The following is a 108,939-nucleotide window of genomic DNA, read 5'->3' on the forward strand; positions in this document are numbered from 1 at the left end:
GCAATGTTTTATAATTTTCATTTCAAGTTTTATCTTTTAAATTTTATTATCATTAATTTTATCAAGGATAATTTTGGGTTCAGTTTTAGTGAACAATAACAACAGTGTCAACAGTTTTCATTCTAATTTTTGTTGCTTTTTTTTTTTTGTCATGGTTACTAGTTTTTTGTTTTGCATTTCTATTTAGCTTTATTTTTATTTTAGTTATAGTAATTTTATCACTTCCGTAGTTATTTCAGTTAGTCGCCAATAACTATTTCTAATTTCTGTTTTTCATCATTACAGTGGTGTGAAAAAGTGTTGGTCCCCTTCCTGATTTTTTATTTTTTTGCATGTTTGTCACACTTTAATATTTCAGATAATCAAACAAATTTAAATATTAATCAAAGATAACACAAGTAAACACAACATGCAGTTTTTAAATGAAGGTTTTTTTTATGAAGGGAAAACAAAATCCAAACCCACATGGCCCTGTGTGAAAAAGTGTTTGTAAAGGTCAGTGTTCATGACTCCACCACAAGAAAGAGACTGGGCAAAAATGGCCTGCATGGCAGAGATCCAAGACGAAAACCGCTGCTGAGCAAAAAGAACATAAAGACTCGTCTCAGTTTTGCCAGAAAACATCTTGATGATCCCCAAGACTTTTGGGAAAATACTCTGTGGACTCACGAGACAAAAGTTGAACTTTTTGGAAGGTGTGTGTCCCATTACATCTGGCGTAAAAGTAACACAGCATTTCAGAAAAAGAACATCATACCAACAGTAAAATATGGTGGTGGTAGTGTGATGGTCTGGGGCTGTTTTGCTGCTTCAGGACCTAGAAGACTTGCTGTGATAAATGGAACCATGAATTCAGCTGTCTACCAAAAAATCCTGAAGGACAATGTCCGGCCATCTGTTCGTGACCTCAAGCTGAAGCGAACTTGGGTTCTGCAGCAGGACAATGATCCAAAACACACCAGCAAATCCACCTCTGAATGGTTGAAGAAAAACAAAATGAAGACTTTGGAGTGGCCTAGTCAAAGTCTTGACCTGAATCCTATTGAGATGCTGTGGCATGACCTTAAAAAGGTGGTTCATGCTCGAAAACCCTCCAATGTGGCTGAATTACAACAATTCTGCCAAGATGAGTGGGCAAAACTTCCTCCACAGCGCTGTAACAGACTCATTGCAAGTTATCGCAAACGCTTGATTGCAGTTGTTGCCGCTAAGGGTGGCCCAACCAGTTATTAGGTTTAGGGGTCAAGCACTTTTTCACACAGGGCCATGTGGGTTTGGATTTTGTTTTCCCTTCATAATAAAAAACTTCATTCAAAACTGCATGTTGTGTTTACTTGTGTTATCTTTGATTAATATTTAAATTTGTTTGATGATCTGAAACATTAAAGTGTGACGACACATGCAAAAAAAAATTAAAATCAGGAAGGGGGCCAACACTTTTTCACACTACTGTATTTCAAATAATGAAAACTCATTTTAATATTTTTTTTTGTTTTATCTAACAATAACACTGTCAGCAACCATCCAAATTTGCCATACTTAGCAATGGCCTAGCAACCACTCAAAACACCTTAGCAACCATTTAGAACACCATTGCATTGTACTGATAGTGAGTTTTGCAAATTGCTTCAGAAAATGTAAAAATCTAGTTTGTGGTCGAAACCTTTTTAATGGTGAGAGACAGAAAGAGAGAGACAGAGCTCTGGAATGAGTCTCGATTTTTTTTGGATGTATGGCCTCATAACTCGTGAAAGAAAAGGGGGAATCTACTTACAGCTAATCTACTCCCTCATACGAAACCAAAGACACACACACACACACACACACAGAGAGAGCTGTGGAAAGTGTGTGAGGGGAGTGTGGTAAGTTAATAGCAGCAGAGGGAGTGACACAGTTTAGGAGTTTAAGAGCTTCTGTGTCTTTCTCCGGAAAACGGGAAGAGCATCACCTCTCCTCAACACAAGAGTTAAACACTCTAGTGTGTGTGTGTGTGTGTGTGTGTGAGAGAGGGAGAGAGAGAGAGAGAGTATGAAGCTAAAAGGATCTGTCAGCTGGAATATATAGACTCTCACATACCAAACACAGCTGCACACAGCGCAGTTCACTTTTCTGCCTCTCACAATATTTGGTTTGTGTCTCTCTTTAATCGAATGAGAGAAAAACAGGAGATACTTGAACAAAACTTGATGATCATATTCTCCTGAATGATGTGAGATGTTACAAAGATCTTAAAATGATCATTGACACTCATTTACTTACCTTGGATTAGACGCTTCTGTGTACAATCTGAAACATTTCTTTGTCTGAAATATTTTGTCAAAACTTTAAAATGCAAAAACTATTTTCATTATGTATTTTCATGTCAGATTAACATTTTCTCTTGCCATGAGCCATAATTACATTGATTTACTTTCTCAAGAAAAAATTTGAAATTAATATAATATATTATAATATACTATAATATAAAACTGTAAATGTATTAAATACAACAATATCAAATAAACGTTTATTTGATAAATAATCATTTATATTTAATTTACAATAAAATATATTTAATTTATGAAAAAATAGAAATGAAAATAGAAAGATTATTATATTATATTATACATTAATATTACACTGCTGTTCAAAATTTAAGGTCAGTAAGATTTTTTTAATGAAATTAATACTTTTATTCAACAAGACTACATTAGATTGATCAAAAGTGACAAAGATATTTAAATTGTTACAAAAAAATCAATTTTAAATAAATGCAGCTCTTTTGAACTTTCTATTCATCAAAGAATTTTGCAAAATTGTCGTTTTCCAAAAAAAAAAAAATATATATATACAACTGTTATTTTAACTTATAATAATATTTCACAATATTACTGTTTTGGTGAGCATAAAAGACTTTCAAAAACAAAATATCTTACCAACCCCAAACTTTTGAAAGGTATTGTTGCATATGTATAGCTATATTTATTGTTTATGTATTAACTCATAAATATTGTATTTTCAATGCTGAGTGGATGTTTAATGTCTGCACCTTTTCCAGGGGAACTGCTTTCTTCATCGCTCTGCAATATGTGAGAAATGAAAGACCATTCCTTGACTAGTAGTAGGAGTACAGAATGTTTTTTAATACATTTATATTTATTCATTTAGCAGATGCTTTTCAAGGTGACCAAGAAAAGATGCAAAATTCAATATAAACGTATGGCGATAAATCATATGGAGTCAACAATATTAACACTACCGCAATATCACAAAAAAAGTGCAAAACAGTACAGAAAACCTTCATTTTGAACAGCAGAAAGTGGCTTTCAGATGAAAGCATTTGTGTTCCAGCCATTAATAGACAGATAACCCCCAGCTTTATTTGCAAAAATTAAATTAAACTCTTTGAAATCAGCAGTAAAAGGAATATTAGCTGCAGTGACAACAGGATCATGCACAGCCAGTCGTTCATTATCACAAAAATAATGGGTTTATTTTGCAGTGTAATATTACAGCGCATAAGACGGCTGCTTACCAAATAAAAAAGTAAATATACATGAAATATTGATTTGGGCTGAAATCATTACGTGAGAAGAAAGTGATATGAGAGACGTGATTGTGTGTTTCTGCAGTGAACGGCGGCTGGTCCACGTGGACGGAGTGGTCGACCTGTAACAGTCGATGTGGGCGGGGTCTTCAGAAACGAACCCGCAGCTGCACCAATCCCGCGCCTCTGAACGGGGGCTCGCCGTGTGACGGACAGGCCATCCAAAAAATTGCCTGCACCTCTGTTTGCACAGGTACCAACCTACTGAACTTAATTGGATGAGAATGGGGTTCATGAGGAACAGAAGAGAAAATGCTTATTAAATTAGACATTAGTGCAACACATGTATCTTTGTCTTTAAAAGACTTACTTTTGTTTTTAAATAATGTCATCGTAATTTAATATTTAATACATTAAAGTATTTTATTAATATTTAAATACAAATGTTCATAATTTAATAAATGTACTATTTAATAGTAATGTCATTTTACAGTGATTATAATTATTGCATAAATATAGTTGTATTTATTGTTTGTCATTTAGTACCTCATAAATATTGTATTTATTTTGTGTTTAATGCGGTTGTGAGAAATGAAAAATATTACTTTGAATATTTAGTTTTTTAATACATTTACATTAAATACATTAAATTAAATTAATAAAGAAATCAGCCCCAAGAAGCCGTGGTTTGCAGGGAATTTATAACAGCTAAGGGACGTTGTTAAAACCCCCTTAGCTGTTATATATTGACTGTAAACCACGGCGTCACGGGGCTTATTGCTTTTATAAAACGGTTATTCCATAAGGTTTCACAAAATAAAACCGAGCAAATAAAGTGTGATGACGATTGTGATTGCAACAAAGCGGTTGCTGAGCAACACACAAACGTAAACAAAGGTGTATGTTTGTTGAGTAATTTACAACAACTTCAAACGCACCTCAACCAAGGAACTATCCGTTTTATAAATTAAATTACATTCAATTATCTGCTATAAATCATGACTTTACAGTGATCATCATTATATATTTTTATTATATTTATAAATATATTTATTTTCATATTTTCAGTTCTCAGTTTAATTTCTGATCAAGTTTTAGTCATTTTATTTTGTGCGTTTGCCATTTTTATTAGTTTTATTTATTTTTTAGCTTTGTATGTATTATTTTTTCAGTTGTAGTTTTAGTCATTTTAGTATTTCATCTAAAAGTTTAACTTCTAATTTAAATTTTTCATCTTTAGTAATTTCATCTTTTCATTGCATTTGATTTTATTTCTGCTTAATTGCAGTTAACAAAACCAATGTTATTACTTTATTTGCAGTTGTAGTTAACAATATCCAGATTGAATCACAAAAGGAAGTTTTAATAAAGATCTGAGTTTGAAAGCATGATACTACTCTGGAACTAATTACGATATTTCCGACATGACGTAAACGCACAGTGAGGTCAGTTCTTAAGCCTGAAAGAAACACGATGAAGAATGTGGTTCAGATTTTTTCCTCCATTGACATTTACTCATTTGGCAGTCGCTCTTATCCAAAGTGACTTCCAAATGAAGAATTCCTTCCATAAACAGAAGGATGGAAAATTCACTGTGAGACTACTGAATTACAAGTGAGGAATTCCTTTCATAAAAACTTGATTCTTTTCCAGTCCAGTTTGAGTTCTTCGCCTTTTGATAGCATCAGACAAATGCATCTTTTTCCAGGCCCATCAGTTCAGCTTTTAAGCCAGACACTTCCCCTATACTTTGGCCCCTAGGGGCCCCTAAGGGCCGAGCACATTTCCATTCCCTCCTGCCGGTGAGAGTGAGTTCGCTGTGAAGCAGGTGAGATTAAAGCATCTGCAGGCAGCAGGAGAGATGCCACAGTCACACGCTAATGACTGACCCACATACTGCAGCCGCTCTCCTGTGACACAATCCACAGACTACATCAGAGCAGAGGATGCATCATCTTCTTTTCTTCATGTTCTTTTCTTTACTTTACCTTACCTTTATTTTTTGTGTGCAATATGCACAAGGCAGTCAATAATGGGGGCTTTGCGTGTGGAATATTACTCATTTCATGAACAAAGACGTTAGCCACCATTGACCAAACTACCATTGACTTACAATATAAAAGGCTGCAATATGACCTCTTTAGTAAAAATAATCAATCTGCCTCATATCACAGCAGAAGCTTATTTATTTCTGCTGATCTCTGTTGTTTCTGGTGTGTGTGTCTAGTTGACGGCGAGTGGGCCGACTGGAGCAAGTGGTCGGCGTGTAACACTGAGTGCACACAGTGGAGGAAGAGAGAGTGTAACGCTCCTGTGCCTCAGAACGGAGGGAAGGACTGTGTGGGAGTCACACTACAGTCACAGAACTGCACTGATGGACTCTGCCTACAAAGTGAGTGCACTTACACACACACACACACACACACACACACACACACACACGCACACACACAGTCAAGTCAGGATGAATTCCTTACAGTCAACATGATGTCAAAATCAAGTCTATTTACTTATAAGACATGTTCCTGGTCTTGTGTTTTTGGTATTATCTGCTATTTTAGTATTTCTGATATACTATTAATATAGTTTTTATATTTTTGTATTAGCTTTTATTTAAATAATTTTAGGTTTTTTTTTAATTCTAGTTAAGTTTTAGTAACTTTAGTAACTTTATGCTTTAAAGTTTAAAGTTAAAGTTTTTAAAGTCATTTTTATTAGCTTTCAGATTTCTGTTTAAGTTTTGGTAATTTTAGTGCTTCTATATATATATTTATACATTTATATATATATACATTTATATATATATATACAGGTCCTTTTCAAAAAATTAGCATATTGTGATAAAGTTCATTATTTTCTGTAATGTACTGATAAACATTAGACTTTCGTATATTTTAGATTAATTACAACACAACTGAAGTAGTTCAAGCCTTTTATTGTTTTAATATTGATGATTTTGGCATACAGCTCAAAAAATTAGCATATCATGAAAAGGTTCTCTAAACGAGCTATTAACCTAATCATCTGAATCAACTAATTAACTCTAAACACCTGCAAAAGATTCCTGAGGCTTTTAAAAACTCCCAGCCTGGTTCATTACTCAAAACCGCAATCATGGGTAAGACTGCCGACCTGACTGCTGTCCAGAAGGCCATCATTGACACCCTCAAGCAAGAGGGTAAGACACAGAAAGAAATTTCTGAACGAATAGGCTGTTCCCAGAGTGCTGTATCAAGGCACCTCAGTGGGAAGTCTGTGGGAAGGAAAAAGTGTGGCAGAAAACGCAGCACAATGAGAAGAGGTGACCGGACCCTGAGGAAGATTGTGGAGAAGGACCGATTCCAGACCTTGGGGGACCTGCGGAAGCAGTGGACTGAGTCTGGAGTAGAAACATCCAGAGCCACCGTGTACAGGCGTGTGCAGGAAATGGGCTACAGGTGCCGCATTCCCCAGGTCAAGCCACTTTTGAACCAGAAACAGCGGCAGAAGCGCCTGACCTGGGCTACAGAGAAGCAGCACTGGACTGTTGCTCAGTGGTCCAAAGTACTTTTTTCGGATGAAAGCAAATTTTGCATGTCATTCGGAAATCAAGGTGCCAGAGTCTGGAGGAAGACTGGGGAGAGGGAAATGCCAAAATGCCTGAAGTCCAGTGTCAAGTACCCACAGTCAGTGATGCTGGTGTTGGTCCACTGTGTTTTATCAAGGGCAGGGTCAATGCAGCTAGCTATCAGGAGATTTTGGAGCACTTCATGCTTCCATCTGCTGAAAAGCTTTATGGAGATGAAGATTTCATTTTTCAGCACGACCTGGCACCTGCTCACAGTGCCAAAACCACTGGTAAATGGTTTACTGACCATGGTATTACTGTGCTCAATTGGCCTGCCAACTCTCCTGACCTGAACCCCATAGAGAATCTGGGGGATATTGTGAAGAGAAAGTTGAGAGACGCAAGACCCAACACTCTGGATGAGCTTAAGGCCGCTATCGAAGCATCCTGGGCCTCCATAACACCTCAGCAGTGCCACAGGCTGATTGCCTCCATGCCACGCTGCATTGAAGCAGTCATTTCTGCAAAAGGATTCCCGACCAAGTATTGAGTGCATAACTGAACATAATTATTTGACTGCCGGATGAAATATGCTAATTTTTTGAGATAGGAATTTTGGGTTTTCATGAGCTGTATGCCAAAATCATCAATATTAAAACAATAAAAGGCTTGAACTACTTCAGTTGTTTTGTAATGAATCTAAAATATATGAAAGTCTAATGTTTACCAGTACATTACAGAAAATAATGAACTTTTTCACAATATGCTAATTTTTTGAAAAGGACCTGTATGTGTATGTATATATATATATATATATATATATATATATATATATATATATATATATATATATATATATATATATATATATATATATATATATATATATATATATATATATATAATATTTTATTTTTTTTAGTTAACAATGCGACATTTCCAATTGTTTAATTATATGCTATCATAGTATTTATACATTTTTAAATTATCTTTTATTTTTTGTATTTTCAGTTTTTATTTTATTTTTATTTCAGTTAACTTATAGTAAATGTCTGTTTTGTGATTTTCTTCATTCTCATTCTTTTTAGCTTTAATTTATGTTATTTCAGTTTTAGTTTTAGTAATTTTAGTGCTTAGTACAGTTAGTTGACAAGGAATTCCAATTTTAATTAAAGTTGTTTTAAGTTTTTAATCATGTATTTATATATTTTTGTTCAGTTTTATTTTAATTAACAGATTTCATTTCAATTAAAATATTTTTTTAAATAGTTTTAGGTTTTTCAATAACAATATTGTCGTGAATTATTCAAATTTGCACGTTATAAATGAAAAGATATGTTTTTAATTTTTTTCAACTGACATCACCCAGGCTATTTTATTTTACTTTACTTTTACTTTACTTTACCCAGGCCATGTGGGCTATTGGTTATTAGCTCTGTCATCCTTGTTTTATTGGTTGCAGCCAGTAGTCTAATACTAGATAACATGGCAGCTCTGAAATACGTCCCATTACAAAAGCTAAATTGATTGCGAATATGGTTTCTTGTTTACTTTAAAGCTTTTAGTTGATTTGTTTATTGTTCCTGTACGTAATGAGGCACATAAACATGGCCTTTCATTTGTTTCAATCACGGTCACAGTGGACACACTACAAACTGGCGGTGAGAATCTTTAAGATACTGACAGGTGACATGAATGTATGTAATCAGGAGCCATCATCGTGGCAGTTTAATTTGTTTGCTGGGGTTTGGAGCAGTGGTAAAGAGAGAGACAGGCTGCGGATGTGAATCTCCTCTGTTTGTTGTTGTGTAATGGATCTCATATCTGTCTCTCTCTCTCCCCGCAGGCACTTCCTCACTAAAGTTTCAACTATAAAAGTTATTCCCCTTAAAAGTTGAGCAGGCACAATCCATTTAACCCCACTCAACTCAGCTCTCTGTCTTACTCTGATACAAACCTAGTGAACTGCTGCTTAGACAGCAGGAAGATTTGAGCACGTCCTAGCCAGGGGTGAAACAGATAGAAACCAGCGTTACAAGCATCTATCCCATGTCAATTTGAGAGCATTTAACATGTTCCTTTCAGTAATTTTGTTTAGTAATTTGTGGTTTGTTGTATTGTGAATTCTCAAATAGAGTTTGGAAGTCCAACTGTTTTTTTGCAAATTTATTTATTTGGATGGTTTCTGAGCAGAAAATCCCCTTGTATTTAAAATCTGTATTTGTATTCTTATTTGTAGTGAGACATTTTGTTTATTATTATAGTTAGTTAGTTAGTTAGTTAGTTACAACCCAAATTCGGGAAATGTTGGGAAATTTTTTAAATTTGAATAAAACGAAAACTAAAAGAATTTCAAATCACATGAGCCAATATTTTATTCACACTAGAACATAGAGAACATAACAGATGTTTAAACTGAGAAATTTTACACTTTTATCCACTAAATGAGAACATTTCAAATTTGATGCCTACTACAGGTCTCAAAAAAGTTGGCACGGGGGCAACAAAGGGCTGAAAAAGCAAGAAATATTTAAATGATTCAGCTGGGAGAACATCTAGCAACTAATTAAGTTAATTGGCATCAGGTCTGTAACATGATTAGCTATAAAAGGGATGTCTTGGAGAGGCAGAGTCTCTCAGAAGTAAAGATGGGCAGAAGCTCTCCAGTCTGTGAAAGAGTGCGTAAAAAGATTGTGGAATACTTTAAAAACAATGTTGCTCAACGTCAAATTGCAAAGGCTTTACAAATCTCATCATCTACAGTGCATAACATCATCAAAAGATTCAGAGAAACTGGAGAAATCTCTGTGCGTAAGGGACAAGGCCGAAGACCTTTTTTGGATGTCCGTGGTCTTCGGGCCCTCAGACAACACTGCATCACTCATCGGCATGATTCTGTCATTGCCATTACTAAATGGGCCCAGGAATACTTCTAGAAACCACTGTCAGTAAACACAATCATTGGAAATCATGGACACGGTGTCCTCTGGGCTAAGGAGGAGGGAGACCTTCCAGCGTGTTATCAGTGTTCAGTTCAAAAACCAGCATCTCTGATGGTATGGGGATGCATAAGTGCATATGGTATGGACATCTTGCATGTTTTGGAAGGCACTATGAATGCTGAAAGGTATATAAAGGTTTTAGAGCAACCTATGCTCCCCTCCAGATGACGTCTATTTCAGGGAGGGCCTTATGTATTATAGCAGGACAATGCAAAACCACATACTGCAGCTATTACAACAGCATGGCTTCATAGTAGAAGAGTCCGGGTGCTGAATTGTCCAGATCTTTCACCTATAGAGAACATTTGGCACATCATTAAACGAAAAATACGTCAAAGACCACAAACTCTTCAGCAGCTGTAAACCTATATCAGGCAAGAATGGGACCAAATTCCAACACCAAAACTCCAGAAACTCATACACTTGATAACCCCAGACATCTTCAAACTGTTTTGAAACTAAGAGGAGATGCTACACCATGGTGAACATGACCCCGTCCCAACTATTTTGAGACCTGTACCAGGCATCAAATTTGAAATGAGCAAATTTTTGCATCAAATTAAACATTTATGTTATGCATGTTCTATTATGAATAAAATATTGGCTCATGTGATTTTGAAATTCTTTTGGTTTTCATTTTATTCAGATTTTTTTTTTTTTAAACATCCCAACATTTCCGGAATTCAGGTTGTAGTTATTTTGCCAGATATTCTACCATTCAAAAGTTTGGGGTTGGTAAGATATTGTAAAATCTTTAAAGAAATCTCTTCTGCTCACCAAAGGTTGCATTTACACTGACCAAAATTATAAACGCAACTCTTTTGTTTTTGTCCCCATTTTTCATGAGCTGAACTCAAAGATCTAAGACTTTTTATGTACTTTTTATGAAGTGAAGTGAAGTGACATACTGCCAAGTATGGTGACCCATACTCGGAATTCGTGCTCTGCATTTAACCCATCCAACGTGCACACACACAGCAGTGAACACACACACACACCGTTAACACACACCCGGAGCAGTGGGCAGCCATTTATGCTGCGGCGGAGCAGTTGGGGGTTCGGTGCCTTGCTCAAGGGCACCTCAGTCATGGTATTGAGGGTGGAGAGAGCGCTGAACATTCACTCCCCCCACCTACAATCCCTGCCGGCCCGAGACTCGAACCCGCAACCTTTGGATTACGAGTCCGACTCTCTAACCATTAGGCCACGACTTCCCCCTATGTACACAAAAGGCCTATTTCTCTCAAATATTGTTCACAAATCTGTCTAAATCTGTTAGTGAGCACTTCTTCTTTGCCGAGATAATCCATCCACCTCACAGGTGTGGCATATCAAGATGCTGATTAGACAGCATGATTATTGCACAGTTGTGCCTTAGGCTGGCCACAATAAAAGACCACTCTAAAATGTGCAGTTTTATCACACAGCACAATGCAACAGATGTCGCAAGTTTTGAGGGAGCGTGCAATTGGCATGCTGACTGCAGGAATGTCCACCAGAGCTGTTGCCCGTGAATTGAATGTTAATTTCTTTACCATAAGCCGTCTCCAAAGGCGTTTCAGAGAATTTGGCAGTACGTCCAACCGGCCTCACAACCACAGACCACGTGTAACCACACCAGCCCTGAACCTCCACATCCAGCATCTTCACCTCCAAGATCGTCTGAGACCAGCCACCCGGACAGCTGCTGCAACAATCGGTTTGCATAACCAAAGAATTTCTGCACAAACTGTCAGAAACCGTCTCAGGGAAGCTCATCTGCATGCTCGTCATCCTCATTGGGGTCTTGACCTGACTGCAGTTCGTCCTCGTAACCGACTTGAGTGGGCAAATGCTCACATTCGATGATGTCTGGCACTTTGGAGAGGTGTTCTCTTCACGGATGAATCCCGGTTTTCACTTTACAGGTCAGATGGCAGACAGCGTGTATGGCGTCTTGTGGGTGAGCGGTTTGCTGATGTAAACGTTGTGGATCGAGTGGCCCATGGAGGTGGTGGGGTTATGGTATGGGCAGGCGTATGTTATGGACAACGAACACAGTTGCATTTTATTGATGGCATTTTGAATGCACAGAGATACTGTGACGAGATCCTGAGGCCCATTGTTGTGCCATTCATCCACGACCATCACCTCATGTTGCAGCATGATAATGCACGGCCCCATGTTGCAAGGATCTGTACACAATTCCTGGAAGCTGAAAACATCCCAGTTCTTGCATTGCCAGCATACTCACTGGACATGTCACCCATTGAGCATGTTTGGGATGCTCTGGATCGGCGTATACGACAGCGTGTTCCAGTTCCTGCAAATATCCAGCAACTTCGCACAGCCACTGAAGAGGAGTGGACAACTTGATCAACTCTATGCGAAGAAGATGTGTTGCACTGCGTGAGGAAAATGGTGGTCACACCAGATACTGACTGGTTTTTGGACCCCCCCCGGACCCCCCCCCCAATACAGTAAAACTGCACATTTTAGAGTGGCCTTTTATTGTGGGCAGCCTAAGGCACACCTGTGCAATAATCATACAGTCTAATCAGCATCTTGATATGCCACACCTGTGAGGTGGATGGATTATCTCGGCAAAGGAGAAGTGCTCACTAACACAGATTTAGACAGATGTGTGAACAATATTTGAGAGAAATAGGCCTTTTGTGTACATAGAAAAAGTCTTAGATCTTTGAGTTCAGCTCATGAAAAATGGGGGCAAAAACAAAGGTGTTGCGTTTTTTGGTCGGTGTATTTGATATAAAAAAACAGAAATATTATGAAAAATTATTACAAATTAAAATAATAGCTTTGTGTTTGAATACATTTTAAAATGTAATTTATTCCAGTGATCAAAGCTGAATTATTACTCCAGTCTTCAGTGTCACATGATCCTTCAGAAATCATCCTAATATGCTGATTTGCTGCTTAAGAAACATTTCTTATTGTTACCAATGTTGACAACAGTCGTGCTGTTTAATATTGTTGTGGAAACCATGATAGATTTGTTTTTCAGGATGTTTTGATTAATAGAAAGTTCATAAGAACAGCATTTATTTGAAATAGAAATCTTTTGAAACATTTTAAATGTCTTTACTGTCATTTTAGATCAATTTAGTGCATCCCTGATAAATAAAAGCATTTTTTCTTCTTAAAAAAAATCTTCTTGACCCCAAACTTTTGAATAGTGGTGCACATGGCAAAAAAAAATATATCATTATTTTTATATAAATTCTATAAATTATTTTTGTTTAAAATAAAACCTTATCTCTGACAGCCTGAATTGGAATTTAACAAAGAAAATATTGTAGTTTGGCTTCAGTTTCAAACTAGTTTCCACAACTAACTAAATGTCACAATGTGATAGCTAAATGTTTACCTGATTACCATCTCACCCGGGGAGCCAGTTTCTCCTGCTCTCTCTACATTTTATCTTCTGTTCAAACGTTTGAGTCTCTCATCCCCAAATCACATCTCGCTCTTTGTTTTACATTCCCATTATTTTGTCTAATGCCCCCTTCCTCTCTCTGAAGGTTCAGTATATCAGCTATCCGTTCAGCCTAAAGGAACGGGAGAGAAGGGGTTTACATGTGAGTGTCTATTTTGTCTTTCATTTTCTTGCTTTAGTTTTTCGGGTCGGTATCTGTTGTCTCGCAGTATCTTCGGCTTTATATTCTTCCGCTTGTGCTCTGTTCCTCGCCGTCTGCGGGAGTGAAAGCATGCTGTCTGTTTGTCAGAGTCCTTTGATTTGCTGTTTTGCTTCGTGTTTTGCAGCACTTTATGTTCTGTGTGTTATTTCTCGATTCGCATCCACACATATGCTTTTGTCCCTTTCTCTCACTCTTTTCCGCACATTGAGACACAGAGCTGAATGGAAACCTGAACGTCTCTGGAGTGTAGTCAGGCTCAGCTGAAGTCTGTGTGCTGTTTGAAACGAGAGCACTCTCTCTGGCCTCGCTGTATGACCTGTAGCAACTCTGTAATTCTCTTTAAAGACAACATGAAATGAAAATTGATCCCCTTTACTTTCTTTAGAAATTTCCAGGGCCTTATTTTTTCACATCAGTTCAGGCTGCGCAAAATAAAAGAGAAAGATAATCAAGATTATTTGGCAGATAAGGCTGATGTTATTTGAACCCCAGTGCTAATAGGATTAGCAATTATACATAAATATATGGAGTGTGTGTGTGTGTGTGTGTGTGTGTGTGTGTGTGTGTGTGTGTACTTTTTAAAAATAACTGAAATGTTACAGGAAAAAGAAGACAGTTTACAGCATATATACAGTATATGTCATGGTGCACACAGCAAGGATGATACAGGAACACGAGACGAGGGTGTAAACTCAAAATAACAGTCTTTAATCAAATCCAAACAAGGCAGGTCAAGGCTGACACAGACAGAAACACCGGGGAGTAACGAGTAGACCAGACGACACTAAACTGAACAGACAGGAACTTAAATACATAGGCTAATGACACAAATACAGCTGGATAAGAATTAACTAATAATCACACTAAACAAGGACAGCAAACAAATCAAATAAGGAAACATGAGGCAGGAACACAGGACAGAGGACTGACAGTATACACATACTACATGTTTATATATTTTTAGATGGAACGATTGATAGAACGATAGAACAATAGGTAGATAGATAGATAGGTTTCTGCTGATGTGATATTATCCAGGAACATCACGGATTGTTTGGTACCATCTAATCAAATCCCCATGGATGAAATCATGTCCGCTGCGTCATTTTCAGCTGAATATTGCGCGTCACGCTGTGGAAGTGAAATGCGTTGTGAATGACGTTTCATGTCGTGTGTAATGTGAAGCGGCAGCTGCTGGGCAGACGGTAATCCGCGTGTTCGTTACTTCCCTTTGCCCGCTGTATAACTCTGTTCTGCAGATAATACACTGATGAAGACTGTGATGGCGTCTCCCCAAAGCGCTTGCCCTTTAAGAGCGTCTGTACGTTTGACTTCAGATGAGCTTTGGCTTATTCTAGAGATTCTTCAAACTGGATTATAAGCAAATGTTTGTTATGAACATGAAACCCTGAGAGATGAACCGAGGCGGATATCAAACAACATGATTCAGGCTTTCATTACAGGCCACCGCAGCGCTCTGTTCTTCATGAAAATAACTCATCAGTCAGAAAATGAGTCAGCCTGCTTCTTGTCTGTGATTTTACTATATTTTACCGTCCTTTTATCTGCTTTGTTTTTATGTTGTCTTTCTGCTCTTCATGATGTGCTCACTTTTGAGAAAATGAAAGGCACTTTCTGTTCCAGTTTTGAAGATAAACAGAGTCGAGTCGGTGCTGGTGGCCCAATGGTTATTAACCTGGCTGCTAATACGACGGTTACAGGTTCATTTCTAAAGCAGAGATTATTTTTTGTATTATTTTAATTTTATTATTTTATTCTTACAGCCAAGTAAACTACAGCAAATAACTTGAATGTCCTCGCACTTGAATATCACTGGGAAATCTGACACAATATACCAAATCAGTGAATTCAGGCTGTTTGCTTCAGGAACCAGTTAAAAACATTCATTCACTGAACTGTTTAACTGAAGTAATTTCTCAATATTGCTCAATTGATTGCTCAAGTCAATTGAGCAATGCATTTTATAACTTTTTATAATATAATTTCTAGATTTTGAATTGCTTTTTTAGCTAAATACCAAATCACATAAATCATTGTTTTTTAATTTAGTTATATAACTAAAAAATAGCCATGTTCATATTTTAGCAAGCAGCATTTTTGATATAGCAACACTGGAAACTTGTTGGAACTGAGGCCTGAAACATATGCAAGAACACTTTTAGCTACAAAATATTCATGCATTGTTGTGTAACCGTATCGAAAACACGTTAAATATGTACACAGTGCACCCAATGCATAATAAAGGCTTAGTGCTTTATTTTAGGCCTGTACTTCTGTTAAACCGTCAGTGATGCTTCAGTGCTGTTAACTCTGCGTGTGTGTGTGTGTGTTTGAGGGGACAATGTTATCTCTTTCCTCCTGAAGCTGTATTATTTATTAAACATTTTCTGCAGTCTGCAGCCGCGATCTGGCTCTCCCTCCCTCTTTCACTCGCGCTCATGTTCAAAGAAAACGTTTAATCTTCCAGATATATTTTAATGGCTGCGTTTAGTAGCTTGCCACTTTTATCATCAAAGCTCATGTTAGAGCTTGTATGAGTGTTTCTCCGGTGAAATGAGTTACATGACTCAAGGCATACGATGGCGAGAGTTAAAGAGGGACAGAACGCAGAGGAGATCGCTCCGATAAAACGTGGGCCTTCTTCATGTCGGAGCCGAGGGGAAATGTTGTGCTACAAAGCACATTGATTTAAAAATGAGCCTGAAGCCTTTTCTGTCCAAGTCATCTGAACATATTGCTCATAAAGTCTTGGAGATGTTAACAATATTATTTTTACTCTTGTAAAATTAGGGCTCTGTTCCAAAACTTGCTGAGTTGCCTACATAGACAGCAGTTTAAGGAATCAAAAGCTGATCATAAAAACTTTTTTTTTTTTTTTTTGCTCAAATTGTAAGGTAGTATTGCATGTATCTTTGATGGAGCAAGCAATCCCAGAATGCATTGTGACTCCATGATTTAAAAGATGAAAAAATTATTATAATTAATTTCTTTAACGCATTTCTTTTTGGAGAACTTGACTAGCTAACTAGCTTCTAATTAATCTATATAATTCATTACTGAAAGTTTTAATCATTTTGTTGTGTATTTTTACAGTTTTTATTTTTAAATTTAAATATTTAATTTTTTAATATTTTAGTACATCAAGTTAAACTGAAATAAATTTTTATAGTTGAAATAAAATAAGTTAACATTTATTTAATTTCAAGTAACACATTTTTCTTTGTTTATTTTTTAATTAACTAATAATTTTATTGTTTTACTCTGGCATTTATGAAAATGAGATACTGTAGCACTAGTATTGTTTTTTCTCTTGAATTAGTTGCTTCTGCTTATATAATTCTCATTTGTAAGTCACTTTGATTTAAAAGCGTCTACTAAATGAAAACATGTAAATGTAAATAATTAATATAATGATATCAACCCAGTTCATCTAAAAAAAAGAGTGTACATCAAAGGAATAGCATCATTAATTTAATACGTTTTAATAATACTAAACAGTTTTTGCATATCCATCAGTGATTAATTTTTAAAACATTTATAGATAATTTAATGCTTTCTGTCCTTTTGACAGATAAAAGTAAGCAGTAAGTTTTTAATATTAAAAGTTTGGGGTCTAAGAAGTTTTTTTTATGTCTCTTCTTTTACTTGATCAAAAATGCAGTAAATCTAATACTGTGAAATTACCATTTGAAATATGTTTTCTATTGTAATATATTTTAAAATGCAATTTATTTCTGTGATGCAAAGCTGTCTTTCAGAAATCATTTTAATATGCTGATCTGCTGCTCAGGTAACATTTCTGTTTGTCAGTGTTGAAAACAGTTGCAATAAAATATGAATATGATGAATACTGACCCCAAACTTTTGATATCATGTATCAGTTTTTGATATAAAAAATTATATCAGTATATGGATATATGGTCATTTCCAGAGTAATAATGTTGCGTTTTATATTAATAATGTGTTTCTTTTTGTACGGTTACAAATGAAAGATACTGCACTGTGCTGAGAAGATGAGATGTAACTTTCTGTGTGTGTGTGTGTGTGTGTTATCAGTCTGAGTGTGTGCGCTCAGTAAAACCCCTGCGGATCGATGCCGAGGGAATCTGATCAGCAGAAGGCTCTTCCGCCCGTAGACTCATGGGTCGGACGGGTTGCCAGACGATCAAACTCCCTTCCCCTCATTAACCCCCCTCAGCATCTGCACACTGTCCTTCCACTTTAATCACTTCCTTCATACAATCAATAGTGTTTATAAGTCAAGCATGCTCCTGCACAGAAACAACCTTTCTGACGCACATGCACATTTATGTATGCATATTCAAACATGGATGTACACGTGTCTACACACTCAAACATGCACAAAGGCATGTTGAAACATTTTACAAGAAGGTCCTTGTAGTTAATGTGTTAAAGGAACAGTTCACCAAAAAATGTAAATTTGCTAATAATGTACTCGCCCTCATTCCATCCAAGATGTAGATGAGTTTTTTTCATTGTAGCATTACATTACTCGCTCAGCAGAGTCCAAACAGCTGATAAAAACATCACAATTATACACAAGACAACAACACCACTCCAGTCCATCATTTAACATCTTTGACCAGAAGCGAAGATTTAAAGTTAAAAATGCCTTAATGATTGATTTTTTTTCTTACAAATAAACAGCTTTTCACTTCACAAGACATTAACTGATGGACTAGAGTGGTGTGGATTATTGTGGTGTTTTTATCAGCTGTTTGGACTCTCATTCTGACGGCACCCATTCACTGCAGAGCATCCATTGATGAGCAAGTGATGTAAGGCTACATTTCTCCAAATCTGTTCTGATGAAGAAACAAACTCATCTACACTGTGGATTGCCTGATGGTAAGCAAATTAAAAATGTACATTTAAATTCAAATTTACATTAACTATGACAATCCATTTCTGACAGTATTTATTCATCTTTATTGATGATAATTAATAAAAATACAACTTTTGATTTTAACAATCTATTAGTTGATGAAATTAATACAAAGATTAATAAATGCTTTAAAATAATTTTTTCATCATTAGTTCATGTTAACTAATGTAATTAATATTAACAAGTGGATCTTTATCGTAAACTTTAGTTTTTGTTTTAAAAGTATTTTGTTAACTGTGATGTAAATATAGAATATATTTTAATATAGAAATTTCTTCAACAAAGTCAACTCTGCGTGAAAGTCATTGTATAATTTGTCCATTGCATATCACTGTCACACACACACAGAGAGAGAGAGATCAGTGCTTAATGGTTAATGAGAGAAATAACTAATGACAATCATGTTTGGTCTCAGTCCGTAATCGAATAATATTAGTCATTAGGACACAGCTGTGATCAATTTTTACCACTAATTGTAAATTAATTATGGGTGTAAGCAAATCAATACTGCAGAGGAGAAATGATGCTGAGGTCACTGAGGAAAAACAAGGAAACAACATGAGAGATGATGAGGTCGTGTGTGCGGCGCTGTGTTCAGCGTGACCGCCTGCTGTGACACAGACTTCAGCGGCTGCTTTGAGTTTTACACTGTAAACACACACACACACACACACACACACACACACAACACACACACGCAGAGAGAGAATAAGAAGTTTTTCACTGTCAAAGTTTGTGCTTTACTGGGTAGACTAGTTATTTTACATAAGCATCCCTGTTATTATTGCTCATACAATTAGAACAAATCTATAACCATAAATATTACATTTTAATGTGTAACTTGTGTTACAGACAAGAATAATTTCTCAAATAATGCGGTTCTATCTATCTATCTATCTATCTATCTATCTATCTATCTATCTATCTATCATCTATTTCCTACCATAAATATATTAAAACTTAATTTTTGATTAGTAATTTGCATTGCTAAAAAAAATTGACACTTATAACTGGTTTTGTGGTTCAGGGTCACACACACACACACACAGATACACACACCAAAAGTATTGGAAGAGTAAAGTTCAAATTGCTCTGTTGGCTGTGGAGTCAAGACATTTACAAATATGATTAAAAGATGAATATGAGACAAAACTACAGAATGTCACGTTTTATTATTGGGTGATTCAACTCATACATGTTTTAGCAGCTAAGAAGTTCAGCACTTTTAGAGTTTCATCCCTCTATCTGATGTGAGCATAAGTATTGGAACAGTTGCCTCTCAGGTCTTTCTAAGTGATCAGCTGTGTCCTGTTGCATTAATTCTTCAGATATTAAAAGCAGGGAATGTGTCGTATCAGTTATATCCATTACTTCTGTATTCTGAATCTTGCATTCGATGATGACACACAAACCAGGATGAAGATGAGGGAGCTGACTTTGAGAGAAAAGCAAACAATTTGGACGCTAAAAGAAAAGAGGAAGTCAGTTAGAGCTCTAGCAAAAACAAAGGGCATGGAGAAATCAAGAGTTTGGAAACCACCAGCGATACCAGCAACCAACAACGACCTGATCAGCTGAGAAAACAACAGTAGTTGATGAAAAATCATAAAAGCTGTGAAAATGAACCCTAAAAGACGTGTCTGTAAAATCACCAACAACTTCCAGAAAGCTGGGGTGATGCTCTGACAATCTACTGTCCTCAGGAGACTTTGACACAGAATTACAGATGCTACACAGCAAGATGCAAACCTCTGACCAGCACCAAAAATAGAAAGACAAGGTTAGAGTTTGCAAAAAACAACAAAGGTGAGCCAGAAGAGTTTTGGAACGGTGTTTATGGACCGATGAGACAAAGATTAACCTTTATCTAAGTGATGGGAAAGCAAAAATGTGGAGAAAAAAAGGGAACGGCAATGATCCCAAGCATACAGCCTCATCTGTAAAGTATGGTGGAGGTGGTGTCATGGCATGGCTGTCTCTGGAACAGGCCCTCTCAACTTTACTGATGACTTAATGTATGATGACAGCAGCAGAATGAATTTGGAAGGGTACAAAACCATCTTGCCTACCAGTATTCAAGAAAATGCCACCAGATTCATTGGGAAGTGCTTCATATTGCATCAGGACAATGACCCAAAACACCTTGCCAAGGAATTAATAAGGGCAAAGAAATGGAAAGTCTTAGATTGCCCAAGTCAATCTCCAGATTTAAATCTGATTGATCATGAATTTCACCAGCTGAAGAGGAGAGTAAAGGCAGAAACTCCCCAAAACAAGCAACAACTGGAATTGGCTGCATTAAAGGCTGGGAAAAGCATTTCAAAGGATGAGAGCAAGAGTCTGGTGATGTCTATGGGTCACAGACTCACTGCTGTGATTGTGTGCAAGGGATCTGCAACTAAATAATAGCTTTTAATCTTTTATATCTGCCTTATGTTCAACTGTCCCAATACTTATGCTCACATCAATGAGTGGGATGAACTCTAAAAGTGCTGTTCTTTTTATTTGGTAAAACATGTATGTGTTGAAACGGCTAATAATAAAATGTGACATTCTGTAGTTTTGTCTCATATTCATCTTTTAATCATATTTGCAAATGTCTTGACTCCACAGCCAACAGAGCAATTTTGTCTTTACTGTTCCAATACTTATGGAGGACACTGTGTGTATGTATGTATGTATGTATGTGTGTGTGTATATATATGTGTATATAACTAATTAAGGTCTTCAGGATCGCATGAAAATTAAAGGCAGATGTGTTTGATTAGAGTTGGAGCTAAACTTTGCAGGACAGGCGATCGCCAGGAACAGGGTTGGGCACCCCTGCTATATAGCATATATCAACTGCTTGATCACTTGTATTGTATTGTACTGTATTATCTCCCAGCTCTAATCTACTAAATACAACTATAAGGCATCATTATATTAAGATATTGTAAACATTAATATAGTGATTTCCTGTAAAGCTGCTTTGAAACTGTGAAAAAGCGCTATACAAATAAATTGACTTTAATATTTTGACTTCATTTTGGTGCTCTCTGCTGGTAAGGTGAATTGGTGTGGTCTAACCAATAGGCTTAAGTCTGTGAAGGATTGTGATGAATATTCATAACCCTGAGTCTAGTCTGTCTTTAAGACATGCTGCTGTTAATGTCAGCCTGATAAGTCAGATGTGTGAAGCATGAGTGGAGTTTTAATCTGTGTACCTTTGTTGCAGTCTCACTGCGACTAATGAGCGATGAGCACCAGCGTGTGCTTTACACAGCCAATAGATACGGAAGAGGGGATTTAAGCACACATTCACTCACACACACACACACACACACACACACACACACACACACACACACACACACTTTAAACATCAGAGACTGTGACGATTTTGGCTGCTTCTCTCTTTGATGTTTTAGAGCCGCAGCTTCATTTCGGCCCTGATCCCCTTTTAATCTCCACATACACAAATTCAGAAACACTCACACACACACACACACACACACACGCAGAGAGAGAATCCACAGGAAAAGAGGTCGGATGAACATGTCACTATTGTTCTCCTGCAGTCTGCTGAAGAATGAGGCTGATTTCCAGGAAGATGAGCAATATGGCATGTAATAATTTATAGCCTCATTAAATTAAAGGACTGGATTCTCTTCTCTCGCAGTCTGACTGTCTATTTTCAGGCTGTTTTTTCATCTTCCTGCAGTTGGAGGTCTAATTTTCTCTCTCTTACTGTGAAAACTCCTCCTAATGATTGATGCAGGGGGTTTATATACTGATTAATGCCGTAGTTTTAAAGGCCATTCTCAGACGTGACCTTTAACCCATATTGCTATAATGATTTGTCTTTTGAAATGAAATACTGCAGCATGTGCTGTGTTAAAAAAAATAGTAGCTGAAACAGTGTTATTTTAGTACCACTGATATACTATTATAGTTTTTCTTAAATATGTTAAAATAGATTCAATTATTTTTATTATTTAGATTTTAGAGATTATTTTAAATGTTAAGTTTGTCATTTTGTGTTTTTGGCATTTTTTTATTTAAAAGATTTGTATGTTAATTTTTTATTTATTTATTTATTAGTTTGGCAAATAAGTGTACTTGTATGGCTGTTTGGTGTAGCATACTAACGTACCAATATTTAATATGGCTGCACTGTACAGTATGTATACACCTTACACCTTAACCCATCCTTAAACCTACCCATACCACCAAACCTGTCCCTAACCTTACCCGTATCCCACCTCAATAGCAGCAAAATTGTTTTGCAATGCAATATGGCCACAATAAGTACATTGTACTTACTTTTTGATGTTAGTACATAGTAGTTAAGGCCACCTAATATAAAGTGTGACCTAACATTTTTTTAAATATATGTTTATAATGTTACAAAAGATTTCTATTTCAGATAAATGCTGTTCTTCTGAACTTTCTATTCATCAAAGAAACCTGGAAAAAGTCTTCTACTTTTTTTAGCAGCAAATCTGAATATTAGAATGATTTCTGAAAGATCGTGTGACTGGAGTAATTTACATTTTAAAATATATTCAAATTGAAAACAGTTATTTTAAATAGTGAAAATATTTCGCTGTAGGCCTACTTTGGATCAAATAAATCCAGGCTTTCTGAACAGAAGAGACTTCTTTAAAAAAACATTAACAATCTTAATGTTCAATTTTTGACTGGTAGTGTATAGGCAACTTTAAGCTTTTAATTGGCTTAGAAATCCGATACACTGCTGGACAATAACCAATAATAATGATTTGTTTATATACTACATACACTTTTTTTGTCCCATGAGGCAGAATAGTTTCTATACTGTAATGAATGCTATGTCAATTAGCACTGCATTGTTCATATGCTTTATTTATTACCTGGAGATGACTTGAAAAACACAAATAAGCCATATATCGGCGCAATCGCAAATCCAAACTCGTCGTTTTTTTCTGTGAAAACAGCTGTTTTCATCCATTTCATATATTAGGAATTTCATGGTGCAACTTTCTGCGTGAGAGTGCCCTCCGGCTTCGAGTATGAATGAACACACACTGCATGTAATGAGCGTTTAGCGCTCCTGATGTTCATCTCGCCTTATTCTGGGTCCGGATAAAGCATCAGGTCATGCAACAGACTATCCTGTCTCTTTGAATTTAAATCTATATTTATTCACCGGCTCTTGAAAACCTTTATGCCAACACACTTGCCCGATTCTACGCCCCTGTAATGGAGTAGCTAACACTACTGTTTCACTTACTATTTCTATAGCAGGCAGTATACAGTATATGTACACAGTATGCAGTATGTACAGGCTAGTGTTCATTCTGACCGTGACCTGTGTTTGTCTGCGCAGCTGCGCCGGGTGGAGACGAGGTGGCGCTGTACGTGGGTATCGTCATGGCGGTGGTCATGTGTCTGATCGTCTCTACTATCGTGGCGCTGCTCGTGTACCGCAGAACTCATCGACGCTTTCACTCCGACATCATCGACTCGTCTGTGCTGAACGGAGGTTTCCAGCCTGTCAGCATCAAACAAGCACGCTCAGGTGAGACTCAACCTTCACGAGTGATCACTGTCGATTTCTGATTGGTGAGGGTTTGTTTCTTGTATTCCGAAAGGATGCATACAATTTATTAAAAGTGAGAAACTACATTAAAAGTTTTCTATGTCAAATAAACTTTCTATTCATCAAAAATCCTGAAAAAAAGTATCACAATTTCCAAAAAGATTTTAAACAGCACAACTGTTTTCAACATTGATAATAACCAGAAATGTTTCTTGAGCAGCAAATCAGTGTATTATAATGATTTCTGAAGGATCATGTGTCACTGAAGACTGGAGAAGTGATGCTGAAAATTCAGCTTTGCATCACAGGAATAAATTACATTTTAAAATATATTACAAAAGAAAATATTTATTTTAATATTAATTTTTAATAGATTAAAAAAAATTATATATATATATATATGGTTTTGGAATTATCAGCAGTATTTTACAATTACTGTATCAGCAGATTTTCTTTCTTCTGCAAGATGGAATGCAATAAAATACAATGGATTTAGTTTTTGTTGACCCCAGTGTTATCACTAGTGCTGGGCAACGATTAATTGCGATTAATCGCAACCAAAATAAAAGTTTTTGTGTACATAAAATATGTATGTGTACTGTGTATATGTATTATGTATATATGAAGACACACACATACAGTATATATTAAGAAAATATGTACATGTATTTACATGTATATAGTTATATTCATATAATTTATATTATAATTAAATATTTAATATATAAATATATCCTATTTTTTTTAAACACAGAATGCATATATATATATATATGTACATAAAAACGTTTATTTTGGAAGCGATAAATCGTTGCCCAGCACTAATTATTACAAATACCTTCTTTTGTGTTCTGCAGAAGAAAAGAAAGTCATACGGACATGAAGGTGACAAAGTATTGACTGAATATTCATTTTTTGAGTGAACGGTTCCTTTAATAACAAATGTAAAAATTTTGAACATTAGTGTCTTTTGTCATATTGCTGTTTTTTAGCAGATTGAAAGGGATTTTATGCATTGTAATCATGCAAATCACTATAACGCACATCCTTGAGTGGATTATTGCTTTAGTACAACATTCAAACGCGCTATTCAGACACAATCTCTCTTACTGCGGCTCTCAGTCAATGCAACAGTTTCAGCAAGGAACTGTGGGAGTGTGTGTGTGTGTGAGTGTGTGTGTCACCGTAAGACACAAGAATGATTAAAATTCCAATCAAGTGGTGAACAGAATGGAAGGCAGTGTTTTGGTGTTAAATTGTGAGGTGTGTGTGTGTGAGAGAGAGACTCAGGTGACATTTCATCTGAGGAACATTAGAATGCCTGTCACTCTCCAACCTGAACAGGTTACCATTAATGAAGAATCGGCGTTCCACTCGCTCTCGTATTGTCTTGCTTTTCCCCTCATTTTCCCGCTCGTTTTCTCTGTTAATTAAACATGAAGTGGGCTGTAGGTGTAAATGGCACCCTGTCAGGCTGAAAGCGCCGTGTGGTGAGGCTGCGGAGGACGTCGGCGAGTGAGTTGATAAATACAGAGGTAGGGGATGTTTTGATGGTAAATCCAGAGGTTCGCATCCATCAGTTTTGCTCTGGTGAAGATCTCTCCCAGGTATGGATGTGTTTACTTCGGTTTACGCTGTCTCACCGATCACCCCGTGTAATGAATGACTTTAACGTGTGTGTCAGGAGTGTGAACGGGGCTCGTTGTGAGTAATGCTCACACCTGAGTAACCTGAGAGCGAGAGAGAGCGAGAGAGCTGGTGTGCAATGTGACAGTCCTCTGTTTAGTCACTGTGGGAAGCTGAATGTTAATGAGCAATCAGTATGGAGATTACCAGCCGCTGGCTATAAGAGTCCTTTACAAGCTCACAAACACACAGTGATTTCATTTCAAAATAGCACACAACAGAAATACATACAAGGACTAGGTCACCCAAAAAAGTCATTTACCCACCTTCATGCTGTTCCAAACCCGTATGACTTTCTGGAGCCCAAAAAGGAGATGTTTCACAGAGTCGTCAAGCTGCTCGGTTACATGCTTTGAAAGTGAATAGTAGCTGCGTTTACATCCAAATTATTCAAAATGATGTGGAAAATCACAAAAACACCTAGTTTCGATCTCATGTGTTTAAAAATGGTTGCTTCTATGGAAATTGAATGCAAAATATAAGTGAAAATGGATTTTGTAGCCACTGTGGCTTTTTTTTTTTTTATGTAATACATTATTTGTTGTTTAGAGTGTGTAGATGAAAAGCTCTGATGAATTTTTTTATTTCATGTGAAAATTATGGAGGCTTATTTACACCACAGGACTTTTTTCCCACAATTCTGTGTTTACATCTCACAGTGCAGTCTTATTTTTTCACAATTCTGACTTCAGAATTCATAATCGTGAGAAAATAAGTCAAAATTCCAAGATATAAGGCACTGAAGACTGGAATAATGATACTGAAAATTCAGCTTTAATCGCAGGAATAAATTACATTGTAAAATGTTCAAATAGAAAATAGTTATTTGAGATTGTAATAATATTTCACAATTGCACAGTTTTCATTGTATTTTTTTGAAAATGAATGCAGCCTTGATGAGCATAAGAGACTGCTTTCAGAAACATTAAATAATCTTGGCAGCCCAAACTTTGAAAGCGTGGTGTGTTTAATAAGCCAATAGATCAGTCTACAAATGTCATTAGTAATATTTAATAGTAATTTCATGTGTGTGTTTACAGCGGATTTGCTGGCCGCAACCCCTGATCTATCCACAGCGGCGGCGATGTATCGCGGTCCAGTATATGCCCTCCACGACATCTCAGACAAGATCCCCATGACCAGCTCCCCTCTGCTGGAGCCGCTGCCGCTTCCCAACCTCAAGATCAAAGTCTACAACTCCTCTGGTACAATGACCCCTCAGGAGGACATGACCTCTGACCTCTCCACCACCCTGTCCCCCAAAGTCACCCACTCTCTTCTGGACAGCGACCCCATGACCCTGCGCAATCAGACGCTGGCACGCACACGGGACCCCATGTGTACGGCGTTAGGGTCGTTTAACTCCCTGGGAGGTCATCTGATCATACCCAACTCAGGTCAGAACGGACACACACACACACACAGCTTATTTGTGTATGATTTATGATGCACAATCACACACTCTGGTCCTCGCCGAGTGTCCAACATATTTACGAATCGCTGTGTGATATAATTTATGATGATTAATTGATTGTGTTGATAGTCCTTCATTAGTCTAATTAAGGCGTATGGCTTTAACGGGTTCCGGTAAGACGCGATGGAAATGTCACATTCACAATCTCGCATTCGTGTGATGAGATGAACATGCTCAGTGACAGTGATGAATGAATCCAGAGGACGGCAGCTAATAATAATACTACTTCATGAACTGTAGAAATGACACTCAGCAGTCCAATGACATTATATGAAAAACCATCCAAATATCTATCTATCTGTCTGTCTGTCTGTCTGTCTGTCTAGGCTTCTGTCTTTCTGTCTGTCTGTCTGTCTGTCTGTCTAGGCTTCTGTCTGTCTGTCTGTCTGTCTGTCTATCTAGGCTTCTGTCTTTCTGTCTGTCTGTCTGTCTAGGCTTCTGTCTTTCTGTTTGCCTGTCTGTCTAGGCTTCTGTATTTCTGTCTTTCTGTCTGTCTGTCTGTCTGTCTAGGCTTCTGTCTGTCTGTCTGTCTAGGCTTCTGTCTGCCTGTCTATCTAGGCTTCTGTCTGTCTGTCTGTCTGTCTATCTAGGCTTCTGTCTTTCTGTCTGCCTGTCTGTCTAGGCTTCTGTCTGTCTGTCTGTCTGTCTAGGCTTCTGTCTTTCTGTCTGCCTGTCTATGTAGGCTTCTGTCTGTCTGTCTGTCTATCTAGGCTTCTGTCTTTCTGTCTATGTAGGCTTCTGTCTGTCTGTCTGTCTATCTAGGCTTCTGTCTTTCTGTCTATCTAAGCTTCTGTCTTTCTGTCTGTCTATCTATCTATCTATTAAGTATGTTCTGGTTGACTTTGTTCTGATGTGATTTTGTTGCTTCACAGTCCTTTTCCTTTTCAGTGCGGTCAGAAAATTAGTTGACACATGAAACTAGTTCAGCACAAGGTGTGCGGCTTCTCTCTGAATCAGTCTTTCTGTAATGTGTGTTTCAGGTGTGAGTTTGTTGGTTCCAACCGGTGCGATTCCTCAAGGTCGCGTGTATGAGATGTTTGTGACTGTACAGAGGACAGAGAGCATGAGGTAAAACACACACACTAAGGCTGGGTAAAAAATTATTGGTTTCTCAATTTTAATCGATTCTCATTTTTACAAAAATATATCGATTCTTAAATTGCAAGAATTGATTAGTCCAGGCTGTTTTCAGTCAATGAACAGATCGTAGCGCACCTCCCATCCAGTAAATCGCAATAAGCTTTGTGATTTGTTCATTTTGATATGAAACTAAGTCTCAGATTTCAAATTCTCACCGTTTTACTGCAGTATTCAAACAGTAAATGCCGTTTTGGTGCTGTTTAATGTGGAGTGACAGATCACTGTAGCGCCTCAGTTCAAGAGACGTGGCAGTGGATGTGAACTGATTGTCTCCTCCAGTTACAGCATGAAATAAACATGAATGAACATCCAAAGCTATGTTAAAAGAAAGAGTAACTTATCAAAATCCTTATCCTGTCTCATGTAATCGCTCATTCAGGGTCTTAACTGCGCAAAGACCGCACAATTCTGTCAATATAACAGCTTGTAAACAGTGTCACATAATGTCACATTTACGTCAGAAAAAAACCTATTTGTTGACCATAAACTCATTAGTCAGCTAGAAAAATTAACTCTAAAGAAGAGCATTTTGCATATAACATATTCATTATAATTTTTACTGTTCTTCAGTGTTTAAATTGTTAATTTATGAATAAATCCATCACGTTTTTAGTAGAAATATAATTATGTAATTGTAACTTTATTATAAAAACTTAATTGAGTGTAATTTAAATGTTTGTATATATGACTCCGGACCACAAAAGAGTAAATTTTTTAAATTGAGATTTATAGACCATCTGAATAAATAAGCTTTCCATTGATGTATGGTTTATGATGGGACAATATTTGTTTGAGATATAACTATTTGAAAATCTGGAATCTGAGGGTGAAAAAAAATCAAAATATTGAGAAAATCACCTTTAAAGTTGTCCAAATGAAGTTCTTAGCAATGCATATTACTAATCAAAAATTAAGTTTTGATATATTTACGGTTGGAAATTTACAAAATATCTTCCTGAAACATGATCTTTTCCTGATATCCTTGATTTTTGGTATAAAAGAAAAATTGCCAATACAATGTATTTTTGGCTATTGCTACAAATATATCCATGCTACGATCCAGGGTCACATATAATTACTTAATTTAACCTTCAAAATTGTAGTAATCTACTGACTCTCATGTATATTTTAAAGCATTAGTTGACAGATTTTTTTTCCTTTAGAAAATTTGACATTTACTGTACCTGATAAATACCCAGAATAATAGACATTGAATCGAATCAAATTTAATCAAAAAGTGAATCGTATCAAATCGAAAGCTTGTGAGTCAGAATCAAATCAAACCGTGATATTTGTGTCAAAACCCAGCCCTAACACAACACACACCCCAAACATAAGCAAGTCATTTTGTGGTTGAATGTTTAAACACATAAGAAACACAAACAAAAAATACAAGTAATCAATTACTTGAGAAAAAAATGCAAGTTAAAAATGATTATGATAGTAAAAAAGCTAACTTCAACAAACCTATCCAGTTAAAAATGTCAATACAACAATTTAAAAATCATTTACATTCTGCTGGTGCAGCATAGAAAAGCAATTGTTTTTACAAATGTAAATTATGTACTGTTAAAGTACTAAAAGGTATGTTTTTGGTACTATTACAGTATACATTAACATTTAGGGGTAAATAAGATGTACTTAGCTTTTGTACCTTAAAGTACCACCCCAGTAACAGCACCTTTTTTACCTTTTGTATCTTTTTTTCTGAGAGTGTTGAAATGTAAAGCACAGGTTGTTCGTTCTTCATAAATTTTTATAATACAATTCATATCAAACATTTTATTGTTCAACTTGATGTATTATTAACTTGAAAATTTCAAACAATTCTGGTTCATTGTGTTACTGTAGCTTCTGCAGTGATTTCGGTGAGACCAGAAGCAGAGAAAAAAATAAATAAATAAAAACAAGAAAAGGTGGCAAAAGCCTTTTTGTCATAATTAAAGAAAATTTTGGCATAATTTATCATTCGCCCTCAAGTTGGTCCAAAAGAAGGTATTCTGAAGAACAGTTGCTGGTTGAAATTGACTTCCATGGAAAGGAAAAAATACTATGGAAGTCAATGGCTGCCGTCAAATCTTTGGTTACCAGCATTCTTCAAAATATCTTCTTTTGTGTTCAACAGCAAAAATAAAGTCATACAGGTTTGGACCAACTTGAGGGTGAGTAAATGACAGAATTGTTATTTTTGACTGAACTGTCCCTTTAAATGCGTCTGTCTCTCTCAGGCCAGCGGTCGGCGATGGGGAGGCCGTGCTCAGCACCGTGGTCAGCTGCGGTCCTGCGGGCGCCCTGTTGACCCGTCCCGTCATCCTCACTCTCCACCACTGCACACATGCCCACTCCGACGACTGGCAAATCATCCTCAAGAGCCACACGCAGCAGGACCATTGGGAGGTGAGGAATTTGAATACGGCCGAACAGGACAGCCAGTGGCTGAATGAAAGCGTGGCAGCGAGAGGAATCAGGTCAAGGAAACTCTGGAGATGAGCCGCTCCATTTCAATAAACTACTTATCCTGCAGAGAGAGGGAAACATGACTGGAAAATAAATGTAACTATCAGTGAAGGCAGGCAGGGTAAATTGGCCTGCTGTGCATGGCAGGATTCTACAAATAGACAACACAAAATTCAATTATTGCAAGAGTGGAGCGGGGAAAAGGATGGGGCGTATTTATCAGGAGGAATCTGCTTCCTTTATCAGGGCCGGGATTCCCTCAGACACACACTCGCATTGTGTCTGTCTGTGTGTGTGTGTGTGTGTGTGTGCAGGAGAGACCAAATGTTCTGAAGAACCTGCTTGTGGGGATATATATATCTCATAAAATATGTCAAAAACATACCCTGGTCATATTTCACTCCAAAATCAAAAGAAGAAATAAGAAATTACTTTTTCCAAGACAATGAAACCTATTTTTAGGACTCTTGAAAGTATTTGATTTTCATGTTTTTTTTTGTTTTTTTTATATAATAATTAACAACCCTCACCAACCCATGCCAACCCCCCCCCCCCCCCCCCCCCCCCCAAAAAAAAAATCAAACAATATTTATGTAATTTGAACAGTATTTTATTTTACATCCGATATCAATTGCAATATCAATTTTACAATTGCATCATTGTAATATGGGTTGTACCGCTATTAATTAATTTATTTAGATTTTAAAAAATTGTTGTATTAAAGGAATTTTGTATAGTATTTTTTCATTCGTAATAATAGCAATGTGAATTCAGGAGTAAAAATGTGTTTTAATTGTCACGAAAATAATGTCACAAATGTACGAATTCAAGAAAAAAAAAAATGATATATATATATATATATATATATATATATATATATATATATATATATATATATATATATATATATATATATATATATATATACAGGTGCATCTCAATAAATTAGAATGTCGTGAAAAAGTTAATTTTTTCATGTAAGCTATTTCAAAAAGTGAAACTTTCATATATTTTAGATTCATTGCATATAAACCATTTCAAAAGTTTTTTTGTTTTAATTTTGATGATTAGAGCTTATAGCTCATGAAAGTCAAAAATCAGTATCTCAAAACATTTTGACTTTCAATTAATGACCATCCCTACAGTATAAATTTCGGGTATCTCTTGTTCTTTGAATCCACAATAATGGAGAAGACTGCTGACTTGTGATCAATGATCCAGAAGACGATCATTGACGCCCTCCACAAAGAGGGTAAATCACAGAGGGTCATTACTGAAAGGTGTGGCTGTTTACAGAGTGCTGTATCAAAGCATATTAAATGCAAAGTTGACTGGAAGGAAGAATTTGGGTAGGAAAAGGTGCACAAGCAACAGAGATGACCGCAAGCTTGAGAATACTGTCAAGCAAAGCTGATTCAAACACTTGGGAGAGCTTCACAAAGAGTGGACTGAAGCTGGAGTCAGTGCATCAAGAGTCACCACGCTCAGACGTCTTCAGGAAAAGGGCTACCAAGCCACTTCTGAACCAGAGACAACGTCAGAAGCGTCTTACCTGGGCTGTGGAGAAAAAGGGCTGTGGACTGTTGCTCAGTGGTCCAAAGTCGTCTTTTCAGATGAAAGTAAATTTTGCATTTCATTTGGAAATCAAGGTCCCAGAGTCTGGAGGAAGAGTGGAGAGGCACAGAATCCAAGCTGCTTGAAGTCCAGTGAGAAGTTTCCACAGTCAGTGATGATTTAGGCTGCCATGTCATCTGCTGGTGTTGGTTCACTGTGTTTTCTGAAGTCCACAGTTAACGCAGCCATCTACCAGGAAATTTTAGAGCACTTCATGCTTCCTTCTGCTTTCAAGCTTTATGGAGATGCTGATTTCATTTTCCAGCAGGACTTGGCACCTGACCACACTGCCAAAGGTACCAAAAGCTGGTTCAATGACCATGGTGTTACTGTGCTTGATTGGTGAAATTCATGTTCAATCGGATTTAAATCTGGAGATTGACTTGGGCAATCTAAGACTTTCCATTTCTTTGCCCTTATAAATTCCTTGCCAGGGTGTTTTGGGTCATTGTCCTGATGCAATATGAAGCACTTCCCAATGAATCTGGTGGCATTTTCTTGAATATCGGTAGGCAAGATGGTTTTGTACCCTTCCAAATATATTCTGCTACTGTCATCATACATTAAGTCATCAGTAAAGTTGAGAGAGCCTGTTCCAGAGACAGCCATGCATGCCCATGCCATGACACCACCTCCACCATACTTTACAGATGAGGCTGTATGCTTGGGATCATTGCCGTTCCCTTTTTTTCTCCACATTTTTGCTTTCCCATCACTTAGATAAAGGTTCATCTTTGTCTCATCGGTCCATAAACACAGTTCCAAAACTCTTCTGGCTCACTTTTGTGCTTTTTTGTAAACTCTAATCTTGCCTTTCTATTTCTGGTGCTGGTCAGAGGTTTGCATCTTGCTGTGTAGCATCTGTAATTCTGTGTCAAAGTCTCCTGAGGACAGTAGATTGTCAGAGCATCACCCCAGCTTTCTGGAAGTTGTTGGTGATTTTACAGACACGTCTTTTAGGGTTCATTTTCACAGCTTTTATGATTTGTCTGTCATCAACTACTGTTGTTTTCTCAGCCGATCAGGTCGTTGTTGGTTGCTGGTGGTTTCCAAACTCTTGATTTCTCCATGCCCTTTGTTTTTGCTAGAGCTCTAACTGACTTCCTCTTTTCTTTTAGCATCCAAATTGCTTGCTTTTCTCTCAAAGTCAGCTCGCTCATCTTCATCCTGGTTTGTGTGTGTCATCATCGAATGCAAGATTCAGAATACAGAAGTAATGGATATAACTGATACGACACATTCCCTGCTTTTAATATCTGAAGAACTAATGCAACAGGACACAGCTGATCACTTCGAAAGACCTGAGAGGCAACTGTTCCAATACTTATGCTCCCATCAGATAGAGGGATGAAACTATAAAAGTGCTGAACTTCTTAGCTGCTAAAACATCTATGTGTTGAATCACCCAATAATAAAATGTGTCGTTCTGTAGTTTTGTCTCATATTCATCTTTTAATCATATTTGTAAATGTCTTGACTCCACGGCCAACAGAGCAATTTTGTCTTTACTGTTCCAATACTTATGGAGGGCACTGTATATATATATATATATATATATATATATATATATATATATATATATATATATATATATATATATATATATATATATATATATATATATATAAAAAATGTTTTTATCAGAATGATATAAAATAATGTTGTTATTTTATATCATAAATAATGTTATTATTATTATAATGTTATTATTTTAATCATTAATCATTTATTTACTTATTTTATTCTTATTTTAATCATTAAATTGGAATATACAATTAAATAAATACTAAAATATTATTTTTTAATTTTTTATATTAAACTGATAATATAAAATGAGATGCGGAAAAAGTAGATTTAGTGGCAAATGTCATCGTAATTTAATAATAATAATTTATAATTCAAATGTAATGTTATTTAATATAATAACATTATTATTATTATTATATATTTGTTTGTCAGTTGTCTGTGTTGTTCTTTGTATGTGTTACTTATGCATCACTGCAGCTTTTAAATCCTAGAAATATTTTAGTGGAATAGGGCAATAAAGCATGATATAACTTAAAAATAATAAGATTAATCACACAAATTATTCGTAATTTAAGTCCCACCAGGGTAAAAAAAAAATATATATATATATATTCAGGTTTATAATGTAAGTGTGTGAGAGATCAGTTTAACCCTGTACCTGTCATGATGAGCCGCTCATGGAAGTGATGTGTGTGTTCTGTGTGCAGGACGTGGTCGTGGTTGGAGAGGAGAACTTCACTACTTCCTGTTACGTGCAGCTGGGGGAGGAGGCGTGCCACATCCTGACCGAGACTCTCGGATCCTACTGTCTGATTGGCCAGAGCGTCTGTCCGTCAGCGGCTAAGAGAATCAAACTGGCCGTGTTTGGTCCTGTAGTCACAGCAGGTGTAGACTATCACATCCGAGTGTACTGCCTCGACGACACACAGGACTCACTCAAAGTGCGTAACAGCTGACCCGTGCGGCTTTCAAAATAGCTTAAAAATAGTCAGTTAATATTTTCATAATCATTTTCCACCTTCTCTGACACAGGCTGTTTTATGCTATTGTATCTTTATTTGACTAACTTCTATATTCTATGTAAATGAGCACTGTTATGATTGGCTAACTGTAATTCAGGTCAAGTAATGTCAGGCACTAGATCTAACTGAGGAATAACTAAACTGAGCTAGACCATGACATCCCTGAATTCAATAATGAAATACCTTTAACTGAAAATTGAGTGTTTAATCTTATTTTATACATTACTGACACTCTATCCTCCAGTTTGATACTGTTAAGTGCTTTGACACACTCTGTATTGTTAAAAGCGCTATATAAATAAAGGTGACATGACTTGAGGAATAACTCCGTTAATAATGAGTTTGCTCAATAAATTACATTTGAATGAAAATGTAGTTAATATTAATGTTTACATTATTTTAATCTGCTTTAATATTTTAATTAAAATGATTAAATAATTTAATATAAAATGTTATTATTACTTCATATGATTTTTATTATTGTTATTATTATATAAATATAATTGTTAATGTAATATTTTAAATATACAGATTTAAATATATATATTTTTTTATTTTAATTTAAGTGATTTAATATAATGCAACATTTAATATAATGTAATATTACTTAATTCTTATATAATTTGTTATTATTAAATATACACAGACTTCAGTATTGATAGTTTTTTATTTAATTTGTTTTATATATTTAAAAAAATTTATAATTTAATACACAGTTACACGATATGTAATATAAAGCATTTTAATATCACTTAATTTTATATATTTTGTTGTTATTATTTATATTATGTATCTAACTTCTATACTATGTATGAAGAAACATTTGAGTTGAGAATGTTAAAGTTTGGGCCAAACTCTTTCATTTTAAAAGATAATAAGAGCCGTGTGAAATGTGACTGTTTGATTGTATTATAAATGGTGCAGCACTGTTGACTGTATGTGTTTGTGTGGACAGGAGGTGCTGCAGATAGAAAAACAGATCGGCGGAAAACTGCTGGATGAACCAAAGTCTTTGAACTTCAGTTACAGCAACCACAACCTGAGACTGTCAATACATGACATTCACTCACAGTGGAAGAGCAAACTACTCACCAAATACCAGGTGAAGGCAACAGCAAAAAAGCAGACAGGATTTAAAAATGTCAGGAGAAGGAGAAGATCTCCTGTCCCGAGGCTTGTTATTCTATAACCTTGTGTCAGAGATAGAAAAAGTCTCTTTAACTGAGAGAGTGGTGTTTGATGAAGGACCTGAGAGAGAGTTAACATGAAGCTAAAACCATTTACAGCTTTAATCATGCATTCATAATGCCCTATAATACAACACACTGTCAATTCTGTGTCCTAAATAATTGTGGCCACATACACAAAGTATTATATTACGTTTCAAGCAAGATACACACACACACACACATATATATATATATATATATATATATATATATATACAGCCTATATGTGTGTGTGTATTGTAAATTAGTTTTTAATTTAATAAATGATTAAATCATGAATACATTATAATTTAAGGATTATAAATTATTCTTTTTATTTTATGAATTAATTTACAAAGTTAATGTAATTTAATATTGTATTCATTTTTAATAATTGTTTATTATTTTTATTTCAAAATTTTAATTTGAATGATTAAGTAATATAACATTTAATATAAGATGATTTAATATTATAACAGACGTCAGGTAAAGTGTCTGTCTGTGTGTCCGCGCAGGAGCTGTCTTTCTCTCAGGTGTGGAGTGGATCGGTGCGGCGGCTGCATTGCTCGTTTGCTCTGGAGCGTCACAGCGTGAGTGTGTGTGAGCTGTGCTGCAAGCTGTGCGTCAGACAGGTGGAGGGAGAAGGTCAGATCTTCCAGCTCTACACCACCCTGAGCGAGGTACAGTAACACGCCGTCTCTTGCTCTCTGCTGTCCCGCTCAGACATCTTTAGATGCTTGATATTTGCTCAGAATGAAAACATACACTCGTCTTTAAAGCTGCGATGCCTCCATCCCTCTCGCACGTAATCAATTTAATATTATTTCCAAGCTTGTTGCAGAGCATTCTGGAATAGGGTGACCAGATGTCCCCATACAGCGGCTTCAAAAATACATGCAAAAAAGCCCAACCATACAGTAACCCGCTGGTTATCGGAGCAATCGTATAGTGATTACCTTTACCAGCAAAGGGTGCTGCGAGCTACACTGATGACTTGGTCGCACTCCAATACTTGAAGAATGTAACCTGGATGAGAGAACAACACTATTATCATCAATTATCAAAAGATACACATTGTTATGCTTTTAAGCCAGTAACATATTAACTATTTATGTTAAATTAAAATAATTTACAACAGTCCTTGAATAGGGTGCAGCAATGTTATGTCCACAATTTTAAGTTTTTAAATACAATTCACCAAAAATCAGACTATGAGATAAATAGTAACTATAGCAAATAGCAGCAGATCAAAACACTATTATAACAAAATTATGACTTTACAAAAACACAACATTTTCATAAACTGAGTATACACTAATTGCAACTTTACAAATGTTGTATCTTTACTATTCCTAATTATGCTTATTATTATGTACTTTAGGCTCATTTTGGAAATAAAAATGCAATATAATTATTTTGCCTAATTCAGTTAATTATTAGTAAGATAGGATAGAGTCATTTCCAAGCACAAAAAAAGGTTACTAACGTTGTCATCTGTTTGGGAAAATTAATACATTAAATACAAAACAGGAAATGTTAAAAATGTGTTTTATTTTGATTCAATATTTTGTTATTAGTATAACATTTTTCGATCTGCTTCTTGCTATTTACCATGATTACTATTAACTATTTTCATACTGTGATTTTTGGTGAATTAAAACTAGATCAAAATCAAAACTGAAACAATCGTAATGATCAAACTAAACATCATCATAATTATATTCAAAGAATAGGGAACCCACAGCATTTAAAAAAACAAAAGCATTAAAGATATATTGACCCTGTTTTTTTAATTCAAAGAGAGAGAAATTTCAATGATATTTTGACCACTCATATAGGAATATCCCTGGTTTTAATTTCAGAAATCTGGTCAAATTTTGAGATACTATCTAGTTAGGCAGCTCACTAGGGTTTGTAAGGGCTCTGTGCTCTCCATCAGCCGTCTTCCTTCAGTTCCCATGCGTTTGCGTCTCTGGAGAAGAGGCTGTTTCTGTTTAATCCGTGAGAAGAGCTTCAGCTACTCTTAACACCCTCACGCGTCTGTCTATACATCACAAAGGGTTTTCACCGAGCCGCTGTGTTTTTCTCTCTCCGCCGCTCCTGGGCTTTAATCAATGTGTCTAATTAAGAACAGCACCGATTCGTTAACATTATAGATGGATGCGTTGTGATGAATTGAGTCCTTCTGGGCTGCGAAGCGCGTCTGTCTGATGTTCAGCATCTTCAGGGACTGTTTTCAGTGCACTTGTCATTTCATACTAGTAAAAATACATTGAGTGCATTTATCGATCAAAGATGCTCATTTTGATACACTTGTGCAACAATGTTTAGGGGTGGTTGACTGTTTTTGTCTAGGCTTGATTGTGTTTATGGGGTGCAGTCTAACATGTTAATGCTTGTTTTTTTTACGCATTATTTTCACATAATTTAGCCTTTATTCTACACCACTCTGTCCCTTCTCCGATTATACCCCACTGATGATTTCCTGGTTTTATGAAGCCCCTCCCTCAGAAATACACAATGGGTTCAGATTGGTCAGTCTTAGAAAACAAAGGTGCTTCACGATGCCATAGAAAAACCTTTGAAGCTTTAACATCTGAAGAACTTTTCTGTTTCACAAAAGGTGAAAGAAGGTTCTTCAGATTACAAAAAGGTAAGAAAGAGATGGTTCTTTAAAGAACCTTTGACTGATTGGTTCTTTGTGGAACCAAAAATGTTTTTTCTATGGCATCGCTTGAAAATCTTTTGAAGCACCTTTATTTTTAAGAGTGTAGCTGGCCCAGTTTGTTGCGATTCGCTAAACCGCCTAGCGCAGTTCAGAAATGTCCCACCCCTCACCTCAGAATGTGCTCTGGCTGTATTGTAAACAATGGCGTCATCAATATTGCTTATCAGTTTGAGTCCGATTGAGACCCAGAGAATATTAGTGAAGAGGATTGGGCAGAACTTGTGCAAGCATGGACGTTTCAGAATGGTATGTTTTTTTGTTTGTTGTTGTCTCATATTTTTAGATACACTGTTATTTGTAAATGCTACTGCTTATGTTAGCTTCTAATATACGGTTTTATCCTGATTAAAGCTGTAATATAGCAGAATACATGATTGCATTGTAGCATTTTTGTAACAGTTTAAGAAGTGTTTGCCAGCAAGTATTGCTCGCTACCATGGCAACCGTGTGTATGTCCATGTTTAATGCTTTGAAAAAATATGTCTGTCTAAAGTGTATTATTGGAACACAGTTCATTGATGGAGCTGTGACGAGCTGATGATCTGAGAGAGAGAGATGCAGAGCAGGGGACGCGAGGAACAGGATCGAGAACCGCTGCTTTAGAACATTGATTTTGAAATCGTGATTCATACATGAATAGATTTTTTCCCTAGTTTTGACAGCATGGCAACAACTCTTCCTCTTCTCTAAAGCAGATGCGGTTTATGTAAATTTGGGGGTTTGTGATGTCACCAACCCAGGAAGTAGCTCGTTGTAGTCCCTACCAGCCATTTTTGTAGGCATTAAAATTTTAAGACTAATATCTCCGTTTGCATTGAACTTTCAGTGTCGTAACTTTGCAGATATTGTTTATGCTCAGACAGCAACATTACACACTAACTAACGTTAAAAAAGTGAAATCACTATCAACCAAATGAGGAAGATTCTGTGGAGCTTTGATTTTCATCAGATGATTTAATTTTGTGATCATTTTCAGGAGAAATTAAAGTTGTATAATAATAATAACAATAATTAAATAGAATTTTAAAACATGGTTTCAGTATTCTAGTTGTCTTATGTCATTTCTGTCCGTGGCTTTTCTTATTTCATCTAAGTTTGGGGATTTTTAAAATAATTTTCTTTTAAAGTTTTTTGCAGTGTAATTTCTGTATTATTTTACACAATTGTGACCATGGAGGACAAAGCCAGTCTTAAGTCGCTGGGGTATATTTGTAGCAATAGCCAAAAATACATTGCATGGGTCAAAATTATGGATTTTTCTTTTTATGCCAAAAATCATTAGGATATTAAGTAAAGATCATGTTCCATAAAGATATTTTGTACATTTCTACTGTAAATATATCAAAATTTAATTTTTGATTAGTAATATGCATTGCTAAGGACTTAATTTGAACAACTTTAAAGGTGATTTTCTCAATATTTAGATTTTTTTGCACCCTCAGATTCCAGATTTTCAAATAGTTGCATCTCAGCTAAATATGGCCCGATCCTAACAAACTATATATCAATGGAAAGATTATTTATTCAGCTTTCAGATGATGCATAAATCTCAATTTTGAAAAATGTACCCGTATGACTGGTTTTGTGGTGCAGGGTCACAATTGTAGCATTTTTAATAACTTTTCATATTAATTTAAGTTTGTTTAGTAATATTGTTTTATGTTTTATTCTTTTTTTATACCTTGTTTAATATCTTTTATTCTTTCTATTTAGCTTTCTTTTTTCAGCAATTTAATAACTTACATTTTATTTTAGTTACTTGCCAAGGCAACATTTTTAATTTTCATAGCATTTATACTTTATTTTAATGAAAATGATTTTTAATATTTGATTATTATCATAGTTAACAATACATAAACAACACTGGCACTAGGTGTTGAGGGCGATTAGGGTGGTTTTAAGTTTTTTAAATTTCGTTCCAACATTACTAAATCTAAGTTTTAGTAATGTTGTTTTGTGCTTTTACTTAAAACTGTATTTGTTCAAAAGTACAGTAAAAACTGTAATATTGTGAAATATTATTACAATTTCAAATGGCTGTTTTCTATTGTAATATATTTTTGTGGTTCAAAGCTGAATTTTCAGCATCATTACTCCGGTCTTCAGTGTCACATGATCCTTCAGAAATCATTGTAATATGGTGATTTGCTGCTCAGGAAACATTTCTGATTCTTATCCATGTTGAAAACAATTAATATTTTTGCAAAAACCATGATACATATTTTTTTTGTTCAGGATTCTTTAACAGTATTTATTTGAAATATAATCTTTTGTAACATTTTAAATGTCTTTACTGTCACTTTTGATCAATTTAATGCATTGTTTGAATGTTGTGATTTGGTTGCATTTTTTTAATTTTAATATTCTGTGTCCCTCAAATGCAAAGCAGCTGCGCTCATTTCACATCCTCCGCTTCGGTTCTTACAGATGTACAAAAGCAGAAGCTTTTATTTGGTGCTGTTGCTTTTTACGAATAATATCACCAACGAGAGTGATTTAATTAAACCGCCTCCTCAACACACACGCGCTCACACACAATTGAGATTGCAGCTCGGATTTTAATGCATTGCAAATGTCAGTCGATATTATTTCCAAGAAGCAGAGTGTATCTCCAGCAGTGAAACAGCCTTGATTCGGTGAGAACATTTCTAAATACCAAAAGAGCAGTGGAGCTCAGCGGGAGACTGAGACGCATGATGCTGTTTATACATATGAAGATACATACGGGCAGCTTTAAAATGAAGAAACGCATGTTATAGTCTGTTATTGATCAGAAGAACTATGTGTATTAAGTCTCTGCTTATTATTGTTTTTTAAAGAGACTTACTGTGAAAGTAACACTCATCATCATGTGATTATAATTACATTTTAAATGTATATTTTAGATAAAGAACATTACATTTCATCTATGGCGTTCTGAGTGATTGCTAAGGTGGGGATATTGTTTTGTGCTTTTGTCATTTCTATTTAGCTTTTAATGGGACCTATCATGCCCCTTTTTACAAGATGTAGTATATGCAAGATGTCTATGTAGTGTTAGCACAAAATACCTCACAGATCATTTATTATTCCATGCTAAAAATGCAATTTTTTAACAGAAGGAAAACCATGCTCTTTTTGTGCATGTATCTTTAAATGCAAATGAGCTGCTGTGCCCCACCCCCTTTCCAGAAGAGTCTTTACAGCTCGTGTCTCGCAGCATACGCTGCCAAAACAAAATGTCTGTTTGGTTTGGATTAGCATGTTTACTGTGCTCACGTTACATTGCAAGTTCGTCGTCGTCATAAAAGTGTATTATTTTAACGCATTTTAAAGCAGCATCGGTTTAAACAAGTTTCAAGTTTAATTTATTTATATAGCATCATTTACAACAGCAGCAGCTGACCAATGAGCTTTACAGCATCAAATAAAATTAGTAGTAAATACAACCGAGTAAATAAATAAAATCAATAAACAATTTGGTGTTCAGAGCGCACACATTTGAAAGTTCTCTTTCACATTTTATTGCGCTTAAACTGTTAAGTACACACAAGGTTAATAAGACAAAAACAGTCAGTAATGTCTGTGAACGTAAACAGCTAGAAAAGAAATCGCATGTAAATATTTGATCTGCATGACAGAATTGTAATACTGCTGTCTGTGCTGTTAATATGAATCAAACAACAAAAACAGAAAATCGCTCATTGCACTTGACTGAATAACTTCAAGTAGTTTTAAGAGTGAATTTCTTAATTGCTGAGTTTAAATGCTCTAGCGAGGACATAAATGTGGCAGACTGAGTACAGCTCAGGGGGAGGAGCTAAGCTAATAAAGCAAAGAACGTTACCAGTCGTGGGCGGGGCCTGTTTCAAAGTGAAGTCACTTTGGAGTACATTCCTGAATGGCTAATTTTGAGTCACCATTTCTGATTTATGGGGAAAATAACATGGTATGAGTGGATTTTTACCACTATAGGGTGGTTGTGTACATACACTGCAGACACATAAAACTTATGAAGGAGTGTATGTGTTTTCTGCAGGACGTCCAGGGCATCGACACGTCCCTGATGGATCCAGGCAGCAGTATCACGGTTCTTGCGGGTCCGAGTGCGTTCAGGATCCCGGTCAGCATCAGAAGCAAACTGTGCAGCAGCCTGGACGTCCCACACACACGCGGAAACGACTGGAGAATACTGGCACACAAACTCAACCTAGACAGGTGATATTCTCGCACGTCAACACTGTATGTGCATGCATTCACACATGCAGTCATTTACACCTTCAGTTAGTTTCCATTAAGTTTGTAGATAATTAAATGCCATTAAGACTTTTAAGTGCTCACCAAGGCTGCATTTATTTGATCAAAAATACAGTAAAAACAGGAATAATGTAAAATATTATTACAATTTTCAGTTTAATATTTTCTATTTGAATATATTTTTAAATGTGAATTATTCTTGTGATGCAAAAGTCTATCTTACATTTTTATATACATGCTAAAAATTCAAAAAGTGAAATATAACATCTAATCCTATTACAAAATTTTTATTTAATTGTGGTTTTAATAATTTTACATTCTATTTCAGTTAGGCAAAAAAAAATGTATTTATTTTATTTAAAATTTATTTTATTTTATTAATTTATTCACTTTATTTCAGTGAATTAATGAAAACGATTTTTAACAGCATAGATTTTTACGAATGTAATATAATATAATATACTGCCCTTTCACCATAAAATAAGTAATTTTCGTCTATCATCATAGGTCAACATTTTAGCACATCCCTGGTATGAGCGTTTGTTTATGTCTGCAGTGTAGTTTTTATTTTAAAAGCGAAACTAATTTGCTCTAAAAGTATCTCTCAGGAGAGTTTGAAGACAATTAACGGTGGAAAAACAGCAGGAGAGCAAAAGAGAAATTTCTTATTGTTCTTTTCGGTCCGCCTGGAGAATATGAGGAGATATATTCACTCTCTCAAACATCAACTTTTCAAAATAGCAGCGTTTCTGTGCGCCTCCACAATCCACGTAATTAGAGGAAAAGGCCAAAAAAGCACAGGACCCCTATGGTTTGAGTTCTTGTTGAGGTGTTACTGCAGGACGCTTAAAGAACGAGAGATCTGATTTCAAACGAGAGAGAGTTTAGGATGGAGAGCTCACTGTTCACCTCTGAGGACCAACAGGCATGAAAGAGGCAGAAGACGAGAGAGTTTGAGTTCACAGGGGACAGGAAGTAGAGAGATAAAGCAAGGAGGATCCTGAAAAAAAAAAAGCTGTTAAAAGTGAAAAGACAGGTTCTGAAAGTTCTTCATCAGTCATAGTGTGCAGATCTCCAGAGCCGCTGCGCAGCACCTTCTGCAGAGATGTGTTTCTTCTGCTGGAGACCATAGAGAGCAAATCCATTCAACTCAGATTACAGCAGCTTTGATAAACACAGGATGTGTAGGACTGGCTGATGTGATGGTGGATGTGTGTCAACCTGCTGACATTTTGCTCATGTATTTTCTTTACATACAGTACAAAACATGAAATAACCACCTTACAGAAATATAGAATTCAATTGTAGACAGGCATGCATGCATTCTGGCTGTTTTCTTATTTTTATTGAATAATTTAATCAAAATAATTGCAATTATTTAATATTTACTGAGAAAATCAGTAAATCATTGCATTGTGGCTGATGAGTAAATCTTTCAATACACATAAAACAGGGAAGTATTTTCCTTCTATATTTTAGCCTATATTTCAAAGCACAGAAATTAAGACAGACATAAATATTGCTGTTGGTAACAAAAATAATAATTATAATAACAACAACATTCTTAATTTTTATTGTATTATTATTACTATTTACTAGCACTATTAATTTTGTTATATCAATTATTATTATTGTTGTAGTTGTTGTTAAATACTTTATTTTATTTATATATATATTTTTTTTATTATATTGCAGTAGTAGATTTAGATTTCATTTTTATTATTTAAATATTATTATAATTGTATTATTTTAAAAAATGTTTTGAATAATAATAATAATAAGAACAATAATAATACTATTGTTGCTGTTTGTTTTTGAATACTATTTGTTTTTGCTGTGGAATATTAATATTTTTTATTGTTTTTATTTAACTAAAATTATGAATACTAATTGAAGTAACAACTAATAATAATAAGTATTATTATTAAATACTATTTTATTTACTGTGTAATAGTAATATATTTTTTATTCAATGTTTAAATACATTTTTACTAATAATAGCAGTGATAACAATATTATGTATTTTTATTAGTATGAATAAAACAGGGTTTTTTAATTTTTGCTGATCACAAATGTTTATTTCCATGTCACCGATAAGCCTATCATACTTTATTGCATTATTATTCAAGAAATAATATAACAATTGTAATGCATTAAATTGATATTAATATTTAGGAATAATCTGATCTGCTGGTTCCAAATAAAAAGAGAAAATAGTCAAATCAGATTATGCAAAAAAATTGCCACATTAAAATAGCATAAAATTTTTTGAATTTGTTGACACAAATAACTGTATAGTGCTATATCGTGGTCCTAAACCTCTCACCTGTCTTGCAGATATCTCAACTACTTTGCGACTAAGACGAGTCCGACCGGAGTGATTCTGGATCTCTGGGAAGCTCAACACTTCCCGCACGGAAACCTCAACCAGCTCGCCACCGTCTTGGAGGAGATGGGTCGCCATGACAACAGCATCACTGCCATGGCCAAGGAACAGTGATCCCTCACATCAGCGGTAATGCACTGCTAACAATGACGACGTCCAGCTCAAGTTGTGTTGCCACTCGATCAAAAACCAAGGAAAAGTTGCTGCCATCAGTGGATGCCGCCAGTTTGGGGTCAAAGGTGAAGCAGGAACAGGGTCGAGATGCTTCAGGCTCAACGGAAACACGGCCAAACCCTCCCAGTTTGCACGACAGCAAAAATCTCCCACTTTATCATCCTCTAGTCATGTTTTTTCTGAATTTTGTGGTACCATCTAGTGGTTGCAGCAACAACAAACGCTCATGTAATATAATATTTTGAGACATGAATATAGTATTTAGTGCGAGTACCTTAAAGTGGCCTTTAAAATCCAGTTACCGTTCAGATGCGATTTGAATTGTATTATTTTTGTAACGCGGGTACAGTAAATATGTTTGTTTGTTGAACAAAAGTGCACGTGAGCACTCGCCAGGGATTGGAGAATCACGTCAGACGTTTTTTTTTTTTCATTTTCTGGAATGCAATGTTTCATCACACTGTAATAATGATGATCTTCTCTGGCCGAACTTTCACTCGTTCTGCATGGGCTGTTTCTGTTGTGCATCATCACACTTACCCCTCAACAAAACTTACCATGGCAACCACAGTTTCTGCTAAAGTGTGACGGAAACTACAGTTATTGTTACTACTGGAATATTGTAATTTAATATAATTCTTTCTGAATCTTTCATTTATTTTTTTTGTAGTAAATAAAAGCTCTATGGTTTAACGTTTGAAAGCCAAGAAATTAAGGCAGACGTAAATATTGGTATTGTAATTCTACCTTTATTCCATTAATAATAATATTTTTTAAATACTCCGTATTATTGCAATATTAATTGCAATAGTAATAATATTGCAATATTGATTTAAGTTTTGTTTAAATCATAATTTTTTATTTTAATTTTAATTCCTATTAGTTATTATTATTATTCAAAATGTAATTTTTGTTATTATTTAAATAAGTTTTTTATTGAAAATAAATTTTTATTATAAAAAAATATAATAAATTAGTTATTAAAATTGGTTTTTATTTTATATCAATTTTATTTAAATATTATCATTAATAAAATGTTATTGCTTTATTTACTGTGTATAGATAATTGTAGTTACCTTTAAAAAAGTCATTATTGTGCATTATTTTAAAAAGCGTCAATTGATCACTTATGAAATGTAACATGGCGACTAAAGTTTCTGCAAAAACATGATGGATACGACAGTTATTGTTACTACTGGAATATTAAAATGAATTAATCTACTCTTTCAGAATGCTTCATTTGAAGTTTATGACAGTGAGTTGCTGTAGGTTTATTGTAGTTATCATAACTGTAGTAAGTTTTGGTGGAAGCTGTGGTTATGGGGAGTTGTTTGAGGGGTTAACCAGTGTCCAGTGACGGCTTATTCTTCTGTATGGACTCAAAGTCAAAATACTGTACAATACCACACGATCACAGCCAGTCAGAACATATGATATGTGTCATATAAAGAAGTGCTGCTTACCCACTGATATGAGACTGAAAGAGAAACTAAGCAACCAAAAAAAAAAAGTCCTGTTAGTTGATGGTTTGAGTCAGAGCTGCAGGTCTTGAGGCTTTGCTCTTCCTATCAACGCTGCCGGTCCGGTGGAATACATTTATCTGGCAAATATTATACATGTCACTCTGCGTGACCCTTCATCCACACACTTACACTAGAACTAAGATCTCTCGATCACATGAAAGATGTCAGACATTTTATAGATATCCAAATACATGAATCAAACATTTCTATGGAATATGTTTGCTTGAGCTTATCTGGTCATATTTACATGCACATAAACTTCTTGTGACATTTAGAAAAGTAATGTCCTGGGGAAAAGAGAGCTCGCTGATGTCGGCAGAAAGCAAAGTGAGAAAGTAATTATATTCTGATGGAACGTTTTGAGAACATTTTTTTTCTTTGGAGTAATTTTCACTGATAAATCATCCTGTGGAAGCCCATTTCTGACACGTAAGAAATGAAAATACTAATTATGACACAAAAAGTGATCATTTTTTAAATAACTTGTCAAACTTGTGACAAACATTTGAAAATATGACCTAAAAAGTCAAAATTATTACATAGAAAATCATACTTTTTAAATCTCCTGATTTAAACTTTTTGTCAGTTTTTTTTTCCATAATGTTCTGTCGCCAAATTTTGAAAATTTCTCGTAATTTTTTACTTGTGATCATTCTTAATGTCATAATTTTGACTATTATTTCTAATAAAGTTTCGCCAGTTTAAATTTTTCGTAATTTACTTTCATCTTATAGTTTTGATAATGCCATTTTCAATATGGTGACTTTGTCATAATGACTTGAAAAATCTCATTTTTGAAGAACATCTTGTAATTTGGATTTTTTTTTATAACTACGACTTTGTCAAAGTCTATTTCCTTTAGTATCTCATCATTTATTACTTAAAATAATTTTGACTAATTATGACTTAGTATCATATTTTTATGACTTATCATTTAGAGTTATCAAAATTAAACTGATGTTTTGTCGATTTCAACTTTGTAATAATTTTGATTTTATATGTCATATTATTACTAAACATCTTAGTATCTTTTTTACTTTTTGTCAATTTCAACATAATTATGACTGTTATAATTTAGAATTGACAATTTCAATTTTTTGTTGATGCTTTGTTTCAAGTTTTTAATGTCATAATTGACTTAGTATCTTATAATTTTGAGTTATAATTTCATAATTGTTCATAATTTTTACTTTTTCGTAAGGTCTGCTACCTTTAGTATGTCATAATTTTTGATTTGTCATTTTAAACTGGCCTTGCAATTATGACTTTTATCATTTAGAGTTGTCATAATTTAACTTTTCGATTTCAACTTTTTGCCATAATTTTGATTTTGTATGTCATATATATTTTGACACATTCTAAATTTTTGACTTGTTAATCATTTAGATTTTTTGTCAATTGTGACTTTCTAATTTGTTTTTTTTAAACTTTTGGTCAGTTTCAGCTTATGTCATAATTGTGACTGTTATAATTTAGATTTGTTAAAATTTCATGTTTTGTCAGTTTTGAATTTTTAATGTCAGAATTGACTTAGTATCTTATCATTTTTACTCATTTAAACTTTTTATCTCATAATTCTGAAGATTCTTTTTTTTTTTTTATTATTATAATGAAATTTGACAGTGACTTTTATTTATCCTGTTTTGCCAAAAGCATGATTTTATTTTCTTTTGTTTTCAGAAATGGGCTTCCATTCTATAAGACCAGGAACATGCATTAAGAAAGCAAACAGGGTCATTTTGATTTCATATCAGCTTAAATGTAAAATTCCCACTTGCAGGAAACAACAGAAGTCTTTAGCAACTCCTAAATGTGTTTACAGGCGGAACAGAGCGTTTACAGTAAATGCTGGTCTGTGTGTGTTCTGCATAAATCCGTCACACTAGAGGCTGGTGTTGGTGTGCTTGTAAATGTGAAACACAGGGCTCATTATCTGCAGTTTCACCGCCTGCAGCCGCCACCAACACGAAGAAAAGCCTCCAACCAACTGCCATTTCCCACAATCCAACAGAGCAGAGGAGCTGTGCGCAAAATAAAAGCCAAATTAAGGAGCAAATCAAGACAACAGGAAAGCCCCCCTGTAAGGCTGAAGAGCAGCAGTGCAGTGTGTCTCTGTCTGCTGGAAATGCGGTGCCAACTATGCAACGTGTGCTTCTGTGCGAACCGCTGGCAGATGTGCATCGTTACGACTCGCGTGTACAGACAGATTAATCCACAGAATAAAGCTTCATTAAAAATCAAAAACAAACGCTATTATGTCTGCAGCCAGTTTCTGTATAAAATGTATGTAAAGGATTTTTTAAATAAATTATATTTTTAATCAACGCTGAAAGTGGCCTTGTTTTTTTTTGCACATTCTGAAATGTGATTTTTTTTTCATTCAGAAAACACCTTAACAAGAAAGGTTTTACTTGATAGTAATGGCCAACTAAAAACAAAACGGTGCAGAACATTCATTCTCATTAGAACATTTATTCAAGTACTTTGACGCTTCACTCTCATTTTCATCTATTTACAAAATAAATAAGGCACAGCCCACCAAAAGAGGCGGGAAACTTGTTGCTAGTTGTTGATAGACTGACAACACAAATCTGATACGATCCAAAACCATGGTCGTGTTGGAGCTGAACAGACTGTGGAAAGAGAAAGCTGCGAGGTCTCTAAGGAGAGTTGTGGTCTCGCTCACCGAGGTCCTGCTTCGTCCCGCTGGCCAGTGTTCACAGGTGCTCGTGTTATGCAGCAGGACCGGCTGTGTCTCTGTCCTGAGGCCATCCTCTGCCGCCGCCGGGTCGTTTGCAGGAGGCTCTCGCGTGGCAGAACTCAGCGCTTGACCCCACGGTTCGGCGTTAGTGTCAGTGCTGCTAGTCTGTTCTCAGACTTTAATGTCCTGGGACTCTGACATCTTGGCCAGCGTCTTTTTAACACGCAGGGCGGTGAGACGAGAGGCCGGATTGTGAGCCCAACACTCCGTCATCAGCTTCCCCATCTGCCTCAAACACTGACAAACGACCAAAATCACATCAAACAAACATAACCCTCTTTCTACAAAGATGAAAATCATGATGGTTAAAAACAAATTGCAAATGCTAAACTGCAAGATGCTAATTGATTAGAATAAAAAAGGTGTAACAGACCATCCAGCTTATAAAATCATATTATTTGTGATTTGTTTGTCTTCTAAAATTAATTTCTTTGATTAATGCAATGCACTAGATCATTAATATGTGCTATTGCAAGCTAACAGATATCTTGTATGCAGTACAAGCTTATAATACAGTTATGTGACAAAAAATATATGAATATGAATAAATGAGTTATTTCAGAAAACCATACATACATCAATATAAATGAAAATGAGAAATGTTGGCTTTGAAACAAGGTTATTATACAAAAGTTTCACTAAAACAAAATATAAGGAAGGTTTGCCAAAGCAACATTTTCATTTAATTTTTAACGATGTACTAAAATGACTAAAATCTATATAAACATGAAAATGACAAAAACACAACAAAAATAATAAAACTTCAACAAAAGGGAAAAGATATAAAAATAAAACTAATTTAAAATATTAATAAAAACTATAATATCTTAATAACATTAAGCTGATTAAAATACTTTTATATCATTTTTATATTTCATTTTATTTCAAGTAAATGTTTCTATGGTTTTAGTTTTAGCCAGCTATAATAATTCTGCCTCTAAGTTTGAGTGTGTTTTTGTGATTTATTTTGTGAATCGGTGTGTGTTTACCTCATCACTGCTCCAGCGGTTGGGGAAAGATGGCCGTATTCTCTTAATACACACAACCTCTCGCATGTCTTCATACGACGGGTCATTAGGAACGTGATCGTGATATGGCAGCTGATATTCCTCAACGATACCTGCAGAAACATACGGATATCAATCAACACACAGACACAAAAGAACAAGCTTGAATGAAATCTCATTCAAATCTCTTTTAACCTTTATACATTTTTATACAAACCAAGGTTATTAATAATAATAATTGTTACTTGAAGCAAACATGTTACATGCGTGTGTTTAACTTTTTTTGAAGATTAAATGACTTGAGCTGTACTATCCACATCAATAAGGAATATTATGAGAAATAACAGAGACAAAGCTGATATTGAAACGCGGTAATATTCTGAGCTGTACCTCCAGACACACATCGGCGGGCGATCTCCCACAGTATGAGGCCGAAGCTGTACATGTCGGCCATGATGTAGGACTGGAAATGGCTCCTGTTCAGAGTCTCGTCCAGAACCTCAGGAGCCATGAAGCGTTTGGTGCCCACGCGTGTGTTCAGCGGGATGTCCACCTCATTAGTGTCGCTGTTCATCATGAGACACTTTCAGTGCAGAGCTCATTTCATCAGCATACACTCTTCACAATATTTCCGCAGTATTTTTAGGGGGAAAACTTGTTGATGCAACTTTGAAAGTGTAGTTTGCCAAGCTATAGCCAAAATACCCTTTCAAAAAAAATAGTACAATTTACTACTAAACTACACTGAAGCTATATAAGGGGCAATGTTTACAGTCTTACCATGTCTAATAAAAATGATCAATATATTAATGCTGCTTGCTCTTATGCCATTTTACTTGATAAATGGATAAATGTAAATATATACAGTGTTATTTATATCCCATTGTAGTATTTATTATTAATTTGAATTAACTTTAATTTTTACATTCTGTTGGCATAATTTTTTTTAGCCATTTTTAGTCATTTTATAGATATAGCTTTATTTTAGTATTACTTATATACTATTGGAGTAGTTATTACTATTTTGAATTCTTAGTAGTTATTATTCTTAATTGAATTCTTATTTTCAGTTTTCATTTAAAGTTTTAGCAGTTTTGTTTTTGTCATTTTTAATAGTCTTTTAATATTTCTATTCAGCTTTAATTTATTTTGATTTCAGTTTCAGTTTTAGTCATTTCACTACTTCAGCTTAAACCTGTTTTTATTTCAGTTAATCGTCAAGGCAGCATTGGTTTTTTAAATTTGAATAGATTTTTTTTAGTCAACAATTAACAATCACATATACATGTAATATTTTAATTACAGAACACTATTTAATGATCACAGCAGTATGTATCTGATAATTAACAACAAAAAATATATTAGCATTAATAATTTAAATTTTACTTAGCAACAGGGCAGGGACTTTTTGAGTGATCACTCAAATGAATATTTGAAATGGCTTTTTTTTAACCGGTTGCTAAAACTGCTGCCTACAATAATGAGCAGGTTAACCTGAAAGAAAGTAAAGCAAAGGAGCTGGCCTCTGACCTGATGAACTTGACGGCCAGGCCAAGGTCAGCGATGCAGCAGGCACCGTTACGCTTCACCAGGATGTTTTTGCTCTTCAGGTCTCTGTGGGCGATGGCCGGTTTGCCCTGCGTGCCGAAGATCTCCGTGTGAAGGTGGCAGAGGCCGGAGACGGATGAGTACGCCAGTCTCAGCATGGCCCGGCTGTCCAGGGTGGTGCACTTCAGATAGTCGTACAGAGAGCCGTTCTCATGGTAGTCGGTGATGAGGTAGAGTTGAGTCCACGAGCCCGTGCCTTTAATATCAGCCGCTATGAACCCTGGAGAGAAAGTTAAAATTAGTGCACAAGTCTAAATATACAGAGCCAGGCCATGCTTAATTTAATGAAATAATTAATCTGATATCAGCTAATTAATGTGAAAGGACTGCTAATCAAGACGGTTCAATCGTGCATTTTAACACGGTTCATTTTCCTGTAATTACCGACTACATGTTCACCAGTGGGAGTAATTAAATAACAGTAGATAGGCTGCTAATGTAACTACATTTTTCAGTTGCGTGACAGCAGCTCTACTGTTTTGAAAATAGCAATGCTATTTTTCTAAAAAAACAGTGGAATAGCATGAAAAGATGCAGTACTGCTGCTTGTTGCATCACTTTGTATTGTTCGTGGAGCTTTACAGCCGAGTGATCAAACACACTCTCACTGAATGTCCTCAAGCAGCGATTAATGATAGCGAACTGATTTATTTTGGATGGTTCTTTTTAATGAACTAAACTCGCTTTAATTTGAGTGATCACTCAAACGTGTTCCCAGAAGTCTAAAATATTTAGTTAATTGAGTAGTTGACAAATAACTTGGACATGTGGAGGTTTTAATTGAACATTTACAAAGGGAACATTTTATACAATTTTTAATGAGTTTCTTTGTTTTTTTTTTTGAGCCTTGCACAGCAACATGTAGTCTGAGGTAATATGACCATATAAAACTGTGTAATAATTAATAATAAGAAAAATGTAATATATATATATATATAATTTGTTCTGTGTGTGTATATATATATATATATAGCAATATATAAAAATAGCAATAAATCGTCTGTCACTGTTTAAAATGTCATTTATGAGTACTGTGAACTTATTTAATTTAAAATTTAAAAAAACTAATTTTAAAATTTAATTAAACAGCAGGGGTTCTATAACTTAATGGAAAGCTAATAATTTAATTAAATAATAAATAAATATTTAAAAAATAAAAACTATTAAAATAAAGCACTAAAAATATTAAATATTTTATTTGTTTACCTGCATGTCATGTGACCATTAACATGCAAATGTGTGCAATTATTAAAATATTATCTTAAAATCTCAGTTTGACTGACAAAATGTTTGGGAATCCCTGTTCAAGAAGAACAAAAGATTACTCAATTATTGCATTAATATAGTCAATGTTTTTTTTGTTGTTGTTTTGTTTTTGACCCATCACGGACCTGACACTTTATTTTATTGAAAGACCTTTGTTAAATTACGTTAGAATATATATATATAGTGTAGTGGAGATCTTCAGCTATTTTAACGGCCATCGTGTGAAGCACTGACTCATTTAGCCTCGTATTTTAAAAGAACAGCTATAAAAAATAACAAGTTCCTTTATTCACCATAATTATACACATACTGCCCCCTTAATAGCTTTAGTGAAATAAAATATTTTTATTAGTGTAGCACACTACTTTTTCAAGATTTTTAAATCATGAGTTACTTAAGCTTGGCAAGCAGTATCTTTTATTTGAATAGTCTATACATTCCCTACATTAATAGTATAATAGTAGCATATGAATGTAATGGTGTTTGTGTGTGTCTGAGAGAGAAAGCCTCACCGAGTATATTCTCATGTCTCATGAGGACAGTCTGATATATCTCCGTCTCTCTGAACCAGCTGGCCTCCTCTGTAGTGAAAAAGACTTTCACAGCCACTTTCTCTCCCCTCCATCTCCCCATCCACACCTCTCCATAACGGCCCTTCCCGATCTGTGTCACCATCTGGATCTGCTTCGCTATAGTGCGCTGAACCTAGACACAGACAGACACATACGCAGTCAGAGACTGTCAGACAGATAGATAGATACTGTAGATGTTGTTTTCTTTACAATTACATGAAGTGACTGATCATACACAATAAGAGCAGTGACATTTATTAAGAAAATAAGATAAATGGGGTCCTGCGAAATCAGTTTTTTTTTTTTTTACCCCAAATTCTGTGTTTTTCACTGCAATTTCTCTGGATTTTGTTTTAATTGTTCAATTACATTTTTAAAATAAAAAAAGCATAATTAATTAAATTATTTTTATTTTTCCACAAGTTCTGTATTTTGTGTTGTAATTTTCTGGATTTTGTTTTAATGGTAAATTTTAGGTAAATTTTAATTTTAAAAAAGCATGTCTAATTAGTTATTTTTTTTTCAGAAATTCTGCATTGTCTTTTCATTTTAATTTTCTAAATTCTGTCTTCTATCATTTAATAAAAATCAGTTAGTGACATTCCTTAAAAATGTTTTATTACATTTTATTATTATTATCATTATCATCCTCATTACTATTACAACTACTACTTTGAAGTACATTCTACTGTGTAACTGCAATACATTTCATTCATAAATTAGACAAATTAGACCAGTCTATTTTGGCAGGTTGTAATGAAGACTTGTTGTCTGTATCTGATCTTTTCAATTGAGCCACTGTTGGGATTTTATTGATTGTACAGCCCTACTTTTGATCTATTCATTAAAATTCCATAACATTCCATCTTATAATTTTATGAGTGGATTCTGTGTTTTCTGCATCCCAGAATTCCCAGGGCTCTGTGAGGATGTTGATTTCATGTGTGTGTGATTCTCACCAGCAGGGGGAGTCCTGACCCTGAGCCGGAGCTCTGGGACTGCTCTATGAGATCACGCAGGGATTCTCCCGGAGGAATGAACGTTTCATCCAGATGCAGGCCGAGGCTATAGCGTGGGGCTAACTCGTGACGCTTATACCTGAAACACCACACACACCACTTCAACACCAGACTAGCATGACCAGAAGTCCACACAAACACAACCTGGGGGTTTACACGATAAAAACAGCCGCACTAAGAGACATATAATATTAATATAACGTGACAGATTAAAAGTTTAGAATTAGGGATAGTCTGGTCTCATATAACCAGACACTGTAGTTTTTGCTGAACAAAAGTTAAATAGTCTTTTTAAGGCAAGACATACCAATGGAAAAGTTTAAAAAATAATGTAAATTATATCACCATACTTTTAACTCTGAGATCAGCAAACAAAAGTGCATTTTGCACATTTTCTTGCCATTTTTTTCCATTAGTCTAAAAACATGTTATGAAAAACCAAATAGCTCAAAATCTCAAAACTGACCAGTGCATGAAAAAACAATATTTTTGCCTGTAGTGTCCTGCCTTAAAGGGATAGTTGACCCACAAATCTTTTAATCTCCCTCATGTTGCTCCAAACCTGTATCCAAACACATACACATACAATTCTTCCATAATACTTTCCATACAATGGAAGTCAGTGGCTACCAGAAAAATGTTGGGTTACCAATATTCTTCAAATCTATATCTACTTCTTTTGTGGTCAACAGAAGAAAGAAACACATAAAGGTTTGTAACAACTTGAGGTGAGTAAATGATTTTTGGGTCAACTATCCATTTAATTAGCTTCATTTAAGAAATAATTACAGTTAGTCTGTGTTTGTAATTTACACACCTGAAGTAACAGAAGATGATGATGAAGGTGAGGATGAAGCTACAGACCGTCACTGAGATGAGCAGAGCGATGTGATGAATGTCTCCCACCACGTAACCTGCACACACAAACACACACACACACACACACACACATTACTACATGTCTAAGAGTCAATAGTGAACACACAACACTTGCATCATCACACTCGGCTCTATGAACACTTCCTTCAGGAGCTCTGTGTGTGTGTGTGTGTGCATGTTTATGTGGTTTATGAGGACACAAATTTGTATAATGACATGGGTATGACAGAGGTATTACAATATGAAGGTGGTTTATGAGGACACTGCCTATGTCCCCGTAATTCAAAAGACTTAAAAAACATACTAAATGGTGTTTTTTTTGAAAATCTAAAAATGCACAAAGTCTCCTGTGAGGGCTAAGTTTAGGTGTAGGGTTGGTGTAGGGCAATAGCACACACAGTTTGTTCAGTATAAAAACCATTACGCCTATGGAGTCCCCATAAACCACAAAAACCAACATGTGTGTGTGTGATGCTGAAATCATAGCTACAGCACAGGTGTGTGTGTGTGTGTGTGTGTGGTGGACAGAGTGGTTTCTATTCTGCTGTGTTGATTGATGAGAGCTGCTCATGACAGCCAAAATAAACCCTACAGGTGTGTGAGAGTTTCTGACCTACATATATTTTTGGGAACAAATCAGACATGTTTTCTAGGAATGCTGCCCAAAGGAAAATACTAAAGAGGTTAAATCATGTTTTTTATTCGCTTCAGTAAGTGTTTGAGTTAGTCTATAGTGATCATTATATTATATTATTATACTATTTTTAATTAGATTAGATTTCTATATTTTATTTGAATTTTAGTTTTAATATTTTTTTTATTACTCATTACTTATGCATTTTTTTGTTATTTAGCTGTAATTTACTTTATTATAAGTCTTAGTTTTTATTTATTTCCACTTAGTAATTTATTGTAGTAGTATTGTTGTAGAAATAAACTAGTAATTGTAGTTTATTTCAACTAACAAAAATATTTTTAGTTAACAATAATAACCCTGTTGCCAAGGCTTTGTTATACAGTTTCTAAGGTTTCTTAAGTGGATTGATTTTAGCACATTGCTATGCATTTGCAACGGTGTACTGGGTGTTGTAATTGAGTTGCTAAGGTGTTTTGAGTGGTTGTAAGAATGTTGCTAAGTGGTGCTGCTGAGAGGTTTTTAGCATGTCGCTATGTTTCTGCTAAATGGTTCAACTTATTTAGCAATAGTAATAATGATGCTTACCTAAACAAACACTACTAAACAGCTTTACATTTCAGTCAATTTCAGTGAATTTGTGATTAGATTGGCAGATACAGCAAGTGTGTGTGTGTGTGTGTACTCACTGGGTGCTCGTAGAGGAGGCAGTGTTGGATGTAGGTCTCTGTTACAGTAGTCCTGATCTGTGCAGCACTCGAGCGCTCGCCGCTGTTTAGAGTTCCCCGTGTCCTAAACACACACGAAGATATATCAGGTCTCTCAGGTGGTCAGTAACACAATGAAACACTACATGCAACTCATTTAACGTTTGTAATGTGACATATTCCAAGTGAAATGTTCATTGCTTGTACAGTGTTCACTGTTTCTAAGCGAAAGTTCAGCTTGAGATTGTATAGGAGCAGGACTTAAAATGAGCGGGTAAAAATAAGCTATGATATTATTCGATAATATAATTTTTCACTGTCCACTTGGCTTTGGCAAAAAAAATTATAACATTTTAATAAACAAATCAGATTTTTATTTTTTCACAATAAGACCAGGGACAGGTATTAAGAACGTAAATAGAATTGCTTTTGGTTTTATGTGTAAAGCATTGGTTCACTTAAAATATTGAATATAGACTAATTTTATGGTGATTTTTGGAGCTTGGCAGTATACATCGCCATTCATTTTCATAATATGGAAAAAAGCAGCTGATAAACTATTTGAATTTGTTTTGTACAGAAAGAAAACCATGGAATGACATTAGTATGGAAGCTTGTCTCCATTGCAGAAATTTAAAAAAGTATCTTATGCTCATCAAGGCTGAATTTATTTGATCAAAAATGTAGGAAAAACCGAAATAATCTGAAATATTATTACAATTTAAAATAACTGTTTTCAATTTGGATATAGTTTAAAATGTAATTTATTTATGTGATGCAAAGCTGAATTTTCAGCATCATTACTAGTCTCCAGTGTCACATGATCCTTCAGAAATCATCCTAATATGCTGATTTGCTGCTCAAGAAACATTTCTTAATATTATCAATGTTGAAAAACATTTGTGCTGCTTCATATTTTTGTGGAAAACTTTTTTCTGCACTCTTTGATGAATATAAAGTTCAAACAATAGAAATCTTCTACAACATACTGTAAATGGCTTCACTGTTACTTTTGATCAATTTAATGCATCCTTGCTAAATAAAAGTACTAATCTCTTTAAAAAAAATCTTACTGACCCCAAACGTTAAATACTCCTGTGCTGCTCCTTTATATTTCACAATTCTTACTTTATTTCCAGCAATTTTGAGTTAAGACATAAAGTTGCATAGTGGCATACAAGTAAGAATTGTGAAATATAAAGGAGCAGCACAGGAGTATTTAACGAGGTGTTTAATTCACAGTGAGTTACGTAAGGCTTTTGTTTCGTCTGTGCTTGAGGACTGATGCACTAACACTTAAGTGGTTTATTTTGGAAATTAGAGCATTTTATGACTCACTCGGCACTGAAACTCTGATCCAACCAGACCCAGACAGCCTGAAGTCACCACAGCCGCTCCACCCTCTTCCTCCACCATGGTGAAGCAGTAACCGTCCGTCCTGAACACACAATACATATGTAATAGCGGGTTCAGATTGTGTGCAAGAGTACACAATTGAGGCGGGATGTGTGCTGATACCTGCACGTGTTATTAGTGGAGTCCTCCGGACAGTGATGGTAGCAGTAACACCATAGGAAGCGCTGAGGTAGAGCCGGCGCATCACTTCCTGTCTCCCGACGTTCTTCCACCTTAACAGAATTCCTCAGCAGCATGGTGTCCAGAACGTTAGCTGGAGAGGAGAAGACAGAGGAAATGGGTCAGTTATCATCCTGTAGCATCTGTCAGAAACTCACACAACCTTTTTCCAACTCAAAAATGTGCTTTATTTCATCTCTTCTTGTTTACAGAGCAAAAATAACAGCGAGAGACCGAATTGAATAATTACTTCAGATATCCATACTCTCAGGATCATAACACACAGCTTTGAAGTATGACATTTATGGCACCTGGGGAAATATGGCTGCAAATATCACATCATTCTCACTCTTTCATCTTCTAAAATTTGCAGAGAAAAAAACGCCCCGAGACATTTTATAAATTAAACAAAAAGGTGGAAATGAAGTTTGGACGGTCTGTCATTCGTTTTGGAGCGATATGAAGAGGTTATTGGAGAAGTTTGTTTGAAGAAGGTTTCTGAATGGATGCTGAACTTGTGAGCAGGTGAGTCAAGGACAGACGGACATCAAGGACATCAATATCCTTCAAAGTCTGAATGAATATTAAATATTTCATATAAAGTTAAGGCTAAATATGTTGGAAAACCTAAAAATACATTTAAATTAAAACAAATTGAAAAATTAACAACAAATCTATACTTGCATGACAACTTGAATATAAAAAAGAAATTTAAAAAAAGTTCAAATGAAAAAAATGTTGTTATAAACCATAATAATCTTGTTGAGAGCACAATTGTGCTTTTGTGTCCATGAGCGAGACACTTAACCTGGGGTTACTGCTGCTGTAATTAGTGCATGCTAAACCACTCTGGGTGAAAAGTAAGTAACAGAGTTACGATACAGGGCTGTAAAGTTGATGTGTGTGTTTTCCTCTCCCACAAGAGCTTGTGCATATGACCGAACACACACACACACACACACACAGTTTTCGACGTCACAAAGGTGCTTATAGAAGCTGACCAAACACCCTTCAGTCAAAATAACTCCACATCTGTGAGCTGTTAAAGACAGAGAGGGGGTGATGAGGAATGCTGTATATAATTTTGACATCAAGGCATAAAATAAAGATGCTTATTTCACGGCTCTCTGGAACACTTTTTCTGATTAGTCGATTGTGGATTTCAGTGGTCAAATATTCTTGTGTATAAGATTAATAATCCTGTTTATATGCCGTAAAAAATTAGGCTCCATATAATACTCATTTTTGCCACTGTGTACTTTAACTAATATATACTGTAATAACTATTAATAATAAATACAGCAGTAAATACAAAATAAACATCAATTTATATCTTTCATAACATAGCTGAGAAACAATATGCAAAGTTTGGTGCGCATATGTTTAATGGAAACTCATTTAAACACATTAAGACAGGCGATGCTAAATATACTAGTGAATGTAAAAAAAATTATTTCAAATTAATGTCTTCTTTTATAAGATATTGTTTATAAACATCTTATATTTTTCAACTTTATGATGATATTAGTGTTTCACAGGACATTAATAAAATTAAAAATATATATTAAATATATAAAAAGATTTATATACATATATATTCACTGATATGCTTATAAATTATATTTGTTTTAATATTATATTCCTGTTATATTACTTATGTAAAAATCTAAATAACTATCTTTATTATTATTTTTCAATTACCTTATTATTATGTATCTTTATTTAAAGGAATAGTTAATCAAAAACAAGTTATAATGTAATATAATGATGTAATAATAACATATTAAAAATAAAACATTCTATATAAAAGTTTAAGTTTAAAAATTCAAGACTATATTTCATATCTATAATGTCCAGTCATATAGCATAAGTCACGATGGGGTCCTCTTCACCCTGTCTGGGTTTATTTTTGTGATAATGAGCACCTGACAGTGCATTATGTTATATTTAGTACCTTAAAGTCAACTTGAGCAGGCTCTCTCTCTTTCAGCAAACTATTCTTGTCTTTCACTCTCTGTTACAAACACTATCACTAGTCTAAACTCACTAATGCACTGCTTATATTACAGAGCCGAACACAGCGCTGCTTTAGTCTGGATAAAGAATGGAGGCTAGTCTGTGTGTGTCTGAAAGCGTCCTCGCACGTCTAATACACATAATTAAGAGACGACTTTAATCCTACAAAGTACAGACGCACTTACACAGACCTGTGAGTGTATACAGTAAGACTTATTCATGTGCGGGACGTCAGGGGCCCCGTGACATAAACACTCGCGCTTTCCCACACACACCGTGAGCATGATGCACTGCTCAATATCTCATCCCATCATTTCACATATGCACACTTTATGAAACACACACACATAAACCCAGACAGGTTTTGGCCCATGCTTGCATAGTTAAGAAAGCCTTGTGAAAACAGTCGTAAACACAGTCACTGCTGTGAGACGTAACGTATAAACAGAACAGCTCATTTATAACCGTTAACCCAAGAGCTTTCAGCTTACAGTGACGCACAACTTATACAGTCAACATCGTGCTGCAGAACCAGCTTTTAGTTTATTTGGTTTTTGCTGGAATATTTATTGATTTCACACATTTTTCACACAGCTATTTATACTAAAAACCTATGTATAAATTTAGTAACACTTTACAATATGATCTCACTTGTTAATATTAGTTGATGCATTAGATAAAATACAATTAAAAATAAATAAAAATTTCATATTTGTCATTACTTATTACTCATATAAATCATACTATTCAAGGAATGTTAACACCTTTTGTTTAAAAAATGTACCATAAAATGTTGAAATTATCATTAATAAGATTCTTAGCTATTATTATTATTATTACTATAGAAATGAACTCATTTAAAAATTAAAATTGACTTAAAAATTATTTTGGTTTATGAAAAATAAAATAAAATTTGTTAAAGGAATGTTAACAACTTTTGGTTTTAAAAATGTAGCATTAAAAGTTCAAATTAACAATATCAAAGATTATTAAAAAATAAGTATTGTTCAACGTAGCTAATAGTGCTGTCAAACGATTAATCGCGATTAATCGCATCCAAAATAAAAGATTTAGTTTACATAATATATGAGTGTGTACTGTGTATATTTATTATGTATATATAAATGCAAACACATGCATGTATATATTCAAGAAAAATATGTTATGTTTATATATTAAATTTATTTATATATAATGTAAAATATGAATATATAAATGTATAAACATAAATATTTTCTAAACAAATACAACTTTTAATTTTAAAAACTAACTTGATTTTTAAATGTGTTTAAAGATGTACTAACATTAACTTAATTAAATACTGAGAAGTTCATTGTTAGTTTATTTTGACTAATGTAGTTAACTAATAATAACTAATGAAACCTCACTGTAAAGTGTTACCAATAAACATGTTTTACTATAAAACTGCACAGATCCCAACGGCTATATAAACTAATAAATAAACTATAGGGGTGTAAGAAAATATCGATACACGTGAGTATCGCAATATTTTGTTTGGCGCTACTGTATAGATTCTGAAAAATGGAAATCGATATAAAAAAAAAATCATACAAGATTCATGGCAGTTGTTTCGTTTTGAGTTCATATCCCAACCGCTAGATAGAAGTCTTCATCTCTGAACTTAAACAGTGACAGGAAATACTAGCATTAGAGCACGCCACTAATGTTAGCGTTAATATAGTTTGCTGCCAGTAATGGAGGATGAAAGAATTGTTCCAGTTCCCATTTCGGTATACAAAGAAGAAATGTGGTGTCATTTGGTCTTTTGTGGTAACATCTGCCACAGTTCCCGTTCCGTGTGAAGAGCCTTCGCGGGGGGTGCGGCGGCGGTAGGGTCGTTGCGCGGCTGCAGCTCTCTCGTGTTGGGGGGCGTTTTGTGCAGTTTGGGCGGGGCTCAGGTCGTGGTCTCTGAGATTCCACATGGAACATAAATACAAACTGAAAAATCCAAGTTGAAAGGTTCTGAGAATGTTCAACATCTGTATTTATTTTATTGTTTTACAACTGTTTTGTTTTCTTTGTTTTCCTGCAAGCACTTTATTTTTCATCGATATTAAGCAGATTATGACATTGTATGTCACAATTGTAAACTTAAATTGTGAACCTTTAAAGCAGGGTCTAAAATATGTATATTATTATATTTTATACATATACATTTAACTAAAGAATCCTGCAGGCACTTGAATTTTTCCCTCTTTACTCGTACTGCACAAAAAGTGGTTCAATAGTGTTGAATATCACAGGGACTGATTATTGCAAATGCAGATCCCAGTGTGTTCTGGTTAAGCAATTTGTATTTATTTATTTTTTGCTAAGGTTTGCATATGGTGGTGTGTTCTTAATGACAGCTTTCCTAAAAATATATCCTATTCCTAAAATAAGAAGTATCCCAATATATTGCCTTGCTTACAGTATCGCAATATTTCATATCGCAAGCCCTGTATCGTGATACGTATCGCCAGATTCTTGCCAATACACAGCCCTATAAACTAGTGTGCCACTCACGGCTGTTTTTGGCTCTGTTCATAACAACGTAAGCGGTGTGAATCTGGCACTGGAGATACACCATCCTTTGTTTCTCACCCTCGTCATTCTCCATCTGGCTGTCAGAGCGCTAATTCTGCTCAATGTGTAGTGAGTCATTTACATAATGTAAATACTGACTCGCCAACTATTTGACTACTTTTCTGGATAACTAGTCAATTAGTAAAAATGAGTAGTTGTGCAACCTCTACTGAAAAGAAATCTGTACTGAACATACAGCAGTTACACTCAAATAAACATTAGAACATTTATTCTATTAAAGCTCAACAAGCAGTATGTCATGTTATGGTCGAAGAAAGATATGAAATATATCACATATATGTTTCAGCTAAATGTCTGTGTTGACTGAATAATACCATGAGTATTTGGCTGATGATACAGGGGGCAACTTTTTTGAGCAATGTTGCTTGGGCACGTTCTCAATGAGAATATGTAGCAAATTTCTATCTGCATACCTTAAATCAGTCGTAGGCCCCGTGTCTCACCTGGTTGCCCGGTGATGCCTACATTAGCCAAAGTTGCCCAGCAATTTTCCTCAAAAAGTTGCTCTGTGTATCATCAGCCTTTGTCTTTCGCTTCACAAACACAGATGTTCTGTATGCCAACAGAAAAACACAGAATATTAAAGATCTCTAAAAGAAGAACGAGGAAAAAAAAAATTGTGTTATGTTTGAGAATTTATAATATTTGTAATAAAACTTTTGTTTACACTATTTATTAATCAAACTGAAATAAAATGGAAAATTAAAAAGTTAATTAAAACTGAATAGTCTTGTACACATTTCTGCGAATGTTTTGTTAGCTTACAAGAGTATGTTATTTTATAAACATTAGCTTGAAAACATTACTATATCCTAACATATCTAAAAATATGCTAAATATATCATGGATTCATAAAAGCAACTTTTTTGTTTGTAAAACAAATAAAATAAAAATATAGCTGCAAGCACCAATTACGGGGCCAGGCACTCCAGCAACAAAATGAGGAGCTAAGCATAGCATGGCGCATCAGACCAAATGCAACAATGAGCACTAAAAGCAATTTTAGGATGATTTCAAATGAAAAATCATAAATACAACCTCTGGTAACATGATTAAATGGCTTATCGCTTTTGACTAACAGGTGACGCTGCAATCAAATCATTTTGGTGTGTTCTGTGTGATGTGACAATGGCGCACACAAAGTTTGTTGTCATTATGTCAAAGCTTTGCAGTGATATAGCCTCAGAGTCATTTTGGCACCATACCTAAAATCTGAAGTGGCGCTGTATGAAAACGGTTTTGTCTATCGACACGAAATACATAACTTTTGTCAGCACGGTCTGAAGATGATCTGACTCAATTTTGGTGAAAATCGGACAAACGGTTGAGGAGGAATTCGAAAATCTATGTTTTCAACATAAGTCAAAATGGCAATCTATTAACACCAGTCTCATTACATTAGGAAAATTTCACAGAAAGCTATTAACATTTATTTGAAATTTCATTATAACCTTTGACCACAAGGTGGCACTGTCTCTAGACTTTTTGAGTACTTTCAGGTCATGGTCTCGATGGTACATACAAAGTTTCGTAATGGTACACCAATGCATTCGTAATATATAGCATTTTATATCATAATACTCTGTTGTAGTCAATGGCAATTTCATGTTTTGTTCAATTATAGCGCCACCAAGAGGCAAAATCCCACCAATTTTTGTATGTTTCCTTAGTGTGTGCCCATACATAAGTGTGTCAAATTTGGTGAAAATATCTCATTTTGTTTTGGAGTTATAGACATATTTGTGTATAAGTAGATAAAAATGACTGCTGACTTTGTTTGCATTTTTGTGCCACTTACTACCAAAATTTTGTCAATTGGGTTTTAGAATTTAGCCGGGACGCTATGTTTCCGAATTTCCTACGGTGGTTTCGTGTCGATCGGAGTAACGGTTTCTAAGATATTGGCAAATGTTTTTTAAGTGCTAAAATGCAACATTGCACAAACCATAATTCAAAAGCTGGCAAGTTTGGTATCGCTGGGCTCGGCAAGGATTCAGGAGTCTAAAAAGGTGACTCCTGTGATATAAGTCAACCCCACCCAAAGTTATAAGCATGTGAATATTATAAGCATGTGAATTTATTTTACCACTAGGTGGCGCTGGCTCGAAACTTCTCAGGCTCCTTCAGGGCATCGTGCTGATGACCCATACCAAGTTTCGTAACGATACATCAATGCGCTCGTAAAATATATCATTTTACTACATAATTCAAAATGGCTGATGCCCAAAATGGCTGACATGGGAAAATTGGATATGGTTTGACTCGGCATGATGCACCAAATCTAAAGAGACCAGTTTTGTGATTTTTGGCCAAACCATTCACAAGTTATAAGCAAAAATATGCATATTTCATATCTCCTGACCACTAGGTGGCACAGCACCGAAACACTGCAGTTAGCCTCAGGTCATGCTTGTTATAACACACACCAAGTTTGGTCTCAATACGCCAAACCGTTGCAGAGATATAGCCTCAGATCCTTTTTTGCGTGCATTACGGCAAATTCGTTAGCGTGTTATTCGAGAATGTTTGGACGAATCAACTTGAATTCCATAACTTTTTATCAGCATTGTCTCAAGATGATCTGAGCCAATTTTGGCGAAAATCAGACAAACCGTCTAGGACGAGTTTGAAAGTAGGTTTTACGAACAATTGAAAATAGCGAAAAAACTAAACCTTATGATTTTTTTAATTTTGGTATCCATTCGACTCGGCATGAGCTAAGGATTCGGAGGAAGAAATAATTTTCATTTTGTGCCTAATGGTTCAAAAGTTATTATCCTAAAATTATTGAAAATTTGGACAAGTGGTGGTGCTAGAGAGTTTGAGTTAGAGACTCCAAACTTGCTATGGTTAATGTTGGCACTGTCCTCTATCAGTGTGCCAAATTTTACAACTTTCCTGCAAGCAGTTCTATGGGCTGCCATAGACGCAATGGAGGAAGAAGAATAAAAAGAATGCCAACGGATACAATAGGTGCCATCGCACCTTCGGTGCTTGGCCCCTAATAAATAAAAAAGTACACAAAAGACTTTGCACATGGGACATCCTATGTAAAAAAAACTTTATGACTAAATATGAATATTTTCTTAATTATTATTAGCTAAATTAAATAACACCAGAAATGAGAATTAAATTAAAATAAAATAAAAAATTTAAAGATTTTTTTTTATTAAATAAAGAGACTCGAATGTCTTGATTCACATCTAAAAATGCATAACTACATTTATTTCAGGATTAAATGCATTTTAGAGCATCCTTTAGTAATTATAATTAGCTTAATTAAATAACAATAGAAGTCAACGGGATGTCCCCAATTACACAGCAAGGTACGAATGTGAGTGTGTTTTCACACACACACACACACACACACACACACACGTTTGTACTCGTTTATGCTACATTGAGGGGAGCAAATGTCCCCACAAGGATAGTAAAACCTGAAATTTTTGACATTACGAGGGAAAAAAATTATAAAAATAGTAAACGATGTTTATCTGAAAGTGTAAGAATGCAAACAGGTTTTCTGTAAGGGGTAGGTTTAGGGTTAGGGTTGGGTTAGGGGATAGAAAATATCAATTGGTCGGTATAAAACTAATAGAAGTTTATGGAAAGTCCCACCAATTCATAGAAACAAACAAACAAACACACACACACACACACACACTCTCAACCAGAAAGAGCTACGACCTTTAACCCCAAAATCCAACCACATCAGTATGTCACAATCAAACCCCACACACCTGTCAATCAAAACCCAGGGCCATCAATCAAACCTGCAGGGGTCTGGAGATAATGAGTATACACAAATGAAAGGAAAAAAGATCAATATAACAGATGCAAGAAAGTGAAACTGCTATGAGAAGAAGAAAAGATAAGACCGGATAATAGATGGAGAACAGACAAAAGAGAGCTACAACTGTGTCTTTATCTGCTGAGCTTTGTCAAGCAAGACTGGCCGTCTGAATGGGCCTGAACTCAATCAAAATCTCTTTTTCGCACTCTGTCAGTCTGATGGCTGAATAAAACCCCTGAGGACAGAGATTTTCACACACAGAGACACTTTTCATTCCTTTACACAGTCAAATAATCACTACGAATCTGTCAGAGAAACCTGACTGCTCCGTTAAGCTGCTTCCTGCTCATCATTCAGTTTTATCTACATGTGTGAATCTATTATGAAGATTTAAAGGACCCTAATGTCTATATAGACAATAATGTCAGATTGTGAAAACAAAAGAGAAACGTGCCTACAGTGATGGATTTACAATGGGAGAATGTAAAGATATGTTTTTTTCTTTAGTAAAAAGTTAAAATTAAGTATAAAATTAAAATTAAGTTTACAATTATAAATTGGCACTGCTCTTTAAGCTTAAATATATACACACACAATATAATTATATAATTCTACTATAACATATAATTAAAATAAAACCTAAAATAAAACAATTATATGAGCTGCAAAGTCATTTTGAGCTGAGAAAGTAAAAAATTTAATAAAATACAGATGTTCAATTTATGTTGAATTTATAACATTCTAATATTTCAAAAAATGCAATAGTTATTTGAGCTGTAAAGTTGTCTAAAATATCCTTTTGGGCTGTGACTACTTTGATCTCTTTTACATCACTTCCACATCCCTTCTGGATATCCTTGTGCAGATACCAAGCAAAAACAACAGTGTTGAAGCTAAAAACACTTGAAAAACACTATATTACTTTGCACATTGCACTTTTAGACAGTTTTATTGGTATAAACACATCTCCTGTTCTATATACAGCGAGGTAGGAATCCAAACTGTTGTCTGTGATAGTTAACAGCATGCCATCAAATGCAGGCTAAAAACAACCTGCAATATTCCTGTAATTGAAATATACATGCAATAATATGCATCTGCAGTCATAACAGGCAGACCGTGTCTCTTGTCGGTGATGCCTGAAATGCGTTTCAGAGCTGCATGTTTCCATGGCTCCTCAGCTAGAGTTCTGTAACTGTCTGTTATGTAAATAAAGAAAATTCCACTCATATCTGGAATGAAACAGCATCTGGATTTCCGAGTCATTTTGACTTTCTGTAAAAACAGACTGTTCCATGTTAATTAGCTGGTGTGATAACCCTGATTTAAATTTCCTGGAAGCATCTAAACATCTTGAGATGACATGAGGCTGCTGCAGGGTGATGAGACTGAGTCTTTATCTGACGCTCACACACACAAGCTGCTAACAGCACTTCATATAAACACCCACTGACACCATATTAAGACAGCAAACACACAGGGAATGCTGCTGTTAACACACCGTGAGCGTGAGGGATGACTGTGCAGACAGCTTATGTGCAAACCGTGGCCTTGTGCTTATGTTTATGCTGAGATGTAATTTACAAGGTCATCTTGAAACTCAATCACGTGACCCTGAACATTCCAGCGACCCTTCACACGGATACACACATACACACCACAGCCGCAACACTCTATGAAATATAAAATAAACACCCAACTTTCAAATAAACAGCAGAGGGAAAACTCAGGCTTCCATTTCAAGAATCTTTCAATGACATGAGAGAAACAAGAACGACTCTCTGGCCAACAGTCAAAACTGAGAATGCATCTTTCACTAACAGTCAATCAGTTAGTGGGATGTGTTCAAAAACAGTGAAACAGAATTAAGCTAAGCACTTGAGGCTGTGCTATATTGTAAATAGAATAAGTGCGTTAATATGGAGCTTGGTATTGTGATAACAATCGGTTTAAAAGTCCTTGTGCGGGGCACAGGAATGGGCGTTTTTACTGCTAGATTAAATATAAGCATCAACTTTGTGGACTTGCCATCACGTTTAGGACCTGAAACAGATAAATATGAAGGGCCGGATTTACTAAAAAGGGCAAATTCAAGCGAAAGCGCAATTCCAAAACAGCACCGATGGGCGTGGAAATATCTGCGGGTGATTTACTGACAACATGCCAATTAAAAAACACAGACGCAACATCTAATTTCCATATTGACCAACGCAATTTACCAAGCGCAGCACAAATTAGCACAAGGATATGTTCAGATTCGGATAATGTGTTCTTCTGGCATTCCAAATAAATATTAACTCTCTTCTACCTGTACTCTGTACTCTGTGTTGCCTCCTCCTAGCAACAACAATGTTTAAGACATGAGTTTTTGCACGTTAAATAATGGTGCAAATACCAGTAATTTGACGAGTGCAAACGTTAGTAAATCACGTTGCGTGATTCATTTTAATACGCTCCTCATAAATTTTGCGTCTGAAAGGGAAACCCCTACAAATTAGAAGTCTGCTACCCGACCCGAGCCCGACGGGTCCCGAAAAATGTGCGGGTTTCGGGTCGGGTTCGGGTTAATGTTTATTGAACAGCGTCGGGTTCGGGTCGGGTTCGGGTTTGTAACTAAGAAAAACTAAATAGGCTATATATAGTTTGCGTGCCGTGTGCTTTGCCTGCTTGCTGTGTTGTGGTGACCGGCACGCGCGAGAGAGAAAGTTGCGTGCGCAGATGTGCAATGTGCATCTGCTACACAGACACACAGGCTCTACCTGTGTGTCTGTGGTCTGTGTAGCCCAGGGGTGGGCAAACTTTTTGGCTCAAGGGCCGCACTGGGTTTTAAAATTTGACAGAGGGCCGGCCCAGTAGCAGATTATGAAACACGATCTCATGAAAGTGCGTATCTATACCACAAATTAATTTCTAGTGCCATTTATACACCAAAAATGTTTTTTGCATGCATATGCTACGTAGCTGTAAACCCCTTGGTTAGGATTAGGGGTGCGGAGTGCGTGCCTATTACACCCCATAAACTGCGTATCATAAGCACTACAGATACAATTCGTGGTATTCGCGCTTTCATGAGATCGGACTGAGCAAACACATTTACGCTGTGGCAACGTCTGCGCGAAATTCAACAACTGAGAGACGACATTCTGACAATACATTTTTTATGCTAAATATCCCCCATTTAGCATGTTATGTTTTGAGGTTAATTTTTAATTAGTCAGATGTTAGATAACCTCGGGTTCGGGTCGGGTTCGGGCTTAACATGTAAATGTATTTGTCGGGTCGGGTCGGGTCGGGTTAAATGATCGCGGGTACGGGCCGGGTTCGGGCTTCAGTTTAAAGCCCGTGCAGACCTCTACTACAAATGCATATTCAATAACATCAGGCACAAGAATAAATGTGTCCACGCCTTTTCAGCGCTAATTCTTCACTGCGAATCTTTAGTAAATCCTGACCGTACTATTTTAATGCCAAAAAGCAGTTTGCGCTGGTGCAAGCTGTTAGTAAATCTGGCCCTATGTCTGCTTTTTAGAACAAAGAAAAGGAGGATGGTGAGCATGTGGCAACACTTCGCATATTCATGCATGTGTGCAGCAAAAGATTAAATACAATTTGAAGCAAACTAAAATTGTCCTTGCAAATGTGGCTAAAGATGACTATTGGCAATGGATAGAGAGTTGGACTTGTAACCCGAAGATCGTGGGTTCGAGTCTCAGGTCCGGGAGGGATTGTATGTGGGGGGAGTGAATAACCAACACTCTCTCCACCCTCAATACCAGACTGAAGTGAGACCCTTGAGCAAGGCACCGAACCCCCAACTGCTCCCCGGGCACCGCAGCATTGGCTGCCCACTGCTCCGGGTGCATGTTCACTACTGTGTGTACACTTGATTGTGCAGAGCACAAATTCCGAGTATGGGTCACCATACTTGGCCACACACACACACCACTTCCCCCCCTATTCGCCATATTGTTAAGGTGTGTTCACATTTACCATTTAGTCATTTTAATAGGAATCCATGTGATTGGGAATTTCGAAAAGGTTAAAGATTTTTCCCTTGCAGATTTAACAACTGGTTCAAATTGGTCATGCGGATTCAACACAATGACCTACAGAAAGCTGCTTGGTTTGAAAATGATTTCTGTGTGATTTGTGCTTCCTGCATTGCTACACTATTGACAATGTTCAATGGATCTTTTTGCCTGTGAAATTTCGCTAATGTGACCACACCTTTAGGCAAGACTCACAACAGAGTGAGTGAAAACTTTTTAACCATTAATATATTATAATAATGGACATATTTTTGATGATGTATGTGAATGTTGAACAACATTTAAGCTGACGTTATCCAATTTTCTTGGCACATAGCTCATTTGCACATAGAAAAACAATTATAAAATAGTGCAGACAGAAAGAAAAATGCATTCTTTCTTTTTGCCAACTTAAAGATCTCTATAAATCAAAACTGAAGCTTTGTGGATTTTCAGACAATGTTGGTCAGCTTTCAGGTAATTTTCATGTTAATGTATAAAAATAAAAAAAAACGTACCGAAAAGCATACCTGTTTAAAATATCTTCCTCTTACAGGAAATCAAACTAAAAACTCATCTTGCACTCATGGGCGTATAATTTTTTTTTTAGTTTTGTCCAAACAAATGCTGTCTACAATGAGAACATCCCTCCCACTAACACCCCCAGTGACAAGTCATAGCTGTGATATAAACCTAAATTTTTTAGCTATTTGGAAAAAATAACTGGCTATGCTTTTCAGTATGTCCTTTCCAAATTTTCCACTTTAACAGTAAATATTTCAACAAGAAGCCATTTCAGTGAACTCCCACACTTCTCACTCTCTGCTGTGAAATCTGTTCATGATTACTGCATAAAATCCTTTCAGCACAAACTGAAATAAAAGAAGGCCAATAAACCCTCAGCTGTCTATCCAGGTGGGGCACTGGAACGCTCAGCCTACGGATCAGGAGAGAAGTGAAAGGTGGGAACAGGTGCGTCCACGGACGGGTTCAATACTAAAGATAGAGACATGAAAGAGAGGGCAGATTATAAAGAACAGAAGATAAAGGCATTAAGATGGACTGACACACAACACCTCCAAATAGCAAGTCCAGCTGCTTCTTTCCCATGATGCACTTGGGTTAGAGTGAACCATAGAAATACAAAGACAGAATAGAGTTTCCCAAACTGGGGTTTGTGATTTGATGAAAAGCTAATCATAAAAATATAAAATTAAATATTAAAATATAAATATAATATAATTCTATAAATATAATACAAATGTTCATCTAAATACATACAATCTAAATATAACAAAAAAATAAAAACACTTAACAAACAATTATTTTATTAGGTCTAATTTACTGATATAGTGCTTTTTGAAATGCACATTTCAAAGCAGCTGTACAGAAAATCCCGATGTTAATATTTATGTCTTAGTATCTTCGCTCCTCATATTTGCTTTTAGCAATTAATATTATAATTTTGTGATGATGCAAGCAAGCAAGGAGTCATGTGACCATTAACCATCAGAGAACTGTGAAAATGCAAATCTGCTGTTAAAGGGGTCAAATGATGCGATGTTTTCCTTTGTCTTTGGAGTGTTACAAGCTGTTTGTGCATAGATAAGATCTGTAAAGTTGCAAAGATTAAAGTCTCAAACCCAAAGAGATATTCTTTATAAAAGTTAAGACTGCCACACCTTCCTAAAACGGCTCATTCAAACACGCCCCCACATGTCTACGTCACGATGTGGGAAGATTTGCATAACACCGCCCAAACGTATACGCAATGAAAGAAGACACTGTGTGTTTCGTTGTGAAAGCGAAAGTACTTTGTTTGACCTTCCAAATGAGTACACAATTAAAAATCAGTTGTTAAGTTGTATTTACAACACTGTTCCAGAACAGTACAACGCAAATATTCGAGTGTGTGCAGCGCATTTTATGGAGGACTGTTTCCTGATCCTGGGAGAGAGTAGGCTAAAATGTGAACCCTATGAATGGCTGTGAACACTATAAAGTGGGACAATTCTAGCATTGCAAGGACAGTCTGGTGCTTCTGACTCACAGCCTATAAGTACATTTCGCATAAAAAGACCGTATGAGTCATTATAATCAGTAATTGTGTCCTCACTGAATGCAACAAATGCCTCATTTGTAATGGGTTTTATTGTTTTAGTCTCGTCGGGACACAATACGGTAAGGGGCGTAACATTTCCGTTACACACTTGAGGTATTCGGCCAATCACAACACACTGGATAGCTGGCCAATCAGAGAACGATGAGCTTAGTAAAAATTTATGCGTTTCAGAAAGGCGAGGCATAGAAGAGCAACAATAATGTACAGTATGTGGAAATAATGTGTTTTTTGAACCTCGAACCGCGTAAACACATTGCATTACACCAAATACACAAAATAATGTTCTTTTTAACAACATCATATGACCCCTATAAATTATTGAAACATTAAATTAAAATATTAGGGGGTACTTCTAGTAAAAATTTTACCGTAAAGGTTTTTGGTTGACAAAAATGTATATATAAGGCTAAAGAATGGGCCAATAACTAGTTATGATGACCCTAAATAATAATTTTATGTAACTTTTATGTTTATGTATATATATGTGTGTGTGTGTGTGTGTGTTTATTAACAGGCACGATGACCCTAAATAAGAATTGTAAGTAATTTTTATGTTTTATTTTTATTTATTTTATATATTTATTGCTTTTGTGTTTTACCAAATGTGTACTTTTTAAATATAGTGTCTATTAAAGTTGAAAATGACTGTCACAAACCGAAACAAATCTTGTCACCTGTTACTTTTCTCACCGCTGGTCAGGATGGACCAATTACAGTCATTTTTGGTTGCCGTATAAGACTTTGCTGGGGCAAATATTTAAAATGAACAGATTCAAATGATTATACATTTTAGAGTACAAAAATGTACAATAAGACAAATAACACCAAGAGGTCTGAATGTGAACATGAATGTTGCTCCTCATCATTAACTCCATTAATAATACACTACAGCACTGGCTCCAGGCTGACTACACACAGAGTGCTGTTTCTGAGTGTTACTGTTTGCAGTACCGCTGTTCTCTATCATTAAAAAGCCATTAATAAATCAAGAAAGTTCAGGCTCCAGACTGACTCTCACACACACACCTGAGCAGCATTCAAAATCCATTAAGTGAGTATTCACACAGGGACCAGAGGCTCATTCAAGCCTCGTTCTGTGCTCATGACATGAGTTAAATCAGGTGAGTGCAAACACACTTAGACCTCTCTGAACACCACACTTTAACCAAAGAAAGATGGGAAAACATCACAAAAGCAATGACTGTCTTCATTGTTCCTTACTTTGCAGTTTCTGCAAAATATACACTATTGTTTGAAAGGTTTCTTTACAGAAATTATTACTTTTATTCAGCAAGTATGCATTAAATTGTTAGAAAGTGACAGTAATGACAAATGCATCATTCATTCATTCAGTAAAGATATGTATAATGTTACAAGAAATGTATAATTTTTTTAATAAATGCTGTTTTTTTTTACTTTCTAGTCATTAAGGAATCTTGAGCAGCACAACTTTTTTAACATTATTAATAATAATGTTTCTTGAGCAGCAAATCAGCATATTAGAATGCTTTCTGAAGGATCATGTCACTGAAGACTAGAGCAATGATGCTGAAAATTCAGCTTTGCATCACAGGAAAAAGTTACATTTTAAAATGCATTCAAATAGAAAACAGTCATTTTAAATTGCAATAATATTTCATAATATTACTGTTTTTCCTGTATTTTTTAATCAAATAAAATGCAACCTCAGTGAGCAAAAGAGATTTTTAAAACATCACAAATCTTACCAAAACCAAACTTTTGAATAGTAGTGTAGTTGCTGAATTTTTAAGGTTCATGACATCATATCTTATTAAAAGAATTACAGAAAAAGCCACAATATGTTCATAATGCAATTTACGCATGAAACTGAAGAGTCTGGATTGTTTTTAAATAATCAGAGCATAATTCCAATGCAAGTCAACTGAGAATCTCTGCGTTTGGACAGTTTTAAACATAATTTTACACAAATTATCCAAAAACAATAAAAGTCAATAATAATAGTGATACAAGGAACTCAGAAAGGATGAGCAGCGTTTGCGTCCAGTAAATCACAATCTCATTTATAAATCATGTTACTGTGTAATTTAACAATTTTGGTAGAGAAAAACAGCAGATAAAATGCTTTTCAAAGTCACAATTTATTCCAGCCCGTGTAAGAATAATATCCAATAAATTTTGACCACTTTATGATCACATTTTACTGAAAATCATGTCTTTCGCAGAAATCTCCAGTTCGGAACATCCCATGAAGCTTGTCTGCATTAGCTACAGTAACTATGGGGCGTGGAGCTAAGCGAAGAGTCAATTACAAAGCATGAAAACAGTGATATAAACACACAGTATGTGATTGTAACATGAAGTGTTCACGTCTACGCTTGGGTACTTTGGATAAAACAATGTCAGGACGAATCACTCTGTGGTACTGTATTCCTGCTTGGCACCAAAATATGTGACTAACAAAATGACATGCAAACAAATCTCAGCTTCTCGCTCTTGTATGGTCTCAAACGCTCTTTTGTTTTCTTTGATTCCTCTCTTCAACACCTCTGTCTTTCCCACACTCCAAAAATCCAGCGTGGAGCTACATCTGCCAGCTGTCCGTCACAATTTTCTGGACTCCAGCCATCGAGCTGACTGCAGCTGGACGGCCGTGATATAGTCTCCCTGAGCAGCTTAAAGCAGAACATTATCGTTTAAGAGTGACTACGCTATGAAAAGAAATCTAAATCACTTCATTTATCCAACAGGTGGCCGCTGACAGTGAAAAGACAAACCTGTAACGGCCATTATTAATCAGAGCCATCAGAGAATAAACCTCGAAACCTCCCAGGAAAAGAGGTGAGAAGGTGATGAGAACGCTGATGAAAGGCAGTTTTTCCTCTGGGATATGAGACGTGCCCTCTGTCCAAACCAAACAGGAAGTGAGTGTTTCAGACGGCGCTGTCAGTGAGGTGTGACTGAGAAGACCATCCCACAACTGCAAGACTGAAAAATGTTGGTCTTTATTATTTTCTCAATAAATTAACTTTCTGTGTTTCTCATGCTGTCTGATCAGAAATCATCATAAATAAACCAATGTTGGTCCAATCTGGTTTATGCAGGTTATACTGTTAGACAGAGTAACACCAGCAAATGTCTTGGTGTAACTGGTTGGGTTCTTGGCTGGGGGGGGGGGGTTCCGTAATTGGTTTTTGCTGGTCTGAAGTGGTTTACCATAGGGGTGCTCCGATCAGGATTTTTAAGGCCTGCACTACTGCAGACTGCTCCTGGAGCGCACTGCCGGATCGCAACCGTGTACAGTGTGAACACTTTAAAATCTGTTAACTTGCATGGAAAAAATATGCACCGCAATACTGACAAGCTACGCAATATCCCGTTCATTATTGCTGATATATCGCCTTCGATAATGAATGCGATATTGCGTAGCTTGTCAGTGAACTACGGTACGGCTCCGTGTATTAAATGCCGCTCCGTTTGAAAACAGCTGATGGAGATTTAGCGCCAATCAAGGAACCGGCTTTACTGACGAGATGCGCATGCATATCGCATGCAATATATCACCCGGCCCTACCACATACATTTACATTTACATTTATTCATTTAGCTGACGCTTTTATCCAAAGCGACTTACAATTGCTATATATGTCAGAGGTCGCACGCCTCTGGAGCAACTAGGGGTTAAGTGTCTTGCTCAGGGACACATTGGTGTCTCACAGTGGATTCGAACCCGGGTCTCTCACACCAAAGGCATGTGTCTTATCCACTGCGCCATACACACTGCAAACGGAGTATGTGTGAACCCGGTGTTGTGTGTGTGTGCTTAGATTGTGCATTAGTGCACAGTCTCCAGGAGAGTGCACGAGTGCTGAATGGTTAAACACTGGCAAGAATTACAAAGAAATGCCATTCATAAATTTTAGTGAAGATGCAACACAGCCTCTATAGTGCAAGTGATAATTCCTATGGCAATGTCAACTGTGCAGTGTGCAGCTCACTTATAGTGCAGACGCAATGTGATCTGAAGCCATTTGCTTATTTTGAGAGGGAAATAGAGAGCGTGCGGTCATAATAAATGTTCTGTAAAATAAATTATTATTATTAATTTTATCATATTATTTTATTAAATTAAAAATTACAAACATTGCTTGTGTAATATTTCTCTGTAAAATAAATTATAATAGTAATAAAACAAGAAGTTTATTATTAGTATGAATTAAAAAATATATATATTACTATTGCGATTTATCTTAGTAAAATAAACTATAATAGTAATGAAATAAGTAAAATATAAGTATTTATTAGTAGTAGTAGTAGTAGTAAAATTTGTTAATAATAATCATAGTAATCCGGTTTCTTTGTAGCACAACTGTAAAATGACAATACTAAAATTAATTACTTAATTGCTTCATTTTCAAACATTAAACAATCTTTTATTTTTGGTGGAAAACTGCAAGAAAGCTTCTCTTTTGTTTATAAGCACTTCTCGTTACTAGTTGGCACAAGTTGTGATCCCAAATGCTCATTAAAGACCCAAACTCGTACTGTAGAACGTGTTGAGTAGCATTTACTAAAAACCGAGCTAGTTTGAAACACTGAAAACACCAGATCACTAGCTGCTCCCGTGTAAATGAACACAGTGTCGTGCTTCACTTTGAAACATGCAACACGTCCATTCATTTAATTAAATCACAGCCATTATGCCATTTCAGTTTCATTTCAAATAATCGTGCAGCCCTACTGGTTTATATATACGCCACAAGCAGCAGACCCGCATCCAATCCCACACAAACATATATGCTAACACTCAGACAGACACTCACAGTCGACATGCATGAGCTGGCGTGGCGGCAGTGAGAGCGATGGAGAGCCTGAGATGCTGTGGACTGTAAATAAACTGACAGAGACACCGCAGGCTCCTCTCCGCTCGCTGGACAGCGGATGAGTTCATTGTGCGCCTGGATGTCGGGAGACAGGTCTGGACCGTGTCTGAAGGTTATTATGGAATGGGAAATGATGGAAATGGCTGATGATGGAACCTTCACTCTCTCTTTATCGCTCAGGAGGCAAGAGACAGCAAGAAGTAATTATGAGTGTACAAATAAGCCAACACAAAAAGGATGAGAACATCAATTTCTTTAGCAGCTTAGATTTAATAAATTTTATAGATTTAATAAATGATCATTTTACTAAAATACAGAGGAGAATTTGGACACTTAAATCACACTTATAAATGGGTAAATGACTTTGCAATAATATAAAAAAATGCAAAAAAAATAAAAAGAATTAAAATACATAATTATTTAATTTAATAATAAAATTGCTCTGTTGGCAGTGGAGTCAAGACATTTGCAAATATGATTAAAAGATGAATATGAGACAAAACTTCAGAATGTCACATTTTATTATTAGCCGTTTCAACACATACATGTTTTACCAAATAAAAAGAACAGCACTTTTAGAGTTCATCCCACTCATTGATGAGAGCATAAGTATTGGGACAGTTGAACATAAGGCAGATATAAAAGATTAAAAGCTATTATTTAGTTGCAGATCCCTTGCACACAATCACAGCAGTGAGTCTGTGACCCATAGACATCACCAGACTCTTGGTCTCATCCTTTGAAATGCTTTTCCCAGCCTTTAATGCAGCCAATTCCAATTGTTGCTTGTTTTGGGGAGTTTCTGCCTTTACTCTCCTCTTCAGCTGGTGAAATTCATGTTCAATCAGATTTAAATCTGGAGATTGACTTGGGCAATCTAAGACTTTCCATTTCTTTGCCCTTATAAATTCCTTGACTAAACTGGCAGGGTGTTTTGGGTCATTGTCCTGATGCAATATGAAGCACTTCCCAATGAATCTGGTGGCATTTTCTTGAATATTGGTAGGCAAGATGGTTTTGTACCCTTCCAAATTCATTCTGCAGCCATACATGCCCATGCCACGACACCACCTCCACCATACTTTACAGATGAGGCTGTATGCTTGGGATCATTTGCAGTTCCCTTTTTTCTCCACATTTTTGCTTTCCCATCACTTAGATAAAGGTTCATCTTTGTCTCATCGGTCCATAAACACAGTTCCAAAACTCTTCTGGCTCACCTTTGTGCTTTTTTGCAAACTCTAATCTTGTCTTTCTATTTTTGGAGCTGGTCAGAGGTTTGCATCTTGCTGTGTAGCATCTGTAATTCTGCGTCAAAGTCTCCTGAGGACAGTAGATTGTCAGAGCATCACCCCAGCTTTCTGGAAGTTGTTGGTGATTTTACAGACAGGTCTTTTAGGATTCATTTTCACAGCTTTTATGATTTGTCTGTCATCAAATACTGTTGTTTTCTCAGCCGATCAGGTCGTTGTCGGTTGCTGGTGTCGCTGGTGGTTTCCAAACTCTTGATTTCTCCATGCCCTTTGTTTTTGCTAGAGCTCTAACTGACTTCCTCTTTTCTTTTAGCATCCAAATTGCTTGCTTTTCTCTCAAAGTCAGCTCCCTCGTCTTCATCCTGGTTTGTGTGTGTCATCATCGAATGCAAGATTCAGAATACAGAAGTAATGGATATAACTGATACGACACATTCCCTGCTTTTAATATCTGAAGAATTAATGCAACAGGACACAGCTGATCACTTAGAAAGACCTGCGAGGCAACTGCTCCAATACTTATGCTCCCATCAGATAGAGGGATGAAACTCTAAAAGTGCTGAACTTCTTAGCTGGTAAAACATCTATGTGTTGAATCACTCAATAATAAAACGTGACATTCTGAAATTTTGTCTCATATTCATCTTTTAATTATATTTGTAAATGTCTTGACTCCACAGCCAACAGAGCAATTTTGACTTTACTGTTCCAATACTTTTGGAGGGCACTGTATGTATGTATATATATATATATATATATATATATATATATATATATATATATATATATATATATATATATATATATATATATATATATATATATATATATGTATATGTATATATACACCACTGTATGTATATACATACATACAGTGGTGTGAAAAAGTGTTGGCCCCCTTCCTGATTTTTTTTTTTTTTTTTTTTTTTTTTGCATGTTTGTCACACTTTAATGTTTATGATCATCAAACAAATTTAAATATTAATCAAAGATAACAAGTAAACACAACATGCAGTTTTTGAATGAAGGGTTTTTTTTATGAAGGGAAAACAAAATCCAAACCCACATGGCCCTGTGTGAAAAAGTGTTTGCAAAAGATCATCAAAAGCTACACATCATGTTGAGATCCAAAGAAATTCAGGAACAAATGAGAAAGAAAGTAATTGAGATCTATCAGTCTGGAAAAGGTTATAAAGCCATTTCTAAAGCTTTGAGACTCCAGCGAACCACAGTGAGAGCCATTATCCACAAATGGAGAAAACATGGAACAGTGGTGAACCTTCCCAGGAGTGGCCGGCCGACCAAAATTACCCCAAGAGCGCAGCGACGACTCATCCAAGAGGTCACAAAAGACCCCACAACAACATCTAAAGAACTGCAGGCCTCACTTGCCTCAGTTAAGGTCAGTGTTCATGACTCCACCATAAGAAAGAGACTGGGCAAAAATGGCCTGCATGGCAGAGTTCCAAGACGAAAACCGCTGCTGAGCAAAAAGAACACAAAGGCTCGTCTCAGTTTTGCCAGAAAACATCTTGATGATGAAAAGTAACACAGCATTTCAGAAAAAGAACATCATACCAGCAGTAAAATATGGTGGTGGTAGTGTGATGGTCTGGGGCTGTTTTGCTGCTTCAGGACCTGGAAGACTTGCTGTGATAAATGGAACAATGAATTCAACTGTCTACCAAAAAAATCCTGAAGGACAATGTCCAGCCATCTGTTCGTGACCTCAAGCTGAAGCGAATTTGAGTTCTGCAGCAGCAGGACAATGATCCAAAACACACCAGCAAATCCACCTCTGAATGACTGAAGAAAAACAAAATGAAGACTTTGGAGTGGCCTAGTCAAAGTCCTGACCTGAATCCTATTGAGATGCTGTGGCATGACCTTAAAAAGGTGGTTCATGCTCGAAAACCCTCCAATGTGGCTGAATTACAACAATTCTGCGAAGATGAGTGGGCCAAACTTCCTCCACAGCAGTGTAAGAGACTCATTGCAAGTTATCGCAAACGCTTGATTGCAGTTGTTACTGCTAAGGATATTAGCAACCAGTTATTAGGTTTAGGGGGCAAGCACTTTTTCACACAGGGCCATATGGGTTTGGATTTTGTTTTCCCTTCATAATAAAAAACTTCATTCAAAAACTGCATGTTGTGTTTACTTGTGTTATCTTTTATTAATATCTATCATTACATAAAAATTATGTAAACATTTTATTAAATACTATATTATATTATTGATTGTATTATCAATATTTAATATTTTTATTCTGATTTAATAAATATTTATATGATATTTATTAAATTGTATTATTAAAATAATTTAAATTTTATTACTGAATCATTTATTAAATAATATGATTAAATATATAATTTAATAAATATCACAATCGCACTTTAAGCAAACACTATTTTAAAAAGTTTGTTATGTTTGAACTCGTTAAACAGAAGATACACTAAAATAAATAGGAGAACTGACTTAAATAAAAAGTAGAAGACATTGAGCAAAGTGAAGTTATGTTAGTTATGTCTGAATGCAATGACTTTCAGACAGTGCCCAAATAATTGTGGATGCTTCTGTACATGTGGCCTTTATACACCAAATTTGGTTTATACTACAAAGTGCTAACAGTAAATTAACATTTATTAAAGCAAATACAAAATTACATTACTTCACTATGCAATTAAACCCATTTACAGAAGGCAAAGTCACTGATTATTGAAATAACGAAAAACGTCTGACTAGAAAACACAAAGTCAAACAGGTGTGTGAGAAAGAAAGTCTGTTGTATAGATTAAACACCGAGTGATTTCAAAGCTGGACCTCCAACTGTGTGTAAAACAAGTGTTAGGCAGCTGAGAGGCTGATAGCACACTACCAAACAAGAAACACACATAGCAACACCTGGCTGACCATTTGGCACACCATCACTACCACCAAACATACAGAACACCATAAAGCACATACGCTGTACATACTAACAAAGAAATACAGACACTGCATGAATGACATTGCATCAGATAAATATCATTAAATTATAAATGTTTATGTTTAACTAATAATATTTATAATTGATCATCAAATTAAAATATGAAAATCTAATTTAATAAAATATATTATTGTAAATAATTTATATTCTACTTTATGATTTAATTTCATTATATTATAATATAAATAAAACAAATATTATTTTATTGAATATTTATATTACATTATATTATTAATATGTATATTAAATTGTATTATTCATAATATAATTTCACTTACATCTATCACTAAATAAATACCTCTCAATCCCATTTCAAGCAAAAACATTTCATGAAAAGTAGTTTGTTAGGTTTGAAACACTGAGCAAAACTGAACAAAAGTGAAGTCAAATGGCGTATAAGATCTCTTTAATCACACTAATTTCTCCTAGATGAGGCCGTAACCATCAAAGATGGCAATGACTGATTCGTAAACCTTTACATTTGTTCTTCTCCCCAGTCTAGCATATTTGCTTGCCTCCAGATACCAATGAGACTAAATGGAGAGCAAATGGAGACTTTCGCTTGAGTAAATGACACCAGTAATTTTATCTGTTTTCAAGTCCCAAAAGAGATCTTAAAAATGTGCTCAATCACACCAAGACACAACAGTCTGCCATCAACAGTCAACAGAGATCTCAATATGAACTCAAGTATTTCTCATCAAATTCACCCAAAAGCAAATGATCTGCTTTCCACGTTGATTTTATAGCTCTATACTGACTGTATGTCAACCATTGACAAAGATATTTTAGAAGAAATATCTTGACACTTAGATGAGACATAACTGAGAACTCAATTAAAGTATCCTGAGCTATACAGCAGAAAGTGAATGTGTGCGGCGATCCGTAGAGAGACCAGCTGCATTACAGATCCTGCATTAGACACACAGAACTGCAGTCAGTAAATGTTCTGAAGGTTGACACTCACCCAAGTTCTCCTCCATAAGTCCCAGAAGTCCAATGACCAGCACACAGACCCAGCGCAAGCAAGTCCTCAAGAGATCCATCTTCTGTGTGCGCAACTCCAGCGAGCGAGTGAATCCCTCAGCTGTCTGCTCAGCACACACTCTTGAGTGTTTATGTGTGTCCTCTACAGAATGTGAGAAACTGCACACCACACAGCAGCCTCAATCACAGCTTCACACCGACTGCCCAGCGAGAGAGAGAGAGACAGAGACAGAGAGAGGGGAGGAGATTATTCACAGTCTTACACACAGTAGCCCCAGTGTAGTTGGGCCAAACCCCACCCCCACTTTGAGACCATGCCCCCATATTTTCACCTCACCCCCCTTTTGCCTTCTTTTTACCAAACACACCAGCTGAATGCAATACAAGTATACTGCTTCTTGCATATTGTGCACTGCTGCATACTTATCATCACAGAAATAAATGATTAAAAATAAAAAATTATCTTAGGAAATATACTATATAATTTATGTTGTTAATAAATATTCTATTAATAAACACAATATAATAATAAATCTTTTTTTTTTTTTTTGTAAAAATGTCTTAAATTTCGGAAATTTTAATAGATTTTATCAATTTTAATTAGAACAACCCAAACACTTCAAGAACAGGGAGAGCTAACTAAAACTAATAAGCAAACAAACAAGAGAACGAGAGGTCAATTGAACCGTGCTCCCTTTTACTGAGGCTTCTGGATAACCAATCAACCAGTAAATGTGTGAAACACACACACACACACACACACACACCTCTCCCAAACATAACGAGCAGCAATGGAGGTCATCTTTAAGCTTTGACCTTTGACTCTTCTTCCAATTTGTACAAGGTTGACCTTTAACCCATATCAAACTCAGTCTGAATGAAGCTGGAGGAAAACAAAACCTTGTAAAGTAAAGACAAAAACACGCAAGCTTTGTTCCCAACTACACAGCCCATATACTCACTGCTGATAAATACGGTTGTCACTCCTTCTCTAAACACTTGATCCTGTTCTGTGCACAGAGTTCTTATATTTACTGAAGCGACAACCAAACTCCATCCTAAAACATTCAGATTGTGAAAACACTGCAAGAAAATGATTTTCATACTCGGACTTGTCTTAGAATTATACCGTTTTCCAGTTCAAATATCAAAACATTCCTAAATCAAGATACAGTACATTCATTCTTAAAACTTAAGTGTGATATTAAGTTGGATATTTAAGTTATCTCAACAAATTTTAAGTTTTTACAACTAACTGCAGCAGCATTTTTACAGTGCTGGAAAACAAGACAAAAATAGCAGAAGTATTTCTGAGTATTAAGTGAAGTGAAGCAGTGTTAATTTCGTTGACGAAGACAAAAAATATTCGTCAACTAACCTTTTTTCTGTGACTAAGACGAGACGTTGACGAGCTAAAACTAATATCTGATGATAAAAACTATGACGAAATTTATGCGCGTCTTCATTAACAAGACGAGACGGGACTAACTTGTTATTTGAGGACTACCGGACATTCAAAATACATCCTATAGGCTAAGTTAACTGTCTTGTCTTTCAAAATGTGCATCTCTGTCATTGGATAAGGTGCGTTTGCATGGCAGCCGCGGTGGACGGATAAGCTACCAAAACGCGAACTAGTGATCTGAAACAATGGCCTCAGCAAACGAAGGGTTAGGGAGTGGGTGACCAGACGTCCCGTTTTTCCCGGGAGTCACAATTCATTGTCGATTAACTTAAAGTCAGTGAAGGTGCGATAGGCGGAAACGCGCTGATAGAAGTGCTCTCTCTCGCGCACGCTCCACTTTTTCAGTTCTCATACAGCGCGCGATCAGTTCTCAGTGCTCAAATACACACACAGCAGTCCACATGTCTCTCATGTAGAGTATCTCACGGATACTCTACATGAGATCCCAACGTTAGGAAAGAATGGATGAACTTAATGAACTTTTTTTTAATGAAGTTCCAGACAGTCAGTAAGAACTCTGTCTTTTGCTTACTTTAGTTTATTTTAGCGTGGGTTCGTTTACAAAAAATTCACAATTCGATGCCGGATGCTGTATATTGGATCTGACAGTCATGTCGCAACACAAGTGGGACTAGCTGTTTTTATTACGTGATCACTATTGCTTTGTCTGTTAAACAGATCATTTGATGAGTATTTATGCGTTTTTAACCTAAATCACAGCAGCATCCATCTATGAGGAATACCCTATTACCTCTGAATTATGTTTTTTTTTGTTATGTAAAAATCTTGATAACATAAGTGGACCTCAGAGAACAGTACAAAATAAAAAATAGAGGCAGTTCATGACCTCCTTAAGTGTATTAGCCAACTTTTCCGTCAACTTGCAATGCATTCTTGGTTTGCCAAGTTACCAAAAATATCCAAAATGGCACGTTAAATGACGTATCTTATTAGAAAGCCAAATGTAATGCTGTGTTCCTACCTTTTGGAACAGTCGTCATGTCAGGAACTATTTATAAATGTTTCACGTCATTCCAAAGAAAAACGTGTGTTTGTAATTGTTCGTTTTAAAAACTCCTATAAATATTGCAGTAATTCCCCTATAACCACCTTTCACAATGCAATCATTCCCTTCAGACTAAATCATGCCCCACCCCACATTTTTTTGTTGAATATCCTATTTGACTTAGAAATGCATCACAATACAAAATACAAAAGTAGTGCGTGAATGCCATTTCATGTTACTTTACAATGCTCTCTAGGAAGGCAGCTTAGGGATTTGTCCCGAACGACTGTTTTCATTTATTTTATGACTGTTTGTGATGATCAAATGACAAATCCGATGCATTAAATCAACAAACACGCATTCCCCACTAAAGCCATAATGGCAGCAACACCCTGACTAACACCAGCCAATCCGTTCCATCTGTTACCCGGCCCACGCTACAAACTCATCTTCCAAATGTTTGCTCCTGTTTTCACAGCTGACAGGAGGGATGCGTTAGTCTGTTAAAGGAGCGTTTGTCAGCTTTCGGTTCGTGCGAATGTGTGTTTTGATGCCATTAGGAGAGGTGAGTGTTCTGTCACTGCCATTATGTGGTGTGCCACAAAGCGAGGTGTTGATTGTCCAAATGTGGAGGTGAAAAAATCAGCAGCAAAAATAGACCTTCAGCTGTCTGAACAACACACGCATGCTTTTGGAAACAGGGATCACCTAAATAGCACTGAAACTAATAAAAGCATAAACAGTTTAAACCTAGACAGCGGCTCAGACAACGGTTATGTTTCCAAACTCAGTGGGCTGCCTGTGCTGGCGGCATTTGAAGGCAGTAATGAAAGATATATTGGCCAAAATGTAATATATATAAAATACAAGGTTGTCATACATTTAAAATTGAAATTCATTTCATTTAAATTGTAATTTAACATTTATATTTAATTTTAAATTAATTACTGAATTTAAAACATTGACAGACAAACTGAGAGAAAAGTTGATTAAAATACTTAACACTTGCATTTTTTTAGATATTTAAAAATATAAAAATATATTATATATTTTTTTAGATATTTAAATCAAAAAAGTATTAAGTACAAGGTTTTAATATATTAAAATTAATTTAATTCAATTTAATAATTAATATGATTTAGACTTTTGTGTGCTGTGCGTATCAAATCATATTATACAGCTGAATATGTTTTGGAACACATCCTTGTGTGTGTACGTGTGAGAGAGAGAACACCTCAATGACCAGGATTTGCAAGCGAAAGGTCAGAGGTCAGTGTAATGACCTGAAGAGACTCAGCGACACCACACCTGTTTGAGATCATCCGCTTGGTCACATACCATCACACACCAGTGTCTCCTGCACCGCTATTTAACAGTGAGCTTCTGAATTCACAACAATGAATAAGCTATGTGCACATAAGGCAACATATTATGAGTGAATTATTTATTTGAACTGTTTTTTTGTCAAAACGACAAATGTTAGGAATGGAATACTACTATACTATTTTTACAGAATACAGTATCGTGCACTGTATACTCACTCCTACAACATTTAACAAAATGTAAACGACACAACCAGAACACATTGCAGGAACACTAGAGATACAGTATCCCACAATGCAATGCACTTGACCTTCAATGTTTAATGTTTTGATTGCAAAAACTGGCAAATGTGAAGACATTTTTACGTAAAATTGGATTAAAAAAAGCAGTTCCAAAATGACTGGATGCCATTTAAAAACAATGTGACAACAATGTTGCACACTACTGTCTGAGGGCGAGTACATACTGATTGAATTCCCATTTCTGCATGAAAACAATCAAAGTTTATCATCCAAATTTATAACAAGAGTGTTTAATTGCATTAATCGGTTATTGTTTTGCATTTTATTATTGCCTAGGATCAATGGAAATGGTCAGCGGCACACAGACAGCGAGGTGGGGGGAGTGTGTGAGTGTGTCTGAGGGCCGTGAGGGGAATGTGTTAGAGTTCAACATGGGTGAATGGAACATAATCAGCACATGCAGGCTGCTCCACATTTATTCTGCTTAAACAAAGACAAACACACACACACTAACGAGGGCAAGCGCGGCTCCACTGCCACCTGGCTCATCCCTCCAATTAAGAATTCCCTAACGAGGTGCCAATTAGAGGAAAAGAATGAAGGAGACAAAAGCAAAGGGTCACAGAGGGCAGAAAACATGAAACAGAGAGAGAAAGAGACAGACAACAAGGCGAGAGGAAGTGATGGCAATTACACATGACAAGACAGAAACGTGTTTGTTTAGACTCGCTATTTGATCTATTTTTGCTTTTTCCTCGTTATCGTCAGGAGTTTAAAGGGCAAATGTTTGACATTTATAAATATTTCTGGATGGGTGGTATATAGCGGTTACAGATGGTAACTGAAAGGTTGTAGGTTCGAACCCTGAAAAAGCTTTGTTTACGATGAGCTGGTATGGATATTAAGGCTGCACCGATATTAACATTTCGGCCAACTTCAATGGCTGAAAACTTTGGAAGCTTTTGATAAATAAAAATTAAAATGCTAATTGTGACTTTTGCAATTGCAAGTTATAAACTCGTGACTGCGAGTTTACAACTTCCAACTTTTTTCTTAGAATTCTGAATTTACATCTCACAATTTTGACCCTTTTCCTTAGAATTCTGACTTTACGTGCCACAATATTAATAATAATATTAATACAATATAATTCTGACTTTACTTGTCACAATACCGACAGTATAAAGTACAGTATATCTCACAATTCTGACTTTTTTCCTCACAATAGTCAGAATTGTGAGATTTAAAATTTTTAAAAAAAAAATCACAATTTCCTTTGTGAATTTTTTAGTCAGTGGCAGAAATAAGCTTTTTTAGAAAAGTGATAAATGGACAATAAAGCTGCTAAATTTAATACCTCATAAATGGCTGCTAAATTTTAAAAACTTAAACTACTGTATCACAATTTTATTACAAACTGAAATTTGCATTCAACTTTTTATTTAAATTACTAGTCGCAAAAGTGATCTAAATGTAAAAATAGGGGAAATAAGCATGTTTATTTACATTAGTACTAGTAAGTAAAAAAATGTTTGCTTATAAACAATGGGGAATTCCCTAAGAACTAATTGTAGCCACTTATAGTGTCATTTACGCACTCATTTCACAAAAGAAATTAAGCAAATGACATAATGACATAAACATACCCACAAAATGTTTCAGTCTGGACATAAAACCTCAACTGTTTTTACACCTGCACGTCTCAAAAAAAAAAAATAAATCACACAAATGGATCCTGATAACAACCTCCACACAGGCATTCCACTGGAGGTCACGACCTCTGAACATGACCTTCGACCTCTGTCTTAGGATCAGTCAGTCAGAGCACTGTGAAAAAGTCGACTGCCTCTGAAAACATACAATATCCCACCAGGAAGAAAAGAAAGACAGATGAACGGAGCAACGAGACCGAGATGAGAAAGGATGAGGAACTGAAGCATGCATGTGTGTGGATATTGGTCAGCTTAGTCTGAACTTCAACCGCCCACTTAGACAGGAAGAGATTATTTGAGTGATATGTAAATGTGCCAAATTTGTTTTGTTTTTACATGTCATTTAAAGGTGGGTTTATCTGAAATAGATTGCACCATATACAGGTGGGGGAAAAGGAATTGATATCGTATTTACTTGCTGCTAAATGCTTTAAACAAAACTATGAGTATCATTCAAAGATTTGAAGCCACTCCCAGGTGTTTACTGTATTGTTTAATACAACCTAAACTCTTCCCCCGCACTTTTTCTCGGTCAAGTGTGTTAAAGTAGAGGTTTGTGCCAATGTGAATAAATCTAGATTTAAATTAAAAGGGAAAAGATAGTCATGTCATTTTGGATACGTTTTCTTCGTATCCAAAACGATGTGAACATCACGGAGCGCTGAACGCTCTCACGCGCTGTATGTTTCATTCATACTCGAAGTCGGAGGGCGCTCTCGTGCAAAGTCCAAGATGGACTCATATGAGAAGTAATAATAACTTTTGACAGGCATCCCTCCATCTCTGTAGCTAAGCTGAATAACAAGCATAAAACGGATGAAACGTGAAGACCATATGGTTTATGTGCGTTTTTCAAGTCTTCTCCAGGTAATAAATATAAATGATACAGTGGTAACTGACAGCATTAATTACAGTACAGAAGCTATAAAATATATGTTCTGCCTTATTCTGTGATAAAAATGGAAAAAGTGTTTGTAGTGTTTATATATACTGATTGTACAATCATAACCATAAAATTGTAAATAGTAAAATATTTATCAAAAATATTATAGAAGACAAATTGGTTATTTTCCAGCAGTGTATTCTATTTCTTAGCCAATTAAAAGTAATAGATCATATTTTTTTGTCAATTATACATACATAAATATTATGATTACTATTATTATTACTACAACATTTGACATTTCTGTCCCTCTCACTTCTGAAATGATTACTCCCCTGCCCTGTAACATAACTGAATATAAAACTTTAGCTATATGCGTGTTATCTTATTTGGGCATGAAATATTTTGTGGCTCCACGTGAATTTTTTTCCGGTGGGAAAAGGGCCAAAATCTTTTGACGTTGAAGGTTGCAGACCCCTGGACTAGGGCATGCTTTGAGAGGCTGGCAAATAAAGGTGCTGGGAAATGCCTTGTTCTCACTAGTGCCAGTTCCATGGATTTATCATATATCTGGCCATTGACCAGAGGATTACCTGAATTTAGGAGGGCTGAGGCCTATTTTTCAGTGAACAAGAACAAGAATGTTTTCTCTGTCTCGGATCGTTTGTGGATTTTTCCCTTTTTCCTGGAGCATTGCAGGTGGGATCCAGGAATCCCTGAGAAGATAACGTTGAGAGACTGATCGAGTTTTTTTCCCTCTTATTACTTCTTCCTGTTTGCTGGGATTATGGCTTTTTTGGACTGCTTCTTTGTTGTGGACTCTGATGGATGGCATTTGGATTTGCTGTTCATTATGCTGTAGGGTTGAACAATGTTTGTTTGAAGTTTATATGTTTATTAATGCATGCATTGAATCCCTGAGAGTCTAATGTTTGGCACATGCTTTATTGAATTGATGGTTGGTAAACGGTTTAAAACAAGGTTACCCAAAAAAGAATCCTTTGGTAACAATAAGACAAAGTAAGATACGTTTAAATTGTTATAGTGTTTTCTGAACATTAAAGCATGTCAACATATTCTGTTACACCAAATACACAAAATAATGATCTTTAAAATAGAATCATATGACCCCTTTAATATTTTCTAAAGTCTCTTGCTCACAAAGGCTGAATTTCTATGATCAAAAATACAGTTAAAACAGAAATCAAATAACTGTTTTATGTTAATATATTTTAAAGTGAAATTTATTCCTGTGATGCTAAGCTGAATTTTCAGCATCATAACTCCAGTCTTCAGTGTCACATGATCTTTCAGACATCAAATGCTAATTTGCTGAAGAAACATTTATTATTATTATCAATGTTGAAATATTCAGCTTCGTATTTTTGTGGAAACCTTATGATAAATTGTTTTCAGGATTCTTTGACTCATGTCATTTGCAATGCTTCATGGGAGAGGGTGGCTACAAATGAACTACTGCAGTTGAACTGAACTGGCCTTTGGTTTCTACAGAAGTATTTTAATCCCTTAACAATCTCAGATGCTCTCAACAAATCTGTCATTAAACGTTTATACACTCTCATCCCAAATCACTTAAATATATGAGATGTACAGAGCCTGACTGTTGTGCTCTGTTTCCAACGACACACAACCCCGGTGTGTGTGTGAGCAGGTGGTGGAGTGGATCTAGGGGTCAGCAGTCGTGCTTCAGCTCCCAAATATAGAGCGTCCGTGTCACCGACTACGAGACGCAGATCTCATATCATGCGGAGACCTCGCCACAGTCGACCCTCTCTCTCACGTTCACACTACCGTCTTTATCTGGCCTCCACAGCCTGGCATTCAGAGCGGTATCATGTGTGTAGTGTTGTCTGTCTGTTGTCTGTACACTCACCTGAAACATGAAACCAGCTCGCGGCCCCCCGAGCATGACCTCTGACCTCTCTTCCTCTCTACAGATGTGAGACTCCTGCCCACTCGCTCTGCTAATACGGAGCGTGTTTGCGCACATATATGTTATGGTGTAGCTAAAGCTTCCGCGTCGATCACGTTACGGAGGTATAAACATTACCGGTAACAGCGGGGTCTCAACCAGCAGTGGACGTATATGTAAGATCAATCTTTTGAGTGTGTGTGAGACTGTGTTTACCTGCACACGTATCACTGTCCCGCAAGCATTAGCTCCCACCACCCATCGAATCTTCAGTGATGTAAATCTGTAGAAACACATAAAAACACTGCTGTTTTACATTTACAAAGGCAAGCAGCACTATTTGAATGAATATTCAACTTCAGCATGTAACGTCATGTACTGTTTGATAGGGGTGGGCGATACAGCCTCAAAATTATATCACAATATTTCAAGAATATTTGCGATAACGATATTTATGACAATAGTAACTGAGTTACATAATTATAAAAGTAACCAATTACCATGGAAAGTAACTATTGTGTTACTTTAAAAAAAAAAAAAAAAAAAAAAAGAGTTCAAATATGTCTAAATAACTTGGATGCTTTCAATATTAAATGTTAAATGAATGAAATGGACACTACATAGAATAAATTAAATTATTTTTAAACATTGTACACTAATAAAAAACGATTTAAAAATACTTATTTAACACTGAAAATGTTTTAACATTCTAGCAGAGATTATACCAACATTTTACTTAAAATTAATAAGTTAGTAAAATAATATTTTGTGGCCATTTTTGAGACCCCCTTCATGCAAATAAATGCAGCATTGCTGAGCAGAAGGGAATTTTTTTAAACATTAGAATATATTACAGATCCCAATTTGAATGCTATGTGTGAACGTTATAATAAATGTATTAATAGAGCTGTTGTAATTATTATCATTATTATTGTCTTTTTTATTTTATTTAACAGAACAACAGTAATATTACAACAGCTTTTATTTTGATGGAAACCCGCAGGAAGTCTTCTTTTTGTTGACATCAGCAGATTTATAAATTCTCATTACTAATTTGGGAAGATGCACGTATCACATTGTCCCATGCATTGTAAAAAAATCATAAAAGTGTTACTGAGCATTGAGCAACTGACGAGTAACACGGTTTCAGCGCACATTTCCCTCACAGTTTGGACTAACGAGACAGCGTCACGAGCTCCTGCAATGCTGTTTGAATGCAATTCATGCGCGTATTAGAAAACATAACGTTCTGCAGTGAATTTAATTGTTTAAGGTCATTTCGTGATCATACAGTAAACAGCAACAACCACCCTTTCCTCTTCTCATTGGAGACATGAGATGCAGTAGTAAACGGTCTCTCGCTGTCGGTGCTTGTAATGATTTTTGCGTCTTTCTCGGACAGTTTTAAATGCTTCCACACTGCCATCATATTTGCTGCATTAGTGCGCGCCTCTATTTGAACACGTCACGTCATTGTTCGGTACAACTTATTAGGGCTTTTTGTTTATTTTCAGCCGAATAATTTCGGCTGCCAAACAATCGGTGCATCCCTAGTAGGCCTAAATATGTCATCGCGTCGCTATATCATGGATATCACGATATGGCACTTTTTTATCATGTAAAAATTTATACCGGTGTTATCGTGGACGGTATGATATGGCACACCCCTACTGTTTGATCTATGGACAATAAAACCGAAAAATCGCTCACACTAGAAAACTAGAAAATATTTGGCTCAAAATAGAAAAGTTTATATTTGGTCCTATAAAGTATATGGAAATTTAAGTCACATTTAAAAAAATGTAATGTTATTGCATACGTTTACACAAAATATAATTTGAAGGACACCTGCTTTTATACAAAATATTATAATATATTTTTTAAAAATAAATGCTTTTGGACCAGCAACCACCCCTGCAATGATACATTTTAGTGCTTTTGAAGTAAAATCTACAAAAGTAATCATCCTATTATTTGGAAATAATCTAGTAGTTTAGTTTTTCTATTTAACTTTTTTTTTTATATATATAAAATCTCATAAATATTTGTGATCTGTCATAAAGGATTTTGATTTTTTTCATTATTTAATAATCAGCGTTTATTCATTCCTATAAATGTTTTATGTTAAAAAAATACAGAAAATACAAAAATGAACATTGTAGAACTTTTTTGGGCTTCTACTCTCCCTTCAATATCTTCAAACACCCAGATGGTTTACTGCTAAAATCAACCAAGGTTGAAGATTTGAAATATTCATTTGAAATGTTCAGATAAAGAGTCAAATCTGCTATCAAACTAAGGCTACCACATAATCGGCTGAAAACCCCGTTAAAGGGTTATCGGCTGATTATTAGCTGCCTGATGCTGTTGATTTCTGATGTCATGTCACTGCATGTTTCCACCAATCAGATACAGAAAACATCTAATGCGAAACACAAGACATCAGACGCAACCACATCAGCACCAGTCACAAGTCAGTCAATGTAATCGAATCGGTGAAAGACATCCCTTTAATACTGAGAAAGAGAGAGAGAGAGGGTGGTTTCTAAACGAGTTAGAGACATTAGCTCTAATTCAATCTGTGTTATAAAGTGTAGGGCAAAAACAAATATTTTTTGTACATTCACAGCTTTGTCCATCTCACACACACTGAATTTACTGCTGTTTGTCACAAATACCAATACCACAAAGTATTTCAACCCTTTTAACATCATTGTTAAAAAAATAATTTTTTTTCAAAGAAAAACACTTTTATATAATGAATAAATATACTTTTCAAATAAATTGCACATGCTTTGATACAAAATATGATATATTTTTTTTTATTAATGATACCTACTTTTATATATATATATATATATATATATATATATATATGACACCTGATATGATACAAAGCATTAAAATATATTAAAAAGATGAATGACAAAGATGAATGATATAAAAAAATACAAATAATGTAAAGAATGTAATAAAATATGACACCTTAAATAAATGACACCTGATCAGATACACAATATCATTAATATATTTTTAAATATACACCTGCTTTGAAACAATATACATATATGCATATATACAACACACAAAAATGCCATTTACTTTGATACAAGATCATATTTACCTTTAAAATAATACATGACACCTTTTTAATACTAAATATCATGTTTTATATATAGATATATATATATATTTTTTTTTTTTAACAGGACACTTGGGTTGATATTTTATATATAATGTAATGACATTCAGACAGTTTTAAAGGGGTCATCGGATGCCCATTTTACACAAGTTGATATGATTCTTTAGGGTCTTAATGAAAAGTCAATAACGTACTTTGGTTAATATTTCTCAATGGTAGTGTAAAAAACATCTTTGCCCTGTCAAAATCAGCTCTGTTTTCATCAAGCCATTATAGTCCATGTTGCTTTAAATGCAAATGAGCTCTGCTGACCCCGCCCCTCTCTTCCATGGGGTGATGAGCAGACTGTAAACTTCAGCCGCGAAACTGGCTAACTAGCATATATTAGGAAAGGCGATTTGCAAAGAAAACCCTTATACTCACTTCTTCTGTAGATGAAGCTGGATCACGAATGATTTGCGCGAAGATAGACGCATTTATGTAGATCAGGGATCGGCGCATTCCCTTAAAAAATGAAAGTAACGTTAATCCTCTGCGTCTTCAGCGGCTCAGATGTCAGGAGTAAATGACGACTGCTATATTCATTATTACATCCAACAACGAAACGCCTCAATTGCTTAATCAGAGCCATACCTGTCTTCCCCTGCACCGGAGTCGACACAGCGGACAGCTCTCAGCTCACTCAGGGTGGTTCTAAGGTAAGACGGCCTTGTCAATCAACTATAGTGGGAGCGGCCTAGGCAGAACTACGTCATTCTGACAGGAATCTCAGAACAGCCTGATTTGAGAAAGGGGATTTAAAAAAAAAAACACTGGGTGGATTTTTATCATTATAGGATGGATGTCTCAACATAAATGTGTTGGAAGTGTGTGAACACAACTTGTAAAGTGAATTTTGCATCCGATGACCCATTTAAGTGTGACCTAATCGATCAAATATTTTTGGGGGTCACTTACACTGATCTATATAAATGACTCCATTATAAATGTTCTCTATTATAGGTGAGTGGTCACTGTATATTAGATGTGTCTTTAAAATGGCACAAATGAACAATGGAAATGCAAATGAAGCATGAAAAGGACATTTTGGCATCCATTTTTGTGTTTGTATCGAAATTTGTATAGAATTTGACAAAAGAAAAGATGACGCAAATCTCCCAAATTATGTAATTTCTTTATGCTTTTTAGTGGCGAGCATTTCAAACAGGTGCACATCCTCTATTTCGCAGTTACCCATAATTCTCTACTCATGACTCACCCAGCTGTTACTGTGCAAAACTGCAGCTCTGAATAGTTCAGCAAATCAGCCATGTATGAAAACTTTGAAACAAGCACTGCTTCAACATCTGTGGGAATTTTTTGGCCTATTTTATCGTCCGCCAAGTTTAATCGCAAAAAATACACAGCACAGAACAAGGTGTGTCTGTTAACACTCTAGAGGAAAGGGGGAAAACACAGCCATGCTGATCCACAGAGGAAAGACTTCACAGTGCACTGGCTTTTACGGCCATCCCGTTTGGCAGTTGGGTAAAATATTCCGGAGCTAAAATTAGCAGCACGGCACAAAGACCCTCATTGAGAAGGATGTCTGGCACAGAAAGTGAAATCACAGCAAACCTGTCCAAACCGTAAGACAGCTCAACAGCTCCCGCCGGTTCACTACAAGACCACATCTTCAGATAAACGTCCTGAGAGCGAGGTGAATCTGATAGCGCCTCAATCAGACATACTTCAGACTCGAATCCGTCTGTTGACACGCTCTAATCCTTAGCGCTGGAACAACGGTCACCTTGGAAACTCCAAGAATTCCCTCAGAAGTCCCAAAGTGTGTGTATGTGTCTTGCAGACGTCTCTATTTCAGCGCGAGTCACTGAAGGATTATACTCGCATCTCTTCTTTCACGTTGAGCTTTAACACACACAGAACAACAATCGCTCTGTTGAAAGCTGCTATTGTTCAGGTAGATACTTCAGAACAATAGAAGCCATCAGCAAAACTTCACACCACTAATGTATCAGCCTATTACACGCTACAAACTAGTACATCGATATGGTTCATCTATCTGAAGAGCAGGATGGCAAAAATGCTAAGTCAGCCAATCAAAACAGCATAATCAGAGGTTTTTACGTTCTCTGACATATCTTTTTTTATGACTTAAAACACTGTCATATTGCAAACTAGACTTTGTGTGAACACTAATTAAATGAGCACTTATTTTGTATAACAATATTAAAGAATATTCAGAGTTCATTACCACATAATCAATAGTATCTCAATAGTATATCCACAAGACATAAAACAATAACCTTTTAACATGACATTAGGAAGCGATTTTTTAACACTAAATATTTCTCATACTAAACATAACCGAAACTAAAATTAATATTTCCAGTAATTGAAATAAAGCTAAAATAAGTTATATTTATATATATATACACACTAGTGTTGTCAAAAATATCGATATTTCGATAAATATCGATACTGAAATATCTGAACGGTACCAATATTAATTTCCCGAAGTATCGATACACCGATACTAGCCGAGCTGTCACTTTCACTTCTCTCCAAAGGCGCGTGGACAAGCACCACACGTGACCGCACTCGTCTCCTTCGCTCTGGTTAAATAGCAAAAGTGAAGTGAATAGAAAGATGACTGCTCTGGTTGTTAAAGAACACAGCAGGAGCGCTATCTGTAGGGATCTATGATCTCCGCGATGCAGAGAACGCGCACGGAATCCAGTCATAAAAACGGAATTTACAGTTTAACGCGGAATGTCACGGAATTTGTCAAAGTTTGGATGAATTAATCAAAAGTAGGTCATTACACTTAAATCAAATCGCGGTATGGACTAGTATCTGTAAATATTAAGCTGCAAAAGTGGATTTAAATATGAATCCTGCATGTTCTGCGCGTCTCTGTGTGAATGTGCTGCACGTGCGGTTGTGTTTACTAATGTGGCGCTCGCGGTGATTTCAGCGGCTGCCGTCTCAACGAGGACATAAATACATCAACAATATCTCCAGAACTGATCTGAAAGGCACTTTACGAGCATTTTACCATTTAATTTGAGTAAAACTAGCGTCATATCATACACACACAGAACTTTAGAAGTATTCACGGCAACCCGTCAAAATAAAAGTTCAGTTTAACAGCCTATTAAAGACCGTGTGCCAGAAATAGGCTATATTACTATTATTTAGTAGAATGTACATAATACTACTACTTACTACTACTGTTAATTTTTTTTAAAGAAATAATCACAAAATATTTTAATTTTAATAGTAAATCCCCTTCATTTGCCAAAAATGTAAATGTCTAATTTTCATTAATTCAAATATAAATTAATTAAAATTGTTTTATGCCTTCATCTGATATCCAGTAAAATTTAAATACACAACACAGAATTTCTGAGGGGGGAAACACATTTCATAAGGCTACTGTAAGAATAAATAAAAATTGTTTGTATGCATTCAAATAATAGACATGCTAAAACACAGAATTTGGTAACAATAAAACATAAGGTGATAAAAAAATAAAACATTTCATACGGCCCTAAACGTGTCATTTTTGTTACACTTTTAATAAATTAAATGTAAAATTGTATAATTTTCATGATTTTAATGAATTAGACATGTTTTTAGATTTAATAGCATTTAATTTGACCATTAATGAGTCCAGAAAAATTCAAACGGAAAAAAACGGAATCCAGAAAAATTAAAATGGAAAAAATTGAATGTAGAAAAAAATTAAACGGAATTTGGGGAAAAATAAAACGGATTTCATAGGGCCCTATATCTGGAAATATTTTGGTTATGAAGCAAATGAGAATATCAACAAATAGAACTTTGGATTTTAATTAGTACATGTATTAGTAAACGTTAGTTTCAATTAACATTTAACTAAGATTAATAAAAGATTAATAAATAAATCAACAAATGCAGTACCTCAAGACATTTTTTTGTTCATGTAAAATATACCGCATGTTCTCGACTAGTTACATTTATCTTTAAATTAAAAAAACTACCCCCTTAATATTGTGGCAGTTTTTTTCACCGTGGTATCGAAAATGGTATCGAGTATCGATATTTTTCAAGGTATCGTATCGAAGTTAGAAATTCCAGTATCGTGACAACACTAATACACACACACTGACCAAAATTATAAACGCAGCACTTTTGTTTTTGCCCCCATTTTTCATGAGCCGAAAAGCAGTCAGTATCTGGTGTGATCACCACTTTCCTCGCGCAGTGCAACACATCTCCTTCTCATAGAGTTGATCAGGTTGTCCACTCCTCTTCAATGGCTGTGCGAAGTTGCTGGATATTGGCAGGAACTGGAACACGCTGAAGTATACGCCGATCCAGAGCATCCCAAACATGCTCAATGGGTGACATGTCCGGTGAGTATGCTGGCAATGCAAGAACTGGGATGTTTTCAGCTTCCAGGAATTGTGTATAGATCCTTGCAACATGGGGCCGTGCATTATCATGCTGCAACATGAGGTGATGGTCGTGGATGAATGGCACAACAATGGGCCTCAGGATCTCGTCACGGTATCTCTGTGCATTCAAAATGCCATCAATAAAATGCACCTGTGTTCGTTGTCCATAACATACGCCTGCCCATACCATAACCCCACCGCCTCCATGGGCCACTCGATCCACAACGTTTACATCAGCAAACCGCTCACCCACACGACGCCATACACGCTGTCTGCCATCTGACCTGTAAAGTGAAAACCGGGATTCATCCGTGAAGAGAACACCTCTTCAAAGTGCCTCTCACCTCTCCAAAGACGCCATCGAATGTGGGCATTTGCCCACTCAAGTCTGTTACGACGATGAACTGCAGTCAGGTCAAGACCCTGATGAGGACGATGAGCATGCAGATGAGCTTCCCTGAGACCGTTTCTGACAGTTTGTACAGAAATTCTTTGGTTATGCAAACCGATTGTTGCCGCAGCTGTCCGGGTGGCTGGTCTCAGACGATCTTGGAGGTGAAGATGATGGATGTGGAGGTCCTGGGCTGGTGTGGTTACACGTGGTCTGCGGTTATGAGGCCGGTTTGATGTACTGCCAAATTTTCTGAAACGCCTTTGGAGACAGCTTATGGTAGAGAAATGAACATTCAATTCACGGGCAACAGCTCTGGTGGACATTTCTGTAGCAGACCTGCCAACCTGTACGAATTTTTGCGTAGCGGGCACGCATTTTGACCTCAAAGTACACAGGTACGATTTGTCACTTTAAACTACGCAAAAACCTGCTGACGCCTTTGTGCACGCACAAAGCAATTAAGCAAGAGCAAAGAAAGAGCACTTCGACCAATCAGAGCGCGGGGTTCATTCCCCATCTAGCAAGTGGGATGATTGACAAATGCTTAGACCTATCATTAAAAAGAGACTGCAAATAGACAGCAAAACAAAATCCTGCTCGGTCTCGTGCCTTTTTTACTCCCGCCGTCTGATTTCTTAAAAGAGTACAGTACACACCGTACTTACAACTAAGGTAAACGGGTTGGATGTGGAAATATTGAGTTGAGTTAACTTAATCCTCTGGAGTCGACGTGATCGCATTGATTTTCTAGACGAACTGTGAACAGAATAAAAGCACTCATATTCATATTCAGTCAGATCTGCTGCGGTTTATTAGTGTACATATAGCTGCACTCACTGAACAGCGTCCTAATATTAGGGCTTTTAGTCCAAAAAAGTGCACGTACTTGGATAAATACTGATATATTTGCACTAGAGCTTCGCCCGTGTCTAATAAACCTGTAAAAAAGTCTTCCCGGAACATTCACATCTGTGTTCTGCTGACAGAGCAGACAGTTACCGTGTTTGGGAAACAGCTTGACAAACAGTCTTTTCAACTACACAGTATTATTTCTGTATTACAGTCATTAATAAGTTAATAGTTCAGATATAAACACTGATGTTTATGGTAGCGTTCAAAATAGACCTTTTGAAAGTTAACTGGCGCTTCAAATAACGTTTGTCGATTGCATTGTTTCGCCACTAGGTGGAGAGAAGTGACTTAAAAAATTTATTTGTGATTGAATCAAGAGATTCGTTTAAAAACACTGATTCATCCAGTAAAGAAACAAGTCAAGTATTTATGAGTGAGACATTAAATCATTCATTCAAACCACTTTTTCATCATTTTAATATGAACTAAATATATTATAAATACATATTAATTTAAATGTTTAAAAATTCGTTCAAATTAAACACTTTTAAATAGACTGCAGCAATGGTATTTTGTCACACATTATTTTAATCAAATGATGCACATTTAATGAGAACACAATGAGCTTGAGGTACAAAAGAGATGCTGAAACTTTATCAGATGGAGGCAGCACCAGCAGTCTCCCTGTATGACACACAAGCGAGCGGCTGTGCATGTGAAATGGATATATATACTGCAGCTCAGGGATGCATGATAAATGGGTTATGCGAGGGTTATCCGTCAGCAGTCTATAAGTTTATAAGTGCATACAAGAGCAGACACACACAGCATTGATCACCAGTCCAGCCACTGAGACAGGAAGTAATGAAACTCCACTAGCATAAGCACTTTAACAGACGTGAACACTGGAGTGGGGGTGTGGCAAACCGGAAAGCACGTAAATCAATCTTAATAGCCAATCACGAACATATAAGAGTACAGCAGGGTATCTGTGTAATGTCCCATGTGATAACTAGATTACAGTTTCTGCAGCAAACGTTACTGGTGCTTGCTTACCTGTGCTAAATGCACTGCTATGGGTGTTACTCACAAAGGCTGCATAGGCTTTAAAATAAATATTTATTAAAATGAAAGTAACTGTTTTCTATTTGAATATATTTTAAAGTGTAATTTATTCCTGTGAACAAAGCTGAATTTTCAGCATCATTATTCGAGTCTTCAGTGTCACATGACTCATCATTCTAATGTGCTGATTTGTTGCTCGAGAAACATTTCTACTTATTATCAATGATAAACAGTTGTGCTGTTTGTTGTGGAAACCATAATTCTATTCAGGATTGTTTGATGAATAAAGTGTAAAAAAATAATGCATTTATAAAAATCTGCAAAACACACACTTAATTAAAAATACTTCTTCATTTCAGTTAAAGGTGATAATTTCATAATCAGGAAATATATGCTCTCAGGAGCACGTACATTAGAAAAGCTAGTCATTTCTAGACTTCATTTCTTTTATCTCCCTCTTTAAAGAGCGAAAATGGGTTTGTGATTCATAGAGACAGGCGGTTTTGCAGTATATTACGTGCAACGGTAGAAATGTGTCATTTCGATTTATTCTTTATACCACAGAAGACATATTTAGACAGCTATGAGCGGACAGAACTGCTGTACATTATTTACACATGAGAACATCAAAGAAACATGAAAAGCACAGTTTAGTTGAACTTTGACGCATTATTATAGAGGTCACAGTCAATGCATATAATGACCGTGTAACCTAAAACATGTAATTCACATTTATTGTCAGAACTATCTAATTGACAGTGTATAATATTTCATTATATGATGTGATACTTAACATTCTTTTTATGAATAATCGCCATTTAATTTAGATAGAGAAAATAATCAAGTGAGCTTTTGCTTCTAAAGTATCCAAAAAATAGATATTACATGGTTATTTAATATATAAACCGCTTTTTCCACACACAAAAACAAAAAACTGATACAGACTGCTACGATCACATAAAATTACTCATACCATGATATAAGACTTGGGTCACACCGCCCACCCGTAGTGGGTGGATTGCAGAGGGTATTTGGCTTTTGGACAATGGAAAAATGAGTGACTTTTATGAGTGTGTGTAGTGGTTTATTCAGCTGGTTGCCAGATCTTTTCAGAGAGAGACGGTATAATATCTGACAGCCATTAATCATAAAGCGCTCCTGGGATTTAAATGGCTCAATTTCCTCTTGATCTATATCTCTTTTCAGCAAGCGATAATATCAGCCCTGCAGACACCAGCGATCTCTCTGCCACTCACTCTCACACACACACACACTCACACACCTGGGTCAATGGGAAGTGCGTGTGATTGTATATTACCTGAGGAATGTACCGTGATAACATTATTTCCTGCATGATAAATCACTCAGATGAACCTGAAGCCTTTATAGACTCGCTAAACACCGGACTGGAGATCTCATGCTCTCAAATGCTCTAAATCTGTAGCTTTGTCAACTGAGGTTCAAAACAGCTCCTGGGTAGTTCCTGCAGAACTACAGTTGATCCCATAGGGAAAAAAAACACACTTGAGAGCTAACAACAAATTGAGATGCCATTCAAAACTTGTGCAACTTTCTTTTTTCTGCAGTACACAAAATAAGATATTTTGAAGAATGTTGTGGTCCAGACAACACCGGACCCCACTGACTCACTGTACAGACAAAAGAATCACTTAGACAATTTTCTACATATCTAAAATATATCTAAACATTTCTACATATTAAAAAAAAAAAAATTGTAATAATATTTGTATTATTTATTTAGCTCTGGATGTGTGTTCAATATGTTGTACTGGGAGAGGATCATCCTTATAGCCTTGTCTGTGCAAAACATTCCTCACGTAGGCCTACTTCTCAGCATTATTATCAGTCAGAAACTGTATCTTTAGGCCCCATGAGTCATAATCCATCTGAAGAATCAATACCACTCACCTTTCTGATATAAGGATGCTCCATAACCAACCTGCAGCCAATAAGAATACAGATCACCTGAGAAGAGAAAACACACAATCAAATACACCCAAATCCACACACCTTTCACTATTATACTACAAACACTAGCACATAACAGGCCCCGTCCCCGTTCGGTCTAGCAGACTTACAATGGCCACCGCATGCGCGTGTCGTCTGTCATTTTAGGGTTCAAAAGGGTGCTCGTGAGCGCCCCCTTTGTGGCCCATATGCACCTTCAATACACACTTTTGAGTCTGAACTGGTGCGAGCTCCGCAGCAGACTTCTGCCCGGCAGTCAAAGCGGCATTACATCACGAAAGTGCGGACTCAGAGGAAGAGCGTGAGGGTTTAGAGTGCCATTTGGGACAGGGCCACACTCCAATAAATATTGAACTTTAGGGCCTGACACTTCTCAAGTCAAATGATGCAAGCAACATCACACAAACATGAATGTTATATATATGTATTAATGTGAGCAGTAGTGTCAGGGCGAGGTTGAGACTAATGGAGCTCAAACAGAGACTCCCTTTGAGTCACACACACATACACAACCACACAGCATGTCTGTATTATATTCAGCTAAATCATATTAGTGTTCTAAACCCAAAGGAAGTGAAAAATCGAAGAAAATCTAAATAAATATAAACACCCAAACATAGTGTCTACACCACAAGCATGATAGTTTTGTTGACTTTACGCACTGGCAGTACAGTGAGCTTGGTTGATTGTAACAATTGAATTTTTCTGATTTGGCACGCTTGCAGTGTAGACAACTTTATGATTCAAAGATTTTATGATTTGAGTTATGAAGACTTTGCACAATTGCACTTCAGACAGCTTTTTACAGAGATGTCTATGTTAACAAACTATTAAAAATAATTTTTGGTAATTGAAATAAAGCTACAGTAAATAAACTTTTAAATAAACTTTTCTTTAGAAATAAAATGATTATTTAAAATAAAAATAATTGCACAATATCAAATATTTTAAAAAGAAAAGAAAAATGACAAAAGCACATAACTAAAATTTCAATGAAAACTTAAAATATAAAAATAAAAGCTACTTAAAAATGAATAAATATTATAATAGTATATAAATGATAGTAAAATAACTGCTTATTGAACAAGAAAAAAAACAAGATGGATCTTGATTATGCACATTAGTTTTTGATTGGATTGTGAAAAGTCTGAGTTGGATCATAGACATCAAATGAGTTATATTACAGGAAGAGCAAGTTATGACATTTTGATTTCATGTTGATTTTAAGTGTTCTAGTTTTGTCGACTTGCGCTGTAGACGGGGTGTACTACTCACACATTCCATCGCTCTCTCTCATACACACACACTCACATCTGCTGTTCGACTCTGGCTGGTCGTTGAGTCTTTCCTGCCTAGTCCCATGACGAAAGGTGGGGGGTGAGGTAAGAATTGGATGCTTTATGCCATATGGTCACACACTCTCCAACGTGAACTCCACATAACACACACTGACACACAGCTGGACCTGATTAGTGCCTTTGTGTGTGTGTGTGTGTGTGTGTCTGTAAACTCAAATAGTTTGAGGTCTCTCACTCTCTGTTCATCCGTGACATTGGACCTACAGTCATATTAGTGAACTTGTTTTGATATCACACACAACGAAGATGTTACTGTTGTAAAATGCTACTGCACAACACATAATAACCTGAAAAACAAAAATAGCGTGCAACCGATTATAGTCAGTTAGGATCCTTTGTATTTTATTATTCATGTTTTAGGTTAAATATTTATAGCAACAGGCATGACTGTAAAGAAAACTTCTTTAATGAAGATTTCAGCATGTTATCAGAGACACTGTCTCTAAATTATTAAAGCATCGCTGCTATAGCCATATTTTAGCCTAACCCTAAATTTTAAGATAATTACTGTGCACTGTTATGTTAGATTCAGTCTGTATTTTCTAAAATACTGGTCTGTGTATGCATGCAAACAGACATAGTTGGATGTTATGTCACATCTCCCGTTGTTCGTTTATTTGTGCCTTGCATCACTTTAGGTCCATCTCAAGTTAAAAATATCTTTAAAACCTTAAAAGCTGATGTTGTTATTGTTAACTAAGACTAAAACTATTACAAATAATTTCCGTTAACTAAAATAAAGTTGAGTTTAAAAATATATCAATATTAGATTTAAAAAAATACAAATGTAGAAATTAGATGTTTCCATAGCAACTAACTTAAGTATAAGTTGAAGTGCAATAATTACCTAAACTAAAACTGAAATATAAATAAGTCAAATTTAAATATAGAATAAATATAACAAGAAAAGCTAATAAAAATACTAATAAATACTATAATAATATAAAAAATTATATTAAAATGTTGTGACAATAGGAACATGTCCTATGCAAAAGCCCCCTAAAAAACAAGCCTAATTAGATTTTATACAGGGTTAAGGCACATCAATCAACTAGATATAAAAATATGTTTTTCTCACATATTTAAGCCAATACCAATTCATCTAGTATACTATATTTCGATGTACTCTCAAGGTACTTGTTTAAAGTTTTAACGATCATGAAAATGTACAAACGGTATAAATCAAGCTATAGTGACTTTGCTAAACACTGATGGTATTGTGTGAACTGTGCTTCAGTCAACAATTGATTCTTGTGTTCATGGAGCAGATGGTTCATAAAAGTCAAAAATCAAGCAGCTAATGGACACAAACAGTCTGATTCCTCCATTATCCCAAGAGAATGTCTCTCCTGTTGGGATTACCCTCTAAGTGCTGAAAGAGTAGAGGCTATCAAGATAGTGTGAGTTAACTCCTTATCAGAGCAGTTAAAAGTTTCTATCGCTGTATCATATTCGCAGCAGACGTGTCCTGAACACCCTATATCATGATCAAATCAGCAGTGCAAACCCATCCAGTGTGTCAAAGGAATATTCTGGTTTCAGCGGTTCAAGCTGAGCTGAATCGACAGCATTTTTGGCATATTGTTGATTACCACAAAAAATGTATTTCCACTTGTCCCTACAAATCTGGGTTACAGTGAGGCACTTACGGTGAGCATGGCCAGTCTGTAAAGGTTCAAATAGACTGCTTCAATAATATAGCCACAAAAAGCTACGTTAACACAATGTTAATTAAAAAAATTAACTAATTTACTTTGTCAAATTTTAAATCAAAAAACATAAAAATGATAGCTTTACAGCTTCAAATAATTGAAATAAAAACCACTTACTAAACTTCTTTTCTCTGTTTAGTTATATCCAATGTTATACAACTGTCATTATGACAATGCATCACCATAAACCCTAAAATGACAATGACTTAAACAGTTTTACACTGTCAAATTGAAGTAGAAAGGAGTATTTTAATAAAATTATAAGCTTGGAGGCAGGACTATGTGTTTGCCTGACCAATAACAGTTGTTCAAGGGAAACAGGCAGTATTTCTAATGCAGTGACACACTTCAGCTTTTTTTAATGTTATTATAAAGTGTAACTCCAAAATATCACAATACAAACTGTCCAAAAGCATATGACAAGGAGAAGATCTTCAATTAATTCCCTAACAAAAAAGTGCTGTGCTGCAATAGTACAATGATGTACCAGATGTTAATACCATGGTATTGTGATATACATCATGGTACTGAATATTTACCATTTTCATATGCTATTAACGTTAGATATGTCGTACTTTGCAAAGTAACCTAATTCAAAGAATATGGTACCTGTCGACAAAAACATGGTAGTAAATCTTACTGAATCATGTTGATAACAGGTCTAAAGACAAACTGTGAAAAGTGTTGATTTCATAAAAACCTGTCCAGTATAACAATCACGTATCATTTATCCTAAAATACCTCAGTAACTAACGTTACAGTTAGCTACTAACGTTAGTATAACTAGATCTCCTTTATATGCTCTCTTGGGGACATACAGTACGATAGTAACTTATTTCGGCGGATATTTACCATGGTAAATGTTTGTAACTATGTACAGTGCAATCCAAAGAGCTAACGCTAGCCGTCATCACAACGCACCGATTAAACGTTAACGTTATAATTCATTGAAATCAATCGCAGTTCTGTTAAAAGAGCAGATACACCACGAGACTGATCCGAATCACTTCCCTCCGTTAAATAAGACGGGACTGACTGGATTCTTACCGGTTCTGAAGTCCAAGTCTCCGTGATTTCTTGCTAAAAGCTCCAGAGTCCGTGCGAATGATGTGCCAGTTCTTCAGCGTTAGTCAACATCAGCAGCGCGAGACGCGCGGGAACTACCGGCGGCGCGTGCACGCTAACAGACAAACTCAACCACAGTGAAGTGTCAGGTGACCTAAATCAAGGGTAGTTCACATAAAATACATTTCTTATAAAGAATTATTGCAATTTATTTAATAATAGTAGACATTTTCCATTATGACTTGTTTTATGATTCTAACTTTACTCCATTAAAAATAAATAAATAAATACAT

General features: G+C 35.7%; 2 protein-coding genes across 2 annotated transcripts in view; one reads left to right on the plus strand and one right to left on the minus strand.

Annotated features, from left to right (window-relative positions):
• Positions 1 to 45,795, plus strand: part of unc5ca (unc-5 netrin receptor Ca) — a gene marked incomplete at both ends in the record, with an annotated part of 129,954 nt that extends 84,159 nt beyond the window's left edge. Inside the window, 11 exons of the mRNA XM_079419684.1 lie at positions 3,612 to 3,779; positions 5,754 to 5,918; positions 23,991 to 24,182; positions 26,930 to 27,286; positions 28,344 to 28,431; positions 30,732 to 30,900; positions 34,809 to 35,042; positions 36,079 to 36,225; positions 36,847 to 37,011; positions 43,078 to 43,256; positions 45,633 to 45,795. Coding sequence (XP_079275810.1) covers positions 3,612 to 3,779; positions 5,754 to 5,918; positions 23,991 to 24,182; positions 26,930 to 27,286; positions 28,344 to 28,431; positions 30,732 to 30,900; positions 34,809 to 35,042; positions 36,079 to 36,225; positions 36,847 to 37,011; positions 43,078 to 43,256; positions 45,633 to 45,795 — 2,027 coding nt within the window. The remainder of the gene's footprint in view (positions 1 to 3,611; positions 3,780 to 5,753; positions 5,919 to 23,990; positions 24,183 to 26,929; positions 27,287 to 28,343; positions 28,432 to 30,731; positions 30,901 to 34,808; positions 35,043 to 36,078; positions 36,226 to 36,846; positions 37,012 to 43,077; positions 43,257 to 45,632) is intronic.
• A 3,952-nt stretch (positions 45,796 to 49,747) lies between these two features.
• On the minus strand, positions 49,748 to 108,727 carry bmpr1ba (bone morphogenetic protein receptor, type IBa). Its single transcript, XM_079418116.1, has 14 exons — positions 108,629 to 108,727; positions 104,452 to 104,508; positions 92,844 to 92,910; positions 84,044 to 84,263; positions 59,350 to 59,500; positions 59,170 to 59,269; positions 57,814 to 57,916; positions 56,429 to 56,525; positions 55,552 to 55,690; positions 54,533 to 54,725; positions 52,677 to 52,974; positions 51,537 to 51,712; positions 51,129 to 51,259; positions 49,748 to 50,376 (listed from the first exon to the last, which is right to left on the minus strand). Exons 4-14 carry the CDS (start codon positions 84,120 to 84,122, stop codon positions 50,251 to 50,253), a joined length of 1,593 nt encoding a protein of 530 aa, XP_079274242.1. The 5' UTR covers positions 84,123 to 84,263; positions 92,844 to 92,910; positions 104,452 to 104,508; positions 108,629 to 108,727; the 3' UTR covers positions 49,748 to 50,250.
• Between the last annotated feature and the right edge of the window lie 212 nt (positions 108,728 to 108,939).

Source organism: Barbus barbus, assembly GCF_936440315.1.
Source record: "Barbus barbus genome assembly, chromosome: 6".
Classification (NCBI taxonomy): domain Eukaryota; kingdom Metazoa; phylum Chordata; class Actinopteri; order Cypriniformes; family Cyprinidae; genus Barbus; species Barbus barbus.

What these genes read in the sequence shown, in the direction of transcription:
- bmpr1ba (XM_079418116.1), bottom strand. Translation starts at nt 84,122, where the DNA reads ATGGATCTCTTGAGGACTTGCTTGCGCTGGGTCTGTGTGCTGGTCATT. An exon ending in TCCACTAATAACACGTGCAG is followed by an intron (nt 59,270 to 59,349) that starts GTATCAGCACAC and finishes TTGTGTGTTCAG; the next exon opens with GACGGACGGTTACTGCTTCA. An exon ending in GGTCAGGACTCCCCCTGCTG is followed by an intron (nt 54,726 to 55,551) that starts GTGAGAATCACA and finishes GTCTGTGTCTAG; the next exon opens with GTTCAGCGCACTATAGCGAA.